This window comes from Clytia hemisphaerica, unplaced genomic scaffold, assembly GCF_902728285.1.
Source record: "Clytia hemisphaerica strain Z4C2 unplaced genomic scaffold, Clytia hemisphaerica genome assembly, whole genome shotgun sequence".
NCBI lineage: Eukaryota > Metazoa > Cnidaria > Hydrozoa > Leptothecata > Clytiidae > Clytia > Clytia hemisphaerica.
Genome location: NW_027104380.1, coordinates 110,874 through 218,934, shown reverse-complemented (window position 1 = coordinate 218,934; position 108,061 = coordinate 110,874). Strand labels below are relative to the sequence as shown.

At 35.3% G+C, this 108,061-nt stretch overlaps 10 protein-coding genes, 1 long non-coding RNA gene and 1 other non-coding gene across 13 annotated transcripts in view; 6 read left to right on the top strand and 6 right to left on the bottom strand.

The window, feature by feature from the left end:
* The first annotated feature begins 7,546 nt into the window (after positions 1 to 7,546).
* LOC136819166 (calponin homology domain-containing protein DDB_G0272472-like) lies at positions 7,547 to 13,272 on the top strand. Its single transcript, XM_067075376.1, has 5 exons — positions 7,547 to 7,689; positions 7,938 to 8,126; positions 9,255 to 10,929; positions 11,386 to 11,559; positions 11,678 to 13,272. Exons 1-5 carry the CDS (start codon positions 7,606 to 7,608, stop codon positions 13,060 to 13,062), a joined length of 3,507 nt encoding a protein of 1,168 aa, XP_066931477.1. The 5' UTR covers positions 7,547 to 7,605; the 3' UTR covers positions 13,063 to 13,272.
* A 1,439-nt stretch (positions 13,273 to 14,711) lies between these two features.
* LOC136819168 (protein DD3-3-like) lies at positions 14,712 to 25,115 on the bottom strand. The gene is made up of 13 exons (XM_067075379.1): positions 24,941 to 25,115; positions 24,046 to 24,126; positions 23,655 to 23,754; positions 21,289 to 21,441; positions 20,376 to 20,492; positions 19,726 to 19,935; positions 18,889 to 19,074; positions 17,741 to 17,972; positions 17,294 to 17,356; positions 16,660 to 16,955; positions 16,196 to 16,267; positions 15,220 to 15,396; positions 14,712 to 14,921 (listed from the first exon to the last, which is right to left on the bottom strand). Exons 1-13 carry the CDS (start codon positions 25,088 to 25,090, stop codon positions 14,716 to 14,718), a joined length of 2,043 nt encoding a protein of 680 aa, XP_066931480.1. The 5' UTR covers positions 25,091 to 25,115; the 3' UTR covers positions 14,712 to 14,715.
* Positions 22,015 to 23,024, top strand: LOC136819173 (uncharacterized). The gene is made up of 2 exons (XR_010848398.1): positions 22,015 to 22,123; positions 22,595 to 23,024. It is a non-coding gene; the product is annotated as an uncharacterized lncRNA (long non-coding RNA).
* Positions 25,116 to 32,797: 7,682 nt separating the features above from the next.
* Positions 32,798 to 32,869, top strand: Trnap-cgg (transfer RNA proline (anticodon CGG)). Its single transcript has one exon. It is a non-coding gene; the product is annotated as a tRNA-Pro (tRNA).
* Positions 32,870 to 36,892: 4,023 nt separating this feature from the next.
* On the top strand, positions 36,893 to 47,909 carry LOC136819169 (protein DD3-3-like). Its single transcript, XM_067075380.1, has 15 exons — positions 36,893 to 36,926; positions 37,450 to 37,622; positions 38,115 to 38,195; positions 38,667 to 38,838; positions 38,995 to 39,075; positions 39,485 to 39,604; positions 40,275 to 40,487; positions 40,730 to 40,949; positions 42,291 to 42,391; positions 43,506 to 43,596; positions 43,969 to 44,031; positions 44,339 to 44,498; positions 45,051 to 45,186; positions 45,665 to 45,736; positions 46,408 to 47,909. The coding sequence occupies exons 2-15, from the start codon at positions 37,473 to 37,475 to the stop codon at positions 46,785 to 46,787; spliced, it is 2,040 nt and encodes a 679-aa protein (XP_066931481.1). The 5' UTR covers positions 36,893 to 36,926; positions 37,450 to 37,472; the 3' UTR covers positions 46,788 to 47,909.
* A 1,500-nt stretch (positions 47,910 to 49,409) lies between these two features.
* Positions 49,410 to 51,425, top strand: LOC136819148 (uncharacterized). The gene is made up of 2 exons (XM_067075354.1): positions 49,410 to 49,472; positions 50,133 to 51,425. The coding sequence occupies exons 1-2, from the start codon at positions 49,410 to 49,412 to the stop codon at positions 51,423 to 51,425; spliced, it is 1,356 nt and encodes a 451-aa protein (XP_066931455.1).
* A 939-nt stretch (positions 51,426 to 52,364) lies between these two features.
* On the bottom strand, positions 52,365 to 61,478 carry LOC136819165 (uncharacterized). Its single transcript, XM_067075375.1, has 10 exons — positions 60,997 to 61,478; positions 59,753 to 59,926; positions 59,047 to 59,216; positions 58,060 to 58,154; positions 57,263 to 57,416; positions 56,729 to 56,798; positions 56,289 to 56,339; positions 55,690 to 55,922; positions 54,314 to 54,473; positions 52,365 to 53,239 (listed from the first exon to the last, which is right to left on the bottom strand). Exons 1-10 carry the CDS (start codon positions 61,226 to 61,228, stop codon positions 53,115 to 53,117), a joined length of 1,464 nt encoding a protein of 487 aa, XP_066931476.1. The 5' UTR covers positions 61,229 to 61,478; the 3' UTR covers positions 52,365 to 53,114.
* A 10,239-nt stretch (positions 61,479 to 71,717) lies between these two features.
* On the bottom strand, positions 71,718 to 79,173 carry LOC136819176 (homeobox-like protein HDP1). 2 transcript variants are annotated; one of them, XM_067075385.1, is made up of 3 exons: positions 78,880 to 79,173; positions 72,458 to 76,548; positions 71,718 to 71,855 (listed from the first exon to the last, which is right to left on the bottom strand). In XM_067075385.1, the coding sequence occupies exons 2-3, from the start codon at positions 76,538 to 76,540 to the stop codon at positions 71,772 to 71,774; spliced, it is 4,167 nt and encodes a 1,388-aa protein (XP_066931486.1). In that variant the 5' UTR covers positions 76,541 to 76,548; positions 78,880 to 79,173; the 3' UTR covers positions 71,718 to 71,771. The 2 variants fall into 2 exon arrangements, with proteins under 2 accessions (XP_066931486.1, XP_066931487.1); XM_067075386.1 differs by lacking the exon at positions 78,880 to 79,173 and adding an exon at positions 77,380 to 77,407.
* A 1,901-nt stretch (positions 79,174 to 81,074) lies between these two features.
* LOC136819131 (uncharacterized) lies at positions 81,075 to 82,724 on the top strand. The gene is made up of 2 exons (XM_067075307.1): positions 81,075 to 81,919; positions 82,423 to 82,724. The coding sequence occupies exons 1-2, from the start codon at positions 81,150 to 81,152 to the stop codon at positions 82,661 to 82,663; spliced, it is 1,011 nt and encodes a 336-aa protein (XP_066931408.1). The 5' UTR covers positions 81,075 to 81,149; the 3' UTR covers positions 82,664 to 82,724.
* A 1,212-nt stretch (positions 82,725 to 83,936) lies between these two features.
* Positions 83,937 to 91,867, bottom strand: LOC136819128 (probable imidazolonepropionase). Its single transcript, XM_067075297.1, has 9 exons — positions 91,553 to 91,867; positions 90,928 to 90,992; positions 90,433 to 90,543; positions 89,499 to 89,671; positions 87,645 to 87,870; positions 86,916 to 87,078; positions 86,058 to 86,113; positions 84,795 to 84,955; positions 83,937 to 84,560 (listed from the first exon to the last, which is right to left on the bottom strand). The coding sequence occupies exons 1-9, from the start codon at positions 91,806 to 91,808 to the stop codon at positions 84,467 to 84,469; spliced, it is 1,305 nt and encodes a 434-aa protein (XP_066931398.1). The 5' UTR covers positions 91,809 to 91,867; the 3' UTR covers positions 83,937 to 84,466.
* A 548-nt stretch (positions 91,868 to 92,415) lies between these two features.
* On the bottom strand, positions 92,416 to 99,064 carry LOC136819121 (rabenosyn-5-like). The gene is made up of 10 exons (XM_067075291.1): positions 99,020 to 99,064; positions 98,052 to 98,364; positions 97,657 to 97,757; positions 97,284 to 97,347; positions 96,703 to 96,864; positions 95,848 to 95,965; positions 95,573 to 95,630; positions 95,403 to 95,473; positions 94,091 to 94,177; positions 92,416 to 93,785 (listed from the first exon to the last, which is right to left on the bottom strand). Exons 2-10 carry the CDS (start codon positions 98,308 to 98,310, stop codon positions 93,002 to 93,004), a joined length of 1,704 nt encoding a protein of 567 aa, XP_066931392.1. The 5' UTR covers positions 98,311 to 98,364; positions 99,020 to 99,064; the 3' UTR covers positions 92,416 to 93,001.
* Positions 99,065 to 102,620: 3,556 nt separating this feature from the next.
* The window catches only part of LOC136819120 (sorting nexin-6-like), an 18,240-nt gene continuing 12,799 nt past the window's right edge, over positions 102,621 to 108,061 (bottom strand). Inside the window, exons 8-11 of the mRNA XM_067075290.1 lie at positions 107,678 to 107,764; positions 106,614 to 106,703; positions 104,596 to 104,661; positions 102,621 to 103,806 (exon numbers count right to left, since the gene is read on the bottom strand). Coding sequence (XP_066931391.1) covers positions 103,669 to 103,806; positions 104,596 to 104,661; positions 106,614 to 106,703; positions 107,678 to 107,764 — 381 coding nt within the window. The 3' untranslated portion in view covers positions 102,621 to 103,668. The remainder of the gene's footprint in view (positions 103,807 to 104,595; positions 104,662 to 106,613; positions 106,704 to 107,677; positions 107,765 to 108,061) is intronic.

Genomic DNA, 108,061 nt, shown 5'->3' with positions numbered 1-108,061 from the left:
ATTTTCAATAGAAGTGATCATTGAACTTTGAGTAATCAGAAAAGCTGTTTTTCCATCTCTTTACATTCCTCTGACCCCAGAAAGCAAGGTGTTTCCCATCCAGTTTGCAGAGTATGGCAAGGCTGCACTTGAGGAAAAATTCGGAAATACAAAGTTCCGCACTGGAAGAGCGCACTTGATAAACTTTGGTCCGGACAAGGTGCACCTATACCTCTGAAATTGGCCCAAAAAAAGCAAAAAATGGCTAAAATTAGCGTACACTACACTTGCCTAATTCCGGACGGTTTTCAATATGTTTTCAATCAAATCTCAAAAGCTTCTAAACGTTCCTTATTACTGACATTCCTCCCTAATTCTCATTCTAAAACAAGATGGCGGGAAGAAAAGTACGTCTTTTTGCTTTGAACAAAAGGTTGTAAGTTCTGGTTGATTTTAAGGTTTTATCTTATCTTATCTCATTTACTTTAATTAGTAGAGGCTTCTTCAATGTTTGGGGAAGGTAAGTCTATAAAAGTTATTTGTTTTTTGGCTGAAGAAAGTGTTTAAAAAAGCATTTTTTGTGCTCAAGGTTGTTTTTCTTCACAAATTTTTGTCTTCAATCTTAAATAGATCCAGACAGTGTCAATCGAACAACTTCGAAAAAAAATGGCAATCGAACCAATCGAACGTAATCGAACGCGATTGAATAATTGTAATTCGATTGTCAAACGTAATCGAATCTCAATCGAACGGCCGATTCCTGGGTAATATTCGATTGTGTTCGATTGCGTTTGAGTAAGGTTAGATTGGTTCAATTGATACCGTGAGTGGTCCTAAATCCGACAGCCCTGCCTAGATCCGACCCCCCCCCCAAATAATTGCTATGAAAAAAAATTCTACATTTACAAATATTCCATCTCCAAGTTCAACAGTAAACTTTATTGCAAGAACTTGTTATTGTTGAGTTGACTATGTCCAATTGGTTCGATTGATTGTCAATTACATTTAATTAATTTTCGATTTTGTTCAATTACGATTATGCTCGAGGAGTTTGAAATTAAATTGGATCACTCCATCAGAGCTATTTAGCGTGGACAGCCGAGCGCTTAAGTACTGTACGAAAGCGAATAAAATCTAATACAATAGACCTAGTTTCATAAATTACGGCACAAACATGACTTGCCTTGTATTCAAACAAATACCATGGTGATTATGTCCATAGTGTGCAAGGGGGTTCCAGGTCCCACCTAAAAATTTAGGTCCCACCTAACCCTAAAATTCCCACCTTCAATCCAAACTCCCAGATCCCAGCTAAAAATGCTATCCCCACGAAAAATTATACTAATTAGATTAACTAAACAAAAATTCTTACTGTTTAAAAATAAAAAGGAGAAAAGTTTAGTATAGTGAATTAAGAATAAATTGGAATTAAGAAAAAACTAACATTGACTTTTATCAAAACACCAAAAATCCCACCTAAAGAAATTAATCCACACCTTAACTTGTTTCTCCCACCTAAAACCTGAAAATTTCCAAATCCCACCTGGAAATTTCCAACCAAAAACATCAAAACCCCCCACTATTCTGGGGTGCGGGGGGTTGCACACTATGAATGTCCCTTGGGACATTGAATGATTTCTTTATGAGTAGAAAGTAGTTTTAATAAAATCCGCTGGAGTTAATCACCGTGGCAATAATTTCAAAACAAGGAAAGTGATGTTTGTGATGTAATTTATGAAAAGGTCTATTGAATCAATTGAACATAATTGTTAATACAATCGAACGTAATCGAAGCAATCGAACTGCAAATCCTGGGTAATATTCAATTGCGATTCGATTGCGTTCGACAATGCAATTATTCGATTGTGTTCAATTGCCTTCAATTGATTCGGTGTTTGATTCATTCGATTGACACCGTCTAGTCTGTCAATAAACTTTTGTAGGGTAATTTGCAGAATAAACAGCCCACCCCGGGTTAACAGGTAAAGCTATCAAATCATAATGGTAGCCTAAAAGTGCACTTTTTAAAAGCAAAACCAACTTCTTTGACTGGCTAGTTAGAGCTTTAGGTAAGGTGTTCGAAATTAGGCATTGTCCGTGCCGTAATATAATTAGGCAAGTGAACGCTAGCTAGCTGCACTTGAGTAGGGGGTCAGTCGAAATTTCAAAATCATTTTCATAATGTCAAACCAAGTTTAATGAAAAGCCCTTATCCTCAGAAAAAAAATGAGGGGTCACTTATCTTTAAGCCTTTAATAGTTTTTCAGATATTCCATTTTGAAGTTCTATTTTTTTGAAGATTCCTGTTCAAAAACCTCCTGCCATCTTGTTTTGTAACATGTCCACGGCACTGAAATCGAAAGTGTTTAACAAAAAAATTTGCGCGGGGGCCACTTTACCATTAAACTTCCCTTACAATGGAGCAGATATAGATACACGAAAGATAATTGAACAGCATGAAAGAGGAAGGTCTAAGCTCTTTGTTGTTACCTAGCTCAACATAAAAAGTCAAAAGATTACTTGAAAATTTTTGGATTTACTTCTTTGATTCAAATTTGCTCAACGACAACGTGGGAACCCCCCTGATTGCAAGATTTCAAGAGGAAGCTTGATCTACCATCTTTCAAGCTCAAAAAACCGTTTGTCATGGGACCGATTTGCTCCATTGTAATCTTAACAAAAGTAACCATAGTTTTTCGAAATTCGGGTGCGTGATCTTGTTCACAACAATCAGGGGCTACTCTAGCTCTGAAAATCTAAGATTGCGAATGAACGAAGAACGTTAAAGACTTCTGGTTTTTTGCAATGCAAAGGTAAATAAATTCTTTTCTACTTAGAAGAAAAAAACATGTAGATATGTTACTTTATCATTCAGATATTAAATTCTGAATTTTATACATTTTCCCTTGCCGCGTCTGGAATTCATGCACAGTACGCCGAATATATTCGGCTTGAGAATGTCCTCAATTGGGTGTAACCTTCTTGATCCTCAAAATATCTTTGGTGTGGCTTTTGCATGGATTCCACACTGGCCAGCGGGAAAATATGCGACTTGCGACGACCACCCTAAAATAGCGGAATTCTGCACTTGGGGTTAAAAAACAGTCTGCACTTGCACCTGAATACCTCAAATTTTGCATATGCACTCGACTTTTTCTGAGTTGTGCACTCAAGATCTTGAGCAAACGTGCGCCACACTCTGCAAAACTGGTTTCCCCCACGCCACCACCCCAGGATCGTGTTCAAAAAAGAATGACATTTTTGTTATTTTTTGTTGATAAATTTCAAACAGCTATGATTTGTGATAAATTGTGGCTATCAAAAAAAGAAAAAAATCCCAAAAGAGGAATATACTAAATTTTTTGTTCCGAAAAGAACGAAGTCTGTAGTGTAATTAAGCGGTGTTTAAAAAGCGTTTGAACTGTGTGAAAAAATGCGGCTAATTTTCACTGCGGCTAACCATGCAAAGCTCACTTGAAAGCCATATAACTTCTTTACGGATGAAGGAAGCAAGTCAAGATTTCGGGGATACCCTGGTAAAGGACTGAAGAAACCATATCTGTGAAGAAATGTGGCTCAAGTCATTAAATTTGTGAGTATTTGTGGTTTATTTTTGAAAAACATTATCCTTTGACAAAAAGCATGTTTTACTTAAAGGATAATGTGAAATTAAGCGGGAATTATTGGAAAATAGTTATTTCAGATATAGAACTATGATATTTGATCAAAATTTAACCCAAAATGTGAAATTTTGTGGCTTTAAAGACATTGTCTTTGGTAAGTAAATATTAGCTTATTGTGTTTTACATTAAGTTTTAAAAATTAAATTTATCAACCATCAGAGCAGTTGAAAATTTATTTTTTGTATGGATTTAGTGAAGTTCAGTGGCTACTCAAATTTTATGCGATACACCTTCTCACATCTCTGGAAAGAAAGTGATAAAATGTGGTTTTCTATGATAAACAGGTGTTTTTAACAAAAACCACTATATTTCCCAGAATCCTGCCAGAGCTAAATGTTAATTTTTGCACATATAGGATCTAACATTTTTTTACATATTAAATCAACTGTATTCATGGTGTTAAAAGTGATTATATGTGGCTAATTTAACATATTTTTACAAGCTACATATTTCTTTAAAATTGGAAACATTATTATCCTGACTTTACTTTTAGAAACCTTGGTTTGTCAAGGGATTGTGAGAAAGTAAATTCTTATCATATTTTGTGAATGTAGGTGGCTACTTTAACGTGACTGCAAATATATTCTCTCTACCTATAAACCTTAGTGAAAATGTGTGGTTTTTCATCAAAAATGATGTTTTTCAATAAAAACCACAATTTCTTCCAGAATCTTACCAGCTTAAAGGTTCAATTAAAACCAAATAAGAATCACATAACATTTTTGCAGCAATGCACACAATTTATTTTAATAAAAGTGATTAAGTGTGGCTAAAATTGAATATTCTTACAAGCAGGTTTGAAGGCATCTATTAGTTTAGAATTGGAAACATTACTATGCTGACTGTACTTTTAGAAACTTTTGTTTTATGTTTGTCAAAGGATTTTAGGAAGTAAATTCTTATTCCATTTTGTGAATTTAAGTGGCTACTTTGATTCACATTATAATTATTTGTTCATAGGAGAGTATATTCTCATTAATGTAATTCTGTAATTACCATTCAGTTTGACAATTTAATTTTCTCAGCAAAAGGTATTGAGTAGAAAGAATTGTAGAATTTTCAGCTTTAGCCACACTTTTTCACTTTATTTTTATTCTAGTGATATGATTTTTTAAAATCATTTTAAAAGACAATTTCTATTCCTAATAATTTCTGATATTTTTTTTGTTTTTATTTCAGGATGTCGCTGTTTAATCATTGAGGTCTTTGGCAAAAATTTAGCCACATTTTTTCCCTCAAAATGACTATCAAGACTTTTTAATTGAGTTTGTTTAATTGTGGAAGGTTTAAAAATACTTTATATGACAAATTTCTCGTCTTTTAAACTTGTTTTAATAGTAAATCATAGCGTCATCTTATTTATGTTATATTTTTAGCGATTTTTTACTAATTTTGGATAATTTTAGATAATAGAGACTTCGAGTACTTTAGCCACATTTTAACCCATATTCTACACAACAACTGTGTTATAATATATCAACAGATAGCTTTTGTTCTATTCTTCTCAGTTCTTCAGAATATTGTTTCTCAAATTAAATGTGCACAAGTGTGGCTAATAATTTGACAGGTCTGAAAAGAAGGGTCGTATATGAAGCCGCATAAAATCCCAAAACAACTACTAGCTTGCTATGAAATTACAATGATGTGTTTTGTACAGCTTCTTAGTATCCCTCTACTAAGTTTTTGTTATTGTGATTGATGTGTGAAGTGATGTGGCTTAGTTTCAAAAAGTAGGGTAATTTACCCTTAAAGTGGATTTTAACCACAATTTTTCACGTTTTTTGTTTCAATTCGAGTTTATTGATATCTTACCTCATAACCTTTCAAGAAACATATTTTACATAATATTTTCACAACTATTTTAGTTTTTATCAGTTAAGATAGTTTTGTAACTATTTTTAAGTTTACTTCAAAGACACCACAATATTTCACACTTTTGGTCAAAAATTGTTTCACATAATTATACTGGGCAATACTATGGGGCATCTTCAGCTTAAATTCATAGATCTTTTGGTGATAGTCGCTTTTGTGTAAGAATGAGGCTAACTTTCCATAAACATACAAAAGAGTCATTTTTAGCCCCAATAATTCACATTTTGGAAAAGTTTTGGTTCAGGCAGCTTAGTGAAAGGGTAAAGAATCCTCCCCTAAAACTTTACAAGATCAAACCCATTTTTCGTTAATGTATGTCAATTTTCTCAAAACTATAGTTTTTTGAGAATTTTCATTTTGTCATTCTTTTTTGAACACGATCCCAGCAGAACCTTTTATTCTAAAAAGAGGTCACAGTTTATCCTTTCAAACAGAAACCTCAGCACTTTACTATCTGATAGGGTTGATTGTTTGATTCTATTGATAAAATTGATGAAAAAATACCCTGAACTACCATAAATGATTCCTTTTTTATAGTTATACAGAAAAGATTTTTGTTTGACTCACCTCCAGCAACGCGGGCTCTTACCTGTCTTCAGACCAAGTTTTTCTGAACTTACCGCTGTTTAAGGTTTTTCTTTTAAAAATTTGTTAGAAAAATTCGCCGCGTGTGATAAAAAAGTAGAACACCCTTTACACTATAAAACAATCCTTTCATAAATAAAGCCCTATCTTCACATTCGGGCAGGAAAATGAGCAATCACAGCAATCAAGATGACAGACAAAAATGTAAACAAAACAACATGTTTGTGACTTGTGAGATGTGTAGCTTTTCTTTGTCTGTCTGGCATGACTTTGGTTTTTTTTTTAAGGAAGCACATTCTTGTCACTTTCCCATTTCCTGTCTGACAAAAGTAAGGCTCATATTTCACTTATATTTGTTGATTCTAAATTTTTGTTGAAATTATATGAAAAAAAAAAGAGAAGAAAGGGGGAATGAATGAAAGGGGAAGCTAGATTCATTGTGAACACCAAACCAAAAAGGGGGAGGTTTGTTTGATAGTAGATTGGATTGGTGGTTAATGTTTGGAGTGTCACACATTTAAGAAGAGACAAGTTAACAGTTTTTTTATTCTTGAACCATTTTTTGGTACTATATTTTTGACATTAGAAATGATAAGGAAAAAATATATTTTCTAACAAAGTTTAGCTATTGTTTTTGAAAATCTCAAAAACCATCTGCCACAAGTAATAATAGAGCTTTCCTTGGCTGTACTTGTAAGGTGTTATTTTTACTCTCCCATCAAAAACCAATTTAGATTTTTCATACATAAAATAAATAAAAAATATGTAGACTAGACTAGAGAAATCAATCTACAGTTTATCATAATATTTTTCGAAACAGTTTTCTTCTTCCGTTTGTATTTTTACGGTTAGATACAGAGTAACATATAATTTTTACCATAAAAGACAAAGATGATGGGACCTGGATTTTCATAATTTTACTTTATTTATCACTGTAGCCTTTTAAAGTCCTCCCTGGTGCTTAGAGGGTGAATTGCTCAGGTAAAATGTTTTTTTTTTAATTTAAGCTGCTGATCAGATTTAGAATTTTGACATTTATGCCAATCTTTAAATAATCCACCTTCCCAAGAAATCTGCCAGTTTTTCAGCACCTTCAGTAGGGTACAGATTGTGTAAATTTTCTTTTATAATCAGGATGTCATGTTTAATAATTCAAAACTCCGGCATCAAAATAATATCTAGGTAAATTAATGAGATAGAGACAGTCTTTTTTGGTTTAGTTTTATACCATAACGTCTAGATAATGTCTGATGTGTTTGTAAAATTCAATCAACAAGTAGCAGCCCAGGAGTGGTCCGAGTAAAAGTTTATTTACTTGTCAAGTGCAGCCACCTGTGCAGTAACCAAGGTCAATGACCACAGTGCTCATATATATCAACAGATATAACAGAGAATCTTTATTTTTAATATCAATCCCTTTTAGACTTTCAGGATTTTGTTCAAATGAAAATGAAACTTCTAAAAAAGAGGTGAATTGTTTTACAAAATGGAGATTCGTATTACCTCAAAAGGAAATAAAACGCAGCAAGGGGATAATATTAATGGTTGTTTGTGTAAGCATAAAGGAAAGGTATGTGTTATCATTTATTATCAATCTAAAAATATTTAACATTAGGAATCGAAAAGACTTCCATAAAAAGTTTAAACATAACCCATGCTAAAATAGACCTTTAGGTGAACTCAACGGTCTATTGAATAGCAAATTAGTACATACAGAAGTAAGCTAATATTGGTCTATTTATTCATTGTCCTTGATCTGATTGCTTGGTACCAAACAAATAAGACTTCATATATGTTCATATATGTTTATCATTCTAGATACAGCCAACACCAGAGGAGGACACTAAATGTGTTCCGAAAACGTATTCAAACAGATATGGTGCTTTGTTTTTATTTGCAAACACTTATCATTCTTGGACTGAAAGAAAACAACCAAGGAAAATGAATCTGACCAGAGATTTGAAAACTTTGAGGAATTTTAGATCACTGATCTTACAATTTGGTGTGGTGAGTGATCATTAGCAATGATCATTAACAAAATATTGTGGCGTTTTTCTAGCCATCAGATAGAACATAAAGTTTTGAGCAAAAAGTATACTACAACAAGTCTTATACTCGAACAGACAAAAAGATATGGTCATCTTAACGTTCGAGATCCTGTGAAATCTGTTACGTTTTAGAAAAGGTTTGACGTCTATCGTACACTCTAACTGACAGAATTTTGAACTTCAAAAGCTTGTATTTCTTTACATGTTTTCTTTAGACGACTTGTTGTAGTATTATGGCATTATTCTAGCTGTTTAACTCCATAGATTTATAAAGCCCGAAGGGCTAGATGCCGTGCTTTAATTTTTATTTGCGATGTTAGCTTTTTTAGGCTTATGCAAATAAATGGATAGAAATAGAAATTTAAGCCATCGCAGGCAAAAAAAATTGAACATCGGAAAAATATTGTTGCTATTGTTTTCGAAAATCCGCGAAGCTTCTGATTAGTGAAGCGCTGAAATTCTATTGTAATGTAATGTCACGTTAGTGACCTAGGTAGGATTTCCTACCTAACCACGGCACATTTTTCAGAAAAAGTACGCCATCTAGCCCTTCGGGCTTTATAAATCTATTTTTAACTCCAGTTCAAGACATTACTTCCGCTCTCCGAGCAATGCTGTTTAAAAAAAGAAAGATGGCTTCAGTGGGTTAAATTCAGCCGGAACAACATTGTTTGGAGGGTGGAGGAGGGGGATGCTCATTTTCCTGGCTTTGTGCAATAAGTTTTTTGTCAATGATTATAGTTTTTAAAATTTGCTAAGATTTTTTGGGAACGTTTTGTTAAAGTTCTATACCCTAACTTGTGACTGGCGACCGGAGGGGTTTCAATTTTACTTAAATAGAGAAGGAAATATACTTATTTCTAATCTGATAGAGATGCTAGAAAACTATTTTGATTTTGATTACCATAATAAGCTTAAAACAGTTCTGAATTAGATTGAAATAAGTACCCTTTATAAGAATCCTTGTAATTCTGATGAATTTACGTAAGTAGTAACCTTTCATAAGTTTGCTTTTGATAAATTTTGTTCTTATTATTAAAATATTGATACAAAATTATTTAATCCAATTTCCTTTACTTTTTTGTAGGATGACACGGCATTTTTAAAAGGCGTTACAGACATTATAAGAAAGGATTCATCGTCAAACCGTCCACAGAATGGATTAACTTTATCCTCAAATAAAACATGGGAACCAGACAAATGGACAAACCCAAATGAAATTTCCAAAAGCCTTCTCAATCGTTATTTTTATTCAGTATTACCAGCTGTACATCATAAAATGGCTAATGGACTTAGTAATAATTCCGATGAGACCGAATCTCGTAATAGTAATAAATATAGAAGACTGTCACTTCATTTGAATAAAATATCCCTCAAGAAACACCGCTCAAAGGGAAACATATTTCCACCCATACAACAAGATACCAACACAATACACGCTTATAACAACCATAATATAACTTACTCAGATACACAAACACAAGCTAGATCGCATTCAGATCATGCAAAGATTTCATATTCAACTTTTGACTTTTCGACAACAAGTAGTAATAACACAAATCATAACAACAAAATTTATAAAAACAGAATAGGTCACGAAACCCTTATAACAACCCATGAACAAGAAAAAACAAAACCGCAGCAATCGTTTAATATTGATACACGCGAAGAGAAAGTTAAATCGAAAACTTGTCCAAATACACCTCGATCAAATCATAGAAGTCAAAATAATGCACCCACTTTAAATCATATCGATGTCAAATTTTTACAAAATCGCCATAAGCAAAAAAGTGCTAAATCAGTGACAACACCTTATTACCTAACAGATAATTCACATAAACAATACTTTGCCGAAGATGAGTATATACAGACATCGGAACCAAGATTTGCATACCGTGCTAATGCGTTATCCACGAATAAAAATCCAGTCAGTAAACCACAAACACCTGAACTAATCACCAAAGATAAAGTTATCACACGGAATCGAAACTTAAGTGTATGTGGCAACAGTCTACCTTCAATATTCAATTCATCTAATTCATACGTTAGTAAGCAAGATCTTGATATCTTAGAACTTGAATCTCCAATTATGTCACCTTCTCCTCGATCCAAATACCAATCTATAGATTCTGGTTGGGAGTCGATGGATCAGTCTATGGAACTCGAACAAAATAATGGAGTTATATCAGATATTCCTAAAGAGATTACTGATCCTTCAAATGATTGCAATGAAACTTCTTCCCACAACAATGAAGTTCAACTTGATAAAGATGCACATTTACCTGATATCAAATCAAACAATAATTTCGGTGATGAAAACAAGAACTATACTTCAAAAAGCCAAAACATAGATGAAAAGTCTTCTCGTCTCCCACCTATCACAAAAGCGAGAAACGTTTACCAAGATTCTATCCACAGGTTTTCACCACCATCGGATATAAATGATAATGACATTCTGAATGCTGAAGATCTCTCCGGTGAATGTAGTAAAGTAACCGAACATCCAGATTCTCAATCAAATAGGGCTGAAGATTTACTAAATACTGTAGACCAAACAAACGAATTTTTACCAACGATTAAAGGGAAACCAAACAATGATCAGTCACGCACAAAGTCTTTGGAGAACGCTGACATCTTTGATCTCACCGATGAAGATGTACCAAACATTACTAACCATAAAGAAGATAATGCGCAAAGAAATGATACATTCATCTTACCAACATTGTCAACTGATGTTAAAGTGCAATCTAAAGTTCTAAAAGGTTTGAAATATTTCTTTGTTTTTTTGTCAGTTGTCAGAAAAGTTAGATATTCGATGGCTTTAGAAAATGAAACGTTTTGGCACTCTCAGATGCATAATGAACAAGGGATTGAATAAACGAGACGGGGCTTCAATTTCAATAGCAGGAGAACTTATTGTTTCCGGAGGGTTGTAATTTGTACCTTTAAATACCCTCAAAATGGTGAATATGGATAAAACCAGGCTATTTAGAGATAAATAAGGGACTCTTCTTTTGACAGCCAAAAACTATTTCCAAAATTTGATAAACGACGGTGATCCAAATAAGTGCTGGGAGTTTGGAATAAAATCAAAAGATTAACAAGAGGGACGTCTATTAGGCAGCTGAGAGTACTTGCGCTACGACGTTTATGTTTTAATCCTCGGTTTTTGGCTCATATTAATAAGTGGTTAATCATTTAAAATTCATTCGTTGCAGGTACCACAACATCATCTGAAATCAAAGTCGGAAACAAACAAAGCCTATCTAATCAGCCAGCAGATAAAAACAGTCCTCCGATGAATAAATTAACAGGTCAAGGAAATGACAACAATGTGGTAAAAACCGGTATCACCACAAATGAGATGGATAAAGGGATTGATATTGCCTCAGGTAAACAAACCATATGTTTTCTTCATTTTGTATAGTTAAAGAAATATATTTCTCTAGTGCAAGTTTTCGTAAATTCAAACGAAATTTTAATACCACATTTCTTAAAATTCCTTTCTAGCCGAAACCAAAGACCCTAAACCAAAGAAACACAAAACAAAGACAAACAACACCAAAGAGAAAACAAAGTCCAAAACAAAAATGAAAAACAAAGCTGCATCGATCAAAAAGGCAAAACATAGTAGCAAACAATCCTCACAAAATTTCGATATTAACTACTTGCTTAACGAGACTCAGACGAAGCCGGATGTTCAAATTTTTAATAAGAAGAAGACCAACAAAAACAAATCTGCCAATAAAAAGAAACAGCCTTTGACCAAATTTGCTGTGCAACCAATAGATACAACAGGCCCTTTTAGAAATGCACAACTCGAGGAAAACTCTTTGCTCAGTGATGGTTCTACACTCAAAAAGCCTAACGCAGAGCACAATTTTTCTCAGAATAACGCACGACTTGATTTGAGGACGATCAATGACTCAGATAAAGAGAATATTCCATTAGTCTCTGGAAGTGAGAATGTGTCCAACGATATTAAAGCAGAGAAAACCGATCCGCCGCTAGATTTATCCAACGATGATCAAGATATAACGGATGGTATTCAGAGATCGAACACAAATCGAAATTCAGCGCTAGAGAGACGTAAAAATGCTGCTTTGGAACGCCGTGCTAAAATGGAAGCTAAAAGACTAGAGCAAGAAAGGTTAAAACAAAAACAAATGATGTTAGCCATCGAAGAAGAGAAAAGGCGGGAATTACTTGAAGAGGAGCTTAGACGTGAGGGTGAAGAAAGGGCGGCCGCTAAACGGAGGGCGCTTGAGGAGCAAGAGTTTTTGAGGCAGGCAGAGTTGTTGGATCGCGAACGTGCGGAAATGAAACGCCGAATGGCGGATGAGAAAGAGAAGGCGGAAAGAGAACGTTTATTACATCGTATGTCTTTATTATTAGCGGAACGCGAAGCGGAGCAACAGTTAAAGCTTGCCAAAGAGAAACTAGAACGCGAAATCGATGAAGCTCTACGAAGGAAAGAAGAAGAGATTTTAGCAGAAATGGAGGAGAGCGAACGGTTAAAGTATTTAGCAGAACAAGAAGCGCTAGAACGAGAAAGACTCCACGAAAAAGAGCAAAGACGAAAACAACTTGAACTGCAAAGAATTGCAGTGGAGAATGAAAGACAATTAAAGATTAAAGAGCTTGAACTACTTCATCATAAAATGCTGAGTCAGAAATATATCAATTCTAGTTTCCAGCGTGGTAATGATTTACTTGTTCTATCACAACGAGTAACTCGTGCGTTTGCTTATTCTTATTTTCACAAACTTCCTTTTTTCGTACCTCCTTCAAATGGAGCTGAGACACCGAGACAAAGTTCGGGTTATCGAGTACAGACTTTGCCTTCTTTAACCGAACTTATGGACGAAATTGAAAATCTTGACAATGACGGTTAGTTTATTTTCTAAATCTATTTATTTTTGTATTTATTGGATTTTATCTTTTTGGATTTTCGTTTTGATATTTTATAACATGATGCATTATACAAATATTTTAAAAGCACTGTTAAGCACTAACCAACCAGTTACTATCACTATTATCTGTAAGACACGTTTTTTATAATAATATCCAAGAATTTTTGAAACATTCGGATAACTTTTTGAATTTTTGAATTTTATGCCTATTTTTACCATTTTGGATGTATTTTCCAATTCACTCAGAAATTGGGTGTTTTAGAGCCTTAAAGTGGTCTTAATTTGTTCCTAATATTTTGGACATCGAAGCCTTAGCCTTTATGGATCTTTTAGTTGTTCCGTGAGACGGTGAGACGACAATATCTTAGATATATATATATGAAGCACATATATTTTATTTGTATTTATTTTTATATTTTCAATTTTGTTTACATCTTTTATTTTCAATATTTCACCGATTCATGTAATAAGATATTACTTACTAAGGTTACCAAAAAGTTTTCCCAAACAATCCTATTTAATTTCAACTAAGTGGATACATAAATTTATTAGCCTATTTTATAGGATTCGTTAGCCTATTTTCGTTTCCCTAAAGCTTTTTGATGGACTGAATGGTGATAAGTGGCCCGGCGTAATTTGGCAGACTCCATTTTTTGGTTTTGCTGCTTGAGATGGTAGTAAGTAATCCATGGCACTAGATCCAGTCCCTTTTTGGAGAAAAAACCATTTTGAAACAATGACTAATTAGACCAATTTTTTTCAAATATTTGAGGTATTTGAATGCTTTTATTATAGTTTCAAAAGCTTTGAATGGATTTTAGAATGTATTTCATTGTTTTTTTGTTTCTTATAATTCTTGAAAACGAAAGTGAAAAAATTCAAGATAGCGATATCCTCTAGTCTACTTCACTGGACTCAGCGCCATCAAAATCATTAGAAAGCAAAGTTCAGTCAGAAGTAGACTCAAATCTACATTAAGCCTGGCTTGTCAAGTCTTTTTGGTAATGTGTTTAAAATGAATAATGCACGACAAAATTTTCGACTCAAACCGGGTAATATTGAAGTTATTTTTAAATCTCGTAAATTTCTTAGGTAATAAAATTAAATCAAATGTACAAATCCGTTGTTTTTTTAAGGTTAAAAATATTATATGAGTAAAAAAGGTAAGGTATAAAATTGTGTAAAAAAGATAATATTTTGAAGTTTTATTTACATGCATGATTTTTGGATTCTTTGTTTTTAATCTGTAGTATCAAATCAACAATTTTCAAACTTGTTTGAAGGTGTTTTGTGTAGGTTTTTCGAAGTCAAATTGAACCTCGAATGTCAATATTTTTAGTTTTTATGTAATGTCGAACAAAAGATTCGCTAGCTAGTTCAAGATTTCACAAAAAAACTTTTCAAACCAATATGTTTTTTGTGAAAGCCATCATTTATAGAATACACGGGTTGCAAAATTATATCAATGCAGTCAAAAACCAATCAGAAATAAATTTCATGTATAACAAGCACATAAGATTTCGAGTAAAAGCGTGATTTATCTTCAGACTTTAATTTTGCAGCCTGTGTATTATTAATATTCTCAATCTTTTACGTTACAGATCAAACAATTAAATGCCATACTTGTTCACTCCACTAAGCGACAATCAATGTTCCTTTTTGTGAACGATTTGAGAAATTGTTGTTTCTAGTACAAGTGTAATAATATTCGCCTGCCTTACGGATTTGCAAAACCACCCCACCAAAAGAGGCGGGGGCGTTGTTCAATAATTTGTCCATTTGGCCTTTTGATTGGAGCGATTCACCACCGCACGTTGTAGCCTTGACGCAACGATAGTACCCTAAAAAGTGAGGACTATATTGTTAAAGTCACTATATAGAAAGAAAGTATCCATTATATAATCGTAATATATAATAAGATAATTATGGAACTATTTTGTTGATGTACTATGTCACATTGTCACATATTATTATCAGCAGGTAAATCGACCACCACGGTCGGCCCTAAGGCTCCTCTTTCTATAGCTATGTCTACCCAAAGGCAGGGAAGGGTGGATCAAACAGCACTTTTGAAAACGAGGCTCGTAATAATTTTCCGTGAAGAGTGTATCGTAGTGGAATTGAAAAAGATTATCTCACCTGACGAAGCTAACATGACTGCAACATCGTCTTGTTTATATTTCCCCAAATCCTTAAGGTTGATGTTGTAAGCCCATTTCAAGACAGATTGACGAATGAAGCTTCTTTGATCTTCGATGGGCAATGGGTAGTTGTCTAAACGATCTGCTAATGGTAAGATATTGTTTCGATCGGTTCCTGAAATGTCGAGGAAAGATAATCAATGGTAATCGTGACCGTTTCAGACACATCTATTCATCTTCTATAGTGGACTTTGAAAATACTATTGCCCAGCTGGCACACAACGTTGTTTTAACGTTCAAATAACGTTATTTGGACGTTATGAATGTCAAATGGTCGTTGATACGACGTCGAGTGCCGGCTGGGTGCAAGTTTAATGGGTATACTTGAAAGGTAGAAATTTTCGCGAACAAAAAGTTTTGCAGAACCATCCAGGGATAAAATGTATGTCAAGGGATCAACCTAGGTTTGTACTGACTAACGGAGAAGGGTTAGCATTTTGGGAGGTCTAGTTTGTTAAGTATTATAACAGTATAATCAAATTAAAAGCCAGTAGAGATATACAGCTTTTGGGAGAACGGTAGAGGGGTTAAGTCCCCCTGCTACACCCGGCTACGAGCCTATTCTATCTAAAACAACATTTCCTTGACAGTCTTGTTCAGATCTTCTCTATAATCTTAGGTTCCAAATAAACGGCCCCCCGGACCTTATTAGGACCCTGTTTAATAATTTTTAAGAATGTTTTCAGCTTTCAAAGAGAAGGTCCCTTATTCTTCTCTAAATAGCCTGATTTTAGCCTATATTTACCTTATTTTTGGTAATTACAATTACATAGTAATTACGTAATTACAATTTCCAACCCCCTGGTATTTAGGTCACCCCGTTTATTAAAATTTTGAAAATTTTCCAACGTTTATTTGGAACCTAAGAGAACCAACAAAGTAAATGCTTCATGTAAAAACTCGTCTTAACTTACCAGCTTTTCCTTCACCATCATTTCCAGCTTGTCCATCACCTGCAGGATTTCCATTGTTGTGAGTATTTGAACCTGTGGTGACGAAAGAAATACATGATTGTTCATAGTGTGCATAGGGGTTTATGTTGTTTAAGTGCGTGATATTAGCAACTGAAATATTTAGACAATGAAGAATGGGCTCTTTTAGAAAGAAATGCTCACGAGGTTTTGTTGCAATTACTGATGTTAGTTGATCTCGATAACTCAAAACTTAATATGGAACACCAAATGTTCTGAGGAAATATCCATGTTAGTTGATCTCGATCATTCAAAACTTATCGAGAATCAAGAGACTTTTGTATGGAAAACTTTTTTGTTCCTGTCCATTGAAATTGCACCAAATCTTCTGAGGAAATATCAATATTAGTTGATCTCGATTATTCAAAACTTTTTAAGAGACTTTAGTATGGAAAACTTTTCTGTACCTGTCCATTGAAAATGCACCAAATCTTTTGTTGTCATTTTTAAATTAGTTGGAAAGAAATCATATTCGACAGCTGGGTACGTTTGGACAATGTTGCCTCGCTTGCCTCTCACTTGAACATTGAAAAGTCTCTCGTCGCGAATCGTGGTTGGGCGTTTTTCCAAGTAAAACATGTGTGAGCGATCTTGGAATGTACGCCCGTATTGGGCAGTATTGATGGCAAGTCTCATTGGAATATTAAGGGCGCCAATGTCGACAGCTGGATTTTGTTCGACTGGTGATCGAACAGCGGTTTTCCTGTGGATGTAAAAAAGATGTGAATTTATCAGAGATGAATCTTAAAACATTTAAATATTTCCAAAGGAATTTGGGTAGGGGTTTCTCTAAACTTCCGTTAGACCTTTGCTTTATTACCAACTACCCGATGTTGACCCTCCCTAATATTTTTTACACCTATACTAGTGTTAAAGTTGCATTTTTGTATCGTCAATCTTAGACAGTTTTACTTATCCAGGCTCAAAGCGAAGCCTTCACATGTTCCTTCACATTGTATTTAGCCTTTGAATAGTCTTCACAAACTTTTCTCCAGATAAAAATTTCAGTATTAACAATGTTAAGTTTTGAAAGTTACTTACAAGTTTTTGTTGTAAGATGAGTTTGTCATCCATGGGTCGTAATCGTCGGTCGAAATGTTGTACCTAGTAATAAAACATAGATATTGTAAAAATGATCTTTACACGTTTTTGATCTTTCTTTTGTCTACCCTCTTTAGATAATTTATAAAGGTGGGTACAAAATTGACAAGTTCTTGAAAGATCAGATTTTCGGTCAATAATCCATGTAATGGGCTATCCCAGAAAAAAAATTTGGGAAAGGTGACTCGCTGGATTTTTTAAATTATTTTTTGAACCACCCTGGATCTTTACACTCGAAAAACCAGACCCGCCTGAATCTTTTATTCTCAGACCACCCTGGACGTCACAGCTCCTCAACATAGGGGTACAGATTATTTCTGGTATAGCACAACAATAAAATTGACAATTCCTTTAAAAGGACTTTCCATCCAAAAATATAAGTTTTACCTGATACGTAAAACGATTCTATGTTTGATGCCGCTCGGGAAATACGGTAACACCCAATCGTATCTCAAATTCTCCAGAAATTCCCCATTACCCAAATGGTTATCTCTTGAGAAAGGAGATTCTTTACAATCTGGTGGGTTCAATGCTACCAGACATTCTTCTTTAAGTGATGGTGTTATATCACGTGCTGAAGTACCAGTTCGCATCGGAATACCCCAAGTGTAATGAATACCTGAAAAAAAAGCAGCTTTGCAGTTAAGTAACCTTTTAAACAGGAGAAATGGAGAAAAGTGTATTTCATGCCTTGGAAGAGGCCCCCAGTCATCTTTCAAATCACGCAATCACGCAAAAAAATAATAATCCCAAATCACGTTATCACGAGCTAAATTTCCTTTCTATACCATGATCACGTTGATCACGCTGGTTACTCCAATCACGCACTTAAAATCTTCAATCAAGAAATCACGAACTTGAAAAAACGTCAATCACGCCATCACAAAAAGTGCTGGGGGCTTCTTGGAACGTGCAAGAACCCCCCCTCCCCCTGGGTTGGAAAATCATTCACGTTCCAAGGTGTGAGATGTACTTTTTCCAGCATGTGATTTACTCAATTTTCCTGTGTTAATCTCGTACCCAGAGCCAATTGTACTCCTTTTTGATTCTATTGATGGACGTGATAATATATTAATATAATCGTCAACCTTTGTCAATCAAATACAACCTTTCTTGGGTACTATCAGAATCATCGAAAAGCGAACTATGGAACTGTAAAAGAAAGTGCTGGAGCTAACTTAGCCAAGGTTGAAAATTTTTTGTATCGTATAAGGTGAATACAGTTGACTCTCTCTAATTCGATCTTCAAAGGGACTAAAAATTTTCTTCGATTTAGAGAAAAATTCGAATTACAGAGAATAATTTAAATCACTTTCCAGTTAAGGCAACCAATATTCTAGTTCGAATTACATAAAGATAAGATTGATAGAGGTTCGAATTAGAGTGAGTTGACTGTAATTCATTCATGCATTTTTTCCTCCGCTATCTTTCAACGAAACTTAAAGGAATCATGGGGGTCGTCGAGCTGAAAACTGTTCTAAAACGGGCTAAGTACTTTGTACTTTGATGTAAAGATTGGTAATTCTTTTACTAACCGTTAGCTTTGTTATCATTGTTTCTGTTAGCAGCATCGCATTGCGGTTTGTTTAGTTTCGTTCGTTCCAAGTAGTTGACAAAAGCCACCCATTTTCCACCAGCTTTGACACAGTCTTTTTCATTATTGTGAAGGGAGTAATGTCGTGGTCTATTTTTGTTTTCTGGCCAACCTTCGACACACTCATCTAAAAAGAAAGTGTGTATTTACCTTGTAGTTCAAAGTTTGTAGTTTGAACTTGTGATATCATGATAATTATAAGGGGGCGATTACGTTTTGTTTTAAATCTTATCTTTATCTACAAAAGCTTAATTTTGCTTTTACTTATTACTACTGAGCGGAACTTAACTCCCCCCCCCTACGTCACAAAAATATATGGTGCCGGTTTTTCGAACACATTTTTTTATGTCTGACCATTGGTCAGGCTTCTGTATGCTTAAGCCTTCAAAGCATCCAGGCATAGCCTATCCTTATTATATGCTTATGAATTATCATGCTTATAATTCACCGAGCCAAGTTTTTGTAAAATCTCAGAAATTGTGTAAACACTCGATTCAAAAAGCGTTCAAATTTTTGGAGCAGTGGTATGTGGCTAGTCGTGGAATGTTTTTTTTACTTGACCACCTCCAAACCTTTTTGAACAGAAAGAAATTGACGACTTGAAAAATATTTCAGGATAGCGTATATGCTTATATTATGCTTAGGAAATCTGCAAATCTGAGCATTCATATGCTTATAATTATTATGCTTATAAAAAAAACATGTACACGAGCATCCCTGAAAACCCATTTCACATAAAAAATGAACGATTGAAAAATCTCTAAAGTCAGAATCTTACGTTTTGCTTTCACGTTAAAGCTTTCTTCTTGATAATATCCACACCAAGATTTATTATGTGCAAAAACCACAATGTCTTTCCATTCAGTTGGGTGCCAATAAGGGTAATAATCTCGCTCTTCGGGACATTCGTATCCACGCCGTTGACCGTTCGGGTTTTGTCGGGTATGGATAGCTTGAGATCTTACTTTCTGATCAGCCGTGAATAATCCTTGAAATCAAAATTGAGATGAGATTGAGATTTGAATGTCAACACTAAAATTTATAACTTAAACCAGAGAATACAGGGGGACCCTTAGAAAACAAGTAGCTAATGTAATACAGTTGAGTCTCGTTAGACTGGCGTGTCAGTCGGGTTTAAAACTATCACACGGCAAAATTGAGTCAAAGTCAGCGCAGGGAGAAAACTAACGGACTAGTTTACTAGTCTAAAATCTAGTCAGTTCGTATTTTTCTGTAATTCGAGTCCTCTTTAAGTTGAAACCCTTATGACATTTTATCATTCGAATCTTTTGTATTTCGAATAAATTAGATCTATTTAAAATGAAGCGAGGGATGCTTGGAACTTTTTAAGAAAAAGGTATCCACATCTTTATCTTTCTTTAACAGATGCAAAGGGAAATCCTATCCAAGTATATCCAAGTAACCTACCTCCGTTTCTCCTTCTCTTAAGGCATTTATCATACATCTCCATCTGTTCTTGGACTACGCGATCAGTCTTGATATTGTTCGCCCTTCTCTGTATCCATTGTTTCTCCTGTTCGTTGTCTGTCATAGAGAACAAAAGAGTAGGTACTAAGTAAAAACCAGTCTCCAATAATAGGCCTTTTCATAAATTATTCGAGTGCCCTTAATAAGTTCTATCGATTACCTAAAAAAATCAATTCACTCAAAAACTGCAGAAGGTTCAAAGGGCAAATTTATTTTGTAAATTTTACACCCTATTAGGAGCATAATATCAAAAATTTGCCCTGATCTACTATAATCAGATTAAATTTCGCGAGCAAAAAAAAAAATTGCGAAATTTTCTGGATTTAATTTTACGAGTCAGAGTTTTGAAAATTTTAGCGTGGATTTAATTTCGCGAATAAGCCTGAAAACACAGCTGAAAAAAAAGCCATTTTTTGCCAACAATGGAGACTTTGGGCTGGCTTATCCACCAAAAATGCGATTGTAAAAATTTTGTGTTGGATTTAATTTCGCGAGTCAGGATTCTCACGCGTTTTCGCGAGTTTTAATTTCGCGATTATGGCAAAAATTCACAAAATCGTGAAATTTAATCTCGCAAAAGATAATCCGATTAAAGTAAGGGGTGCCCTACGAAGTGACATAATTCACTACCTCGGCTACTGGTCTAAATTGTGAAAAAGACAATAACAAAGGATCCTCCACGGCAATGAGCTCTAAATTTTCCGTAGATATGGTGATTGTTTACAGATGAGATGGTGTTTGGTGATTTGTATCGGTCAAGATTTTGTAATGGACGAATTGGTTGATAAATATTAGAACTGCAATATCTAAACCTATCATTTTCAAACTTTGGGATAAAGGCAAACCAACTTACTTGGTGGACCACCATATTGAGGTGTGGATTGACTTGTACCATCGCGTACCATAGCTTGTTGATCACGTGCTCTGAAATCACCGTCGACTGGTTGTGCAAGATATTGGATGACGAAGTTGGTGTTCATTTTGTTTGATGCCACATCTTCACTACCTAAAAACATGAAAGGAAAAAAACATGAGATAATTGGAACAGTAATATCTCTTTACTATAATGGGATAATATTTTCGCAAATTTCGAACACCAGCAGTGTTGTCCTTAAAAAAGCTAATAAAATTCGCGTTAATTTTCTGCGTGTTAATGTCAAGGCCGTTGCCTAGCAACATTCGTGTAAAAAGGTAATTTTTCTAGATCCTGACTAACTGAGGACGGCGGTAAATCAGTACGTTTACTGCCCTCGATTTTGCGAGTCAAAACTGCGAGTTACCCCAAATCGCTTCAGTCACTCTACTGCCTCAAAAGTGCAATACATAAACTCACTAATGTCTACAATTTTGCGGGTCAGACTGCTGGTTGTTCCAAAGCGTCCTCGAAAGAATAGATACAAAAATTCGCACAAAAGGATGAAGACGAAGCAGAAGTCGAGCGTCATTTTACTGTATGTTGATTTTCTTGATCGTAAGAAACGCTAGTGAGAGAGTCTGTGATTATAATCATAAAGCGGTTTTCACATATATCGTATCAACCATGAAATCTCTACATCTCTTCTACTAATATTCAAACTTTTATTTAGTCTGAAGAAAACAGATCTGTATGTTACTATCTATGCCGTCTTTTAAGATGAAGAAAGTTGACATTTTATTTTTTGGATTAGTTGCTGTAATTTTGAGTCAAAGTAGGCTAAACTTTCTATATTTCGGTTGGATCTTTCTCGAGAACATTATTTGATTCTATATATTGCATTGTCAGTCAGAAAGAAAAGACACTTTTTTATTCTGCTACCGGCAGTTTCATGCCACTTTTGTGACAATCTTCAGGCAACTAAAAATCTATATATATCTATATATTGCATTGAAAACTTTCACATACACAAGTAAGGGTTGAAAGGGTCGGAATTTCGTTCGAAAACGTTTCATGTTTTATTTTGATTTTTGGTCTCACATTTACTTGAACCAGTTGAACCTTATACCCTATGGATGATATTAGAAGGGCGGCCCAAGATATAAAAGGTCCAAAAATTAAAAAAATAATTCTGGCCATCCTTCTAATATCGATTTATAAGGTTTTAGGAGCAGTTGTCTGAGCTTGGTGCTTTGTTCCAAATTAGCATCGATGACATTTGTTACTTATTTATCGTATACCATAGGTCATGCTGAGGAATCTGGCAATCGATTCAGTTTCAAACTTCGTTTCAAATACGACATCGGTTACAAACAGCTTCAGTGCGTTTACATCAGGATACACGATATAACGGACGACAAGTTTACCGAGTATAAATTCCGATATACTTCCCGGATTGTGTATTACCTAGACCATCTTCAGTTCGGGTTTGATACAAAGGAAAATCTATTAATGAGTCATGATTATGACGTCACTGCTATCTTGAATTCTGGATGGTGTAGCCTGGATGATTTGAGTTTAACAACAGATCAGGCTAGAGTAAAGTCTGGAGATTTGAGAACAGTGGAATTATTGAGGATGTCTGCTCAACCAAGATATGATGATATGCGCTATATCATGACTTTTGATGCCGAAATTGTTAGTTAAATTAATTTCAAATATGTTTGGACTTTTTTTTATCTTTTTGATAAGAGACCATATCTAATCCAAGGGGGTAGTTAGGCTATATGCTGCGAGTCATAAGGGTCACTTTTTCCCTATAAGGGTCCTAAATTCTTGAAATTTGGACTAAAATTAAAAAAATTTCGCTGAAAAACTTTTTTTTGCCACTCTAAGGGTGGCAAAAAAGTCAAAAAAGTGAAAGAATTTTTGAAATTCAGTCTCTCTAGGAGTCGATTTTCGAACTTTAGCATCTCACAAATCTAGTACCTCCCTCCCCGGTATCAACCTCTAATGCACATACTAGTACAATAACCGGTGATTTCGTGATCAGCATCGGTTGCTTTTCTTATTTACTTAGAATTTTACAGACATAATATCTTCCATTCATATATTCATAGCCTAGTAATTATTTTATCTAAGGGGTTACAAAGGGTCAAAATCAGTATTATCAGTATTATATATCTGTTAAGTCAAAGACCAAGATTGCTCTTAAATTTTTCTTAGAATTTACCTAAATCCTAAACTTGAGCTTTATAACCCAAGTTTTTCTGGCACACAGAAAAACTGGTACACAACGTTGTTTCGACGTCCATCTAACGTTATAAGAGCTTTGTGGACCTTAGATTGACGCTGTTTTGACGTACCTCCAGCTCCATGTTGATTGGTCCATTCAATGGGTAGTATGGATTGACCTTCTGGCGACTCGGGGTTTCTGTTCACGCGTTTCGAGCTCATAAAGTGTGTCTGAAGAAGAAAATACAAGGAGAGGATCAAACGTTTATAAATTGAATCAGAAAGTATTGCGATTCGTATAACTATATATATTAGCAATTAACTAGTCCAGAGAGTTTACGTTTTTGGGGAGATTGTGTTAATGCTTTTCTAACTTATACTTCGTTTACCTCGATAACTCCAAACAGTTTTAAAGAAGGTTTAGTATAGGAAACTTGCCATTGGATATTGTTTAGAAACAGTTTGACCAGCAGCCTCGATAACTCCGAACACTTTTAAGAGGGTTTAGTATAGGAGACTAACCATTTGATATTGTTTAGAAGCAGTGTTACCAGCAGCACTGTTGAATTTATCACCTACATTATAACCTCCTCGATTGTTATTCTGAAAAAGCAAAAAACATTGTATCACATATCTATGTCCTAGAGCCGATGGGACCCCCACCCAACTGAAAGATTTGGCCAAAATTTCGTCCCCAGTGGGAAAATACCCTATAATTTCAGCCCACTGGGAAATTGACTTTCATTTGATCCCCATTTGAACATTAAATGTAAAAAATTGCACTCCAAAATCTATCACCTTTGGGATTTCCAAAGAAATTTTCATACCCGCTGTGGGAAAAATTTCCACCGAGGTTGTGAGACAGGGGTGTTATATGATGGTTATTTTTTGCCGTCTGATTGAAAACTTTTTTAAAATGCTTCAATTTTCAACCCCGAAAGGTTCATTATATATTTCAAAGATTAACTGGGGCCTCCCGACTCCATTACAGATACCAACTATCTCATTTTACAGCTAGGAAATCGTAACAATGAAACAGGGGGGATATCTAAAAATTTTTATTTTATTTCGAAGAAATACATCTTCAATGCCGGACAAAAGGTTGTAGACAAATGAAATTTCAGTGAAAAATGATGAGAAATAGAGAAAAATGACTCTTCAATGTGTCTGAAAGGGGATGGAAGTTAAGAAAAACACTTTTGAAGTCGTTGCATTGCTTTTGAATTGCTTTTGAGGGAACCACAAGCAAAAAATCAGCGTTTTGATACTGGTGTAAGCCAGTTAATCAAGCCCTTGTGGTTTGCCCTTGCGGTTAGACTGCAGTGGGTGACTTTGAAAGAACTTTGAAAGACTTTGAAAGACTTGTGATGTTAATACAACGTATAAGTGTGAACCAGTGAATTTACTAACTACTTACTTGGGAGTCAAACACTCTGTTTGCATTGTTCCTGTTCGCAGATTTCTCAGCCAACCTGTTGTTTGACCCACGTGGTGAGTGCATGTAAATATCACACGAAATATATGTTACTATGGCCAGCATAAACACAATTCGTCCCAGTCCCCTCATTTTCGTATATTATTTGTCCTGAAATTGAAGAGAAACGATATAGCACATTATTGCCTTTTATCATTTGAACTTAAATTATTCTAATTTTTTCTGACATTCGAAAATATATCAATCCTCAAATCAAGTAACTTACAATAACTTACTGTAATTCAAATTCCTCATTAAACTTCGTATTGGAGACATTAGAGGCAACTGTATTTAGTGATATTTTCTCTCAAAAACTTTTCGTTTCAAGTTAAATCCTTATATAATACCAGCATGACATATTCGTGACTAAACTTGCAAGAGATCTTACGCCATCACTAAACAGAGCTAATCTACCAGACAAATAAATACTCTCAAATACAAATAGCATGTACGGTTATGTAAGAACTTTGAACGTTTATGTTTTAGTTGACATCCTGAATAAAGATTTTTGATTTTGGAATGTCAGGCCAGAGGTGAAAACAAAGCCTTAACAACCTGACGAACCTTGTCATTTCGATCAAACAAAAATCAAAACTACTTTCTAGTCATTACACACCCCTGTCTCACAGCCCCGGTGGAGCTTTTTTTCTCAGTGGGGATAAAAATTCCTATTGAAATCCCAACGGGGATAGAAATTTCTTTGTTCCAAGGTTAAAAATTCAGTGGCAATGGTTTTGAAGTGCAATTTTTAAACATTGAATTTCGAATGGGGATGAAATAAAAGTTAATTTCCAAATGAGGCTGAAATTCTAAGGTATTTTCCAACCGGGGACAAAATTTCTGTCAATCTTTCCAGTGGAGCTGGGCTACCAGCAGGTCTGTGACACAGGGGTATCATTACAGAAAGGATCTTTAGGCAAACGCGACGGTCTTGATCGCACATATGAAGAATTTTTCTAATCTTAACCAATCTTCTTCTTTTTTATCAAGACACTCTGTAGGTATTACAAGCAAATACACTAGTACCCAAACGTTCAAGCACAAGAACTCAAACCAAGACTTCCTTCAAAAAAGCAATTTTCAATAACATCAAAAAAATCAAAATGTGTATCATCTCCTCGTTAAAACAAGCAAGGCATGTGATTGCAATTAAGGTCATTTAGCTGATTAAATGCTGTGAGTGATTGTTTCTTAAAAAATTGATTGGAAATGAGTCAAAGAATGTGATATCATCACTCTCGATATCATTTTAATCTGCTTATCAGGAATAGTTTTCGTAGAAACGTCATCAATTTATAACTTTTAAATAAAAGTTGTGCTAACAAAACGGTATAATTAGATATCAGGTCAGGAATTATCTAAAATCCGTCTGAAATCAAAACCTTTACCTTTACCATGGCATGCACATAATAAAGCAGATTTTTTCAACACTATCTAATATTTACCTTCCGCAAATATTATGTTGGATTAAATAATTAAAAATTTCTTTGAACAGATGGACGACGTTAGTACAATGGTAAAGTCGTTCGCACAGCATGCTAGCGGTTCCCGGTTCGAGCCCTTGTTTCTCCCATAGCAACAAGAATATTCCATAGCAACAAATATGTAATGATCATCAACCTGCACCGCTGATTCAAACAAATTCGAAGCTTCCAGTCACAACAACAATGACATAGAAAAGCAACAAACCACTACTCAGATACATCACATACAATACATGAAACAACCCGTCTGAAACAACCTACTGTAATGCAAGATACTCGTAACACTGAGAAAGCCAACACACAGTGCAAACGGGCCCAAAATCCAAAGTCCAAGCTTCCAGTCACAACAGTAATACCATGGAAAAGCAACAGACAGATACATACCTGGAACAACCAATCTGAATCAATCTACAGTAATACAAGATAACCCTACACTGAGAAAAACAACAGCCAGTGCAAACACCCATAATCCAATACATCTCAACTCAGTCAAATACATTCTGTCAAATTCCACCTCTCAAACAAACACAGCTACGCTACAAGCAGATCAATTAGCACACGACACATTCCAGGCAAAAGCATTCATGATTCAACAATAACAATCAAAATCAAACAACAAACCCAAACAAGCGCGACTTTCCCATTTTCTGATAAAGAAAGCTAAAATATGTAAGAGTTAGACAATAATATTATTTGGACCTATCAACTAAAGTCCCCTTTTCCTTCTGGTCCTAAAAGACCTTTTCATAAATTACGTCACGAGCAACGCTCGCTTACCTCGTTTTCAAAATATTGTTATGGTAATTGATTCCTGGAGGAGTTCATAAGAAATTTAAAAATTAACTTTTGAAGACTCAGGGATTTAATCACCATGATGATGGTTTCAAAACGAGGCTGTCATTGCACTCAAAATGATTTATAAAAAGGCCTATGAAAAGATACTGTAAATAAATCCAATAATTCTATTTTAACAAACTTTATCTCAAAAATATAGAGGAAGCATCTTATCAAAAGTTTCTACGCCATAATATCAGACCAACTTGTCGAAAAACAAATAACATTGAAATGATTACAAATTTCATCTTGTAACCGCATCTTTATGTAAAAAAATCGTTGTCAGTTGGTCTGATGACAAACATGCAAATAGATACTTTGAAATCAAACATGAAGTCCCTCTTGCGTAATGTTAACCTAACCTGACCAATCATATATGGTTTCTTTTTGTAAAGAGGTTTTAACAAGAACATCACATACATAAATCGTAGAAAAATATAATCAATTTAAGGCACAATAATCTCGAATAATTTCAAAAGTCTCTCTAGCCTGCGATTTCAGTTTTTCAATTTATTTTTCAAGAAATAGTAAAGAGGCAACGGATGTTTAGTGGACTCAAAAGAAACCCTTTAGGATGTTTCAAGTTAATAATTTTGAGAGTTCTTATATGTAAGATATGACGATATGAAACCATGGTTCACTTCAATTTTATGATGACGCAGACAAAATCTTTTTTAATAATCAAGTATTTTCGGTCACATGTTTATTTTGTAATAGATCACTTATATTTTCCCTTGAAGTTAAACACGCTGTGCGGAGCGTGATACCAAAGCAGCAAAGAAGATTGTATGGACTCGTTTTCAAATTTCCATCGAATTTAATTTTGGATTGGTGGACGGAATATGCAAAAATTACACGCGTTATTCACTGTACTGATACACTGTTTTACATACACCCTCAAGTCATAGACCTGATAGTCATACGTATCGCCAATATCCCTTTTACTAAACGGAAAATAGTTCAAAAACCGTTACCCCGTCGACAGGAAAATATGCTTTTACCATAATCTTTTCCTAATTTGGAGAAAACCTAAATTTAGGAATCACCATTGCGCATTGGAATAAAGAGATCTGTGATCACCCACCCATCATTAAAATGAGGAATCTTTATTCCAATTTTCAATTTTCCCATTTTGCTCCTTCTTTGTATCATCCACCACGAGCAAAATATTCCATCAAAGCCCAACTGAGACAGAGAGGTGTTCTCTAAAAAGGCATAATTACACCACTGTCAAAGACCCGGTGAAGTTTTTAATCCAACGGGGTAGCCATGCAAAAATAAATTTCAGCGGGTTAGAGATTTTGCGAAAAAACTCACTGGGGTGAGCAAGTTCATTTAACTCATCTTTCAACGGGATAGGAAAAAAATATAGAGCAATGGTGAGTCTGGATAAAATTTAATTATAAAATTAATTTAAATGCAGTTTTTGACCGGGTCAAGACAATAGATTTCCAATTTTTGACCGGGTTAGACTTAGTGAACAACAAATTTTGACCGGGTTCAAGTCATAATATTTTGCCTTAAGGGCTCTGGACATACCCAATTTTTCGATTTTACACCAACTTAAATGGCAATTCCTGCATTTTAAAAAGATTAATGTATAACTTTTTTTATATGTCCTGTTAAAAACCTACCTTTTTAGAATTTAAAAATCGAAAAATTGAGATGAAAAAATTAAATGAAGAAGAAATCGAACAGTTTTTCGAAGAAGAGTATTTCACCTTTCAAAGCCCTAATCTCGGTAAAAATCAAACATTTTGGATTTTTTTTGGTTCAGGTGATGTATCTATTTAGTATCTAAAAACACAATTTCGGAAAATTTTTGTGGAAGTATCTTTCCTTTAAAATCTCCAAAAAACCTCATTTTTGGCAATTTTCTCCACTAAATTTCCATACGAAAACAGGTATAACTTGGGATGTAGCCAAATAGAAAATTTTTCCGAAAAAATCTAAATAAAGAAATTATTTGTCATTAACTTAAAAAAAGTTTGAAACAATAAAATGATTTCCCCAAGGAGATTAGGCTTTTTTTGTGAAAAGTATATAAATAGCGTCGTTATGACGTTTTATTAAGGTCTATGCCACACTTATTCCTTAATTACTCATGATGTAATTACTTAAATTCATTTTTTCAAAAGCAGTTTGTTCTTAAACATGTCAAAGAAGCGAAAACATAAGGTTTTATCTTCAAATTCTGAAATTGATTTTTCACTATGACCAGAGCCCTTAAGTCTCATTAAGGGGTTATTATATTACCCCCCCCCCCAAACAGGGCTTAAAACGAGACATTTTGGACAATTTTCTTCACCAGGTTATCCATTTGTAATTATACGTTTTTCTATAAGAACAAACTGTAAGAACAGAAGGCTTCGATTGCCAAAATGCTAAGAACTCTAAAACACCCAATTTTTTAAAGGAAAATTGACAAAAATGCTTAGAAAATGGTGAAAATAAGAGCATGTTAAGAACATTTTAGGCTTAAAACTCAAAAAGTTAAGAACATCCGAAGGCTTCAAAAATTTTGGATGTTCTTATAAAAAACGTGTAGATGCTGTATTTCCAAAGGAAAATTTCTTGTGTTTTCGAAGCAGATTTTCTCTGTATTTTAAAAGGAAAATGCTGAAAATCTTGCTGAAGATTCACAGGAAAATTTCTTGCACTTATTCAAGAGAAAATTCCATGTTTACACCGAAGCAAGAATCATACCACTAGACCAACAGGCTGATTAATGAATGATTTTATTTCTTATGTCATTACAAATTTTTTATTGGAAAATCTTGTAAAAAAATCTTTAAAATGTAGAAACCTCTCTTTTGCTTCAAAATGTGCAAAGAAGAGAAAAGAAGTTTGTATTATTATATTGATTTCTTTTAATAAATCAATTAAAACGATCTATTTTAACCATTTGAATAAATTAAAATAAATAAACCAGCCGAGGCTGGAAGGTCAGCCAATAGAGCTTAGCTAGATAGCTTTAATAAGTGGGTTAACAGATATAAGAGATGTACTGAAACAGAGTAGACTAAAAATGTTGAATACACGCTTTTTCTTTTATAAGAATAACTTCTATAAGAATATCAGGGTGAGATTTCGGGTTTAAAACAATAGGCCTATTGTTTAGAACAATAGAAAAATAAGAATAATGCTTACCCTCAACCAAAGTACACTATTCTTATAAAAAAAGCGTGTAATGTACAAAATGTGAAACATTTGATAACAAGCCTGAGAGCTCCTTCACACCTCCCCCCCCCCACGAGAAACTCAAAGTATACTTCTCTTTAGCATTGTAGCACTGTTTTTATGACATCAAACAATTAAGCTATAGTTCATTACTATAAAATAAAAGAGAAACATAGTGTAATTAAACTTTTTGTTAATTTCATTCCAGTCAGTTATGATACATTTTTTCTGTTCGATGTAGACAATATCCATATCTGACCAAAGTGTTATACTAGAAATAAATAAGAAAATTGCCAAAACGTCAGAAACTGTACTTTTTGTTTTACTTGATAAAACTCCAATTTCACTTTAAACTAACCAGCTACAAACTTTAAGTCACAAAGCGCAAACTCCAGAAAAACACAATTTGCATCAAAAACTTTACAAAACGTAGTTCATATTTATAACATTTCAACAGGAACTGTATTTTGGTAGACTTGGTCAAATTACAGAAACCATTTATCAGTTGTCTGCAAGGGCAATTAGGTACGTAAATACTGACTGCTATTCAGTCAAAGCCAAAATTTGGCAAGGTCAGAAAAACATAATTTGCATCCAGTCTGCGTAAATAAATTTTGTAGTTTAGTCGCAAATGATAATCGAAAGCAAAACTTAAAATTCATAACTATGCGGGGAAGCTCATTTTTCCCCGTTTTGCTTTAAACTCCCTTTTGATTGGTCTATGAATTTGGGCGATCGCCTTACCGCCTTAGCGGAATAAACACACGACCATAATAAATAAATTCAACAAGGCAGCGAAGTAGCAATTAATTTCAACTGGGAGTCCTCTCTTCTGTGCCAAGCACTGGCAGTGTTTTTTAAACTTTAAAACAATGTTAAATGAAGACCAGATGGATCTGTTGTTGTGTAACTTGGCGATATAATTCATTAAATTCTAGAAACCATTTTTCATAACTTTCTGCAGTCCGCTTTCTGCAAGTCTGATAAGAGATATGTATAAACTGTTATCGCCATTCATTCCATTCCATTATTCGGTCAAAACGTGCGCCAAAGTTAGGAAAGGTTAGAAAAACACAATCTGCGTCCGGAACTGCATGAAAAATAGTTTGATCAATTTCAACAAGAACTGTATATATTAATATTAATATAATATTAATATAATTGATCAAATTCCAAAGACCATTTGTCATAATTTTGCAAGTCCAATAATAGGAGATGTGATGTCATCATTTGGTTCCCGTCATCTGACCGACCCTGATTTACGGTCAGCAGGTAGAGTTGGAGAGTCGGAAAGCTTTTCTGCTGCTTTGCTGGATTTCCACTGTCGACCTCTGCACGCTCTGTGTTTACAAGTTTTCAAATCGAAGTAGCGAGCCACATGCTAATGGAGAGTAAACCGAAAACCAGTTTATCCACGGTTTCTCAATTTCTTAATTCGGATCAGTCCACACGACGGATTCCCTTTCAACAAGATGTAGCTGCTTCTTAAAAGAAAAATATTTTCAACCGAATGACCGAACGACCCCCACTTTTTAAAGTAGAAATGACGGGAACCAAACAATTTTTTGCGATTCGCCTTTTAGTCCAAAAAAGCACAATTGCATCCAGTCTTTATCAAATTTAGACAGTAGCTGTACTTTTGTAAACTTTATCAAATTCCAATAACATTATAACACAATCAATCCCACCTAGAGGCAAACAAGAAAAATATGTTTTTATTGCAAAAACGGCAATAAAAAGTATCAGAAAATTCAACATAAACAAAAACTTGAGCAAACGGCTTTAAAGCTTCAAAAGATATAGAAAAAGAGTCCCCTTGATGAAAATTATGTGTTTGAATTGCCGAGTTAAAAAATAAATGACAGAAATTGAAGCTTGCAACAGATTTATACTGGAAATACTTTGGTACAACACTGACTTTTATCACATCTGACTATCGCTTGAGCCGCCATCTTGAAACACCACATTATGATCTGTTAAAACAACGTACGCTAAAAGTACCCAAAAAGTTAACCCGATCGGAAGAAAGTTGAGAAATCAAAGTGAGCACATTATGATCTATAAAAACAACGTACGCTAAAAGTACCCAAAAAGTTAACCCGATCGGAAGAAAGTTTAGAAATCAAAGTGAGATCGGAAAATCGGATTTTTTTTTTGCCGTCTTATGGAAGAAGAAGAAGAAATGAATTTTACGGATTTGAATGCTCAGCTTAGGCTGACCAATTAGTCAATTATTTATGACATCATCGATAAGAAATTCACGTGATTAGAATCACTATAGAAATAAAATCATTTATTAATCGGCCTGTTGGTCTAGTGGTATGATTCTCGCTTCGGGTGCGAGAGGTCCCGGGTTCGACTCCCGGACAGGCCCTCCCCGACCAGGTCCCTTTTTCAATTATTTTATTCCTACCTAATCGTATACAATAACACAATGAATATCTTAGTTACCCATTTATACATTCCTTCACTTTTACCGCACAAAAAGAAACCCCAGTCTCAAAAACATGGTGAGAATCTTTACGAAGCGGGGCATTAAGCAGCGGGGCAAACACTCGCCTTACTCTTAGGTGCCAAATAAACGGTCCCCCCCCGCTTGTTAATTTTTCGAAAATTTTCCAACCCCCCCGGACCTTATAAGGACCCCCCCCCGTTTATTAATTTTAAAGAATATTTTCAGTTGGCTAAAAGAAGTCCCCTTAATTTGCTCCAAAAAGCCTGATTTTAGCCTATATTTACCTTATTTTTGGGTTTTCATAAGTATAATTTCCAACCCCCCCGGCAATTAGGTCCCCCCGTTTATTGAAATTTCGAAAATTTTCCAACCCCCCCCGTTTATTTGGCACCTAAGAGTATGTATATTTTTAACAATATTTGCCCTGCCCCGCCTCGTAAAGATTCTCACAATGTTTTTGAAACAGGGGTTCTTTTTGTGCGGTAAAAGTGAAGGAATGTAAGAATGGGCCACTAAAATATTCATCGTGTTATAATAGGAATAAAATGATTGAAAAAATGACCCTTTGAGTGAGTCGATTTTTGATACTTGGTAATTTTGGGACTATCAGAGAATCAATAGCTAATTTATCGTTTTTTGTACCCTTTGATATACTTTCGAGTAAAAGGGACCCTTAAAGCTCGCATCTGTTTGATCTGTCAATCTAAACAAAAACAGAAATTACTCATTTGAGAGAAAGAGAGAGAGAGATAGTTTCCCACTTTTAAAAATCATATAGAATATATCAATATACAACAACATACTTTAAATTATTGTGAAACATTATACCGCATAGAAGTCGTATTACAACAATTCAGTTATTTCCGTATAAGGCATATGTCTATAATAGGAAAAAACTTGGCGGTGCTCAAGAGAAACTACTTGTGATTGCTGAGATGTATGAATTTTGTTTGACAGTCACAAGACATAAGATATCAAAGATTTTCCAGGGTCTGATTCTCTTTTACATACATGGAATGGTGTTACCGACCACTGATAACGGACTACTAAGCTATCTCTCTCTGCTCCCATTTATCGCATTTACTTAGTCTGGATATCAAAGCTCAAAATTTTAGAAAAAACAAAAATTCATACAAAGGACATAGGTCTTGGATCGCCATTGGAGGTCTTTGATCGCTTACGGGGGGAAAAAATCTGTGCCTGAAAAGTTAACCCCGTCAAATATGAATATTTGGTAAATTCGAGTAAAACCCTGTAAGAATAAAAAATTGAATATTTTGAAAATCAGTAAATTTGAGAGCCTTACAGCTTTAAAGAAGGCACCCAATTTTGCCTAAGTCCTCCCCCCCCTGGGAAATTAATTTTGCTTTCATCCCCATTTTTATTCACAATGGAAAACAATTGCATTCCAAAACCATCTCCAGTGGGCTTTTTGAGCTGGGAACAATAAAATTTCTATCCCCATTGGGATCCTCACCAATAGATATAGTCGTTCCCATGGAAAAAGGCTAATGCCAAATTTACTTCAAAAAAGGGTCAGATTTTCCAAAATTTTGTCCAAAAAACATCGTTTTCCTCATTTCGATCGCTATATTGTACTGTACTTTGGGAAGCCTGAAAAGCTTGACCTTAAGTGTCGGGATTTACTCATGCCGAGAGAAAACATTTCTTCGGGAATATAAATCATTACATTGCGGCTTTTTTTCAGCATCTACAGATATGAGAGAAGCACCCAGCCCAGAAAGTGCACAAAACCTTCGAGATAACGGCCGCATACACGTCTGATCACGTTTAATAATATGAACGTTGGAACATTTGACTGCTGACATCCGCTAACAGATTCGTGATCCTTACTTAGGGGAGTGGTATAAGGGACTTTTGATAAGCGATATTATAGTAGAGATGCTACCCCGATTCTACCTGCAGTTTTGTAGAGACTACGGAACACCGTTTCTCGCACGGTCTCGTGCAGCCAAACTGGAATAAATTTACTAAACTAACTTGAGAAAAAGACTTGTTGTTAAATTGATAGATATTTGAAAGGAGAAAACTCGAACTCAGTCCGCCTGGCAGGGCATTTAGAAGCATTGAGAGTACTGCAAGTATATCATACATACACCCCTGTGTCAAAAACCGTCCGCTGGGACCCCAGTCATACTGGAAATTTGGCATAAATCTCGTTTCCGGTGGGAAAACAACCTGAATATCAGGCCAACTGGGAATTTGACTTTGAACTTGGAACAATAGAATTTCCATCCCAATCGGGATTTCAATGGAATTTTTATCTCCACTGAGGTAAAGTTCCACCGGGGCTGTGAGAAAGGGGTGTATAATTACAACTTCTTGGTTGCAATTACTACACGTATCTTTTTTAAGAGCATCCAAAATTTTTGAAGCCTTCAGATGTTCTCAACTTTTTGAGTTTCAAGCCTAAAAATGTTCTTAACTTGTTCTTAACATTTTGGTCAACGAAGCCTTATGTTCTTATATAGTTTGTTATTATGAAAAAATAAACGTGTATGATTTCAACGACTTTTAAGACGAGCAGTATTGACTCCCCCTCATTTACAACCTACACAGCCTCTGCCTTGGCAATCAAATGATTGAAGCTCTCCAGTATGAATGTAAGGTTTGATACTCAAAAGAACATGGACAATCAAAAGGAGGAGATTAAACAGATAATCAGAAGAGGATGTCGATTATTTGATAAATGAATGAGAAAATTAAAATGGGAGAAAATCATTTATATCAAAATAATGACCATTATTTGAATAAAATGTTACCACCGCGCCATTTTGTATTTGTTTGGTGATATTTTCCAAACTTACGTCTATACTTGAAACCTATGAAGTCGCGTAAACACAAATTTGATTTAAAAATATCATGCAACAAATTATATAGTATTTAAAAGAAACATTACATCTCGGCATCTCTTTATCAATATTTCGGCCTACTTGGATAATGTAACAGCAGTTTTGTTACACTTATCTTTTATAAGAACCAGTAAAACTTTGCTGAGGCTCGACTCAAATTGTTCTAATCCTGTTCTTATTTATACCCAATTTTTATTACTTTGACCCCTAAATTGCTTAATTTCAGGCTCAACATTGTTCTTAAATTGTTCTTAGTTTTTGAGCCCCGTTGTTCTTTAAAAAATGTTCTTATAAAAAAGTGTAAACAATAAACAGTACCTTGGGATACAAAAACAGGGATCGGAATTGGGGCAATGAATATTCTCGAAGATTTCAGAATCTGATTTTTTATTTGATATAAATTATCACGTTCAGATCATATCGAGTTTAAATGGATGATCGATCACAAATAGCATCTTGTGTCATTATCAAATATATAATATCAATTTTGAAAGTGTTTCTTTCAATAGGTAAATTCTGGCTAAGCCTGGACTGTACCAAACAATACTACTAATTTGATGTACTAGTAAGACTTTTAGAAATTTGAAATAAAATAAAATTACATCTATCAGGGCTTTCAGCAGGCTAGAACTGGTATATTTATTTTAACAATATCCAAAGTAGAAATCTAGTGTAAAATACCATCGAATTCAATCTATGCAAAGGAATTCTGTTGGAGGTATAACATGGCCATATAATACAAGCTATAAACATCAATAAACATTACAAGATCTATAGGATTAAGCACATCACAATAAAAACGATTAGCATTTATCAAAGGCAATGTAAACAATACTCTAATACAAACTCCTTTTGAAGCAAGTTAGAGGTTTACTGCTTAAAATGGACAGAATTAAATCTTGTACAAAAGAGGACCTAATTGCACCCTAGGGGAGTATAATGTATGATCCGCCCCTCAAGCTCCGCCTTTCTGTTCCCACTCTTTTCAAAGACTTGACTCAACTTTATAGAAACTTTTGTTTAAAATATGTATGTAATAAGGAAAAAGGTATTTTTTAGGGAGGAAAAATATTTGATGGAAAATTCATTTCGAGAAGTTTGAGGTAAGAGTGAGGTAGTGAGGAAACAGGGTTGGACAAATAATTAATATTGATGAACAATCTCGGCCAAATTTATTGAGAATTTTGGTTAATTCCTCGCTTTTAGCAATTTAAAGTTCGGGCGAGAAAGTCACTTTTGGGCTAATTGATAAATTTATTCGAATATTTCAATTCGGGAGGGGTTTATAAACTTCCAGGCTATATTATGAGCCCTATTGGAACATTCTTTGACGCGCTTCCAAAATCGTTTGTGGTTGTAAGATTTCGTTGGAATTCCCCTTTTTTCTCAAATATTATGACCATGATTGTACCTTGAGCAGAGGTGGTGTTGGACCTGTTATAAATTCAGTGTATTTAGGTTCAATTTTAGGTCCAGCTAAACACCGAGGAAAATATGAAAATTTATCATGTATAGAATCTAGGGCCTTGAAGAAAGTATTCCAAATATTTTATGATAGAATAAAGAATTCCTTTATGGGGCATGGTATGTTACGCATGTAACAATTTTGTCGAATTTTGTTTTTAGCATTCAAACAGAATAAGAAGAAGATGCGAGCGGTAACAAAATTGATCATTTTTCTGGCGATTTCACCGTCCGTCTGGTGTGACGTTTACTTACACGCACCGCGTGGCTCTAACAACAGGTTAAATGAGAAGTCAGCTAACAGACAAACAAACAACCGGTTATTTGATTCACAGGTAAGGCACTTCCCAAGCGAGAGAAACTGAAACCTTGCGCCAAAAATTTGTGCAACATTTTAGACAGGGTATTGAATCTCGCGCTTCTTAAATGTAGTTAATAGTATCATTATATCGAATGAAAATACATTCCTCGAGATCAGTTGCTAGATTTTACCTTCAATATAGCGTTTGTGCGAAAATCCACGGATCGCAAAGCACATGTAGGTTTAGTAGATGCTGAGAGTAGTTCGTTGTGCTTTTTCTTCACTGTTGTTGCCCTTGGCAACCCATGATATGGACGCATCATGTACTAAATTTGCAAAGCTCTGTCTCTGGAAACCTCTACAAGACTGCAGGCAGCACACATGAACACTAATCTGTTAGTGGATGGCAACAGACTAATACGGCTTTTTCAAAGTCGAAAAATATCAATTGCTGATATTCGACGTAACCCGCTTTAAAACCGATTCAGTTAGGTTTATGAATCTACCTTTTTGATTTTTCTTACAGAACAACAACAAAGGTGGGTACAACGTTGGTGATTTAACGGCCAACCCAGCAAACAACAATGCAAACTTACAATATAAAATGGTAAGCAAAATGCAGCTGACCGGCACTTAATACCGAGTTTATGTATGTGTGTTTTTCTGTGACGGAGACGGTAAGGTTCTAATTTGACTAGATCATGACCAGCTGAGGACAAATGTAAATCAGCACTTTTACCGTCCTCAATTTTGCGGGTCAGAAGTGCGGGCTATTCCAAATCGCTTCAGTCACTCTACCTTCCTCAAAAGAGCAAATACATAAACTCACTAATGTCCGTTTAATGTCCACAACGCCTTTTTAAAGTTAGAAGAGCGTTGAAATATATTGCACCCTTCTTTGCCTTCAAATACGAATTTTAACATATCAGTAAACATTTTGCGTTAAATAATTAGTCCGCGAAGAATTTCTTGTACTTGTAAAGGAAAAATTTGTCGGCAAATGGTTTTTGTAGCTTGGCAGTTTTTTCGCCACTTTTTGCTGATTAAATTTCTCACCAAAAAGCTATATTTTTTGTAGAAACATTTCATGAGTGCAGCCATTGTTAATGCTGATCCAATAACAACTGAAGGTCGTTCCGTATTACCGTTAGAATGGACCGGACAGCATGGTTCCGGGGGTAATGAAGATACCGATCCCAATAAAATGAACGGAAACTACGTTTTACAGTACATTCTTCAACCAGTTACAGGTAAATTGGGCCGAACTAACCTTTATTAAGATACAACTCTTCTAAAAGCCCGATCAAAGATGACGGGTATAGTTTGGTTATGCCCCGAATAGATTTATTATTATTATTATTTTTTCGAAAAACTTTCAGACCAACAAATTTCTTTTGAATTACTAGGTCCTGGTGCTGCACCCGACGTTAGAGCAATTCTTCGAGATGGTACGCAAACAAACCGCAATCAGTATCAACAACCTCAAAGTAAGCGCTATTATTCGAAAAGCGAAACTTCAAAGACTTAATTCTAAGTTCTGAAAATGGAGTTTTTCGGCTCTGGAGAGTTTTATTGGGGGGTTTTTCTTCATTTTTAAAGGACTTTTGTATTAACAGTGAAAAAAGGATACCGTTTTCTGAGAACAAGTTCCGTTTTTGGACTACTGCTAGAATCAAAGCTTTACGGGATGGAATGTACTTGCTGATTGATTCGGCCTTCATCTAAGATCCTTGGAAAGTATTGGAGATTTCATAGATTTATTTCAAAATTTCGAAGTTAAAAAAAGTACATTACTTCAAGCACGCCTTACGGCAATCATCAGACGTACAAATAAGATATAAAAAAGAGATTTCATCTAGATGAATTTATCGAAAAGACAAACATGTTGTTTTTTAGATAACGGTAATGAAAACGAAGGAACATACAGAGGTCGACGAAATCAAGTGCAAACCAACAGGGGAGTTCAAGAACAGATGGAATCTTATGATCGATGCAAAGCTAGAGAAAGAAATAAGGGTAAGGACATGGACCCCGGTGAGCCATTTTGAGATGGGTGCCAATAATGTGGGGAAAAAAATGTCGCCCACCATGGTTGGCCGACAAAGAAAACTTTTCACTTTTTACACCCTCAAAACACCTTAAAACGTTATTTTATTGGGGAGAATATTTTTTTGGATTAAAATAGTAACTTTAAAAAAAGTTTGACATGGGGCCCATATAGGATTTGATTACAGTCATCGACTCTCTCTTATTCCATTTTCAAGAAGCAAAAAACCTTCTTCGAGTAGGGAGTATTTCACATACTCATCAGCTTCTGAAAGGACCAAAGATTTAGATCGAATTACAGAAGGAATCGAATAATAGAAGTTCGAGTTTAGTAGCTCATTTTCCTTTCAGAGGAATTTAATTAACTAGGGTTGTGACTGGTGGGCTTTCAAAAGCGTTAGGCTTGTATTAAGCTTAACAGAGTTAGTTTTCAATGTACATCTGATTATGTATACTTTAAATTGAAAAACTCTAGGAAAGATTTTAGACAACTGACAATTCCGATCAACTATAATAGTGACTCACAAAAGTGCGAAGGTTTTTCTCAATGAAAATCTTACCCATCAAAAAATTTTACCGGACTAAGTTTCTCCCCTTTAAAATACATCATGGTATCAAATAATCACTTGTTGATTAATAGGTCTTTTCACGGCTGATCAAAATGTTAATCGACAAGATTCAACTGGTACCCGACAAAACCCGAACGGTAACCGAAACGGGTACGAATGTCCCGAAGAGCGAGATTATTACCCTTATTGGCATCCAACTGAATGGAAAGATATTGCTGTGATGGCTGAAAACGCATCTTTGTGTGAATATTACCAAAGCGAAAGCTTCAACGTTAAACCAAAATGTAAGTACATACGCTCTAACACCTTACCAGAGCCAATAGCGAGTTTATGTATTTGCACTTTTGAGGACGGCGGAATGACTGAAACGATTTGGAGTAACCTATAGTTTTGATAATGTTGATATACCGTCGTTCTCGGCTGACCAGGATCTAGACAAATCAGAAGCTATCCTTCTCTCCCTCGCAGAAAAACACACATACATAAACTCGCAATTGTCTGATCTATTTCATCATATTTATTATAGACGATTGTGTTGAGAAATGGGCAAATTCGAATAACCGATACAAACATTACACCAAATACAATAACCAAGGTGATTGCGAAGCAAACGATGGACAGTGGTTGCCATTCCATAATTATTTGGAACGTACTACAATTCCCACTGAAGCAGCATGTAATGCAGCCAATAATCTTCCCGCTAACAAAGCCAATAATATCACCTACTTTTGGGGTCGTCCATTAAGGTAAGATTCAACTTCGAGAATAGTTTTACAACTCTAAGAATAATTTAACATATCCCTCGTCGTTATTCAAATTGTTCTTTGATTCGAAATTGAATTAAATTATTTCTTATTACTTAATTCAGCACCGTGGTAGAACTTTGAGCTTTAGATTGGTGGAAACACAAAAACGCACTCAAAGTAGTGAAATCTTCCGAATTCAGACAAAATTTAATGGCAAAATAATCAGTTTTAGCAACAAACTCATTTCTAAAGAGATATTTGGTCCCCTTGTCCATCCTGATAGGCCTACCTTTAAACAGTTTTATTCTATCATTTTTAGATAATCAAAATGATTCAGTACTAGAGTTTCGAGTTGAGTCTCTAGACCATTCATATCGTATTACTTCAAATAAAGGCTTTTAATAAACGCATAAAATGTGCCTCCTGAAAACCAGAAAAACTTATACATTCGAAGTTAAATACGGTATTTGAGCCCTTATTAAACTTTCAATCTGCACAATCATAAAATATCCAAAATGAATGAGAAAATTAATGCCTAAAGCCTTGAGCTCTCAATTGTGTACTGGTAGACTACTCTTGTCTCCCGAATAGACGTCCCCCCAGCTAATTGTTAAGAAAAAAAAATCCAACCCCGCTCTTATTAAGACCCCCCCCCGCTAGTTAAATACACGGATTTCGAATTAAATTTTTGCTTAGCTTTAGATTTGATCCCATGTAAATTTGCACGAAAAATATCAAGTAAACAGAACGAAAATTGGCCGTGTATCAAGCAATTTTAGCTCATTTTTCCATTTTGACAGACTTTATGGGTCATTATGAAAACAAAAAACATTAAAATAAAAAGTCAATCGTTTAATCATATTTCTTTTATTGAATTTAAAATAGAAAAACATCTTTTGAATGAACACCTGGCTTTCAAAAGAGAAGAAAGGAAATCTATCAACCTTTTATAAGGCATTTCCCCTTATCGCTCCTTTTATTTACTTGATTTTTTCTCTCGCGCCAGATTTAATTCGAAACCCGTGTATTCGAATAATTCAATATTTTATTACAGTATAGATAGACCTTAAACTTGTTAAAACTTTCCTTTTTGTTATATTGGTTCTTATTTTACGTGTTCATCTGTTAAAGTTTCTTTTTTGTTGTTGAAGTTGACATCAGTTTAAAAAAACATGTCTTCAAATTACCCCACCCTCTTATTCCATCCCCCCGCTTATTAGAATTTAGAAAATTTTCCTACCCCCTGCTTATTCGGACCCCCCCTGTCTATTCGGGAGACAAGAGTACCCTCCCAATAGCTAACGCACAAATTTACAAATTTACTCTCTATATTTTGAGCAGATTGGAATTTACGGATATGAACAAGATTCGAGAAGAATGTTTGATCGCATTGAAAGCACCAGATTGTTGGGAAGCACCTTTTGGAAGAGATAATCATCTAGGTCAGTATCGATTTCATCTTCCCATACCCAGCTGACACACAATGTTGTTTCAACGTTAATCTAACGTTCACAACGTCCATTTAACGTTAGATTAACGTTGAAACAACGTTGTTTGCCAGCTGGGATATGTTTCCTAACGCTACAATATCAAAAATCACCAATAAACAGCCGTAAGACTAAACATGAATCTCCAACTTTTCTCAGGCAAGCAAAAGTGGTAACTTAAGCTTGGTCCTCACTTGTTGAAAAAATCGCGTCTAATCACTAGACGCCCGCGTCTAACATTAGACGCGCGCGACTAAGTGTTTGGAACCTCTATTGAGTACACTCGTTAGACGCGAGCGTCTACTGTTAGACGCGGGCGTCTAGTGTTAGACGCCTGGACTTTGACAAAATTTGTTAGACGCGTGGAACAAAAAATTTTGTTCCGCGCGTCTAACGTTCAAAGGCACCGCAATGTAAACAGAATTAAATGTCCCCAAAGTTGTAAATTCTCGTAATCTTTTCATATCTTTTTCGTATTTTTTAGCTCTTTTTGTCATAACTTTTGATCTAATGAAGTTTGATATACGAAAATTTTAGTTAAACCTTCCTCTAAACGATTTCGAAAAAATCAAGCTAATGTATTTTTTCACTTTTTCGCAATTTTGAATCAAACAGGGGAAAGTTTTTTCAGAGACATCTGGTATGATGTCTCTGACAGGGATTGTTGGCTTTCTCCAGTGGCCAGAAACTTAAGTGACACATTTTTCAAAAAAGGTTAATACTGCTTTCAATCTAGAATTCATGTAAAAACCATCACATGGGACTGATACGTGTATCTTGCTGATAAGCGTAGCCCCCTTTTGTAGGTTTGTTTTGGTCAGCCTGCTTCATCCTGCCGCAAAAATTCAAAAAATACGATGCATACGAATCAATATAAAATACTGCTGTTTATAACGGTCGTTTATCAATTTACATTTTTAGTACAAATTGTGCTTTTGCATATTCCGTACTTCAAGCAATCTCGTACCAAAAACCACTTTTTTATTAATGGACGGGACAAAATCACTAAGAGGTTGGGTACGAATTTGTATTTCAAGAAGCATTTAGATTGAGCTATCTTCTATTATAGGTAATGGTGCTGATTTAGAAGCCATCCGTTACGATTGGGTTTTGCCCCATTTGCCAAGTGGAAGACAATTTCGTGCTGTTTTCAGATTGAGGTAAAAGGGTAGATATTTACATGGATATTAACATCAATTTTTTGCTTCGGGATCTAGCCACTTTATGTACCTAAAGACGGGGTAATTCCCAAACATTGACCCTAAGAGAGATTATATTTTGAAAAAAAGACCCTTAGAAGCGACGGTAGTGACTATTTGAATTCGAAAAGAAGCCCCAGCAAAATATAATGCCGATATAAATAAACGGGAATCTTTAGAAACTCATGCTAACTGGGTACCGCATTTTATAGACATTTGACAACATTCGAACATGGTAAAATCCAACCCAATCCTTTCCCGGTGGCTGCCCATTGATGGGTAGTTTGAGCAAAGTTTGATATAATCAATTAAATACATTTTCCACATGTTTAGATACAATGTGACGACTGATGATTACGATGGCTTTAATACCGACTCTGATGACAACCAAGATTAGTAAGTATATTAAAATGAATGAATGAATGAATGAATGAATGAATGAATGAATGAATGAATGAACAAGTAATCAAAAAACCATCGTATGGAGAAAAAACGAACGTGTAAACATGGTGTACATGAACGAACGAACAAAATCCTTGTTGTGAGCCAGGACAAATCAAACCTACCAAGACCAAACCAGTTTTGTAAAAGAGTCTTGCCAAATAAGTTCGTTGTTCGCTAGAATATATGAAACAGGTTACCACATCAAAATGTACGAATATCAAAATACCGCCGTATACATTATCCTTTATTTTCCGTTTAGCTCAACTGGTACCAACTCCCCAGTCCAACAAAATCCTGCTGTCGACATTGGCGCCCTCAACATTCCCATGCGACTTGCCATCAATACCGCCCAGTATGGGCGTATTTTTGAGGACCGTTCTCACGTCTTTGAAATTTTACCACGCCCAGCAACAATTCAGGTATTAATGAGTATTAGCTTTTCAATGTAACTGTAATGAAAAGCCAATGTTGATTGATGATAGTTAGATTTTTTTTGAACATTTTGAAGATTTCACCTACAAACATTTCTAAAGTCTTTAGTTTATAATATTGTCAATGTTCACCATCAACAGGGATTCACATTTTTACTGGACAATCCTAACTGGCAAAGGATGGGATCATGTGCAATTTACGTTGCCCATGGTCATATTGTGGACCAGTGGGTTTCACTAGTCCAGTTGTAATCAATATCTGTAATTTTTGAGGGATTTCTAATTCTGAAGACCGGAATGTCACTGGTCCAGTATTTACCCATTTTACCATTTCCACTAATACATAATGCACCCAAAACCCCCACTGGTCCAGCGTTTGCCCTAATCACCATCTCCACTAGTGGACGAGTTCGTACGTAATTCGCCCAAAGTTTTAACGTTTATGCAACGTTATGTTGTGGACGTTGATGGTACATAGATAGACGTTGAAAAAATGTTGTTTTTCAGCTAAAAGTAATCAATTTCTATTACATTTTTTAGAATGAACAAATTATGAATTTAATTGTTCGAGGCAAGCGAGGCAACATTGTTCAAACGTACCCAGCTGTCGAATATGATTTCTTCCCAACTAACATGAATATTTCATCAGAAGATTTGGTGCACTTTCAATGGACAGGTATAGAAAACTTTTCCATGTAAAATTCTCTTAATAAGTTTTGAATAATCGAGAACAACTATTACTTTCCAATGTGCTTCACACGAAGTCCAATAGAGCAAAAACGATGTTCATGGCAAAATATCTTGACTTGATGAATCCCATTTTAAGGGTTTTGGTAGACATTGATGACAATTGCGTTCTAAATTTAAAGTCTGTCTCAATATAATCTGCAGCGGAGGCGAAACAGGCCATAACTTTTGATATAATTCAAAATGGATAGTCCTTGTTGAAAAGATAATCTCGAGTGAAATCAGACAGATGACTTTAGAACTTCATTGATAACACTTAATACCTATCTTTTCATTACTTTTAGATTCTAATACACACGACAACAAACAAATCTCCTTAGTTTTGTGTCTACGTTCTACAAAGGCAACTGACATACTTTAGAACGACATTGATGAAACTAATACCTATCTTTTCATGATCTTTTTAGGTTCAAATACACACGACAATGGAAATCCAGCTGGAGATGGACAAGCTGGCGATGATGGAGAGGGAGAAGGAGGTAGAAAATTTCACTGAACTTCGCTTTCTCTTTTATAAGAATATACTTTAGAATATTCATGATGAAATTGGCCAAGAAATTAAGAATACCCATTTTTAGAACGGCTTCCCTTTAAATTGCCAATTAACCCCAGCAATGCTTAAACCTTTCAAAGAAATGCCCAACTTTTAGCTTAATGTCAGCATATTGCATGCTAAGTTTAGTCTGAGCTGGGTCCTAACCTAAGAATACTGTATGAATATTTTAAGATGATTTTTCCCAAAAAGCTAAGAATATATCCATGATGAAATGGAAACGTCATTCTTCCTGGAAAACTCATTCCTAATACTCATACCCTAATACTTTAAAGGTTGAAAGGTAGACGAATAAGTAGATTAATCTCAGCCCCTCTATATATATTCAGAAATATTAGAGAGGTTTTATTTTGACATAAGTATTCCCGTTTCATATCAGACACATGTTTCACACCAGGACATTGTCTGCCTATTGTTATATTATGTTATATAAGTAAAAGATGTTTTTCTTTTCACCTTTCTGACCAATCTTGCTCCACATCCGTGTTAATCCAATTTGAAAAAGCTTGTGAATTAAAATTGACGAGTAAGCAAACATTATCATTCTTATTTAAAAATAAATCCTTTAAACCTAGCTAATTTTCTTTTCTAACATAGGTACGGACCGAAGCAACATTTTGGGTTTAGCAAACCGTTTAGATAACTATCCACTACCGTTAGAAGACGAACGTAGTTTTATTCAAAAATCACAACTCAAATGGGCGGCAGGATATACAACCGCCCAACTACCGGGTGTATCTAAAACCGACGTGGCAGTAATGATGGCGTCTTCTGGATACTTCAAATGTGTTAATGCTGCAACGTGTGGCGGAAACTCCGCCCAACTGAAACAACCATTGAATGAATTGCTTAATAACGCCCCCGCCTCTTTCGAAGGGGTGGTTTTGAAAATTCAAAAAGGCGAATACCATTATATGTGTTCTAGGAATAATAATTTCTCCAATCGTTCACAAAAAGGCACAATTAGAGTTGATTAGATAAATTGTTAGCTTCACTTTCTAATCAATGATGTTTGATGCACCTTCACAATAAAACAATGTTGAACTAAAGTACACCCCTGTGTCACAGACCTGGAAAATTTCCCCGGTCGGAAAAGATACCCTGCAGTTTCAGCCCCGCTAGGAAATTGACTTTTATTTTATTATTTCGAGTCAGTTGAAGAATTGCACTCCAAAACCATCCAAACTAGATTTTTCGAGCTGAAAACAATAAATTCCTATCCCCGTTATTGGGCTTTTGAAATAAATTTTATCCTCAATACGGGGAAAAGTTCCACCAGAGACGTGAAACAGGGGTTTCTAAGCCGTTAACCTTTGTATTATCTATTTCTGACACAAGCTTAAACTTTCTCTTGGCATTTTTTAGTTCAGAAATTAAAGACAGGCGTTAGACCACATGTTTTAGGATCTATATAGTTGCATTTTTTCTGGTGAATCAGAACCCGAGAATAACTTCGTGGTTAATTGCTCTGCCTTGACATTTCAACTAAGCTAAAACGTTTTTCCATTCTCCTTCTGGTAGCTAAAACTTATTTTAAACTACATATGTTTTATTTTTTAGTAAACGTAAAAGCCAATGTAAAAGCCAATGCATATTTGTGCTTCGAAACTTATAAGTGAATATAAAAACACAGTAGTGTGTACGACGGTTGTCTTTGCCAAGTACACCCCTGTGTCACAGACCCGGTGGACCCCCCACCCCGGTGGAAAAATGGGCTAAAAAATCGTCCCCGGTGGAAAAAATATCCTACAATTTCAACCCCACTGTGAAATTACTCTATGATTTTATCCCCATTGAAAACTGAATGTAAAAAATTCCACTCCAAAACCATCCCCACTGGAATTTTCGAGCTGGAAACAATAGATTTTCTATCCCCATTGGCATTTTGATAGAAATTTTCATCCCCACTGAGGGAAAAAGTTCTACCGGGGCTGTGAGACAAGTTGTTTTATTCTTAAATTAGAGCACAGTTTATATTATTTTGGGGATCACATACATACCAATTCAAGGGACGTAATATTTATATTGTACATAACACTCTTTTTGTAAGCTTCATATAACTTGATCATTATATTTATCATCAGCCCACCCAAATAAAATTTCAAAGACTCTAGATCTATAGAACTAATAGACCTTTTCATAAATTACGTCACGAACATCACTTACCTCGTTTTGAGATTATTGCCATGGTGATTAACTCCCAGCGGATTTTGTTACAACTACTTTTTATTCATAAAATAATCATGTAACATCTCAAGAGACATAATCACCATCACAATTGTTTGAATACGAGGCAAGTGATGTTCGTGACGTAATTTATGAAACGGTCTATCCTAATTAATTTCCAATTAAATTTAGTCTAAAGAGGATAGATAATTGATCATTAGACACATGGGGGGGGGGTCGGTACTAAAATTTCGGACATGTACGAGTACTAAAAGGATTTTCAAGAATTTCTTGCATACCACCACCCCAATTTAGAGAGGTGGTATTTTAGTACGCCCACGTACTAAGATTTGTAGGGTTATCTAGACACAACCACCCAATTTCGGTCTTTCCAGAACAAATTTTGTCTTCTTATAACAATCCTAAACAAGTTTCTTAAGGAAAGTATCGGTCTTCGAGTCATAGACAAGCCGTATTCGTTGTCTGAAAGAATTTGTTTTCTTTATTTCCTTATGTATTAGTAGGAACTAGAAAAAAATCTAAGAATTTCTATTCCTCATAGCCCACTAATCGAATTCCGAAAATAGTATTCGACATATGCTTTGAATAATAATGCCTTATATACAATGTTAAGCTTAGTAATGAAATCTCCCCTATCTATCTATATGGTTTTCTTTTCCATTGAGAAAAAACCTACCATATGTTTTCCCCTTACAAAATTACCAATACTGTCTCTTTTATCCAGAATTTTTCGACGAGTAAACGCCTTGGGGAAAGAATCTTGCACTCTAAAATTGTACGCAGAGTAAGTGACAAAAAACTTGAGCAAGGGTGCTTGGATCTTTTCTACAGAAAATAGTTTCTCCTTGGTTCGTCATCAAAGACATAAATGCTTCCAACAACGCCAAAATAGCATCAATTTCAGACGGTTGACTCTAATTCGATTTTAAAGAGACCAAACAAAATTGCAACTTTCTAGCTGAGGGAACCAGTGTTCGAATTGTAGAAAAGTTTGAATTGGAAAGAATCGATTGTATAATTGCATTGAATGAAAGTATACCTAGAAAACTACGATTGAAATTCGTTGTTTTTGAATTACCAATCTCGTACCCGTATTATTTTTTGATTTTTGGTCGTAGGCCCATCGTGAGCATTTATCAATTAATTAAAGAGACTGGGTTCGAGCTTGTTTGATCACACATCGTACTAAACATTGATAAAAAATACAGAAAATGAGGAAACACGCCACGTGCAATGACACCATTTATTTACCAGAGCTGACTATTTTCACGGCAACGATTTCTTCAATTATTTCAATTCTAGCTACACTAACAAACACTATCATCATTATTGCAATTTATCGGAACCGTGACTTTTTCAAGCGCCGTTCTTCATTTTACGGACTGTTGCTAAACATTGTGTTTGCAGATTTAATGACGGGGGTTTTTGGTTGTAATTTGTCTGTTTATTTTCACGTCAAAGAAACTCTACAAAAGGTAAAATTTTGAAATTTTCATCCTAATGAAAACACTAGAGATGAGAAAGAGACTGGGCTAAAATTGTTGTTTTTGTAACAATTGAGAAGGAAAAAGTTTGAAATAAATTCTCTGATACACCCAATATCATTGACCTGACGAGCTCCCTGAATCAACGGGAATAACAGACCAAAGCAAAGTAATCTTTGATTGGTAAAGATATCTTGAGATTTTATTCCTTCGGAATAATAAATCAATTAACTTTTTTCCCTTCTCATTATGACAAATTATAGAAAATCATTCATTACCTATCAGTGGCGTGGTGGCAGGGGGGGCCAGGGGGCCAGGCCCCCCAGCGGAACCCTTTTTAGAAGGGGCGCCCAAAAATAAGCGACGCCAAGAAGGATTTTTCAGGCGCCCATATTGAAAGATTGACAAATGAAAAAACAAAAATGGCGCCCCTCATCACCTCAAAAACTCAAAATTTTCTGGCTCGCTTCGCTCGCGCCCTCCCTTTTTTGTGTTCATAATGAGCGTATAGAGAGGGGCGCCAAAAACAAAAAATCTTTAAAAAGGGCGCCATATTTGCCTTGGCCACCCCAGAGAAATTTTCCCACCACGCCACTGTTACCTATGCTCTTCTGTTATTCAGCTTTTAATATTCAACGTTCTTTCCTTTAGACTCCTTCAAAACTGGACTCGAGGCTGCTCCACAGTAACATCTTAATCATCAATGGAGCTTCAATATTCACCATGTCTCTCTTATGTATCGAAAGATTGCGCGCTATCCTCAAACCTCTAAAACATCATAAAAACATGAGAGCCTGGAAACTAGTTTTATTGATCATAATCACGTGGTTCTTGGCAACCATTTTGATTATCCCATATTTCGTGTATGGTTTCATCAGATACTTAGCATTCTTCTCAGCGACAAGTGTAACATTAACTTTCATTTTCCTAATGGTGACAACTGCTGTTTACAAAAATCATTTCAAAGCCTCAACAACTGGAAGCGAAAAAAGATCAACTCGAGATTCGAACTATTTCAGAACTTCCTCTTTAGATTCATGGCTTGCTGAAAACCATAGCAACCAGCCGTCACCACGTAGGGTTCCACTGCGCTTCTCAAGTTGTCCTGAACCTAGCACATCCTTAGAACCTGATTTTGAACGATCCTCTTTGGGCATAAGGGATCGAACACACCCAATCTCTAAGGAAGTTAGCTTCTTTGGCAAAATAAGGTTGAATTTCTTTTCATGCAACACTGATTATAACGCATCAAAATCAGCTAGCTCTGAGAAAACTTCAAAAAGTCATTTAGATGCAATTGTGTGTGCTGATCGGGGAAGGCTTCCCGGCAAGTTCAAACCGAGAATAACGTCAATAAAAACCAACCAAAATTTGTTGTCAACCATTCCAGTCAATGAAAACCAAGCTGACAACATTTCAACCAATCAAAATTCACCGAAGACCATATTACGTCATTCAACAAAGAATAGAAGTATTACACAACTTATTCGAAATGCAACACGGGGGCGTGGAACAGAGAAATCTACTTCAAAATCATCTTCAAAGAGAAGTGAACGACGAATTCATAAGTGCTTTTTGAAAATGGCTTTGGTGTTTTTGGTCACTTATTTACCAGCAGTTTTAATGACCATCTATATGAATCTATGCCTAGATTGTGATTGTATCTTAATTCACGTATTACGCGATTTGACCACGATTTCTTTGTTAGCAAGCGCTGCTCTACGTCCAATTAATTTCATGCTGACTTTAAAGACGCTTAGGAAAGCTATTTCAAAGTGGTTTGACAAAACTAAAAGACAAAACGGTGGAGGGAGACATGTGACTATGAGTGTCTCCTCCGCAGATTATTTGGATAGTTTTCATGGTTCACCTTATAAATTTCAGATCCGTAATTCAGGATCACCTGCACATTTCCAGGACCGGAAACGAATGGTCACAATTTAAAAGTATTAATAAAAATAAATGAATTTTGAATTTTGCTCTACCTTGGTATAGAGCACTTTATCACCACAAATTGTTGTTGAAAGTATTATGTAGAGGTTTTGAGTTATTCAATCGTAATTTCAATCTGTAAGGTGATTCCTTGCACAAATTGAACGTTTTGCTTCCATAATGGTGGAAGCTCGGTAGAATAACAAAACATAAGAGCCTCTAGGAGGCAAACTCTTAGGACCCGTGACATATTTTATGCGGCGGAACCGAACCTGGTAATGTTCACTTGAAAGTCTTCTATATCGTTTTTCGAGAGCTTTCGATTGGTATAAGTGGTTTCGGGGTTTATTGTCTTTAAAACTTCGTCAAATTTTAGGGGTCAAGGAGTTTTGCTTGTGACGTCAGTTTTTTTTAGTCATATAAAATTTTCTATCAACACCCCCCCTTGCAAAAAATTATTTAAATATTTCATGCTTTGAAATGGACAAGGTTTGGTAACGTCGTACAAAAGATGTCACGGATCCTAAGGGTTTGCCCCCTACTATAGGTTAATCACGGGTATGTCTGAGGGAATGTTTTGAAAAAGTCGTCTCTTGGAGAGATTAGATCTCGAAGAATTTTGATGATTTGTTGACGTTTGTTAGCGCGAATAGATTTATTCTAATGAAATCTTTAGCCAAACTTTTCAGTTTTGTAAATTTCAGAAACATTGTTTGCTTACACTAACCAAGATAAACTTTCAAAATGTATCTTATCTTATCGCTTTTAAAAAGAAATTTCTCAAATTTATTTACAGATATAAGATATATACTAAAATAGGAAATTTTACCCCTTCTACGAAGATTTTATTTACAATATATACAAAGATTAATTACCAAACCATTACATAAACTTTTTACCAAAGATTATTCGAATTCTTTTAAAAATCATACACTGTATTCGGAAAACGGAATACATTAATAAACTAAAAGACCAGTCAGACCTTCTTAATGAAAACAATATAAATATTTTCATAATTTTGTGGCTTTTACTTAAAATCATCCACGTTGATTGTTGAAATACGCATTATTAGCGCTTCTTTGATATCAGTAAAAATTTAAAAAGCAGTTTATTTGATATTTTTTGAATTTTAGTTAAAAATATTTCGCAGATAAGACCTTTCCAAATTTCCATTGGGACTTAATTTCGCGGATGAGACTCAAATCTGCAAAAGCTACGGAATTTAATTCCCTCGAAATTTTATCACATTATAGAAGCTAACTCGAGTTTTAAATACTGTATTACATATTTTTGTCCTAAAAAGAAGTAGAAGGCTACTTTTCAAAATTATAGTCGACTCTCTCCGATTCGATCTTCAAGGTACCAAAAATCTTCTTAGAGCTTTTTAATCGAATTACGGTATTAAAGTGTATTTTGCATGACTCTCAAGCTAACAGCCAATGTTTAGTTCCATTATATCATTAGAGAAAAATTCAATTCATCATTCATCGTCATATTCATATTAATGCTAACTCAGAGTTTTTCATGAATGAGCACTTTGCTTAGCCAGAATATTGTCGGTGTTCGCAATAAAAACTTAACTCGTTTCCATTTTGTACCTTTTTCCGTCCCGTACCATGATTATCAGGGGGGTAATCACCGATTTACGGTGTAAGCATCATTTATTATTTCACAAATTTTGTTTCCCCGATAATCTTGAAATTATGATGTAACGTTATCGATGACGAAATCATTGGAGTTATCATAAGCAAATCTCATTTGTTTTTTATTTTGCTGTTGAGCTGGTAATTGTATTTGCTTTTCTTCCTTCATATCATGATTCATGCCTGATGATGATTGGGTTAGAATGAAATAGAGAAATATTTGAAAAAATGAAATTACTTTGCTTAGTATTGTCTCTCATGTGCGATAAGTGTGTACTCCATGGTTTATAGTTTGTACAAAAATAAACATCCAGTGAAAAGTCAGAAAACATAGATAAGTGCAAACTGGCTGGACAAAATGCGATAGTGCAGTGTTACTTTACTAAGTATCGTCTCTCATGTGCGATAAGTGTGACTTTAAGTGTGAAATTAATCGATGGATGGTCGGTGTAGCAAGACTGACGGATTTCAGTTAGTGTAATAATTAGTACAAAGTCAGTTTTCCACATACAGTAAGTTCAAACTGTCATGGACGAAATTCGGCAGCGAAGCTTCGTGCAGTGTTGTCTTTTGTGCGAGTTTAGTGCAAAATAATTTGAATCATGGGTTCATAAGGGGTTCATGTACTGTTACAGTCGGTTTTTTTCCGTGTGTGTTGTAAACGTCGGACAAGGGCGTTAAGAGGGCGTATATTTATTTTGTGCGATGTGCGCAGTGCGATGTGCTGCTTGCCCGTGAACCTGGTGACAATTGTTAATTCCGATTTTTCTAATTTTATGATAGTAATGGTGACGGCTTCAGGAATAGTTTCGGTTACCAGGGGAGACCAACCCAATTTTTGTTTTTTGATTGGTTTAGAAATCTCGAGAAAGCAATTATTTAGGTGTGACGACTTTTGAGAATTTTCTTTATCATGTCAACAAACAAAGGATTTTTCAGAGATGAAAAGGCAGACTTCACTTCACAACATTATGGGAAGGGGTATGTGGTTCCCTCGCCACAGCCGTATGTTAGAAAAGAGTCAGAGCCAGATTTTTCGTAAAGTGCGGTGCAAGTTATCTAAAAAGTGATTTAATTCCTAAAGTTTTAGCCAAAATCTTATCTCCACATTACTCTTTATAGCTTGAATTGAATCAATTTGCATATAGACAGACCAGGCTTCTCGCAATCCTCTAACGATTTCTATGCTACCTCTTCTTTGAAGAGGTCAAACTATCCTTTCTACCGGTCAACATTCAAAAAAAAATTGCAACTAACCTGTTTTCTCGGCTCCTTTTTTCTTTAAATATCTCCTTCTTCTCCATTCGTATAGCAACCCGAACAGCATGAATACGGAGATGACAGACCAGACGGATGCAAAGGTTGGCCAGAACACACCAGAATCCACATGAAAGATACTGGTATTGCGAGTGATTTTCTGAAAGGGAATAATAATAATGGATAGTATAATAAAATATGTAACTTTTTTGTAGGGCGGAGAACAAAACTTCAGAAGTCAGAAATGAAGAATTAAAACGGATGAATTAACACAGTGCATGAGGAAAATGCTGATTTTCAACTAAATTAAATGATTTGGCTCTACCAAAGAGAACATTTCTTTTTATATTTTATTTGGATCTTTGGATCTAGTAATTTCGTCTGAACAGATAATCAATCTAGCAGTGGTATCCTAAACCACGTCCTCATTTTGGGGGGATGTCACCACATGAAAAAGCAACTACCATTTCATTTCCAGGGAACTGAATATCATTCAGTGAGTTAAGGTAGATAAATCCACCTTTTCGACCGTAGTCGCGCGGTCAGGCGCATGCCACATTATTTAATTTACCACCCTAAACTCGATCCAATCCTTTTTTTACACTTTTTCTATTGTCTTTAGGTGCGAAAAAAAGACTGGGACGGTTTTAGGGAGGTAAAACGGACAAAAAAATGCCCGTCCAGCAATTGGCGGCTACGGTCGAAAAGGTGTATATACGTTTGGTTGTGTTGTGTAAAACTTCAGAAAAAAGAAATCTTATAATTTAGTCTAGCATGCTAGGCAACTAAATTTTAAAGAGAGTCGGGTATGGTTGCAAGATTGGCATTACAAAGTAATATCATCTTGTAGCAATTATCGTATTACCATACCTACAGTATAGATATCAAAACACAATATGATACACAGTTGACGCTTTCTAATTCGACGTGTAAATATTTGATACGCTCCATTTTGCGATAATATTGAAAGTAAAAAACACTCTCCTAAACGACGCTGTAATATAATATTCGATATACTCCCTTATTCGTTTAAAATTCAATTCTTGGAAATCAAATAAAGGGCTACTTAGACTACACAATATATTGACGAACAATATTCGACAATATGGTTTGCGGACCGTAATATACGAAGTAAACAACTGGTACTCTATTATAAAAAGTAATTTTTTTTTCTGTAAACAATCTACATTGTGAGAATATTGCAAATGGAACTGCCAACGTATTGTGAATGCCTTTTCAATATATTGCCGGCACTCAGCAAAATATCTTCAATATATTGCCCGACAATATATTGTGTGGTATATGAAGCCCTTAAGAGAGCGTCAAGTTCAGTTATTACTGTATTACACGGATAATAAACGATTCCACATACATACCTTTGTACTATCATATCGAATTGCTAGACACAAATCACCAGTGGTGGCATGGTTATGAATAATCTCTTCGAAAAATTCCATATCAATTTGGTCTCTGAACAATACTCCATACGCGTATACATTTTTCGTAATAGATCGAATAACTTTGATATCAAAATTGTCTAGAGAAAATCCTTTCTTCTTTATAGCATCTATGAATAAGACATATTTGCTTGGCAAGTCCATTACGACACCTATGAAAAGAGAAGAGCGAGCTAGAAATTTCCGCTGAATCACACAAAAACTGTTCTTGACGCCAAAGTCACTTTTCTAACGGAAACACTCGAAAAAAATCCGGGATTTGACCACTGTTTGTTACTTAAAATAGAAACACATTGGTTAAAATCAGGCTTTTTCGGGTGCTTCCGTCTTGATTTACACTTTTTTTTTGAAATTTCTTTACTTTGGATATACCAAGATCCTTGGATATATATACAGGTTAAGTAAGAATATGCAAGCTGACACACAACGTTGTTATAACGTGCATCTAGCGTTATATGGACGTTAGGGACGTCAGAAAGACGTTGTAATCACGTTGTGTGCAAGCCGGTATGAATTACCTTTGACGCTTCCAGCCCAAAGTTCATCAACAAGTGTTTCTGGAGTGTCAACTGTAAACAGATTCAAAAATTATTTAAAAAATAAAAGTTTGAGAAATACACTACAAGCATAGCTAGAGATAGTCAACTATCTCTAATTATTCGAATCTTTTTGTAAATTCGAGAAAAAACATTTTGTCTCTTGAAGAGAGAAGTTTCTTTCAAATAAGAGAGAATCAGTATATTAGATTGCAACTGAGTAATCAAGACAACATGCTGAAAACAGGTTTTAAGATGCAGGAATAACTCTCACCTAACATAGCAATTTCGTATTCAATTACAGGCAAACTTTACAAATTTTATTGTCTAAATATATTTAATCACATTTTCGTTACCATAAGGGTTGTATAGGTCAAAGATTGAAATAAGGAATATCAAAGAATTCTCCAAAAAGTTCATACATTCTTTTACGAGTCCACCACCATGAATAACAAGTTTCGTTTCGAAAATTCTTCCTTTCAATATACCGATCTATAGAAGAAAAGAAAATTTAAAGCAGTGAATGATGCGACAGTGCCTTGAGCCAGGGGTTTCATGGTTGCAACCCCCGCTCTTCCTATGTTCTGTTTAGTTCACAGATATAGCAAATGGCTGGCCGTTGACCCCGTGAAAATTTCGAAAGACTGTCTAAAAGTCCTAGATATTGAAATTCAACGTAAAATATCAATATAAGTATTTCTCATAGGAGCAAACTATATACGATAGAACACAAGGCTTCGTTGGACAAAATAATAAGAACAAGTCAAGAATATTTTAAGTCTTATAAGTCTTTGTGAACTCTGTAAATTTAAAATTTTTTAAAGCATTTCATTAGTAATGACCCTTAATGATAATTAATCAATTTTTGTTTTGAAAAGCAAAGTTCAGTCAGAAGTAGAGTCTGATCCAAATTTCATAGTGTATCTACCTGTATATGCAGATCGAAAAATAATTACCTCATGCGCAAGTGACACTGTTGCAGGTTCTTCCACGGCCTTGATGCTATCCGTCATGGCGGCTGTCAATAAAGAACAAATAGTGATGCCCATAGTTATCCATATCACGGAAAAGAGACGACCTTGGATTGAACGGGGTACTTTATCGCCATATCTAAAGAAAATAAGAATAATGAAAAATGTTTGGTCGTATTTAAAAACTCAAACAACCCAGAACATAAATATACTGGTTTTAGTGTTCTTTCTAATAAATTATCGTATCGGGAGCACGAAAAGTGGGCCAAAATCCCGGGGGGGTACTAGGTTTGCGAGGTGACGGGTATGTCCGAGCCGAAAATCGAAAATCGACCCTTTGAGAGACAAAATTTTGGTGATTTTGGGACCCTTTGAGAGACTTTTTCCTAAATTTTGGTCCATTTTTTCCAAATTTTGGTTTGATTTTCACCAAATTTTGGTCAAAGTTCTTGGAAATCGTGACCCTTTGAGAGAGAAATTTTTGATTTTTGTGATTTTGGGACCCTTTCAGAGACTAACTTTTGAATTTGTACCCCTTTGAGAGACTTTTGAGGAATGAGAAAAGGTACCCTTATGGCTCGCACATACCCGGCACCCATTTTGCCTAAGTACCCCCCCGGGGCCAAAATACAGTAGAGGGGCAGTAGTGTCTCCATAACAGACATTCTAGTTGTAGAGGATGGAATTATAAAGACTCCACTGTATTACGACATTATTAAAATACACACACAATTTTCTTCCTTTGAACTCGACCAATAAACTTATTGATAAAAATCACTCACCCAACAGTTGTCATACTGACAAAACCCCACCAAAATCCATCGAAAAAACCTTGTAAAAAAGGTCGTCGAAAATCGATTCGATTGCCCCATGTTTCCTAAAATTATTAAAAAAAATCTATCTTTAGGAAGACTTTAAAACCATTGTCCCTTGGTATTTGGAATATACCTGAAAATACATCCTCATAAAAAATGCAGCCTTTTATCATCTTCTTATCATGAATGATAAACTCTTTTAGAGGAATCCAAAATCCCAGGCCATGAAAAATCCCAGGCCATAAGAAATTTTTATTTGCTGTATTTAGATCCTTCATTCTATTTACAAAGGCTAAAGGCTGTTAGGGAAGTTTGGTAGGCTCTAGGCAAACCCTATCATCTAGAATAGGTCCTACTCTGCTGATTAAAGAATGGTTAACAAAGCAAGATATTGAAATCGATGCCAGAGCTTTTCGAGTGGAGTAAGCAATAGCGGATAATGTTAACAGTTTACGCTAGTTATTTTTGTTCATTATTTCCGCTCTTAATCGATAATTGATGTACGGCGGCTTTATATCGCTGTTGCTCACCTAAACAGACGACGGCATTTTGGTATTTTTACTGATTTTACCGGTGGTTTTGATGACATTTGCTTTGTTTTATTCCATCTCCTTTGATTTATCTCGAAAACATAAACTCGCTAATGCTTAGGTTGCTTATAGAATAGTCTGTACACAGACCCGATATCTATGGAAAATTTCAAAATTCATTGCCGTAGTCTGTTGTCATTGTCTTTTCTGATTTGAGATTTTTCAAACCGACCGCTAGGATGGAGTGTTGGTGAGAGAGGGGAGACGACGAGAGAAGTGTTGCTATTTATAAATCATACTTCAACGCAGTTTCCGTATGGGAATTTTTTTATCAAACAGACAATGCGCACAAAGTTTACTACGAAGCGATAAACGTGAGATACACTCTGGTACAGAGTACTTGCAGAAGGGTATCCTTTCTTACCATGAGCCACATGATGAAGCCGGCTGTGCAAGCCAACATGATGCAGACGAGGAACAAAGGCCACAGTGAGAGCACCAAAAACACAAGTTGTTCCATCTTTTCACTGTCGCTTGCATGAACACTGATCAAGACGGCTTCTTCAAGATAATACAATGGCAGGAAATGCAACCCTGTAATATGACAAAGATTACCAAAGGTATGATTTTATAACCAATCGAACCCATAACAAACTGAACTATGTGATATGGTCCTCTGGGTTCGACTGGGTCATTGATGTTTTGTTTCGGTACGATTGTTTTGCTTTAGCTAATCAACGCGCTGACAATCTCAATTAATACTCATCCAAAATGTGGACGAAAAAGATCAAAGCGGTCCATCAACCTGAGAAGATTCTCTTACGGAACCACGATCTAGCTTTCACGCTCACGGCTAGATGGAGTGCTTTAAGCTTTTCCAAGTAAAAAAAACTAATATCGCAAAAAGATTCTGATTGGTCACCGAAATTCTATTGTAATGTCACGTGATCTAGGTAGAATTTCCTACCTAACCTCGGTACATTTTCAACCAAAGAGCGACATTTAGCCTTTCGGGCTTTATAAATCTATGGTCATACACAGGATTTCCTACCGAACCTCGGTACACTTTTCAACCAAAGCACTTCATCTACGGTAACCTTTTGGAATTTACAGAAATCTGTGGTTCTTACCATGGTACACTTTACGCGTGGTATCACCATAGAACGGGAAAATGATACGTTCAACTTGTTCATGTGTTCTATTTTCTAACGAATGCAAGAAATCAGACGTGTTGTCATATTCGTGTGCGATCTTCTGATCAACGCAACCACAACATTCATCTATCAAACGATGTTGGATCAAATCTGAAAAATATTGAAAAAATTAAAGTCAATGGTCGTGACTTGCTTTAAGTGTACAATAATCCTTGTTTTACCGCTTGCCATTTTCTTACAAATTATATAAGGCCAGACCAATTTAATTTGTTGTTCTACGGGCCCGAACGACCCTATTTTTGCTAAAATCAAAAAAATTATAACATTGAATTTCCACTATAATATATTTTACACACTAGTTATTTGTAAGAATTCAATTTGAATGAAGCTGAAAATTAATTCAAAAAATTGAAAAATTTAGATAATCAAGCATTCCATACACTAAAATCTTAAAATACAAATATAATCTTCATCAAAGATAAAAAAATTGAATTTTTGATCCAGATATCTTTAGAAAAATGTTTTCGGTACCTTTCCAACCCTGAACAACAAACTAAATTAATCTCACCTAACACTGAAAAGATAATTCAGAGCACTATAATTCCTGGGAAAAGTAACTCAAAATTTTAGAAAATGAAGATAAGAGAGCGAAGAAAAATGAACTATTATCTTTTGGAGCTAGAAACTTCATTTTTAGTGAAGCATTGGTTCCCGGGGGGGTACTAGGTTTGCGAGGTGACGGGTATGTCCGAGCCGAAAATCGAAAATCGACCCTTTGAGAGACAAAATTTTGGTGATTTTGGGACCCTTTGAGAGACTTTTTCCTAAATTTTGGTCCATTTTTTCCAAATTTTGGTTTGATTTTCACCAAATTTTGGTCAAAATTCTTGGAAATCGTGACCCTTTGAGAGAGAAATTTTTTATTTTTGTGATTTTGGGACCCTTTCAGAGACTAACTTTTGAATTTGTACCCCTTTGAGAGACTTTTGAGGAATGAGAAAAGGTACCCTTATGGCTCGCACATACCCGGCACCCATTTTGCCTAAGTACCCCCCCCCCCCGGGCATTGGTTGAAAAATGACAAACATAACACATTTTAGTGCCCATTCAAAGCAAAGGGATTTTACAATCATCATCAAACTTACTTAAAACACAATGAAATCGAACAACTTTAGGTGATCCCTCGCTACAGTATTATAGTTAGCCGTAATTTTACTCACCTAAGAAATATGTTGTAGAGAATGGCTTATTGTTGATTTTAGCGATATCAAAATTAAATCGGCATGGTATTGATTCGTTTTTGATCGGTTTTCCAGAGCATTTCTCATCTAGCAGATAATGACATCGGTCTACACTAAAGACTTCTAAATGCTCACAAATTTTCTTGTTATGTAGTTGACTGGTGACCAATGTCAAGATACTGGAGAAAAGGAGAGTCACCAAGACCATCATCAAGTCGTTTGTGTATTGTTGTTTTCAATTCGAGGTTCGATTCTCTCGTCCGATTCTCATATAGGTAGATCGCAACTAGATGAGATGGTTGATTGTACTTTTCTCCCCTTGACACTATATCTCCTCCAGATTAACTGATTCTTTAAGGTTTCGCAATATTTTAAACACAGACAACCAATCGATAGTCAATAATAAACAGTCAATGTGTGTGATTGAAGTTCAAAATCTGAATACTTTTAGCTGTTGTTTGAAAGAATTTGAAAATGATTGAAATAAAGGTAATATATATAGTATGCCTTTAAAATACGATTTGTAGAAAAGCTTCTTTTAAATAAAATCAATGAATAAAGCTTACTCTCCCTATAATACCACACCAAATCAAAATATTCATTGCATTCCAACCTAATACCCCTTATGGGTTCCTATTTAATCCGTTTTATTTCCAAGATTTTTCTTCAAAATAGTTTCACGTCTCGATAGTGAAATTATTCTTACTAGTTAAGTTAAGAATTAATGGCAAAGTGTTAATATAATGTCTAGCTAGTATTACCACTACATTTGTAAAAATAAGATATTTCTGATTTTTCTGGAAAAGGAATTTTGTTTTTCATATTCATTCACGGTTTCGTCATAAATTCTGAAATATGAAGAAGCTTCATGGAAACAGGTGTATTTTACAATGAAAAGTCTCATATATGAAAAAGAGTACATTCCTATGGTAGTTAACGATATTGTGCTGTGTATGTAGGTTTATTTTGATATATTGAAAACAAAAGTTCGGAGAATCAGAACCGGTGGCACTTATTTTACAGAACATGGGAGAAATTGGGAGAATCTAAAAATTTTTTGAAACTTTTTTGAGAATCTTTACATTCTGAAAATAAGTGTAAGTTCAGTGCACCGCCTCCCATATCGACCCTTAAAACTTTGAGAAGTTTTTCTCTTTTTCTTCAAACACCGAAACACCGACAGAAAAAGGGCTAATACTGTAACACCATCAAACCTTACCCCCCCCCCTAACAGTACTTGTCCTTGACATCCAAATCGAACCTTGATGGGTTAACTGCAATAGCATTGTTCTAAAATAATGGCCAAAAATCAGCAAGAATCTATTCTTTACCTGAGATGGCACCCTATTGTGGGGGGGGGGGGTTTGTAGGGGCTCGAAATACCGTTTTCCCGTCAAAATTTTTGCTGAATCCCGGAATCCCGAAAATTGAAAAAATAATAACACCGTCACACCGGCTTGCACAGGGCAAAAATGTACCTAAATACCGTCACCGTCTGATTTTAAAATACCGTTTTCCCGTCTCTTTTTTCGTCAAATCCCGTAATACCGTACTAAAAAAGGGCCAATCCCGTCACACCGTAAAAGTACAACCCCCCCCTATTGTCCAAGAACATAAATAAAAAATAATGAAATGCTAACCACTCACACTCTTCCACATTCGAGGTAGCTTCGACTGTTTCAAATCTTTGAGCAAAGAATCTGAAATAATGGAATAAGCTGGTCATTACCCAGCTGGCACACAACGTTGTTTCAACGTTCATCTATGGACGTTGTGAACGTTAGGTAAACGTCGAAAAAACGTCGTTTTCCAACTGGGTAATAAACGCGAATTGATATATAGGTCTCAAAAGAAGTTACAGGTTAGATAATTAATCTTCTTCTGTAAAAATACTACAAGAAGTTGAAAAAATTCATTGAAAGGTCAGACAAATGTTATGTAGGGATTTTGCAAACTTTATACTTCTTTGAAATATTCCTTCATTTTTTGCCAATAGCTCTTTGATTTTTTATTCAAAGCAACCTGGTGTGCCTGATACGAACCAAATGTTCTTTTTGGACTGGAACTCATTTTTGATTCAAATATTAGGAAATTTTAGACATCTATTTAATTCTAAATTGACAAAATTTACTGGGTCAGTGAATGTGAGGATATCCGGTTCTTAAAGGTTTTATTTTTACATAAGTGTTCCCGTTTCATATCAGACACATTTCATATCGGGACAGTGTCTCACTATTGTTATATTGTGCTGTTTTAAGCAAAAAAAGGTTTTTCTTTTCCTCTTTCTGGCCAATCTTGCACCACATCCGTCAATTCAATGTGAAAAAGCTTGGGGATTAAAATTGATGAGTAAGCAAACGATATCACTCTTATTTAAAAACAAAACCTTTAATACTTTTGGTCCAACAACTTTTTTTCCTTGATCAATCAAATCTTCGAATATACCTTAAGGGAAGAAATTTTCGCGAGAAGAAATTTTCGCGGAATTTAATTTCGCTAATGAGAGTTTCAAAATGGCAAATTTCGCGGAATTTAATTTCGCGAATGAGCCGATTTCAAAAGTTTCACGGAATTTAATTTCGCGATTGAAAAGAAGTTATCAACTTAGATTAACTTTTAAGCATCACGGAGTTGTTTATATTTGTTTATATTTGATAAAAAATACACGTTATAATGCTTAAAAATCAATTGTGTCCATCTTTTTTGGTAACACCTGGTCAAAAACAACAAAATAAAAGAAGAAGAAAAAAATCGAATTTCGCGGAATTTAATTTCGCGATTTAACAACTTTGGTGTGTTTCGCGGAATTTAATTTCGCAAATTACGCCCCAATTCGCGAAATTAAATTCCGCGAAAATTTCTTCTGCGAAAATTTCTTCCCTTAAGGTACCACAAAAAAAACTCAACCAAAAAGGAGTGCTTGCGTAGAGGTCAAGCGTGAAAAAATTATCAAAATACTATGTACATTAGAATCAAAAATTAAGGAAAACCAGGGGAATCCTTGTCCCTAAAAACTCTTTGACTGCCGAAACCTAAAATTTTCAAATTCCATCATATTTAAAAAAAAAGGTTTTCTAATAGAATAATTTTGAGCAAGATTTCATGAACAACCTTGTGACATCTTTAAGATTAACAGAACAGGAGGTCATTATTCATTCCCAGGGGTATCAAATGACCCAATTGAAAATTGGAACAAAGTTACTAATCTAATCTTCTTTTTCGGTTATAGGCTTATACAATTAATTTCAAATCCCATCGAAACTTATCAAAGACATCAGGTAGACTAGACTATCCGATATCCGAACGGCCTGCTTTTTCTATAATCTTGACTTGTATAAAGCCCGGAGGAAACTAAGGACTTTTTAATGGACTGGTAGATTTGTCTAGGTAATCTTATTGTGATTTTTGGCTAGTCAACCCAATATAAACGAATCTAAGAATATAATTCTAGAAGATGAAAAAGGTTTGATCAGAGTTTTTATTTCTTCTATCTAATACTGTAACTGTCGAACGTGCTAACCGCACTGGCTCAACAGTATCTTTGAAATCATTCGTAGGCCCAATTGTAAACTTAATGGCTTAAGAAAAATTATAGCATTTTGGGTTTTAGCCTCGTTTAGGCTAAAAACTCGTCCCCAGGCCCCAAAAATCAAAATTTTGAAAAAATGAAAAAACACCCCAAGGGATTTGCCCAAGGATCAAGTGTGCAAAATTTCAGCCCAATCGGACCATTTTTGAAGTCTCCAGCCTGCCCCAAAGTTTTAGCCTCGTTTTGGCGAAAATCTCGTCCCCAGGCTTCAAAAATCAAAATTTTGAAAAAATGAAAAAACACCCCAAGGGATTTGCCCAAGGATCAAGTGTGCAAAATTTCAGCCCAATCAGACCATTTTTGAAGTCTCCAGCCTGCTCCAAAGTTTTAGCCTCGTTTTGGCGAAAAACTCGTTCCCAGGCGCCAAAAATTAAAATTTTGAAAAAATGAAAAAAATACCCCCAGGGATTTGCCCAAGGATCAAGTGTGCAATATTTCAGCCAAATCGGACCATTTTTGAAGTCTCCAGCCTGCCCTAAAGTTTTAGCCTCGTTTTGGCGAAAATCTCGTCCCCAGGCTTCAAAAATCAAAATTTTGAAAAAATGAAAAAAAAACCCCAAGGGATTTGCCCAAGGATCAAGTGTGCAAAATTTCAGCCCAATAAGACCATTTTTGAAGTCTCCAGACTGCCCCAAAGTTTTGGTGACAGACACACATGACAGAAACACAGACAGACATTCTCAGATTCTAGCTCAACTGAAGTTGAGAATAATCTTCTGTAACCGGTCTTTAGTTTTTAGAATCCTTTTCGTTTTGACCCCCTTCCAACAGACCAACTGGGACCCCTTCCCACTGGTAACATTGGCCAAAATATCGTCCCCAGTGGAAAATTATCCTCCTTTTTTTGTCCCCGTTGAAAATGATTAAATAAACCAATCCTCGCTGCAAAATATTATGCTACTTTTTCCATCTCCATTGAATTTCCTGACTTGAAAACTAAAGGATTGAAATCCCCAGCCATAAAAAACATGGGAATTTCAATCCCTATCGAGTTTCAGTCTGATTTATTTTATCCCCACTGACTGAAAAAATCTTACCGGGTCTGTGAGAAGGGGGTGTTAAAATGTAACTAAACTAAAAAAGACGCAAAAGTCCTAGCTGTAATTCAGATTCACGAATTTATCTCATATATTTCAGAACTTTTACCAAAACTCAGTTGACATATAAACTTAAAATTGAAAATTAGGTTTGAATAAGAAATTCGCATAAATTTGAAATTTGAAAACACACAAAAATAAATTTACTCAAAAAATTAATAAATTTCCTTTCATTCATTACTCATTTAAGTTAATAAAATCAAAAAATAAGTAAAAAATTGAGAGAATGAAATAACCTAGAAATAGGGGTGGGATTAAAAGCATGCCGTGTTGGGTATAACACTATCACTGTTTGGATTCGATTCAAACCCCCTGTGTTTATGACACTTCTATCTAAATCCTGATAGGAGACATTGAATGTTCTTATTTTTCACTCGTCATAAACAATTTACATAAGTTTAAATGTTTCCATTGATTTAGGCTACTCCCTAGTTATATGGTTTAATACCAGGGGTTTTTGTTTTTTTATGAGAACAAGCTATTTATAAGAGCATAAAGTTCTGATAGCCAAAATATTGAGCATAAGTTAAGGCTTTGCGGATTCTAAAACACCTGATTTCTTGGGAAAGTGGACAAAAATGATCACAAAGTGGTGAAAATAAGAACATTGGAAGGCTTCAAAAAATTTTCAAATGTCAAATAAGGAGAAATTAATTGACACCTTAAATGGGGAAAATTTGTCGGGGAAAAGTGACGAAATTTCTAGACAAGTGACAAAGTTTTTCCCGATTAAAAAGCTTTTCTGATCAACATGTCAAAAATTGAATTACTACTTCAACAAATTCTCGCTCAGCGGGCCTTACGAAATCAAGATACTTTATTCAGATCGTTTGTTCTCACCCGTCCCTTTAAAGTATTACCGTGGTGGACATACCGAAAACAATCACGAATCTCAGGTTACCGAGAAGTAAATCATTCGAAAAAGATTTGGAAAACCCTTGTCCGCGAAATTTTTGAACAAAGGTAAAATAAATGTCAAATCAAATACTAAAAATATTAACTGGGGTCAAAGAAGCGCTGATAATGCGTATTTCAGCAACTATGTAGTACTATGTACAATTTGGCAGTAGAATGACACACAATCATGATAATTATTGTCTCCCGATAATGCCATCCGCCCACGAAATTAACACACCCAAAATCTTAAAATTTTGCGGACGAGCTCAACCCACGAAATTTAATCCCGGCGAAAATTTTATCCCATTAAAGTAACAAAACCAAAAGATTCCAAGCTCTACTATAGATTTTACGAAAATTCTTTTAAAATCAAAACCAACATCGATCTAAGCTACCAGCCTTGAACATAAACTGATAAAAAATATTGGCATCTTAGGAGGTAAAGAAGAAAGAAAAAAAAAGTCAATCGATCAATTGATACATAAAATGTAATGAATAAATATAGTGACAATTTCATTTCTTATTCATGGTATAGGTCTTTGATTAAAAAAGGACAAAATAATCAAAAATCTAATTTTACCACTTTTTTAAAATTTCCTATCAATTTTTCATGTTATAAGAATATCAAGTATTTGGGATAACTTATGGATAAATTATTACTGGGAATAACTCAATTTAACGATTTTTCAGGGTAATATACGTTTCGAATCACCAATCCTTTTTCAAAAGCCAAAAATGATTTGATTGTTTGAAAATATTACACCTTTTGTATGTCATTTTTCTATGAATTTTTCTTATAATAAACTCCTGAAAATCTTTTCAATAGTAAAATCTTTGTTTTTGTAGTCAAGATGCCATATTGAATACGGTTGCTAAGGACAAAATGAATACTCAATAACACCGCATGAAAACAGACAACTTGAGTTATATAAGTGTTAATATAGAAAAGACCGACAATCAAACTTGTTTTGAACCAGAAGACACATTTCATAGAAAAAGCAATCAAACCCTTTGAAATGTGGTAACGCCCTTTTCACTATTCAAAATTCAAAATATGGGACCAAACATCGAAAGACAGAGCCATGTAACAACACCGATCTCTCAATCAAAGACTAGAGAGGCTGCAATCCCAGTAGCCTAAACTAGACGTCATAGCTTTTTTCCCGGTTATTTGTTGCACCGTAAGAATTGCTTTTTTCACCCAATAATACTCAAAATTGGCTAAATTTTCTCTGCACTGTAACCCCTAAGGGGTCCAATTTTGAATCCCTAACATTAGTCCAGACATATGATAGCTTTCAGATTATCCCCCCCCCCAGGACACAAACTTTGACATTTTAAAGTTATGTGGAACATTGTAAGTATGTTTCCGATTATGATGTCAAAATTTGTTTTTTTCTAAGAACATCCAAAATTTTTGAAGCCTTGGGATGTTCTTAACTTTTTGAGTACTAAGCCTAAAAATGTTCTTAACATTTTCTTATTTTCGCCATTTTTTGAGAATTTTTGTCCATTTTCCTATGAAATTCGGTGTCGACAAAGCCTTAACTTGTTCTTAACATTTTGGCCATCCTTATGTTCTTATATAGTTTGTTTTTATAAAAAATCGTGTCATTTGAGAAAATTATGATGGATTTTTTCTAAAACTGTCACAAAATTTCAAACACTACAAGATTTTCTTCAATTTTTTAACGAAACATTATTCAAATCTTTAAAATTTTTAAATGATGAAATTTTGACATCAAAAATTTCGAAACACCTAAACATTACGAAATGTGTTAAAATATTTACATGAGCAAAGTAAACTTGTAATGCTATCGTTTCCATTTATTCAAACCTTACAAAATGAAATTTCAAAAGTAAATTCAAGTCAGATTTAAAAAAAATTCCCTCTGTTAATTGAACTTTTAAGTTATTCCAGTGGGTTTACCAACTGACGGTATTTCTGTAGACTGGATCGTTTATAATGCTGCAGATACGATTTAAAAACGAAAAATTTTGAAAGCTTTGCGTAGCGACAACTTGCAAAACAGTGAAATTCATTCATAAAAGTGCACAAAGGTTTCTATAAAAGTCTGTCTTCAAATTTCTGCAGCGAAAGAATTGCTTTGAAATTTGCACCAGGTGAAATTCATAAAAGTTACTGTGCATTCTTCAAAAATTTTCAGCTCTTTTGGAGCAAAAAAAAAATTTGCAATTTTTCCCAGTTCATTTGATCAAAAAGTACACCCTCACAGCGCATTTCCGCAAAAAAAAAGATACCCTTAATCGCCGCACAAACCCGTCGGCCAATTTGCCTGGCTCCCTCCCCCCGGGAGTACACCGTCGCGGGACAAAAAAATCCAAGAAAATCTTCAGGAATTTGATTAAAAAAGCTATATCCTCCTCGTAAATCCGACGTATCAAATGCATCTTCCAGCCACCCATGCAGAGACAAATAAAAAGAATAACAATAACTCAACAAATAGAGATAGAGAAAATAACTAAATTCAGTTTACACACAAGTTCTTCCTTAAAATAGGAGATGCAAATGAAGACGGAAGGTGCCAAAACTGTTGCTGAACTTACGCATCAAAAATGAAGTGTCAAGTTTCTAGCACATCGGGAACAACGTTCCCACACCTGATATATTATCTAACATACAAAAAATAGTGTAAAAAAACAAAAAATCTAAATAAGTTTCAATTTAAAAAATTTGTAATATTTTTCTTCTTGATTTTATAACCGTTTTAACACCCCATACCTCTCTCACGGACCCAGCAGGATTTTTTCAGCCAGTGGGGGAGGAAATAATTGATATTCCCATGGCTGGGGATTTGAATTCTATTGCCATTGTTTTCAATGTCTGTATCAGTATACAGACCTAGTATCTACGGCTAATTTAAAAATTCATTGCCATAGAGGGTCTGTATGTTGTCATTGTTTTTTCTCATTTGAGATTTTTCAAACCGACCGCTGCGACGGAGTATTGATGAGAGAGGGGAGACGATGAGAGAGGGGAGACGATGAGAGAGGGGAGACGATGAGAGAAGTGTTGCTATTTATAAAACATACTTCATCGCAGAGGTTTCCGTAAGGGATTTTTTTTCAGACAATGCCGGAAAAATCAGGAAATCTAATTTCAGTCCCACTAAGGATCGGAAAAATAGGAAACTTTTTACCCCCTGAAAGATCGAAAATTGGTCAAAATTGGTCAAATTTGTCCCGCTAAGGGTTGTGAAATTCCCAAAATGTTCCTTTGTTTTCTCCTTTTTAGTCCCGGTAAGGGTCCAAAGTTCGAAAGTCGGGCGACACCCCCGTCCGCTCGCAATTTTTGAAGTCAATCAGAGAAATATAATTTAAATCTTATAAACAATGGAATTAAAATCCCCAGCCATAAAAAACATGGGAATATCCACATTGATTTTTGGTCCATTATTTTTTTTTACCCCACTGGCTGAAAAAATCCTACCGGTTCTGTAAGAAGGCAGTTATAAGGACGTATGCTAGCCCCGGGAAGCACTCGATTCGAAAACACTCTTAGAGTGCAATTTTACTCATCTTTGCTCATTTCGACCCTTAAAGCGTACTTTGAAGCTTGGAAAAGGGACCCTCAAGGGCAAGTACAGGTCGGTCGTTTTCTTTGAGTGCCCTACCCCGGATGCTAGCCATAAAAAATTAACTGGGCTTGAAGAGCTCTAGAGCTATGTACAAAAAATTTCTATTAACATGGAAAAGTAACATATTTTTATATTTTCTCAAAATGATTGATTACAAATATATGTCCAAGATATATGTCTAAGCATGATAATTAATAAATTTGATAAATATTTAGATGAAATATTCTAGATACTAAATCATGGGACAGGAAACTTTTAGAGCCCTTAAGAAAAGCTAGGAGATTGTAGAAGAGGGCTCTTATAGAAAATGATTTAATGGAGCTAAAGTTACCAGTTAAGAAATGAAATTCAACCAAAAGATTCCTTCAATAGTCCTTAGTAGAACCTCCAAATGTTACTGGCTAATTGCTTCATTCAATGATAGATATTTAGGTTTAGATTTTTAGTTTCTGCTTGAAAACAATAAAATTTCGAAGTGAGGTACGGGGCGGTCCACATAGTAAGCACGCACTAAAATGTCGAAAATCGAGTACCCCCTCCCCCCCCCTGTACGCAAATGGCTATACCCCCTGGTAAGTACGTACTTTTTCATTCGACCCCCCCGTTTGGTTCGGACCTTTATTTCATACATGAAACTCAATGTTTATTAAGAAACTTCTTTTTTTCCTTGATGCGTATAATATATAAGAAGCGTAAAAGTCGAAAGAAAAGCAAGCAAAATTTTTTTTCTCTGCATACGTACATTTTCCTTTGACCCCTCCCCTCCCCCTTTACGCAAGCATACGCTTTTGAGAAGACCCCCTCCTCCTTTTCTCTTTGATTTAGAAGAATATATAAACATGAAAAATTAAACAGTGAAGAAAAATGCTTCATACCTTTTTGCATGCGTGAAAACCAATTTCATTTCTCGAAAAAAATAACACTCAGAAGTTAGATTTCGTAGCGGTCAAGCAGCTTTTGACACAAACAACATGAAAGAATCTTCGTCAGAAACGTGGTAAGAAAAACAACAAAACATTCGATTTTCCCGCGTTGGCCGATAGATTTCATTGTTTTGTTTATAGAGTATTGTTCGAATTAAACGCGTTTTTGACGCGGGATGATCAATTTCATGAAATTCGAATATTCTAAGTTTCTCTCATGGAATAATCGATTTCAAGAAGTATGTTAATATTCTACGTTTCTCTCATGGAATAATCGATTTCAGGAAATATGTTAAATGCTCTCTCGCAGTATTTCAGTGTTAGAAGAAAGATAAAAATTAAAGAGATCGTTGTCGAAGAAGGAATAGGCGCGTAAACCTGAAAAATATTCTACAAAAAGTGAAGTAAAACCCTAAAATTTTGAGAACATTTGAGTTCATTATGGGATAACATTCCACCTTGTTATGATGAAATCTCCCGGGTTGGGGGTTACGAGGTTTGAGAGGTGACGGGTATGTTCCTGCAAAAAATCAAAAATCGGTTCTTAGAGAGAGGAAAAATTGGCGTAATTATAAAAAACATATGTATATAACTGTTATCTTGTACTGCCCAGATACTGTTGCACTAACCAAATTACTTTAATTTATAATTATATACAACCCATATCGCATTCCAGTAACATATGTTTCGGTATCAAAGTGGTCAGTCTTCTTTGAGTTGCAGCTATATCCGGCTGAAAGAAAGAAAAGATATAAACGTTGGACTTAAAAGAATTTTTTCAAAAAATTAAAAATCCATTTCCTACTCCAAGTTTAATATGTTGAAAATTGGCGGGCTGTTCCATTAAATTTCCGTAAAGAGAGGGTGGACGAACCTTTTCAAGGCAACAAGAAATTCTTAGAAATGTGTGGATATCCCTGGAAAATGGCAAAATTTGCAAAAGAACCCTTGGAAAAATTCTTTTCATACCTTGAAAGTGAGGTTGGACGAACTAAAATCGGTCTTTTACCCCCTGGAAATTTTAGAATAAGTTTTTACACCCTGGAAAAATGAAAAACAACTCCCTTAAACCCTCCTATTATCCCCTGGAAATGTTCGTCCACCCCCCTGTATAGATATAAAATGGAACGGCCCATTAGCCGGATGAATAAGATTCTATTTAAAAAAATCAGATTTCTCGGCTCCAAAAAAAAAATTGGGCAAGGACAATATTCGCCCTATCGTCTAAAATTTGGAAGTGAACTTGGAGGTCAGATAGAGTTAAAATTTTAGGGAGATTATGTATCGCTCGGATATCTATATGAGCTAGATTATAGGTATTTAAGAACAAGTTACCTGAAACTTAGTTTTCTTCTCCAACGCTTCATCATCAAGTGGTATCGAATCAAGCTCAAAATTATTGTTCTCGTCAATCATCTCCACAGCGGTAGAATCAACAGAAACAGTCCAATTATCTGGTAATGACTTTGGGTCATCATTATCAGTTTTTGAAATATCTTTTGTATTGAATATGGTCATGGCATCTGCAACTTGGAGATCTTTATCGTTAGAGTCGTTAATCCTATCAGATACATCACTCTGGTCTGTGGAAGTCTCAAAATATTCCGTACTTCCTAGTTCTTTCTCGGTTGTAGAGAGATTCGTTCCGCTACTATCATTGTTTTGAACATGTGAAATTTCGGGTCCCGTGTAAAAAAGTTGGCGGTTTACAGAGTCGTTTGACGTTAACGGTCGCAAGATGAATGGATAATTCTCGGTGACCGACGATATTTCTTCAGGAACTCCCGACTGTTCCATTCGTTGCGAATCAACAAAATATTGGTCCATTTCATTCTCCGTCATTGTATAAGAGGTTAAAATGACGGACGAGTTTTCATCGTCGTTAGAAAACGACATTTCTCGCCCTCGACCGCCGAAAAAGTTGTCGGCAAGACGTTTACGTTTTAACGACAACATTCGCATTCTGAATGTTAATGGACTACTAGTCGTTGCTTGCCGATTCTCCTCGTATTCCGTATCTAATATATTCTTCGAGTTTTTAGTGGGTGAAAAATAATCTTTAGTACTAATACTCGATGTCGTAGCGACGGCAGGGCGTTTGAAATAACGCTGCAAGAGGCTAGCTATCCTCGATTTACCCTTTTTCGTTTTTCGTTCCGGCGAAGATAAGGTGTCGATTGGTGATTCCCCTTCTTCGCAATCCGAATCCTCAAAGACGATATCTGGACATTGAGAATATGGGATTATCAACTCATCCTCATCCTTGTTCAGCTCGTTTTGATGTTGGGAAATAATGTCTTTCTTATCTCCAGTTATATCACAATCTAATGTTACAGAGTCATCAAAATTGTAAAATTCTGAAGAATCAATCCTTACAAAGTCTGTATCAGTCCTTCCAGTTAAATCTACAACTATGGCATTCCCTGGTGTTTCGAAAGCAAGATCATCAATCGGTACAATACAATTGTCCGTAGATTCGGTAAAATTTGTCTGTTCTGGGCTCACTGCTGGATTACAGAACTCTGTAGTCTTGTTAGAATCTATATCGTCAATAGGGACCACTGAATATACACCTTCTTCGTCACTCGAGTATAATTCAACAAACCCGCTATCATGTTTATTTCGGAATGCAGTTGGAGTGACTGTTAAAACTTGACTGTTGTCAAAAGCGTGGTCATTATCATCTTCCTGATCGTTGTTGTTGTAGGTGTCTTTGATGTCCGTCTCGTTTAGTTGTAAGGTCACGTTCTCTTTAGGATGTAGGAGCTTATTATCATCAGATTCCGTCTTTCGGTATATGATTTGATCAGATCTGAGGTGATTTGATACATTGTTATTTTGGATTGCGATCTGGTTTTCGATTTCAGCAAACTCTGTATCCTTAAAGGTAAGGGCTTCCTCTTCAATACAATTGGCTGATTTCAGGCTATCCTTCTCCTGATTGGTTGACATGTTATTTCCGTGGCTCTGATTGGTCACTCTTCCAATTTCTTTGATTTGATTGGTAGAAGTAACCGTCTCCTCTTCACAAATAGTTGGCATGATGTTGAAGGGTAGATAGAAATCATATTCATCAGAGTTCATGGATGATGATGATGATGGTGGTTGAGGCATCACTTTGTGAACAATCTCGAACTGCGAACAAGGATCCAACTCTTGAATTTCTGAATCAGTACCTGTCAATTCTTGGCTTTTTGACTCTGTTTTAGAAGTATCAAACGAAACGAGGTCAAGACTACCACCAGAGTTGTCTACGTTGGTTTGTGAATCAAGATTTTCCTTTGACCGTGTATCTTTTCCAGCAATATCACTAACACTGTTTTGGTAATGTGGTTCAACAGTTCGTCTGGAAATATCCTCAGATTCTAGCAATTCATCATTATTATTAAAACCGTTGATGACGTCAGAGCCAACAATCACGTTTTCACGATTTTTGTCTTTAACTTTGAGAGTCGTTGACACGTTGGAATGACTTGTTAAGTCCTCATCAGTTTTAGTTGAATCTTGCGAAATAATCAAATCGTTAACATCAACACTTGGATCCAGTGACAGCTCCTTTCCAATGGAGGCTCCAAAGTCAGGTGAACAAGTAACAAGGCTCTGTTGATCAACAACTACTGTCTCTACAATATCTTCTGAAATGGAATTATCAATATTAGCTTCACTGTAACGTAGTTTTTCTTCTTCCATTTCCGACACACTTTTGGCAACATCGGTAAAGCTAATCTTACCATCATTGTCAATTTCCGGTATTTCCGTAATACATGTATTCCGCATTTCCGTAATTAGCTCATTACCGGCTTTTTGCGTTAATTGGTCATTAATCTGTTTGGAGCTATGGTAATTACAGTTGAATGATTGCGTCATTGGGGTTAATGATGCAGATGATTGAATCTCTGCCGTCTCTTGCGAAAACGTAGAAATAGTTGGATTTCCGTGAGTCTCTAAGCTTTCGGATTGAAGAGTTTGTGGTGAGTTCGGTTCTAAGTCAGTTGTGGATTGGTCGGCCGGTACAAAGTCAGATGTTGATTGGTCGGTTGGCTCCAAGTCGCGTGTCGATTTATCAAGAGTGAACGCACCCTCGATTTTTTTTCCTGGAGACGACGAGTCTTCTACGACAGAATTATCGAGAGATTGAGAACTCTCATGCCAATACAAAGTAGTCGAGATAGAGTCATTTGAATTATTTGAATTCATAAATCCTTGTAGTTCCTCAATTGATGCATGCTGCTTTACAGCTTGTTTTAAATCCTTTCTGTCTGTATTAAGCGATGAAGGATTATAAAGTAAATTCTCCTTCAATGGCTCAACAACATCTTGTATTAATCCTCTTTCCATAATATGAGTGTTATTTACTTCTGCTGTTTCAAATACACCCATGCCTGAGTTATCGCATACTTGAGAGATATCGCATTCCAGATCTAATACTGTTTGAATATCATTATCAAAATGTTTTGGTGAAAGCATGTCATTGTTTGCGTTACGTTCTACGAGAATTTCTTCATCGATAATAATTTTCTTTGGACGTAGATCTAAATTTTTAGTATCTTTCTGAATCGATTGAATCGAAAAGTCGGTCAAAGGATTGACCATTTTCTGGTTATTATCCATACTTTTGTCGACAGTAATTGTCCAGCTTTCAAATTCCGAATTCGGTATATTTTCAATAAGTTCTCCGACAAATTCCGATGTTGCCGTTGTTGTTGTAGTCGTCGTAGAATAGCTAATTTCAATAATTGTCGTTTCAGTTTTAACTATTTCCTCGAATTGATCCAGTGTATCCAACATTCCAAAGTCTATTGAAGGTGCCGAATTGACTTCATATATAGTCTCGACATCGCAGTGGATTTCCTCTATGACTATCGTACGAGGTGAAGGTTTTTTATCATAGAAATTGTTAGATTTGTCATCATGTAATAATTCAGAAATGGTCATATCCTTTGTAACCAAATCAGTGTTGCATGAATCATTTCGTAAATCGTTGTTGTTTATGTCATCAGCAACAAGGCCCTTTTGGACTCTAACAGTTGTGTTTATACCATTTTCTCTGTCTTTTAAGGGCACATTTACATCGCCAGGTCTGATAATAGTTGCTACTTTCACGGTCTCGCATTTGTCATCTAAGGCTAGGTTCACATCGTATGAAGAAATGTCTGAAACTTGAACCTGATGGACAATTTCACTGTTTAAGGTATTGTTCACATTTACATTCTCATTATGTAAAGCTCTATACATACTGTCTGGTGACTGATCAGTGTTAGAGCATCCGTCTTCTTCGAGTGAAATTATTTGAACAGGATCGAAATAACGAGCTCGGGTTCCTTCAGGATCCTCTCGGCCGACAATGGTAGCATATTTGATGATTTCGGTGTACGGTTGCGAGAGTTTATCAGGGTCCACCAGTAGGAATGTCTCCATCGTTGAACCTGTAAAGATGGAAAAGTAGTAAAAATGAAAATCAAGTTTTCTCCAAATTATAAGCAGATGAGAAAAAAGTTTTGCAGTTTAACTGGTACACACCGTACTGAGTGTACTACTAATCCGAAACCTCTCCACAAAACGGGAGCTCTGTTATATTTACAGTTATTCCAGTCAACTTTTTACCTCCAGCTTTTTTTGAAAATACGGCTCAAAAAGTGTTCAATTATAATAATGGACAAAGAACTAAGAGTGTAAACAATGAAATGCACAAAAAATTCCTTGATGTTGAAAATCCTAACGTAAGCTTCAAATATGATATTGCCATAATTATGAGATTTGCCATGGGTTGGGCTAATGGATTATATACTTTTTTTATAAGAGCCAGTAAAAGGAACAGTTATTTTCATTTGTTCGCGATTTTCAGGCTTAACTTTTCCAAAACTGTTCTAACACTACTTACTTATCGACTTGAAAGGATTCAAAAAATGTAGTTTAACTTAATTTTAAAACTATTTCTAAAATCCCATTCTTGAATTATCTTAACTTGTTCTTATAGCTTTCAGCAACAATCGAGCATTGTGTTAAAGAAAATTGATCTAATCAAACGCGTATACAAATAAAATCGTTGAGAGAAAGATACTTTACGTAAGTGATCTTTCCTTGAAATTCAGATTCACGGTCAAATATGGAATGTAACTTAACGTTGAGTGGCAAAGAGAGGCAAAGTTTCCTGAAAGTTTAGACTGGTAAAATTTTGTTTTTAAGAATTGATCCGAAATCCGAAAATCTGAAATTGATTTACACCATAATTAGAGATTAAAATCATAATTAATTACCTTAATCAGAAAGGATTAAACCAGTTCAATTTATGAAAACTTCCTTTTGGTGGTATTTAGATAATATTCCATCGCTTCGAAATTCACCTGTAATTTCAAAATAAAAGGTTTCAGAGAATTAAAAATAAAGAACATTGTAGAGAAACATACAGAGGCCTGAGGGGGGATTTTCGGGTAAGACATTATTTTCAAAAGTCGAAGAAAATTGTTCAAAAAAGTCTCTCTAAGTGGCATTTTTCACTAAAAATCTGGTTTCACTAAGGGTCGGTTTTCGGAGTTCCCGTCCGCACATACCACCCCTCATCCGAGAAACCTAGTACCCCCCTACCCCCCCCCCCCCCCGGGGCTGAGGTTAAATACAGTGGCGTATTCAGTGCGGGGCCAGGTACCTTTTTTAGCCGGTTAACCTTTGCTTATGTCAAATTCTGTACTTTCATGTAAACTTCCTTGCTTGCTTTTTGAGATTGAGGTCTATCTAAAGCTGTTTGAGCATTCTTGAGCCCCCCCTTCTGACCAGAAATTCTTTTCTACGCCTTTTTTGCAGACTCTACTAAAAATCTGTTCTTATCGACACCAAAATATGAGTAATTTTTAAGAATATAAGCACAAAGAACATGCTTAGAATACACGTTTTTTTTAGAAACACACTTTTAAGAAGCATGAGGCTCAGAATACCTAAAAACTAAGAAACATGCTGAGGCTGGAAATGAGAAAATAACATTTTTAATTCGTTTTTTTAAAGAACATTCCAATCCAGCCTTCCATAAGGCTGGTCATGTCAAAAAGTTTAGAAACGTGTAAGAAACATTTAAGGCTCAAAAGGCCGATTTCCTTAGAAACATTGAGGCTGTTTGGTAAAACTAGTTTCTTAAAAAAAATGTGCATATCTTAAAACAACCACCCGATCCTGATATGTTGGTAGCCACCTCTTCGACTTGCCCAACAGTCTGAAACTTCTAGTTTGTGATTCGTTAAGGCCGGTCTCCACTTGCGCGCGCTTCGATCGCACTTTCTCGAGCAAAGCTTCCACGCTATTGGTCAAAAGAAAAATGAAGCAACTTCATTGGCGTAATCTGACGTAACGGTTGAAAAAAGTTCAACTTTACTTTCGAGCGTGCGCTACATTTTTATGACGTAATCTTTTTTCCAAGCAAAAAGGATTGAAGCCAAAAGGTGCGATGGCAGCGCGCGCAAATGGAGACCGGCCTTTACGTTTATGTTTATTAATTCTGACCCACAAATACAGTGATTGCGCAAATTGAAGGGTCCACTCGAGAAGGGTCTCATAGAATAAGACTATGTTCGCACGTAACGGTTCCGTTTCGCTCCGAAACAAAATGAACCATTCTATTGGTTAGAAGTGACGTAACGCTTTAATGTAACCAATAAGAATGGCTTCATTTCGTTTCGGAGCAGTGTGTGAACGTGGTCTAAAATAGAAAATGTCAAAAAAGGGTATTAGAAATAAATTTTTGTTGCTAAAACATACATTTAACATACCTTTAAACTAAAACAGGGTTGTGACCATGAGTTCTTTTCTTCTCGACTACAATCAACAGAAGCTCAAGCAGCCACAGAATGGCAACAAAAATCTTCATTTGTAACCAAAGGGTTTAAAACGTGATATCAATACCCACATTTCAAGGTTAAGTATGTGTCCATCCTGACACTTACTATTGATTACGTACTACAGCCTATCAAGCTATCTTCTTTCTTATACTTTCTCACATGTAGAACGATAAGAAATAACAAAACGGTGAGTCGTTGCTGGAGCTGTAGAGCTAACAACGTACTACTTTTCTTAGAAGCTCGTTAGAGATTGGCTGCAATTTTTGTAACAGTGTTTTAAGAAGTATACTAAACTCGCATTTGTGCATATAGTCAGATAGCATCTATTGTAAAAAGGCCAGTATATCGCTATCAACCAACCAAATCTTTTAGAAACATCGGAACATTTAAAAAAATTACACAAACCATTTTTAAAGTGACACAAACAAAAATTGTAAGCAAAAATTACTACACTTCTCTTTTTTGTAAGAACATAAGACCCACAAGAATTTGCGTCAAAACTTTTAAGAACAGATTTAGAGCAATTATGACAAATAAGCATAATTCAAGAACAGTTTAAGAATATTAAAACCTGCAGATCACGAAAATATAAGAACAAATCAAAGTCAGGATTGATTTACAAGGCCCGGTGGAAGCGGGAAGACTGGGGAGACTCCAGCCTACCCACTTTAGAGCGAATGAAATTTTTTCTCAAATTCCTAGCGAATTTTATCTCATTTTAAGCCTTCAGCCTCCCCACTTTTACGGTTGCATCGGGCCTGTTTACCAGTTCTTATAAAAATAAAGAAAGCGGGCAGTTAAGGACATTCCTGACTTGGTAAAATACAAAAATAGGATGTTATTCCGACGTTGAAAGAACATGGCGTTAAATTTTCATTTAAAATGGGTGTTTGTATCAGAGCGCTTGATCTTTGAAAAAATGTAACAGTTTAATAACCGCAAGATTAGGTTAAGCGATAAAACAGCAATTTGTGTAATTCCATTTCTTGCTACCCTCTTCGGCGACAGCTCATCAGATGTGTGTTGTATCTAGTGATGCAAATCTTGATGACACTTGATAAAGACTTTATTTGCAATTTGAAACATACCCTGATTCCACATGATTTGAAATGCAAAAAATATACACGTAAGGCTTCGCTGGCCAAAATGTTAAGAACAAGTTAAGAACATTTTAAGGCTTTGTGGACTGAAAAACACCCTATTTCTTAGGAAAATGGTCAAAAATATTCACAAAATGGTCAAAATAAGAGCATGTTAAGAACATTTTTAGGCTTAAAACTCAAAGAGTTAAGATTGTCCGAAGACTTAAAAAATTTAATTATTTAAGATTTAAAAAATTTAAAACTTTTTTAAATATCCTGAGTACTTCATTGGGCATATTTGAAAAATTTCGCCGGGGTTTAATTTCGCTAGTGAGCCAATTAGAGTGGTTTTAGCATAAATCAATTTCAAGTGGATTCATTGGTAGGCAATCTGCGTATTACCCGAGTAAAGTAATTAAAGTAATACTAGCCGTTTCGGCGTCATCAATTATATTACCTTGACACCTGCCAGATGACGTCATCAGGCGACTAGGCAAAATTTAACTTTTTTTAAAATATTTACAAACAGCTTTTGCTAACAGGCTTTACTAGCAAAAGCAGATCCCGCTTTCCTTCTTACCCGTATATCGGGAAAGCTAAGCGAGAAAATCTCACTTCAATCAATACAAATTATTCATGATTGAACATTTGAATCGATAAAAAATGAATTATTAAAAAATTCTGAATATTTTCATTTTCATTGAAATATACTGAAGTTCTCAAATAAGAAACATCGTTGAATATTTAATGAAAATAATTGACTTGTATAACGATAAGAGAAATCGTAACGTTGCGTTGGAGAGCGTAACCTTTTGGAGTCTTGATCTTATATAGACTAAAGGATCTCCTCCATTGTGTATACCTAAAAGATTACATCACTTTTTTAACGGGACCAATTGGTAAAAAAAGAGCGAAATTTAGAAAAAGGACAACTTGAAAAATTTACCAGATAAATTTGATCGAATATATCAAAATAAAATCTTGCGAAGGAAATGGCAGGTTCACACATACGTTGAATACGCAAAAAAATTGGACACCCTGGAAGTCGTATCTACTAAATAATAAGAGAGAACCACATCAACATATTGATTTGACTCAAAAACAAACCTTGCGTAGAAGATGCCGTTCAGCGTTGATGATATCGATAAATTACAACTCAAAAGATACATTAAATTAATGGTATTCAGGCTAGTCACATTAGCCGCACATTATCTAGCTGTCATGGACGCACTCGCATCATTGGTAGATTACGCTGCAATTTTACAAGGTTCAGACAAAAGGATCGGTACTTTTAATTTGAATTTAACATCTAATTTTACGACGACCCCGTTACCGATTAAAGATACCGAAACGACCAAAGCGTTAACCAGAGCTGCTAAAATCGGATTATGTAATATGAAAAAGGCTATTAAGCAAGATGAATTAGATTCATTGTTAATTAACTTCAATATGAGTTTCTTTTTATTACTGGGATTTTATGGCATTGCAGTTATAGCATTTGTGATTGGAATTGTTGTTAATTTACGTCTTTGTTTATGCCCAGTTACCAGGGATACAGACAAAATGGGGAACGAGTTACCATGTATATGGGATAAAATCAAAGGTGCAACGTTCAATTTAGCGACTTTTCCTTGCGATACAGCAATCATGTCGTGTATTGTTGGACTGTATGCTGTTAAACGTGGCTCAGCTGGTCTTGGATGTTGGCAATGTTTTAAGACGCCGACGTGCCGGAGCCAAGAAGACATTGATGGAATTTTGTTGGGGAGTAGTATTTCAATGAATATCAATTTCATATTGGTTGTAGGGATAGTCTTTTATAAAGGTTTTGTGACATACTTTAGAGCAACCGATCCGGAGAAATGTGAATGTCATTGTGTGGCCCCAAGGTTAGTAAAGAATACATTTGACCTTCGCTAATTCGAATTTAATCGGAGAATCTTAATGGTTCGAATTACAGAGAAATTCGAATTAAAGAAAGTATTTTAAGAGGGTTTCTCCTTAACGGGGACTGGAAACCAGTTCGAATTATAGAAATATTCGACATAATAGAAATTCGAATAAGCGAGAGTTAATTGTATAACTTTTACCTCGTCTCTGGGAAACTACTACGGCAAATTTCTGTCGGATGTGTCCATACAGTTTAAAGTCACATTTTAATACTTTGAAGGTCTCTTTGGTCAATCCTGAAAAGGTGCCAATGTAACGAAAGTTGAAAATATTAATCTTTTGGACCAAAACTAAAAAAGAAAATTCAAAAATACCAGAATCTTCTATAAGGATCGCAAAAGCGTCAACTGTATTTGACTATTCAAATCACCTTTACTACCCCTCAAACTGTATTTGACCACAGGCTATGTGTTTTAATTTTACTTTTTGTTTTCCTTTTTAGATGTGTGACAGGATGTTTCATATCTTTGGTTGTGACCAGTGTGGTGATGATGCCACCGTTCCTCGTCATGAAAACTAAATACTTCGATTTAAAAGAAATCAACCCAGGATTCTTTGCAGACATTATGGATAAAATGATGTTAGTTGGAATTATTATATGGGCGGTGGCAGGTGTTGCTGTTTTGGTTGTGATGCCATTGAAAAGAGTTTTATTGGGTGGAGATGACGAGAAAAAGAAATAACGGATAGAAGTAATCTTTAGATGTTTACCCTTAGAATGATCCCTTATTTTGTTTTAAATACCCTGGTTTTAGTCTATAATTACCTTATTGTTATTCTTTTTCACAGTTGACTCTCTCTAATTCGATCTTCAAGGAACCAAAAGGTTTATTCGTATTAGAGAAAGATTCGAATTAGGGATCGAGTAATTTAAACCATTTTTCCGATGAGGGGACCGATATTTGAGTTTGTTCTAGTCCTTTCTTTTATTAGGCAACTTCCCTACGTTGTTAATTATTGAGTTTTATTCCAAACATGGACCTTATAAAGATGTCTTTTATTAATTCTTGAAGCTGCGATAGAAAGTACATAATGGAGTATAAAGGCCGGTCTCCACTTGCGCGCGCTGCGATCGCACTTTTTGACTTCAATCCTTTTTGCTTGGAAAAAAGATTACATCATAAAAATGTAGCGCGCGCTGGAAAAAAAAGTTTAACACATTTCAACTTTTTTTAACCGTTACGTCAGATCGCACCAATGGAGTTGCTTCATTTTTCTTTTGACCAATAGCGTGGAAGCTTTGTTCGAAAAAGTGCAATCGAAGCGCGCGCAAGTGGAGACCGGCCTTTACGATGGGCTCTTCTAGTATATGAAATCTCGAAAGAACTCTTTAAAGAGAAATCTACTGTGACTTGTTTTGTATACGATGTAGCATGTCAACGATTTCTCCCGCGTGAAGAAAATTCTGCTAAATCTTCCGCATTTTTGGGATTTTCTCCCGCATCTCCCGCATTTCCAAAAATTTTCCGATTTTGGAAAAACCAAACGGCGAAATTTCTGGATTTTGAAAGATCGGAACGAAAAATTCCCCAATTTCCCGAAAAATTTCCAATAAAATCGAATTTTACGAGAAAATTTCCCCGATTTCCCAATTTTGAAAAATTGGATTATCGGGGAAAATTTTTCCGACTTGGAGCTCTCCCGCATTTTTGGGAGGCGAAGTTGACAAATGTACAAACTCAATCAGACAAATGAATTCTGATAATCGAGCTTGGTAAAATACTTACAAAGCCTACCTGCCATGTTTCAATCCACTTTATTGGTTTATTAACTTATTTTTACAGGGGAGTTAGCAAAATGTCCTTTTATTAACATGATTCTAATACATCAAAATTTCACTAAAAATACTTCAAAAAGTTTTAAATCGTATGAGATTAAAAAGTCGCGATAAATTTTTAAAATACAGTAGGCCATGGCCGGGATAACTGCCAAATGGAAATAATACCTTTTGTATGTCATTTGATAAATTGTAAAGATTTCTTTTGTGAATAAAAATTCTTAGCTAATTTTCTATACACACCATGACTTTTTATTTTTAATGAATGCTATAAATATAATAAAAATTCTATCAAAATTCAAATCTATAAGTTTCTAAAAATTGCTTTCAAAAAGTTGCTTCTTTTTTGGGCGGCATTATAAAAATTGCAGTAGCGTTTATAGTAGTTCAATGTGCAAAGTAAGTAAAAAGTAGAACAGGAAAAACTTTCTGAGGGATAGACGACCTTAAAGGCGTTTAAGACGCTTTCAAGGACACCACGTTATTATGCAGGTAAAAATCCTTTGTACCTTGCAAAGAAAAGGCATCTACACTATTGTAGAATTAAGGATTTTACTTAAGCTTTCCGGCTGTGCAATTCCAAAAAAGAAATTGATATCATAGTAAGAGTCACCGTCATTCAGGGTCCCATAAAGTGCTGGGTCCTTAGGGACTCCATTGTTTTAACATCTTAGGAGGTTCCAGCAAATAATAATATAAAATTTGATTCTTACGAACGTTTGTGGTATGACACTATACCCCTCTTGATGACGTAATCAATTGTTTGATCATGCGCAGCGAACTGATATATAATATGTTCCCACCTGAAAAGAAAACCATGCGGATATGTAGTAAGGTCTAGGTAAGTGCCCCATTTTACATGGACTAAATATATTATGTAGTCTAAGAAAACTTCGGAGGAGACCAGCTACTAGATGGTTCGATTAGTCTTTCACCCCTATACTCAAGATTGACAATCGATTTGCACGACAGAATAGCTACGAGCCTCCACCAGAGTTTCCTCTGGCTTCCTATTATAACCACTAGATTTTCGTTACCTTGGGGCATCAACAATCACAAGATCACCGACTTTTCCAACTTCAATGGATCCATGTGTTTCAGACAGCCCAACACTGTAAGCAGAGTTTAATGTTGCGCCAATCAATGCTTCCGTCATGGACATGCGCAGAAGACAACATGCTAAATGCATGACTGTTGGCTGAAGAAGAAAATTGAAAAAAATTTGAGGGTCGGGCGCGAGTATAGCAGTCCTTTTATCAACCAAAATGGTAGCATTGAATAACGTCAAACTTATCAATCATGATTTATTCACACGCTCACCAAGCTACACGTTTTTTCTTATAAGAACATCCAACATTTTTGAAGCCTTAACATGTTCTTAACTTGTTCTTAACATTTTGGCCATTGAAGTTTGGTGTTCTTATATAGTTTGTTCTTAAAAAATAACGTGTAGCATGCTGGACGCCTGATGCAGACATAGTAAAAAATAAGCAAAATGTAGAGGAAGGATTAAATTGTAGATAATGTAAACTGGTATTATCCCGTAACAGTTATCGTATTACCATATAACATCCATATTACTGTATTATACGGATTATAAATGATTCCAGTCTACCATAGTCACTAAAAATATACATGGTCAGGAAGTCAGCTTGGTTCGGAGCCCGAGGTTGGATTCTACTACCTCAAAAAATATGGAAATATCTTCTTCGAGATCCAAAACATCAAATTCAAAGTCAGTTTCGACTATCTCAGCAGTTTCAAAGTGTTCAGCCATCTAATGTTTGATTTATCTCCAAGGATAGAATGAAGTTTGTTTTTATTTTCTGCTCAGTCCTGAAGTAGCAAACTCGTTTCCCGCCGAAATCTGCACATACGAAACGATCACGTGACCAAAATAAAAAAAACCCAACCTCGGAGCTGGAACTTCCCGACCATGTATAGTATTCAATTGACATTGAGTCTACATACGCGCCTTCTTCGCTTGATAAAAAATGAAGACAGATCAACGTGTCTAAAACCATGTTCACACTGTTCCGTTTCGCTCTGGTATGATTAATTTTCGTAACGGATCGAGTGTGTTCATATTGGTTTCGGAACGTTTAGGAGCAAGAAAACGGAGCAGTTCCGTTCCGATGAAAAAAGTGGAGCGAAACCGTTTCCATCCGTTTTGCTTTGTAACGTATTCTTTTTTGACGTTCCAAAAGCAATATGAACACACTCGATCCGTAACAAATCATACCGGAGCGAAACGAAACAGTAACGTGTGAACATGGTCTAAAAATTATGAATATACATACCATTGAATAGCAGAATGCGTTCGGATTGAAATCTGACCCTAAAGCAACCGGAACACCTACAATGAGAAATGAAGCTATAACAAGTAAGAAAAAGAGATTAAGTCTATTTGAAAATTGTGAAATACACAGGTTGCAAAATTAAAGTCACGCTTTTACTCGAAATTTTTATGTGCTTGTGACATGACATTTCTGATTGGTTCGAATTTATTGACACTAATAAAGTTATCAAAACTGTAAGTTGTAAAGCAAGTAACCTTTTCGAGTAATTACATGTTTTGACTGCATTGATTTAATTTTGCAACCCTTGTATTGAGATTTCTATAGTTATTTTAAGGTCAAGTAGAATTTGTTGAATTATTTTTTTTTTAAGGGACATAACAGTACTTGCGAAATTTGTAAACAAACTGTATGCAGCGGATACAAAATCAAAACAAATGTCACGTGTCAAAATAAAAGATCCAACTAAATATGGCTAATTTTGATTGTTCAATTGTTTTACAAGTTTGTTTTGGACACGTGATTTTAATTGTTCTTTTTAATGACACGTGGTTCGCGCAATGTTTACATTTTACTACTTTAATGTCCCTTTAAGGAGCAAGCAAGCTCTACTTCTCTGTTCATCACTCGATTGTTTTGAGCACTGTGGCGACAACAGCATTCTAAGCTTGCTAAACCGAGCCGCACTGATGGAAGTACGAATCACGTGTCTGTGGATAGTTACACAAAAAGATCAATGCATGAAACACGAAACTTCTTTTCATATCAGCCTTATAATGAAACTCTCAATATATTGAATGTCAAAGTTGATGTTCTAGCCTTTAGTAACTTATTCGAAGAATACATAAAAAAACTACGAACCTTGATCAATCATTTTTCTAGCTGGAGGTGGTTGTAAGCGAAGGATATAGGCGGTTGTAGGTAGAAGTACAGCAGCAACTTTCTTGTCACTCATGGCAACGATTCCTTTGTCACTGACTTCTTCTAAATGACTGATAGCACGTGCACCTAACTCTGCTCCAAGCTATAAAGCAGTTTAAATCAATAGTAAGATATAGCCAAAAGCTTTCTAAACCTCTATGTAGGATTTGAAGCCACTTATTTCCTTCAGACGTATGCTGGATAGGCAGCAACATTTACTACCAGAATTCGAAAAATGATTACTCTTAGGTTCCAAATAAACGCCCCCCCCCCCCACTTGTTAATTTTTCGAAATTTTCCCAACCCCCGGACCTTATTAGGACCCTACCTCGGTTATTAATTTTCAAGAATATTTTCAGCTGTCAAAGACAAGGCCCCTTATTTTGCTCTAAATAGCCTGATTTTAGCCTATATTTACCTTATTTATGGGTTTTCAGAAGTACAATTTCCAAACCCCCTGGCAATAAGGTCCCCCCGTTTATTAAAATCTCGAAAATTTTCTAACCTCCCCCCCCCCTTAAACTAAACGAAAAAATTCCTGAAATATTGAAAAGGTTAGACAATTTGACGTTTTTGTGTCGATGACTGAAAACTTAATAAATGTATTGCCAACGCATGGCTCAGCTATTAACCTCTGATTTTATACAAAGACTTTAAAATGGCAAATACCTCTCCAGACTGCATCGGGTGCAATTCATCACCATGGAAATTGATCGCCATATTATGTGCTTTCCCTGCTTCCAAAATTCGGCGAGTTGCATCAGTGTCAAAGACACCTTTCTCACAGAAAACATCAATATTGTCGACACTCAACTCGCCATTTTTAACCAACTCGCTAATTTGCGGTATTTGATTGTTGATGACGTCATCAGTTGCTTCCTCCATGGTTTTACCTCTACAGGTGATATCAAGTTTATTTTATTTTTTTGAGAGCACTGACTATTTTACCCAGCTTTGCCACAGACATCTTATACAAAACACTAGATAGAGCTACACAATCCCTGGCTGGAAGCAAAATAATGCGCCATCCTTATTAGTAGACCGCAGTTCGGTACTGGCTGTTTGATCAATTAAGACCATTCTCTCGCCTCACCACTTCGCTGCAAGCTAGTCATGGCTCCGACTGGGGTTCTACGTCCCCCCGCCAAATTTAGGTCCCCCCTGAGAACAAGGTCCCCCCAGCCTGATAAAATTTTAGGTCCCAGTATAGGGGAAAAATTTTATGGCATTCACAAAGCTCTATTTACATGTGTGTGCACTTTTAGAGAATGCAATAGAATGTCTTCATTTTTGCATTTTAACCCTTTAAGTGCCACGGTCATTTTTTTGCTAAGTTTTTTTTAAAGAAAATCGCTAGTTCAAACTTTAAAGGCTTATATCTCCAGATCTAAAAGGAGTTAGAAGCTCGTTTATAGTCCATTGGATAGCTTAGAGTCTCCTCTTTCTTTTAGGCGCCTTCGGCGCCGTCTGATTTAGGCGCGGACCTGTCTGAGTGATAGAAAGGTGCCGAGCGGGAAAACTTCAAACTAATTCGCTGGAGGACAGAATCAAGTTTCTCAGGGCCAAATTTGGCTTCGCCCTCCTACATAGCCCATGTCTGATATATACGACATTGGCACTTAAAGGGTTCACACTTTGCATGAAAACATAAAGGTTTAGAGAAATTAAAAACCAACAGTAAAGAAAAATATTTAGGAAGTGTTATTTAGCCCCCAGAATTACATAAACTAATGCAGGCCCCCCAAGATAGAGCTCCCCCCGCCTGTCAGGAAAAACAATCAGCTCCCATCTCTTATATGGCAAATTTTAGGTGTAGCTCCCCCCGCTCAGGCGGGGGGGGGGGGGGGGTGCGAGCCATGCTAGTTGTTTGGTTTTAATTGAACAAAAGGGCTACAATATATTGACGATATATTGCTGAATGTCGGCAATATATTGAAAATATGTTTGCAACATATTGTCAGCTCGATTTGCAATAATCCAACAATATAGGAGGATTGTTTACAGAAAGAAAAAAAAGTAGCCCTAAAATGCCAGTGCCAAACTGTGGTCTACTGTGGTCTACTTTTCGTAAAGATGACGGATTATTTTGCTTCAACTACTATAGCTTGGGAAAGATCAAGTCGCTTTATGCTAGTGTTTCATTTAAGATATCTGTGGTCTTTTACAAGGTGATACTTTATCAAGTTTAAGTTTACGTCACCCATAATTAAATTCAAAGGTATGTCATAAACTCTCGGACAGAAATTTTATACATGATATGCATCCCCTATATGAAAACATATCAGAGGAGACGCGTGTAGCCTAGTTCACCAACAACCCCCAAAAGTTGGTCGTGGTTTTTAAGGAACGATAACACTTTCGGGACCAGAACTAAAAAAAGGTGAGCACAGCAAAAACAGAACAAAATTAAAAAGAAAAACTTCTCAAAAAATAGTCTAGGTAAGCGTATCTTGTAAAAGTAGCAAAAAAAATCAAAAGAAAAACTTGTCAATAAATAGTCTAACACGCTAGATCAAAACTTACTTTGGAATAGAGTGGGCTCCACAATAAGTGCATGAGATATCAATAGTTTCTTTGAGCTCCTTTTTTGCTCGATGAATCACACGAAGCATCTTAATTTCGTTTGGAGCATCGAGACCATAACCACTTTTAGCTTCTACAGTGGTCGTTCCGCATTTTATCATGCAGTTTAAACGCTGTAAAGAAATAGCGAAAGAATCGATTTTCTTTGATAGAAATAATGTGACAACAACCTAATAAACGTCTCCCCAGGTTATATTACTTTTGAAAAACTTTCAGACGCCCCCATTTATTGATTATTATTGAAAATATTTTCAGCTTTCAAAAGATGAATTGCTCAAAATAGCTTTTAGGAAGTAACAAGTGATACTTTTATGGACCTACAATTTGGTCACCACCATTTTGCACCTTTGTACCAAAAATCAAAAGATTCCTATAATTCAATCCTGAGAAAAGTTGGTAACAGACGAACGGACGAACGAACGAACACAGGTTAATTTATAGGACCTCCACCCCACCGGAGTAGGTCCAAAAAATAAGGCCTTAGAGGGTTGTCTGCTGGAGTGAAAAAATAGCAAAATACGGGGTTTTTCGCCTCCCTCTAGAGGCTTAGACCTTTGTTGAAATCAGGAGAGTTCAAAGTATCTTTGGGTGAAAAATGTTTGTAGTTTGGGATAAGGCTTGCCTCTTCATTCTCGTGAAGCCTTCCGATATTCTTTTTAATTTTGAAGTCAGAGAATGTTCTTAAAACGTTATTACGTTCATCGTTCTGTGTATAATTTTGTGCAATTTCTCCTGTATTGGGTCTTTTAAAGCCCGCAAAGCCATTAACCTGCAAATCCTTTAAAAACTTGTTTTTAATATTTCGGTCATCGAATACTTATGTTCCTATATACTTTGTATTTATGAAGAAAAACGTATAAGCTTTATATTATACCTGTACGAAGCTTTGATAAAGTTCTTCTTCGGAACTTTGATGGACATTCTGTACAGTAAAACCAATCCCTCCTCCTGTTTTATGGATATCCATATACGTTGCACCTGATAACTGTAGAAAAATAACTGAACAATTTCATTCATACATTTTTTATAAGCATAGTAGGGTAAATTTTTATGAGTCTCGCTGTGCTTAGCAAAATACTTTTTGGGGCCTGTTGTAAGAGCCTCAAATTATGTTTGGAGTAAGTTGCATATCTTATCCTACATGCATTTTTTGTAATTTGCTCAAGTTATGCTATGAAAATTTTTTAACTGAGGGACAGCATAATGCACAGACGAAATTCTTATAAATGAAAGAAACTTAAAAAGGTGGAAGCAGAAAATTGATAAGACAGAAAACAAAACGACTGCTTATGTTGAAATTTTCGTGATTTTTACGCGACTTCATCAAGGAAAAATAATGGCAGATTCGGTCAAACTTCAGTAATTTTACCTTCATAGCAAATTCGTGAACTCTGTCACCAGTCCAAACAGGGTGTGTGTGACCATCAATAAAGCCTGAATAATATGTAATCAATAACAAACAATATGAACACTAAAAACTAATTTCTAATTTCTAATTTCTTCGATATAATGATTGCCGAGGCTTCGCTTTCTAATACTGAAGAGTGTTCAAACTATGAGATTTTTGTGTATTATGGAGTCTGAACCGTCAAAGTCTGGGCTCTCAGAACCACCCCAGTTAACTTATTTTGACAATCTTCCAATTTCAAGGAAACCCTTACAAAATAAAGAGTATTTCGCTTTTCGTTTATTCCTCTCAAATCCATTCTATTTCAGGCCTTGGAACAAAATTTTAGTTCATTTCAAAAAGTATTTTTGGCTTTATCATCCGCCAAATCAAATCCCCGATGAATCTATTTCTTCCATAATACTCGAAATTAAATCGTTTTGGGAGAGATTTAAAAACAACAAAAAATAAAAATAATTTAAAAACAATATTGAGCCTGAGATGACAGAATTTTAAGCAAGTCAAGTGTTAAAGTGGGAAAAGTTTTCCCATAAGTATCGAAAAGAGAAAATGTTTGAGGCCAAAAACTATCAACAAAAATTTGTACCTGGCAAAACACACTTTCCAGTCGCATCGATATCTTTCTCAAATGTATGATCTTTATATTTCTCTCCGATGACATCATCACTCCCTACGTCAGCTATATTTCCATTGCTATCTACCACGATGGAGTATCCTTTGATGACGTCATTGCACTCCAACACAGACACGTTTTGTAAGAGTTTTGGATCGCATATCATGGGTTCTCTGTTGGTACATATTTGAACAATTTGCCGTGCATGGCGGATGATCAAGCGATTCATTAGTAATTTTTATTTAATTGATATATTTTATTTTATGATGTTAAAGTATCTTTGTTATTCCTGAGTAAAAAAAAAACAGGTAAATTTCAGTATCTGGAATGATGGTAAAAAAACTGGCGTTGTAGAATGCAGTAGCAGAACTCTCAGATGTTTAATAAACAAGGGGAGGCTAATTGCAGGCTGTTGAAAATTTTAACTTTAAATACCGCCCCCCCCCCCCCGAATAAGGTTATTATGAAAAAATTTAGAGCTATTTATAGAGCAAAATAAGCGACTCTTCTTTTGCAGTTGAAAATATTTTAACAAACAGGGAGGGGCTTTATAAAAGAAAAAAGAAGTTACAGCGTTTTAAACACCTTAATTCGGGGATGCTTAGCTGTTACTTTAGCTATTGGACCTGTAATTACACATTTCTATTATGGTATCTCAACGTGAAATAACCTACTAAATTATTAAAATAATGGTACCCATCAAAAAGGGAGGTTACAAATAAGGGAGGGGGGCTATAATTATGTTTTTTTGCCACCTTTAAATATTTTTTTTGTCATTTGGGGAGGGTAAAATTAGTGGGTTTAAGGCTAAAATAAGGCTACTTAAAAATTATATAAATTATAACTATTTGGTCATTTTTTTAATATCATTGCATATCATTCTTAATTTTTATCTCTAGGATTAACTAAACAAAACATTAGAAATTCATTAAAAATCATCGGAAGAAAAACAACTAAACTAACGAAAACACTAAAATCAAAAGAATGAAAAAATAAAAATCTGAATAAAAAAATATATGAAAAGAAAATCTTGGGTAAAAAATGGAAGAATATGAAATTTACAAACAGAATAATTATTACTATAGATAAGGTAAAAGTATATTGAAAAAGGTTTGGGTCATAACAGCTCGTTTTAGGTTATTTAGGTAGACTTTTCTAATCATAGACTTTGATGAGGAATATGAACAGATTATTTAAAAATAAATTTCTATTATTAAGATTGTACTAAAAACTAAAAGTGCCAATCCTTATGACACATCAATGTCATAGATGTTAATATGATCAAAGGTGTGCGAAAAGAAAATCATACCTGAAGATGATTTCTTCAGGAGCTATAAGAATATATAAGTTTCCCGCTGGTGCATACCTTCCCCTTAATATCATGAACCAGTAATAAAACCAAAAAATCGAAACCCAGGAGGGCTACCTATCAGCCTGGCGAACCATGTGTAGTTCTTGTAAATTCTGTTCAAACATTTTCACTTCTTCCCAACGTCCGTCATCACGAGCCTGTTTAATATAACTCTCAATAATTTGAATTTGTTGAAGTATGGGGTCAGAGTCATCATCAACTTGAACTTGAGCCGGTCCCCAAGACGTCTCAGTCGGTTTGGAAATAGAAATAGCTTGAATCGCAGAGTGTGTTGTATGTTTGACATCATCAACGAACTCGTTCATGGCTCTGTTGAATCTGTCTCTAATACGAGGGCCACTAGTAGAGGGTCCCCCTTGATGGTATTCACCATCAGGGTCTGTAGAATCACCTATAAATTTCTGTCTTTCTTTATGTTTACCACTCAAACGATCTCTTATATTAAGTCCAGTTACTGAAGTTCTACCTGACGTTGAATCAACATGTGCATTGTCTGGTACATTTGGAATTGAACGTTCTGCAGATGGATCTCTAGACTGGTTACCAGTTGGTTGACCGGAATCCAGGCTATCAAAATTATTGTTTTTCCCACGATTCAAGCTGCTAACTTTACTTTTAGCAGCTTGTAGCATTTTTTCTTGTTTCATTCTCTCACGTTGTTTTTCTTTTTCTTTCAACATGGCGTCATATTTATCTTGGGAGGGTAACCCTGGTAACGTAAACATGTTGTCTGCTAGATAGCTTGATGCAAAAGCTCTGATTGACGCTTGCAACTTTCGCGCACGGGGTCCTGGTTCTTTATTAGTTCCAATGCCTAGCTGTTGTATGTGTTTACTGAAACAAAGTAAAGCATCAAAGAACGTTTACTTTTAGGAGGAAAAGTTAGACTGGGAAATGTGACGGAATAATGGAAACTCTTTCTGGTCAATTTCAAGAGGATGGTAACAGACTATGTTTTCCCCTTTAAGGTATTTTAAGACAAAAACTTGGTATCTGAGATGCTTTATTCGTGTTGCTTAATGTCACAGCTACAGTTTGGAAATAAAAGATAAAATTCGTGTTCAAGCCTTCATGGAATGTTTCAAGCACATTGATGAAACAACAGCCTTTTGACAAGAGAGGATTATAATAAATAATACCTGAGACTCTCAATAGTTTCATACTGTTTTAAAAGTTTGTGACGTGTCTCCATTGCCAATTGTAAGCTATACTCTGTTTCGCCTGCACTAAAAACAAAATAAAATTGATGAAATAATTAGAGCAACTGCTTGTCCAGGGCTGCAAATAAATATTTTTAGTCAATCGGACATCATGTCCGACAGAAATTAAATCCTGTCGGTCAAACTCAAAATCCTGCCGGTCATTCAGTGTATATATTTTTAATAATTATGCAGTCTTGAAAGTTACGGAGTAAGCGAGTAGGTAAAATAAAAGTTACCTCGGAACAGTTTGTTACTGTATATAACAGAGAAATTGATTCGATAAAAGTGATCTTAGAAACACTCTTGAAAGTTATGAAGTAAGCAAGTTGATAAAAGTGGTCTTAAAAACACTCTTGAAAGTTACGAGTCGATAAAAGTTAACTTTGAAACACCCTTGAAAACCCTTGAAATTTACGAAGAAAGCGAATTGATAAAAGTGATCTTTAGAAACACTTTTGAAAATTATAAAGAAAGCGAGTCGATAAAAGTTAACTTTGAAACACTCTTGAAGGTTACGAAGAAAGCGAATCGATAAAAGTTAACTTTGAAACACCCTTGAAATTTACGAAGAAAGCGAATTGATAAAAGTGATCTTAGAAACACTCTTGAAAGTTACAAAGAAAGCAAATTGATAAAAGTGATCTTAGAAACAAAGAAGGTTAGGAAGAAAGCAAGTTGACAAAAGTAATTTTAGAAACACCCTTAAAAGTTACAAAGAAAGCGGGTTGATAAAAGTGATCTTAGAAACAAAGAAAGTAATGAAGAAAGCAATTCGATAAAAGTAAAAAACTTAGAAACACCCTGAAAGCTACAAAGGAAGCGAGTATTAAAAGAATAGGCTAAGTAAGAGACAGAGGTGTAAGAGATCTATTTTCAACTCTCAAGTTAATGGTTTATTCCTTTTTTCAGTCGGACATTGACCGATGACCGACGCTTATTTGCAGCCCTGCTTGTCTTTTTTACAAAGTTTCCCAGAGTTTCCCACAGTTTCCTATCCTAAAAGTTTTCTAAATCATAAAAATATATAGCCTATCGTATAACTACAATACAGTACAACCAAAAAGGAGAAAATCTTAAAAAACCATGCTACTTATAATTTCAATAATAATCCAGCTTAAATGATTTTTCCAATGAAGTTTATATTATTCATCAGCATCAACTTTATTAAATGAGAATTCTTTTTATATGAAGCATCCAAGTAAGTATTTTTTGGACATAATAATTAGTATAACAGAAAAAGATAAAATACTTGACAGAGTCAGCCATCTTGAGAAACTTTGGTTGAATCAAGTCTGCATTTTGCATTGCCGATTTCATTCGCTGTAAAACAATAAAGAGAAAAAAATAGCTTTATAATTGTAGAATTAACTGACTATGGCCAGAAGGAAATATTATAAAAAATTTAAAGTATGGTCTTACCTCATATGACTTCACTAAAAGTTCATTGGCTGTTTTATCTTGGAACACTTTATTTTGCCTGCAATAAGAAAATAATAAAAGAAAAAGTGTTAAAAAATAACCAAGTTTGACAGTTAAAAATTGATTTTCAAACAAAACTTCAATTTTAAAGGCTTTTTTTGCTGTGAATTTTCATATTTGATTTAATATTTTTGGTGTTGATTGTGAATACAATAATACAAATGAACATAATTATTGGCTTTAGATAATTATTCAAAAAATCCACAACAAATAACCTTTCGAGTAAGTTTAAGCATCTGATGCATGTTTTCAAGCCATCCTCTGGATCTTTTGTCTCTTTCAACATCATTTGTGAAGAAGCACCTTTACCATGCGTCAATGCTATCACGCTGTCTAAAGAAAATAGGAATATAGAAGGTTAAAATCACTGACTGACATAAGATATTTTCCTATTCATCCGAAAAAAACGAGATGTGTCCATCAGAATCAGGTCATTCAAATTCCCAACTATAAAGAAGAGTGTTGGAATGAGATGATATTATACGACTATCTCTCTATCTTCCAAATCTACATCATTTGAAGCGTGCAATAGCACGCGCACACCTCCACACACACCTAAAATGTCTGAGGAGTGCGATCAATCACATACCATAAAGTAAGTTTCACAACTGAAAGTTGTGCATAGCACTCCTTATCACACGCCTAAATTACTAAAATTAAGGTTTTAGGAGTGTGATTGACCACACGCCTAAAATTTTATTCTACAGGGTTTTATCCAAGAGCCTCATTACAAATTACCATACTCAATTTTATGAGAATGAGCAAAAAGCAGAAAATACAGCAAAAACCCAATAAAACCACCGATAATATCAGGGTGAAAGTGCAATAAAAACAAAATCCTGGCTGGAAAAAAATTCACAAAATGTAATCCAGCCTGACATGTTTTATTATTAAATTTTAATAACACTCAATTTTAGGAGGATGACGATAAGAAGAAGTGCTTGGTAACACCCATGAATCAAATCACAATAATAGAGCCCAGAGTTGAGAGGTATATATTCGATAATCTATATGAAATATGTCAAGTTTTCATTGAACAGAATAGGGAACTTGTTGTTGTTTATACTTACTAGCAAGGCTGGGCTCTAAGAAATCAATGCAGTTTATACAGTAAACCTGACCACATAATCGACAATGTGTTCTTCTGAATGTTAATGTGAATTTCTTCTCACAACTTGGACAAAATTTGACTTCTTTGTCTTCTTGCCATGGAACACAAGTTTTCTCAACGTCTAATTATAAAAAATACAACAAAAAGCTGAACAGAAACAGCCAAACTTTGTTACATCTGTCAATATATGTATCGAAAACGTCGATTATTTTAAACAGTATCAAGCTAAAAAGTTTTTTAGAGTTCAACATTAAAAACAAGAAGGTGAAGCAGTATGAATCGAATGTTTGTTTGCAATGTGTAAACTTGGCACCAGAAGACGCTGTTTCTTCAAAAATGAGCTTGAGTTAACAAAGTGCTGCTTCTTCAAAAATGGAGACATTAGCACCGCGTCAGCGACATGGTAATGAAAGGCCCAATGATGGGCCAAATGTGGAAGCAAAATCACAAAATCAATTTCTTATTGTTACTGAAAACAAGAGAAAACTTTGAAACTGCAACAAACAGAAATGAGCAAGTGAAAAAATATATTAATCTTACTTTTACGTGCTTTCATGACACTTGACAGTTTGGAATCAGAGTTATAAATGCCACTTGTTATTAGCTATGAAAATAATAAATCTTATGAAGCTTGTGAAGATTTCATGAAACTTTCAATTCACTACATGTTTTTTATAAGCATTGCACTTATAAGCATATCTAGGCCCCACCCCAGACACTTTCAAAAAGTTGAAACTATTAAGCTGAATTATTTTAGCCCCCACGTTAAGTGATGAGATTTTAGCTCCCCCCAAAAAAGTGGTGTTCTTCCAGCCCCCTCCATTTTTGGGAAAAATTTAGGGTGCAACCCCCATCCAACCAGCAGGGGGGGCTGACGATATGAATTTTCCTAATTAATTCAACAATGAAATACCTTTCCCAATCTGATGATCAGCTGATTTGTTTCAACTACACGTCTTTCAATGGTCTCTTTTCTTCGGTCTCTGAAAGTATTTGTGTGTGGTAAGATAGTTCCTACAAAAAGTAATCATAAAAATGTTTTTATTGACCAGTATACCAAACTATTATCACTATTTCTAAATATTTGATTGGATTGGGCCTCCCATTATACCAGTCTCAAGATTTCTTTTCTGGTTGCCAGCCATGGAATTCAAATGTTTTGAAATTGAAACACACGAAACTCTGATGTAAAGCAGAAAACAAAATAGACTGCAGATTGAACAGCTACATAGAACAATTTCAAATTAATTCTGTAATAATAACTTATCGTAGTGTGTAAAGGAATATGTCTGTGACTTTTACAATTACCAGTTATCTGTGTTTCCCACAATTCAACATCAATGCCACCAGTGGCTGGTGTACCATTCGAAACAACAACATCATTCTTTGCTGGTTGGTTTGGTCCAGATTTCCCAGCTGGTTGTTTACCAAATACACTTCGTAACTGTTGCAACACTGCTCCATCTTCTTGATGAAATTCTTCAAAGTGTTTTGATAAGTTGGTGGGTGATTGCAAATCTTTCAAGCATATCGGACACAAAAATCCTTCCTTTATTTCTTCAGTCATCACTTTTTGTTATTCTTTCAATTTTTACATCATGTTTCATTTATCTTTGATTTTCTGGAAAATATTTGAAATTTATTTTTTTAAGCCAAAAAAAAAATTGGAACTTTGGATGACCATATCTTGGGATAGAATCACTGTTGACAACTTTGACTTGAATTTTCCAAATACTTTCCATGATAATAGCTATGCATAGATTTAAGTTTCAATTTTTATGCAGGAATCTTTTTGATGAGTAGCACCTAAATTGTTCATTAAAAAAGAAGGATTAACTGAAAATTTTTCTCAGTGAACAATGAATTTGTAAAAAATCAAAATTTATTTCACTACATAAAAATAGAAGCTTTTCGGCTTACGCCATCATCAGTATACAAGAATGGTAAAAAATCACAAATTTGTATCTAAAATGTTGAAAAAAATTGCCTAATTATCTACAAATAAAAAAGTCATTAATAAGCGCTTGATAAAAAATTCGTTAAAAAACATAATGGGTAATAAAATTTTATTTTATTCCGTGGAGTAAATCAAGTGATGCCATTTCTAAAAAGTTGTAATTGTTTTGTTTCTATTTGGTTGTTTAATGATGGTCCCATAGTAGCAATAAATGAGGCTTCCAGAAATTTCCTTTCCTTATCGTTAATTGGAGCTTTTAAAATGAATTTGTAGATTTAGATAGTCTTCCCTACCATAACTTTGTGTAATGCCAATATACCTTGTCTATTGGGCCATTCCAGAATTTGTCTGTAACAGGGGGGACAACACAAGATTTCCGACACACGTGTCACAAAAGACAAAACAATAGAAATGCGTCAATCCGTTCAGCTGACCAAAATGACACAAAAATGACAAAATGGCCTGTCAAGACATTTTAATATCTTTTTGTTTGGTAAAGCAATCAATCTCAAATAAAAAGTATCTTGACAAGGAATAAATAAGCTTTTCATATAGCCAAACAGAATTACCATAGCTTTTACCCAAAAAATATATCAAAGATCACAATTTCAGTCATTTTCAGCCAAATCCAACTTTTGTCCTTGCTGGGGCTTCGTGGAAACTTATCCTGTCCATGTGTAAACATTCCCGTATGTTTCTGATGTACTTGACTACCTGTTGTCAAACCGGAATAAGAAGGGGGTACTGCAATTAAAGGTTATGCAAGAAAAACCATAATTTTGACCTCAAAAGGTGACTTTCTTTGCCAATAACTTTTGATAGAATTGTTCCCCTAATTTCCCCTTTTCAGTAGGTCTTCCTCTATCTTATGTGCTTCAGAAAAACCAAAAACATTGCCTTAAAAACTTAGCCTTGCGAAGCCCAAGCTAATAATTTGAAAATTCATTTGTCACGTGACAAGAAGTTCCGACTTCACATTTAAAAAAAACAAAATGGCGAAAGGACGTTTTTTTACTTTTTGATAAATAACGAGATTGCTCACGGGAATTTTTTGACCTGCATTCTGCGCTCTGTGAGTTCTGTCTGCTGTAAATGGGTACTGTATGCAAGAAAAAGCTCCTCTCCTCAGTCTTTTGAGACTCTAATGAGACTGGAGAGTGTCCTAACTAACTCCCCCCAGATGAAAATTCAGGGTTTACAGCCCGTTTGCAGCAGTTCCACTAAAGAGTCCTGTAAATCCCATCCCCTGAGAATCGACGGCTCTTATCTGATATTCCGATGGCGTATTGGCGGCCGCCCACGCTAAAGCTCTAAAGGAGCGGGCCAATATACTTGAAAATTTTCCCGACCTTCAGAGCTTTAGCGTGTCGGAAGAAAATTTCTACATCGGGTGCCAGATAACGGCGGCTCCCGCATGTTGGAAATGATCTAAAATCATTTGAAGAAGTTAATACCTTGACAGGGTAAATAAAATTATACAGGTCATGGAAAATAAAGATATTGTATCTTTTATCATTGTCCAATTTTTTATAAATCTTCAGTGGCCAAGTGGATACGATGGATAAGGTGTTGGGCTGGAGGGTTTGTGAAAGTCATTTTTGAGAGTTCGAATCCTATTATACGGTGCGTTGGAGTTTGCGTTATTTTTTCAGCATTGACCAAACTTTTTCTGGTTTTATGAGCTCTTATTGGTATTTTTGAAAATCCCCATTATATTTTTAAGAAAAAAACATTTTCTAAGTGGCCGTTACATTTTTAAGAAAAAAACATTTTCTAAGTGGTGCCACCTCAGTGCAGTTTGACTCAAGTCGTCAAGTACTGTATTTCAAAATAGATCAGGTTGGTTAGCGGGTGGGGAGAGTCAAAAGTCATGACTTTCCCTTCTCTTGAAAATCCAGTATTCCAAAACTTTCAACTAAAAAAATCGACTTTCGTCTTTTTTTATTATCATCACTTTTTTTCAGAACCACAAGTGAAAAGAAAAGCAGCTAAAAAAATGATTGATACAGGCGCGGGTTTGCTCGCGCGGGTTAAAAATTCTCGTGAGCAATCTCGTTATTTATCACAATGTGTTTTTTTATGTATATGATTATTGAAAGAATTCAGTTGATTTTAAGTTTTTAATTTTATTTCTTTTTCTTTTGCCATGTGTACAAAAAGATTCTACAATGTTTGGGGAACTCAAATATCCAAAAGTTTTTCTATTTTTCATGGGAAAATGAGCTATAAAGGCAATTTCTTTGCTTAAGGTTTGTATTTTCTTCGTGAATTTTCATTTTCAATCTTTCTATAAAGATTTAATATTTATCAATTATCTTGGGATTTTCAGGGTTTATTCTAGAACTATTTGGGAGTAGAGAGCTTTTTACAGATCTTAAAAAGGTTTACTAATTTATTCTTTATCTATCTTGTCTTTTAAAAATATTTATAGATAAAACCTTTTGAATAAGCTGTTAAAAATAAACTCTATTGGCTTTTATAATAAACTATTGGCTTCAAATAGTTTCCACTTCCAAAATTAATCACAGGAACTTCAAAAACCAAATTTCAGAATATCAAATAAATATCAAACGTGTTCAAGTCCAAGTGACAAGTCTTAACTTTTAGTCAAACGTAAATATCGAACCAACTTTCAACTTAATAAAAACTGTGAAAAAGAGTAAATTTTCAAAAAATATCTTGATAATGAACACACAGATAGAAGAAGAGTATTCTTACCAGGTTGTAAATACTTTAATACGTTGATGGGTGAGACAAACAAAAGGTGAGATGACTCTATCTATGCGCTGGTTGTGCTTGTTTGGAATCCCTGCTTGTTTAGGTAAAAATCTATTTCGCAACTTATCTACCATTTTTGAGTTCCGTATTCTATATACAATCCATGATAAAGAGGCAGCTCTTAATCTGCGGGCGGGTGCAATGTCCGGCCTGTAATTTCGAATTTTCGAATTTTTAAGTCGGAACATTGATTCGGCTCAAAGAATGAAAGTTTTCTTTGCGATTTGGAAATCTTTGGTCTAGAAAGCTAAAACAGCTTTGACAGTAACCCTGAAAAGGTCAACGTTTTAGAAAAGCTAGACGAATTATTTTGCAATTCAGCTTGGAGCCCGGGGGGGGGGGGGGTACTTAGGCAAAAATGGATGATGGGTATGTGCGGACGGTAAGGGTCGGTTTTTTCACCTTTCAAAGTCTCTCTAAGGGTCTGAAGAATCAGGATTTTTAGAAATTTTTTGATTTCCAGAGAAAAAATTGAAATGAAGCCTCTCTAAGGGTATGACTTTTCTCAAAAATCAAAAAAAAATTGTAATAAAGTCTCTCTAAGGGTATAACTTTTTTCAAAAATTGAAAATAAAAATTCAAAAAGTCTCTCTAAAGGTCACCTTTTCAGCAAAAATCAGTCTCTCTAAGGATCGGTTTTCGGAGGTCCCGTCCGCACATACCCCTCATTCGCCAACCCTAGTACCCCCCCCCCCGGGGCTTGGAGGTATGCTTAGCATTATGCTTATTTTTTGCCAAATTTGAGCCTAACAATCCTTTCCTCTAAAGAATCCTGCATTATAACACGAATGTGCATTTTTTCAATCTTTTAACCATACGTAGTTAAACAAACAAAGAGGAATGAATTCGTAGGGCTGAACGGGGGATGAACAAACCAAACCATATCGGGGCTGTCGAAAGCAAAATTTGTCGTTTTGTATGAAATTTATTGTCGTTCTTTTTGTCTATTTTAAGTAAATGTATGATTCTTTGGAATAGCCCTAAGTATGCTTAGAAACGTTATGCTTATAAAAAAAGAGTGTATTCAGAAAATCTCGATCCCGTTATGCTTAGTTTTTTTTTAGCATTATCGGTTATAGGCCTAATTGTCAGGAAAAGTCTAAAAAAGATTCAAAACAATAAAATGAACTAGGCGGTCAATATTTCAGCATTGATTAAAATATTACCTTTCTTTTGTGTTAGACAATTAAATTTTTGTTTTACAAAAAATCTTTTAATATAAAAAATAAACAAAGAAAAAATATTTTTATTGCATTTCGTGATAAATTATAAAAAGCTTGATTCCAAAAATGAACGCCTTCCTCTACAATGGCGTATATACGCGTGCTCAGACAAACAATAACAGGATTTATTAAGCCTCCAACGCATCAGAATGAATCTGTAAATTTGGGGCGATCAACAAAATTATATAGATTATGATAGATATGACCTAAATTACAAAGAAATTAAACTGAAAAAAAAACTAAACGTTATCTATAAAATTTGTTTTAAAAAATTCGACTAAATACAGACCAGAACGATTGATATATTACCCCCTAAAGTAAAGAACAAATTGTCACTAAAATGGACATTAACAAATTTGATGCACAAAATCACAAAATCCTTTACTATTTTTGCAGATTAGCAATGTGAAGATTCCACCCTTTGCAAGTTCATTTTGTGGTGACGTAGAGTTCCAATAAAAAGTTCAAAGGAAGAAAAAATTTGTCATAAAAAGTAAAGCATTGATAATTATTTACAATAATGAAATTAGGGACCTAAGATTAAGGGAGGAGGGAATATAAGCTAAAAGCCATACCTCTTATTAACCCCTCGAGTGAATGAAAAAAGTAGATCTCGAAAAAAAAATCTCGATCCGTCCTTTCTCTGGCCCCAGGTAAAATCGGAGAAATAGCCAGAGCAGAGTGTAGAGGCTGTTAAAACATCTTAACAGACAACAGTAATTTTTCATAGGACGATCGTACCACCTTAGCTCCAATTTCCCTAACGAGAATAGTTTTCCTTTTCCCTTGAAAGAGTGTTTGGCTATTTTGCCTCTCTGTAACTCGAGCTTTCCATATCTCGAATTCGAATGATTACATGGCCTTCGAGGTCGAAGACTCCCAACAGTTTTACTAGAAATTGAAACAAATTACAGAATTTTTACGAAAAAAATATTACGGAGATAATTCATTTAGACGTAAACCATACTTAAACGGCCGCTTTTAACTCCACGATAACTTTACTCAAGAGATCTGATGTAGTCTTGTGTTCTTCAATTTTCCTCTCCGCCAACGCTTCCAGCGATTGTTGAAAGAATTGTATACGTTTCGTGTTGAAGTCTTCGTACTAAAATCAGATAAATAGAGAATTTGACAAAAGTTGCTTTTTTTGTTACACTTTTGCAAAACGTTTCACTCTCTAATGGGCTCTTCCAGAAAAAAAATTGAATACGGGTGTGGAGGATATAACATATTGTGAATTTTGACCCCCTGGACAACGGATCTCACCCCCGGACAAGCATCAGTTGACCCCCCAGACATTTACCCCTGGACAAAATATCCAATATATCCTCCGCCCCCATGTACAAAAATTTTCTGGAAGAGCCCAATACAAATAAACGATATCGTCCACAGAAGAAAAATGACTCAAATAGGTCATCAAATAACATCACCTAGTTTTAGTGTGTAAAAAGGGGGCGCTGAAATAAGTAATCAGAGGCGTCTTCTGTCATCTATTGTACTGTCTTTTAGCCCCCCCCCAAAAAGAGAAATAAAAAAAGTCGGCCACCAGGGTCAATTGCACCCTCTTCCTGCTTTCCTACATTTTCGAGAGTTACAAGGGGCTCTATCTGCCACATTATATTTTTCTTTCAATGATATATATAGTCTAGAAGTATAAAACCTTCCACTTTTCAAATGGAAACACAGAGAACAAAACCCACAAAACAAAAGGACAAGACAAATCACAACAAATGTCTAGAATGAATATCTACAAAAAAGCTATCAGGCTTGTAAGGAAATGGAAGAGGTATGATTAATCGAGGTCCATCAAAGTAGAAAACTAAAGATCTAAAACGACCTCCGGAAGAATAAATATCTCTTATTGGACCGAGTCACCCTTTAAAAACAAACATACCTCTTTCCTCATGACTTCAGTAATTTCTTCGAACGCTTTTTCAGCATCATCTTTGGCTTGTTGTAGCTGGCAAAGGCGGAAAAAGAAAAGAAAATTAGAAATAGACCTTCTCTAATTTCAATACAACGTCTTATCTTAATACAAGGTAACCAAAAGATAATCTTAAACGAAGGAGAAAGTGAATAAAGGATCGAATGAACAGGCCCGGCGGAACAACCTTAAAAGTGGGGAGGCTGAAGGCTCAAATGAGATAAAATTCGCTAGGAATTTAAGATAACAAGCAACATGCTGAACGGACCTACCTGGTGATCAAAATCAGATAAAAATAGGACAAATAGCAAGAGAGTAAGAAAGTGATGAGCAGCGTGAATAGATTATTGTGAGTATCACAGCTCAAATTAGTCCAAAAAGTCCAAAAAACCCATGTTTTCGAAAATCGAGATTTTTCTTTACAATATTTTCGGAGCCTTTAGGCGAGGAAAATATACGGAAAATCCAGAACGAGTGAAATATTTCCATATTGCATGAGCAAATGTCTGGTTAATCGGTGACCCAAAAAATACACTTTTTGTGTTGGAGGACACTTTTGTAGCAAAGTGACGTTAGATTGCTTCTACCGCTACAATGCAACAACATCTTTTCGTCAATTTATATTTTTACATGTAAAATACAAGATATATTGTACTCTTTTTAACCAATCAGATTGCAGATATTTTTTGGATTGCCGATAAGTAATAGTTATCGGACAGTTGCGAGTACAATATGAGAAATATTTTACGAGTTCCGAGATTTTTCCGTACAATATTTTCAGAGCCTTTAGGCGAGGAAAATATACGGAAAATCCGGAACGAGTGAAATATTTCCATATTGTACGAGCAAATGTCTGATAACTGATTTATCGGTCACCCAAAAAATGCACTTTTTGTGTTGAAAAAAAGCGCAGGGCACTTTTGTAGCAAAGTGACGTTTGATTGCTTCTACCGCTACAATGCAGCAACATCTTTTCGTCAATTTATATTTTGTACGTGTAAAATACAAGATATATTGCACTCTTTTTAACAAATCAGATTGCAGATATTTTTTGGATCGCCGATAAGAAAAAAATACCAAGCCAATCTCGAGAAATGCTCATTTTCCCTAAATATGACAAAAGGGAAATTCCCCAACTAAGAAAATTCGATTTTTACGGCCAAAAAGATTTTTCCGGAAAAAACGGCTTGAGTTACGTTTTAGAAAACCTTGCCTTTTATCTTTGTCCCAAAAATTTGAAAAAACTAATAAAGCAATTTCACACAAAGTCCAGAAAACCCCATTTTTAGGCACATTTTGGCCGAAATTTGCCCCAAAAAATTATTTTTTGAAAATCGGGCTTCAGATTGTGAAGATTACCATTTTACATCAAAGTGCAAAAAATCAGAAAAAAATATCAATCTAATCGCGAGAAATGCTTTTTTTCCCTAAAAATGACATAATAAATGACAAAAGGGAATTTCCCCAAATAAGAAAATCCGATTTTTACGGCCAAAAAAAATTTTCCGAAAAAAACTGCTTCAGCCACTTTTTAGAGAACTTTGCCCTCCATCTTTATGCATAAAATCAGAAAAAACTAATGAAGCAATTTCACACAAAGTCTAAAAAACCCCATTTTTAGGCACCTTTTGGCCCAAATTTGCCCCCGAATTTTTTTTTCGAAGATCGGGCTCCGTCACTTTTTGGGAATCACCACTTTGCATCACTGTGCAACAAAAACAAAAAAAACTAATGAGCCGATTCCGAGAAAAGCTTGTAACAGACGAACGGACAACGGTCAAATTAAAGGACCTACAGGTAGGTCCAAAATTGCTCAAAAGTGGCGAGGCTGAAGTCTCCCCAATCTCCCCGCTTCACCGGGCCTGATGAACGAAGGAAAAAACGATAAAGGAAATATTTATAAAGTATGAAGAGATGAACACACATAAAAATATAAAATATAAAAGAACAAAATTACAAACAAAGGCACGGACGAACGAATAACCTACCTGTTCCTGGTTCTTAGGTTTAGCTTTTGCAAGAGCTTTCTTTGCATTGTCTAGTTCTACCATCTTCGTTGTTCTGCGGAATAACATGGTCTAGAGGAAAAAAGTGATTCACCTTTTATAACAAAATAACCGGTGAAGTTTTTAATTTAATGTTTAATTACCAATTTTGAATTACAGAGCAAAATTAGATACTAGATAGAGGTTGGAAAGAGTCTTCAAATAAATTATGTTCATAATTTTTATTCATTAGAAGAATACCGCATTACTTCGAATAGACGCCCCCTTCTTTTAAACGCCCCCTCGAATAAACGCCTCCAATTTAGAAGGGGCGTTTATTGGAAACAAGTGACTGTAAAATAGTAACATATAAAAGAAAACTTAGATATACGATAGATAATTATTGTATTCTTTTCGAACTGATTTTGACCTGTTTCTTCATTCCTAAATTGGGCTTTCCCAAAAAAAACCGCACATCCCCTGTTGAGGAGGTCAATTTCCGTTCCTAGGGGTTAAGGTTTAAAATGTTGCAGAATTCCATAGGGGTTTACAAAAATCCATCAAAAATAAGCGGAATTCCATGGGGTATTGTTTGAAAACCCACAAAAATTCGGAATTCCAGAGGGTTTTGACCCTTAAGTTTCTTGGAATTCCAAGGGGGGTACAATATTTTAAGTTGGAATTCCAGGGGTAGCTCATACAAAAGGTTGGACCTCCTTAACAGGGGTAGTACAGTTTTTTCTCTGGAAAAGCCCATTGACATTATACGTAATCAAACAACAATAAAAAAGCAAAATAAAGTTCCAATTGACACTATTAAAGTGACCTCGGTTCTAAATTATTTAATAAACGCCCCCCCCCCCCCCCTAGAATAAACGCCCATCCTAAAGATCAAAAAAATTAATAAACGCCAAGGGCGTTTATTTGAAGTAATACGGTACGCTATGGATATCATGAATAAGAATTTCGGGCTTCAGTATTTGTGGAAAATTAGTGGGAAATAGTTATGGTAAAAGGAATCAAAGACTAAATATGGTGCCGTAAGTAAAGAGTATTGAGGTGTATACCTGACAAGCCTGCATATATCGAGTGTAAAGTTCAATGGCCGTCCCTAACGTGTCCTCGGATATGAATGTCGATGATTGACCATGTTTCTGTGAAATTTAAAATAGGGCAACAAGTGTTTGAGGTTCAAAATAACAATTTAAGGGGGGTTAAGGTGTGTGACCATTAAAGTTGATTCGCTCTAAGTGTGCACTTTAAAGGAGCGATTGCCAAGTGGTCAAAAGCGTCAGCGTTTAAAACCAGGGGTTCGCGGTTCGAATCCCTCTCCTTCCAATATTCTGTTCAGTTTATAGATAGCCGAGTCGGCTGACCGTGGACCCCGTGAAAACAATTGAAAGACTGCCTAAAAGTCCTAGATTACTGGGCTATCTACGTCAAATATCGAC

What these genes read in the sequence shown, in the direction of transcription:
- LOC136819166 (XM_067075376.1), top strand. Translation starts at nt 7,606, where the DNA reads ATGGAGATTCGTATTACCTCAAAAGGAAATAAAACGCAGCAAGGGGAT. An exon ending in TGTGTAAGCATAAAGGAAAG is followed by an intron (nt 7,690 to 7,937) that starts GTATGTGTTATC and finishes TTATCATTCTAG; the next exon opens with ATACAGCCAACACCAGAGGA. An exon ending in AGGGATTGATATTGCCTCAG is followed by an intron (nt 11,560 to 11,677) that starts GTAAACAAACCA and finishes ATTCCTTTCTAG; the next exon opens with CCGAAACCAAAGACCCTAAA.
- LOC136819168 (XM_067075379.1), bottom strand. Translation starts at nt 25,090, where the DNA reads ATGAGGGGACTGGGACGAATTGTGTTTATGCTGGCCATAGTAACATAT. An exon ending in ACAGAGTGTTTGACTCCCAA is followed by an intron (nt 24,127 to 24,940) that starts GTAAGTAGTTAG and finishes TTGCTTTTTCAG; the next exon opens with AATAACAATCGAGGAGGTTA. An exon ending in GGTGCATTTTCAATGGACAG is followed by an intron (nt 16,268 to 16,659) that starts GTACAGAAAAGT and finishes TCGTCACCACAG; the next exon opens with GTTCAAATACTCACAACAAT.
- LOC136819169 (XM_067075380.1), top strand. Translation starts at nt 37,473, where the DNA reads ATGCGAGCGGTAACAAAATTGATCATTTTTCTGGCGATTTCACCGTCC. An exon ending in CTTCAACGTTAAACCAAAAT is followed by an intron (nt 40,488 to 40,729) that starts GTAAGTACATAC and finishes TATTTATTATAG; the next exon opens with ACGATTGTGTTGAGAAATGG. An exon ending in TTTTGGGGTCGTCCATTAAG is followed by an intron (nt 40,950 to 42,290) that starts GTAAGATTCAAC and finishes TATTTTGAGCAG; the next exon opens with ATTGGAATTTACGGATATGA.
- LOC136819148 (XM_067075354.1), top strand. Translation starts at nt 49,410, where the DNA reads ATGACGGGGGTTTTTGGTTGTAATTTGTCTGTTTATTTTCACGTCAAA. An exon ending in TCAAAGAAACTCTACAAAAG is followed by an intron (nt 49,473 to 50,132) that starts GTAAAATTTTGA and finishes TCTTTCCTTTAG; the next exon opens with ACTCCTTCAAAACTGGACTC.
- LOC136819165 (XM_067075375.1), bottom strand. Translation starts at nt 61,228, where the DNA reads ATGATGGTCTTGGTGACTCTCCTTTTCTCCAGTATCTTGACATTGGTC. An exon ending in CACGCGTAAAGTGTACCATG is followed by an intron (nt 59,217 to 59,752) that starts GTAAGAACCACA and finishes GTCATATTACAG; the next exon opens with GGTTGCATTTCCTGCCATTG. An exon ending in GCTTCATCATGTGGCTCATG is followed by an intron (nt 58,155 to 59,046) that starts GTAAGAAAGGAT and finishes TAATAATTTTAG; the next exon opens with GAAACATGGGGCAATCGAAT.
- LOC136819176 (XM_067075385.1), bottom strand. Translation starts at nt 76,540, where the DNA reads ATGGAGACATTCCTACTGGTGGACCCTGATAAACTCTCGCAACCGTAC. An exon ending in AGAAGAAAACTAAGTTTCAG is followed by an intron (nt 71,856 to 72,457) that starts GTAACTTGTTCT and finishes TCTTTCTTTCAG; the next exon opens with CCGGATATAGCTGCAACTCA.
- LOC136819131 (XM_067075307.1), top strand. Translation starts at nt 81,150, where the DNA reads ATGCCGTTCAGCGTTGATGATATCGATAAATTACAACTCAAAAGATAC. An exon ending in TGTCATTGTGTGGCCCCAAG is followed by an intron (nt 81,920 to 82,422) that starts GTTAGTAAAGAA and finishes TTTCCTTTTTAG; the next exon opens with ATGTGTGACAGGATGTTTCA.
- LOC136819128 (XM_067075297.1), bottom strand. Translation starts at nt 91,808, where the DNA reads ATGAATCGCTTGATCATCCGCCATGCACGGCAAATTGTTCAAATATGT. An exon ending in TGGAAAGTGTGTTTTGCCAG is followed by an intron (nt 90,993 to 91,552) that starts GTACAAATTTTT and finishes CATATTATTCAG; the next exon opens with GCTTTATTGATGGTCACACA. An exon ending in GTGATTGTTGATGCCCCAAG is followed by an intron (nt 84,561 to 84,794) that starts GTAACGAAAATC and finishes TTTTCTTTTCAG; the next exon opens with GTGGGAACATATTATATATC.
- LOC136819121 (XM_067075291.1), bottom strand. Translation starts at nt 98,310, where the DNA reads ATGACTGAAGAAATAAAGGAAGGATTTTTGTGTCCGATATGCTTGAAA. An exon ending in TGTCATGAAAGCACGTAAAA is followed by an intron (nt 96,865 to 97,283) that starts GTAAGATTAATA and finishes TTTTATAATTAG; the next exon opens with ACGTTGAGAAAACTTGTGTT. An exon ending in CTTAGAGCCCAGCCTTGCTA is followed by an intron (nt 95,966 to 96,702) that starts GTAAGTATAAAC and finishes TATTTTCTTTAG; the next exon opens with ACAGCGTGATAGCATTGACG.